We start from the raw sequence: 127096 nt of genomic DNA, 5'->3' as shown, positions 1-127096 counted from the left end.
GAGTCTGGGACGTGATACGTGGGAGAGGAAAGCCCATTGTCTGTGCTCGCTAGCTGTTTCAGTTCCTGCGGGGAGTCAGCCAACCTAAACAAACAGATCACGGATAATAACACACCAGGTGGACAGCCGGAAGGAACGCACAGAGAACAAACCAGAAGGGTATCATTCGGTTACGGCAGTCGAAGTCTGAAGACGTGACATTTAAGCCGAGACAAGGATAGGAAAGAGCAAACCCAGGCAGACCAGGACAGAGCATCCCACAAACAAAACAGCTTGTGCAGAAACCCTGAACCAGCTTGGTGCCATAGAGCAATTGAGAGCAGGCCGGCGATACCCGGGCCGTGCAGGTGAAGAGGTGGGACGCTTTGGGCTCGTGGGAGATCGAGCCTTTAGGAAAGGGATTTAGATTTTATTCCAGTTGCAGTGAGAAGCCCTGGTACTGTAACTTTGTTTTCCTGTCCCATCATTAGGGAAAAGTCTTAAAGGAGTGAGAAAAAGGAGTCCAAAAACTAAAACTTGGTGAACCTGGACTTTTACAGCTAGAGAGAGGAGGAGCTTAAGCAGGAAGTGTCAGGTAGGAGGAGGGGACTGAGGGGACTGCAGATAAAACCGCCCTCGCTGGAGTGCAAGTTGGAGTCCCCGCTGCTCCCCAAAGCCAGCTCCCTGCTAATGGCCTGGGATAGCAGCTGAGGATGGCCCAAGACTTAGGCTCTTGCAGCCGTGTTGCACCCAGATGAAGCTCCTTACTCCTCGCTTCTGCCTGGCCCAGCCCTGGCCTTTGCTGCCATTTGGGGAGTAAATTAAGAGATGGAAGATCTCTCTGTCACTTGCTCCCTCTCTCTCTGTCAGTTTCAAATAAATCAATCTTTAGAAAAAGATGAGTAGAGATACATCAGATTTGGCAGAAGGGAAACACTAGGGATCTTGCCCAAGGCAAATCCCACCCTATTTTTAATTTGAAGCAGGTTGCGGCACTGTGGCATAGCCGGTAAAGCTGCCGCCTGCAGTGCCAGCATCCCATATGGGTGCCGGTTCTAGTCTCGGCTGCTCCACTTCCAATCCAGCTCTCTGCTGTGGCCTGGGAAAGCAGTAGAAGATGGCCCAAGTCCTTGGGCCCCAGTACCCACGTGGGAGATCCGAAAGAAGCTCTGGCTCCCAGCTTCAGATCTGGCTCCCAGCCACGGCGCCAGCAGAAGCCATGCTTTCTAATGTGGTTGTCATTAGTTATGTGCAATTATTTAAATTACATTAAATTTAAAATTCAGTTTCTCAGTAATACTGCATTTTCCATGTATTGTGATAATTGTATTGGACAGTATACACACAGAACTTTCACATTATCACAAACAGCTTAGTGTACAAGTACTAAAACTTGTACTGTTTTAGTACTAGTACAAATTTTAGTACTAGTACTAAAGTACTTGTACAAGTACTTGTAAAGAACAGTACAAGTACTAAAACTTGTACTGAAGCTCATAGGAACGGTTTGATAGAAAAGGAGAGAGCTAACCCAGAGTAGAGAAATCAAATGGGTTCCAAAACATGTAGAAGGGCTTAGATGCCATAAGAGATCTTAAAGAAGAAAATGTTCATAAAGAATAGGATTTGCAAGATGGACAAAGTTGGAGGAAAATTTGAAGCTTAATGATAGTATGAAGAAGATAAAAAGAACCTGTTTGATAACTTATTTTCTCAGTAAAGAAAAGGCAATATCAGCTAAGGGTAAGGAGAAGAGGAGTAGGGTGTTTGAGGAGAGAAGGTATAAAAATATATGACTGAGAGTGGAAAACTTTTTTCTAAAGAAAACTAATCAGTAAGACTTCTGGGCAATGTTGTTTGAGGTCTTGAGTTTAAAATAATTGAAAGTGCTGGGGGCCAGCGCTGTGGTGCAGTGGGTTAACACCCTGGCCTGAAGTGCCGGCATCCCATATGGGTGCCAGTTCTAATCCCGGCTGCTCCTCTTCCGATCCAGCTCTCTGCTATGGCCTAGGATAGCAGTAGAGGATGACCCAAGTCCATGGGCCTCTGCACCTGTGTGGGAGAACTGAAAGAAGCTCCAGGCTCCTGGCTTTGGATTGGCGCAGCTCCTGCTGTTGCGGCTATCTGGGGAGTGAGCCATTGGATGGAAGACCTCTCTCTCTCTGTTTATACTTCTCTCTGTAACTCTGTCTTTCAAATAAATAAATAATTAATAGGACAGGCATTTCAGTGCAGCGCATTAAGCTGCCACTTGTGATGCCTGTGTCACACACTGGTGTGTCAGTTCAAGCCCCAGCACCTCCGCCTCTGATGCAGCATCCTGTAATGCATCCTGGAAGGCAGCAGATGATGGCTCAAGTATTTTGGGTTCCTGCCACCCATGTGTGATCAAGGGATGCCAGGAGAACCTTCCATCCCCTGAGCCCATCTCCAGCACTCCTAGGCGGACACCTTGGAACACTCAAAAAGAGAAACAAGCCAAGGAGTTCAGGATCTCCAATACTTTTTTAAGAATCCATTTTTAAAAAAGATTTACTGATTTATTTGAAAGGCAGAGTTACAGAAAGAGGGAGAAAGAGATCGTCAGTCCACAGGTTCACTCCTCAAATGGCCGCAATGGCCAAGGCTGGGCCAGGCTGAAGCCAGGAACCTGGAGCCCCACACAGGTCTCCCAACATGAGTAGGAGGGCCCACACACTTGCCCATCTTCTGCTGCTTTTCCTAGTCACAGAAGCAGGGAGCTGGATCAGAAGTAGAGCAGCCAGGACTTGAACCAGCACCCACTTGGCTTGCTAGTGTCCCAGGCAGTGGCTTCACCTGCTGCACCACAATGCCAGCACCTCCAAATAGTTTTTAATCTTTCTTACTATACCAGATAGTCACAGAGAGCCTTACCATGGAGGTCTGAACTTGTAAAAGACACCATGCCTCAGTGACACTTGACCACTTAACCCTTCTGCTTGTCCACAGTGAAAGCTCTACCTCTCAGAACCTTGATCCTAATTCGTGCAGTACACTTTGTCATAGCTACATAGCAGTAGTCCTACTCTTTGGAGGTGGCAGAGAAGTGATGAGTCTTTCCTAAATGCAAGCATCTAGATTTGCAATAATATATGTCCCAATTAAATGGATGTCACTCAGGGGAGGGCCATTCCCTACCTAAATCCACAGGTTGACTCCTCAGGTTGAATAAATTTGATGAATATCATTTAATGTCTGCTATATGCCAGGCACTTCCCTTATACTTCTTAAGTTTTGGATGATATCTCAACTTAAAATATCAAAAACAACCAGATATCTAGATATTTTTGTGACAGGATTTGCTGTGCCAAACATCCTCTAACTGCTACATCATGGGGAGGTCCAGAGTGTTCCAGCAGAGAGGTGGGGGGGCACCAGTAGTGCTTAAGGGAATAGATATATCCCAGCACATATGTAAATATTTCAAAATTGTAACCACCAATGCAACCTAACCAATTGTATGGTGGCTTCACACTAGCTTTGCCTTGTAAAACCATCATAATGCTAGAAAGTTAGTCATATCATTCTACAGACTGAAAAACAGATCTGGGAAGATGTACTTTGCTCAAGCTCACAAGTAGATGGCAAAGTTAAGTTCAAACTCAGCCACGTGTGGCTTTAAAATCTGTATTCTTATTATATAGTTCTGACTCCATAAAAGGTTCCACACTAACAAAATCCCTTTAAAGTATTATGTTATAGATGAGAAGGCTGATCTCAAAAAGATGTGTAGTGATCACTCCTTAAAATTTCACTCCTAGCCTTCTTGCTTTCTTTTCCTTCCTTCCTTTCTTCTTTCTCTTTCTTTGTTTCTTTTAAACAAGATTTATTTATTTACTTATTTATTTGAAAGGCAGAGTTACAGAGAGGCAGAGGCAGAGAGAGGTCTTCCACCCACTGGTTCACTCCCCAAATGACTGCAATGGCTGGAGCTGGGCCGATCTGAAGCCAGGAGCTGGAGCTTTGTCTGAGTCTCTCCATGTGGATGCAGGAGCCCAAGGCCATCTTCCACTGCTTTCCTAGGCATATTACCAGGAAGCTGGATTGGAATTAGAACAGCCAGGACTTGAACTGGCATCCATATGGGATGCTGGCACAGCAGGCGGTAGCTTTTCTCCCTGCACCACAGTGCCGGCCCCAACTTTCTGTGTTTCTTTATCACTGAGACTTTAGGTCTTTCAGCATATATTTAGTGCATGCAGACTATTACCAGGTATATCTGTGTTCTTAGTGCTTAGGAACTTTTCTAGGGGTGTAAGAAATAGGACCCTATCACCATTGGTCCATCTTATCTATCATAATTGTCCTTTAGAGATGGATCATCTATTCCAATACAAGCATACTTCATAAAACTCATAGAAAATGTAGTATGAAAAACCTATACACATGCAGGCAAGGCATCCCAAGTGGTGACTTAACTCATACCTTCATTTTCCCATTCTTGATCACTCCTCTTTGCTGGCTATGTTCTATTCATTTTTCAGGATTCAGCTCAAATTTTACCTCCTCCAGGAAGCTTTTTTTAAATCCCAAAACTGAGTCAGATGCACCTGTTTTGTGCTTCCTTCCTCCCCCACCAAGTCCCTTGTTCCCTCTGTGATGGCACTGTTCCCTCTGTGTTTTACTGGTTATCTCCACACCAGTGTTAGAGCTCCTTGAAGGAAGGGGCTGTGTTTGTTTACTCTTTACAGAATTAAACTAAAGGCACAAGGACATGTTATTGTTACACATGATTCATTCTCTTAATAAGCATGCTACATGGTTTGTGTTTAGGCCTTCACTGCCGTCTATTATACTGGGATCTAAGGGCTGGTGTTGTGGTGCAGCAGGTTAAGCTGCCACTTGGGATGCTCGGTGTATCTGGGATCAAGTCCTGCCTCCAATTCCAATCTACTAGATGGAGTTCCTGGCTCCTGCCTTTGGCCTGGCCCAGCCCTGGCTGTCGCAGACATTTGGGGAGTGAACCAGCAGATGGAAAGTCTTTCTCTCTCTCTCTCTCTCGCTCTCGCTCTGCTTTTCACATAAATAAAAATAAGTAAATTCTATGATCTGTTTCCTGGAGGAGTACTTAGCCCATTGCATAACCTGATGCTTAATGGACTTTGTAATTTTGAAGTTTGCTGGAACAGGCATTTGGTTAAGCTGCTCCTTGGTACTCTTGCATCCCATATTGGAGTGCCTGGTTTCAGGTTCCAGCTCTGCTTTCCATTTCAGCTTCCTGATAGTGTGTACCCTGGAAGGTAGCAGATGATGGCTCAAGTACTTGAGTCCCTGTCACCCATGTGGAAGACTCCTGATAGATTCCTGGCTTAGGGGAATGAACCAGCAGATGGGAGTACATGGGTATTCTCTCTCCCTCTGTCTTTCTACCTCTTGAATTAAAAAAAATTAAATCTGTGTATTAAAAGTGCCACCAATATGTTAGCCCTGAGAGTGACTCTGTGGGCTGAGCTTAGTGGCATACAGCAGAACTGTGGGCAGACCCATGAAAGGAATCTGTGTTCAGCTGATCTTACATTATCTTTGCTCATTAACTTTTCAAGTTTAGGTAGGTTGGTTGTAACTACAATTTCCTGTCTTCAAAATCAAGATGATGGTACATCAACTCAATATAGCAAATAGTTTTAGAAAATTTACCACTGTGTGAAATTACAATCTTCATTCTAAATAACCCAAGTTTTAAAAAATAAAATAAATCTGAGGCATCCTACAGGGCAGTTATAATCAAAACAGCCTAGTACTGACACAAAAATAGACCTGTAGACCAATGGAACAGAATAGAAACCCAAGAAACCAGTCCACACATCTACAACCAACTAATCTTTGACAAAGGAATTAAAATCAATCCCTGGAAAAAAGACAGAATCTTCAACAAATGGTGCTGGGAAACTCGAATCTCTGCATGCAGAAGTATGAAACAAAATCCTGACCTTACATCTTATACAAAAGTCAACTCAAAATGGATCAAGGATCTAAATTTACAACTAGATACCATTACCAGATTATGAGAGGAGAACATTGAGGAAACTCTGCAAGACATTTACATAGGCAAAGACTTCTTGGAAAGACTCCAGAAGCACAGGCAATAAAAGCAAAAATAGACAAATGGGATTACACCAAGCCAAGAATCCTCTGCACTGCAAAGGAAACTCAACAAGATGAAGAGACAACCAACAGAATGGGAGGAAATATTCACAAACTATGCAACTGATAAGGGATTAATAATCAGAATCTATAAAGAGCTCAAGAAATCCAACAGCAACAAAACAAACAATCCAGTTAAGAAATGGGCAAAGGACTTGTACAGGCATTTTTCAAAGGATGAATTCAAATGACCAACAGACATGTGAAAAAATGCTCAAGATCACTAGCCATCAGGGAAATGTAAATAAAAACCACAATGAAGTTTCCCCTCAGCCCATTTAAAATAGCAATCACATAGAAATAAAAAAAAAAATAAATGCTAGTGAGGAAGTGAGGGGGAAGGTACCCTAATACACTGATGGTAGGAATGTAAATTAGTACAGCCATTGTAGAAGACAATGTGGAGATTCCTCAAATATCTGAAAATAACTCTACCATATGACCCAGCCATTCCACTCCTGGGAATTTACCCAAATGAAATGAAATCAGCCTATGGAAGAGTTATCTGCATCCTCATGTTTATTGCAGCTCAATTCACAATAGCTAAACTATGCAATCAACCCAGATGTCCATCAACTGATGACTGAATAAAGAAAATGTGGTATATATATACACTGTGGAATACTACTGAGCTGTAAAAAAGAATGAAATCTTGTCTTTTGCAACAAGATGGAAGGAACTGGAAACCATTATACTTAGTGAAATAACTAGTCCCAAAAAGACAAATATTACATGTTTTCTTGATCTGTGGTAATAGAATACAACAAAATATAATGTATAGGAATTAAATTTGACATTTTGAGACTTGATTATTGTTTACAGCCCTTGTCTCTACTATTGAGGAACAGTGTTTTTGTTTGTTTTTCCTTCATCCTATATGGGCAATGGTTCTGGTCCTGGTTGCTCCTCTTCTGATCCAGCTCTCTGCTGCGGCTTGGGAAGGCAGTGGAAGATGGCCCAAGTGCTTGGGTGCCTGCACCATGGAAGACCCAGAATAAGTGGCCACTTGGGGAGTGAACTACCAGATGGAGGACCTTTCTTTCTGTCTCTCCTCCTCTCTCTCTGTAAATCTACCTCTCAAATAAATAAAATCTTTTTTTTTTAAGTCAACCTGACTTGAGCTGCTATTGTTATCTGTCCCAAGAGTTTTAAATGTCTAAAAATAATTTTGCATGAATTGACAGATTGTATTCCCCCCTTATTAAACTATTTATTTATTTGAAAGGCAGAATTCCAGAGGCAGAGGCAGGGAGAAAGAGAGAGGTCTTCCATCCATTGGTTCACTCCCCAGATGGCTGCAATGGATGGAGCTGGGCAAATCTGAAGCCAGGAGTCTGGAGCTTCTTCTGGGTCTCCCACTTGGATGCAGGGGCCCAAGGACTTGAGCCATCTTTCACTGCTTTCCCAGCCCATATCAGAGAGCTGGATCAGAAGTAGAGCAGCTGGGACTCAAACCAGCACCCATTATGGGATACTGGCACTGTAGGCACCTATGTCACAGTGCTGGCCCCTGTAATTCCCTTTAAAATGTGATTTCTTTAATTTTTTTTTATTTATTAGAGAGACAGATCTTCCATCCACCGGTTCACTCCCCAAATGGCTGCAATGACTGGAACTGGGCCAATCGGAAGCCAGGAGCCAGGAGCTTCTTCCAGGTCTCCCATGTAGGTGAAGGGGCTCAAGCACTTGGGCCATCTTCCAATGTTTTCCCAGGCCATAAACAGAGAGCTGGATTGGAAGAGGAGGATCCAGGACATGAACTGGAGCCCATATGGGATGCCAGCACCGCAGGCAGAGGTTTAACCTACTACACCACAGCACTGGCAAAATATGTTTTTTAAAATCGAAATTGTTGTGGCCGGCACCGCGGCTCACCAGGCTAATCCTCCACCTGCAGCGCCGGCACCCCAGGTTCTAGTCCCGGTCGCTCCTCTTCCTGTCCAGCTCTCTGCTGTGGCCCGGGAGTGCAGTGGAGGATGGCCCAAGTGCTTGGGCCCTGCACCCGCATGGGAGACCAGGAGAAGAACCTGGCTCCCGGCTTCGGATCAGCGTGGTGCGCCAACTGCAGTGGCCACTGGGGGGTGAACCAATGGAAAAGGAAACCTTTCTCTTTCTCACTGTCCACTCTGCCTGTCAAAAAAAATAAAAATAAAAAGGGAAGCCGTTGTGGCACAGTGGGTTGCTACTGCTTGGGATACTCACACCTCATATTGGAATGCTGATTCCATTCTGGGCTGCTCTGCTTCCCATTCAGGTTTCTGCTAATACATCCTGGGAGGCAGTGGATGACGGTCCAAGTGCATAGGTCCCTACTACCCACATGGAAGACTTAGATAGATTTCCTGGCTCCTTACTTTGCCCTGGTCCAGCCTGGCAATTGTGAGCATTTGAGGAATGAGCTAGTGGATGGAAGACTTCACTCTTTATCTGTCTCTTCCTCTCTTTCTGTCACTCTATCTTAAAATAAATAAAATCAACCTTTAAAAACAAACAAACAAAAAGCAGCAGTGGGGTGGTTGCTGTGGTACAGTGGGTTCTTGGGACACGCATGTCCCCTATTGGAGTACTTGCGTTCAAGTGCTGGCTCCTTTACTACTGATGCAGCTTCCTGCTAAGGCACCTGGGAAACTGTAGATGATGGTCCAAGTTCTTGGGCTCCTGCCACCAATATGGGAATTCCTGGATCCTGCTTTTGGCCTAGCCTGTATCCCTGGCTGTTATGGGCATTTGGGGAGTGTACCAGAGCATGAAAGGTATCTATCTATCTAATAAAATAAATAAAACATTTTTTAAAATGCAGATCTTGAGTCCTTCCTCACACCTATGGAATCAAATCCGCATTAAAATAGAAAAAATAATGCAGTAGTACAACTTGGGCCAGAAGTGTAAAATGAGAAATGACAAGTTGGATGTTTGGAGAAACTTAGTACAGTAAGTAACAGAAGCAGGAAAAGGAGAAATAACTGGTTCCAACTTCCCTGTTCCTGGTGGTAACAATGGCTCTTTGATGGCCATAGCCAGCCTGTTAACAGGCACCATAAGGGTTTGTAACACTGAACATTTATTTGGTCTGATCATAAAGGCCATGTTGCGCAGACAGGATTGAAAGGGAATAAGGAAAAATAGTTGTGAGTGTACTTGGCCACTTGGATCACTCTATCAGAATACCATAGACAGGGGAGCTTATAAGCAACAGAAATGTGTTGCCAGCGCTGTGGCGCAGTGGGTTAAAGCCCTGGCCTGAAGCACCGGCATCCTATATAGGCACCAGTTCTAGTCCCGGCTGCCCCTGTTCTGATCCAGCTCTCTGCTAGGGCCTGGGAAAGCAGTAGAAGATGGCCCAAATCTTTGGGCCCCTGCACCCACATGGGAGACCCGGAAGAAGCTCCTGGCTCCTTGTTTCGGATTGGTGCAGCTCCGGCTACTGCAGCCAATTGGGGAGTGAACCAGCAGATGGAGACCTCTCTCTCTGTGTCTCTACCTCTCTCTGTAACTCTTTCAAATAAATAAAATAAATCTTTAAAAAAAAAAGAGAAAGAAATGTGTTTCTCAGTGTGTCAGAGGCTAGCAGATTTAATACCTTATGAGGACCAGTTTCCTGGTTCATAACCTTCCTCCTCTTGTGACTTTGCATGGCAAAAAGGGGCAAGGGAGCTCTCCAAGGGAAAGGAGAATTCTTTTCAAAAATTATTTTTAGGGCTGGCACTGTGGCACAGCAGGTTAATGCCCTGGCCTGAGGGGCAGGCACCCATTAGGGGCGCGGGTTCGAGACACACCTGCTCTACTTCTGATATAGCTCTCTGCTATGGCCTGGGAAAGCAGTAGAAGGTGGCCCAAGTCCTTGGGTCCCTGACCTGCGTGGGAGACCCAGAGGAAGCACCTGGCTCCTGGCTTTGGATTGGCACAGCTCTGGCTATTGCAGCCAATTGAGGAGTGAACCATCAAATGGAAGACCTCTCTCTCTCTCTTCCTCCCCTCTCTCTGTGTGTAACTCTGACTTTCAAGTAAATAAATAATTCTTTAAAAGATTATTTTGGGAGCTGGTACTGTGGCATAGCAGGTTAGGACCATTGTTTACTATGCTGGCATCCCATATGGGCACTGGATCATTTCCTGGCTGCCCCACTTCTAATCCAGCTCCCTGCTAATGGCCTGGGAAAGGCAGCAGAGAATGGCCCAAGTGTTTGGGCCCCTGCCACCCATGTGGCTTCCGGTTCCTGGCTTCAGCCTGGCTCAGCCCTGGCCCTTGCTACTATCTGAAGAGTGAACCAGTGGATGAAAGCTCTCTCTCTCTGTAGCTCTTTCAAATAAATAAATAAATCTTAAAAAAGCAAATTGACAGAGACAGGCAGGGAAAGGTGTTGCATCCACTGGTTCACTCCCCAAATGCCTGGGGCTGGGTCAGGCCAAAACTAGAACCCCTGAATCCCCAAGCCAAGAGTCCTGAACCCAATCCAGGTCTTCCATGTGAATGGCAAAGAGTCATGTGTTTGCACCATCACCTGCTGCTTCCCAGGGTGCAAGTTAGCAGGAAGCTGGAACTGGAAGAGGAGCAGGGACTCAATCTCAGGCACTCAGATATGGGATGCAGGCATCCCAACCAATCTTAACCATGCACCAAATGCCTATCCCTAGATACTTTCTTTAATAAAGACACCAGTACCTTTCCTTTTTTTTTAAAGTTTACTTTTATTTTTATTTTTTATTCATTTTTTTATTTTTGACAGGCAGAGTGGACAGTGAGAGAGACAGAGAGAAAGGTCTTCCTTTGCCGTTGGTTCACCCTCCAATGGCCGGCGCGGCCGGCACGCTGCGGCCAGCACACCGTGCTGATCCGAAGCCAGGAGCCAGGTGCTTATCCTGGTCTCCCATGGGGTGCAGGGCCCAAGCACTTGGGCCGTCCTCCACTGCACTCCCTGGCCACAGCAGAGAGCTGGCCTGGAAGAGGGGCAACCGGGACAGAATCCGGTGCCCCGACCAGGACTAGAACCTGGTGTGCCTGCACCGCTAGGCGGAGGATTAGACTGTTGAGCCACGGTGCCGGCACCAGTACCCTTCTAAGGGCTCAGCCCTAGTGACTTAAGGCCACATCTCCTAAACTCTCACACTGAAGGTTAGGATTTCAACATGAATTTGGGGAGGAGATACAGACATTTGTGCAGCAAATTCACACATTTTAAAAAACTATGACACATAAAAAAACAAAACTATGAGACACTGGAAATGATTCTCTGTGAAGCAAATTTGGAAATTTGAAAAATAAGACTAGTAGTTTTTCTCTGTAAGGTCAATAGCTATAGCACAACCCAAGTGTATTGACATGAAACATAAACATATATAAGGATCAAAGAATAGCATAGTATGTATTCAATCTGTTTAAACTGGGCTGCAATCTGACATACTTCATATTTGCTTTAGATAATTTGCTTTTATTACCCAACTTCTAAATGTGTGCCTTATTCAATGATTGTCATGTTCTTTCAATTTTCAGTTCCCCATACCATCCAGCATGAAGGTTAGTGTGTAGTTCTTGGGATAACACTTGTAGGTTTTATTTCATTAAACTTACTCTAATTTAACAAGTTAGTTCTCTTAGCCTCTCTAAAAATAGGGCAATGTGTGGCTCACTTACTAATAATGTCAATTGTCAGTACATCTAGACTAATAATAATATATAAGAAACCCTTTTAATTGAATTTCACACTCATCATGGGTTAACTTTTTATGATAATGTAAATATGCAAATGAGAAAAATCAATCCCAGAGAGACTACGTGGCAAAATTGGGGTCAGATCTTCAAAGCTAATACTTGTTACGTTATATTATAATTTCTCAAATAGTTTTATTGGGGCTTGCACTGTGGCATAGTGAACTAAATCTCTGCCTGTGGTGCTGGCATCCCATATGGGTGCTGGTTCGTGTCCCAGCTGTTCTTCTTCCAATCCAGCTCTCTGCTATGGGCTGGGAAAGCAGCAGAAGATGGCCCAAATGCTTGGGCCCCTGTACCCACATGGGTGACGCAGAGGAAGCTACTGGATCCTGGCTTTGGATCAGCCCAGCTTTAGCCATTGTGGCCATTTGGGGAGTGAACCAGTGGATGGAAGCTTGCTCTCTCTTTCTCTTCCTCTCTCTGTAACTCTACCTCTCAAATAAGTAGATAAAAAGATTTTTTTTTAATTTTTATTTTTTTGACAGGCAGAGTGGATAGTGAGAGAGAGAGACAGAGAGAAAGGTCTTCCTTTTTGCCGCTGGCTCACCCTCCAATGGCTGCTGCAGCCGGTGCATCGCGCTGATCTGAAGCCAAGAGCCAGGTGCTTTTTCCTGGTCTCCCATGCGGGTGCAGGGCCCCAGGACTTGGGCCATCCTCCACTGCCTTCCCGGGCCATAGCAGAGAGCTGGCCTGGAAGAGGGGCAACCGGGATAGAATCCGCTGCCCCGACTGGGACTAGAACCCCGTGTGCCGGCGCCGCAAGGCGGAGGATTAGCCTGTTAAGCCACGGCGCCAGCCGATAAAAAGATTTTTTTAAAAGTTTTAATTACTTCTTTTTTTTTTTTTTTTGAAAGGGAGAGAGACAGAGACAGAGACAGAGACAGAGAGAGACAGGCAGAGACATCTGCTAGTTCACTATCAGGGGTGGGCCAGGCTGAAGCCAGGAACCCAGAACTCAATTCAGATCTCCTGTGCGGGTGGCAGTGATCCCAGTACTTGAGCCATCATCTGCTGCCTCGCACTGTCTGCATCATCAGGAAGCAGCACTGGAAGAGGAGCTGACACTTGAGCCAGGCCTTCCTGTATGGGATGTGGCCGTCCCGAGCAGCAACCGCACCCATGCTCCAAATGCCAGCTGCCCTACCCCAAAAGATTTTAAAATATCAGGGGAAGTAAGCTCTTCAGTTACCTCCAAGATTCTTAGATATAAAAGCCAAGTCATTTCACTCCTAAAATGAAGTCAATAATTACCTTTCATTCAAGTCAAAAAGTAGTTCCTTTATGCGTGGCATTAGTATATCTTTAGAAGTCCAGTGGTAATGAAATATTTAATTGAAGTCTTATTGGTATTTGGGTTACTATTACGCAGAAAGTAAGATATGTTATTTTAGTAGCACGAGGGGCCAGCGTTGTGGCGCAGTGGGCTAAGCCGCCACCTGCAAGGCCCAGCCCAGGCCATTTCGGGGGTGAACCAGCAGATAAAAAATTCTCTCTCCCCACCACCTCCCTTTCAAATGAATAAATAAATCTTTAAGAAAAAGTGTAACACAGGCTTCAACTCTCCCCTGCCCCTTCATTTTTTAGAACACTTTCAGATTTACAGTACAATTGAAGACAAAGGTGAAAGTTTCCATAGACCACATCCTGTTTCCCCTATTATTAACACCTTATATTTGTATGGTACATTTGTTACAATTAATAAGCCAATATTGGTAGAGCTTATTAACCAAAGTGTATAGTTTATCTAGACTGTCAGAGTTTACTTGATTCAATGATCTCATCCACAATACCACATTACATTTGTTTGTCATTGCTCTTGAGGCTTTACTTGGCTTTGGCCAAGTTCTTGTTTTTGATGAGTTTAACAGTTTCAAGGAGCGCAGGTGAGGTATTTAAAGGATTCCTCATGACTGGAATTTGATATCTTTCTAAGGAGAAGACAGTATTATAGGTTACTGGGAGGTAAAGTGTGATTTGCATCACAACATATCAAGTGTCTACACTGCCGACACGACACCGACACGAGTGTTGATGCTGAGTTACTGTTTTCTCCTTGCTCCCTTACCTGCCGTGGCTGCTCCACTTTGGAAGGATGTCCTTAGGTGCAGTCCACACCTAAGAAGTGGGAAGTTATGTCTATTAGTTCACTTCTTCCTTCTTGTCTAACATGTATCTCATAAATCATGAGGGTTTCACCGAGAACTCCTTTCTTTTACACCCAAAAATTCAGTCTGTAATAAAATCCTACTGATTCTACCTCCAAAATATACCCATATTCCAATAACTTACCACCTCAATTGCTTCCATTCTAGTTCAAGACAGCATCAATCTCCCAAGGTTGTTGCAGCAGCCTTTTAACTGGTCTCACTGTTCTGGCCTTGCCCCCTACAGCTTATTTTCATTGTAGCAACCAGTGGTCTTTTAAAATATAAAAACAGCTCATGTCAATCTTCTATTTAAAAATCATCCAATGGCTTCCCATCTAACTTGAAAGCAGTCAAGGTTTTTTTTTTTTTTTTAATGGTCTATAAAGCCCTGTGTGGTTTACCAACCCTTCTAACCCCTTTCCCACCTTAACTCTTTAATATTCTTCTCCTCTCTCTGCTCAAGACATACTGGCCTCTTGGTCTTCCTTCAAAAGCCAGGAAGCTTTCATCCTCAGGGTCTTTGTATGTCCTATACCTCATGGCTCCCAGGGAAGTGCCTGTCACTTAGATCTTCCTCTACAGAGAAATTGCCAATTAGTTACAAACAGTATAGCTGGCCAGGAGCCTCCTGCTGAGACCTTTGGGATCTGCCTGAGCTTTGGTGCTTGTTCTAGGGCTTAGCCAGTTCTGCCTCATGTGGGATTCCCTGAATCTTTGCTTTGGCGCTCCCTACTGGGTTGGCCAAATTTGTTAGACATACATGGCTGTCCAAGGCTCTTCTTACTCTCACACTAGCGCTGGGGACCTGTCATTTCCCTTAAATGATTCCAAGAATTTTTCCAAGAAAGCAGAAAATGCTACAGACCATATATTTCTTGGAAGTTTTCAAGATAATGTTTTCACTCTCTCAAAAGGATGCTAAAAAGACAATAAATAAAAGGGTAGATGCTTATTCTGAACAGACAGCCTTGAAATGCAGTTCAGACTTTAAGATATGCCCCATGTTGCTCGGAAAACTAATAACAGTGAAGTCTTGAGCAAAGTGACATCTCGAATCCTGACTGCACAGCTAGCTGCGGCACCATTTACTGCTAGTCCCCTGATTAACAGGGGTAATAACACTTGTCTAATTTGGCTGTTAGGAGAATCCAGTAAGACACTGTTGGAGAAGGCACAATTACAGCACTAACTGTAGAAATAACTATAGGTTACCACACGAATACTAAGCCCATATGTAAATATATAAAATATCAATTCTACATGTATTAGCTGTAGAGTACAAATGGCTTATAAATTTGTCATGTTCTTTCTGCTCAAAAGGAAATAATTTGGAAAAAAAATTTTGAGAGGAGCAGCTGCTTCTCAAGAAATAAAAGAAACCTAACTACCAGGGCCAGTGCTGTGGCTCACTGGGTAAAGCCGCGGCCTGCAGTGCGGGCATCCCATATGGGCACAGGTTCGAGTCCCAGCTGGTCCACTTCCGATGCAGCTCTCTGCCACGGCCTGGGAAAGCAGTGGTAGATGGCCCAAGTCCTTGGGTCCTTGCACCCGGTGGGAGACCGGGAAAAAGCTCCTGGCTTCCGATCGGCACAGCCATTGCGGCCATCTGGGGAGTGAACTAACAGATGGAAGAGCTCTCTCTCTGCCTCTCAAATAAATAAATCTTAAAAAAAAAAACAAAAACAAAAAACTAACTTCCACTCTGTTTTGGCTATTGCAGTAAAGTGTTCAGAACTGTCCCTAAAGCGACCGCTTCTATTTGCAGAGCGACCAATGGGGAAACCAGCACTTCCGACTTCCTCCGTTCTGTCTAGCCAGCTGGGCTTTCCACTACGCGTGCGCAAACCCCTCCCCACCCCGGAACTTAACCGTTGCCTGAATGACGGGTTTAAATACTCGGAATCCAGGTCCGGCCGCACGAGTGGCGCCCTCCGTTCTCCAAGGAGGCTTGGGATTGGCCGAGAGCGGAACCGGTGCGGGCTGTTGATTGGCTGGCATAGCAGCTCGTCGCGGTGACCTCACGCGGCGCCTCTCGCACCGCCCCAGCTTCCTGACTGGCTGAGTTTCTGACCAGTCAGCGGGCGCGGCGCGCCCTTCGGTTTCGCGAGTCTGTGTTTGCCGCCTCGCTTCCCGCGACCCCAACGTCCCAGAGGCGGGGTCCGAAGCCGCGGAGGCGCTCCTAGGAGCCTCTGTTGCAGCGTAACGGACAGACCCCAGCGGTGCGGTGTTAGCGTTGAGTGGGGCTTTGTCCTCGCGGAAGCGATCCCGGGGAAGGCGGGTGGGCAACAAGGCCGTGTGTCGGGTTCAGGCCTCCCGGACCCGGGGGCCGATGACGAGAGGGGCAGCGGCCGGGCCGCCAGTTCCTTGGGAGTCGTCGGTTCTACGGTACGTGAAAGAGCTTTGCAGTCGGTAACAGCCATTTAGAGTTGTTTTCACCGTGGGAACGTCTGGAGGACCCAGGCCCAGGCCGGGACTCAGCTTGGGAGCAGTGAATGTTTGAAGTCCGCGTTCTCCTAGAGACCAGCTTGATGGGATGTGTACAGAAATACGCCTCTAGTAGCACTGCGGGGGCTGCTCGGGGAATCTGGCCACCGAGGTGGTGGGGAGGGGCGAGGGCGACCTGGGGGCTCCCACTCGCTGCCGGGGGGTGCGGTAAGCCGGGAGTACGGATTTTGCTAGGAATAGGTGTCTTGTGGTTTTACTTTCCTTGGCTTTAACTGCGTAGTACTGTCACAGCGAACCACCTTATGTACTGGTTTGAAATGAGAACTGGCTCTTTTCATCCTAACGCATAAGAGAAGAGACAAACACGGGATTTTTAGACACTTGAAGTCAGCTGTGTCTAAGTCAGCCTCACAAGGGCACTCATGGTAGCACTTTGTTCTCACAAATGTTTCCATTTTAATTCCATTTTCCCATCAATTTTTTTTGAAAAGATTGATCCATTTGAAAGGTTGAATGACAGGTATATCTCCCATCGACTGGGTCAACCCCCAGTTGGCTGCAACGGGTGGGGCTGGGCCAGGCTGCAAACAAGGCAACAGGGACTCCATCTGGGTCATCGATGTGGGTGAGAGGGACCCAAGGACTTGGGCCATCATCTGCTACTTCCCAGGGGTGTAAGCAGGGAGCTGGGTAGAAAGAAAGCAGAGTGGTCGAGACTCGAACCAGCACTCTGTTATGGAATGCAGGCATCAAGGGTTGGCTTAACCTGCTGCGCCACGACACCTGCCTCTTTCTGCGAATGTTCTGAGGCACCCTTGTGTATAGATGGCTGTGAAAGTGGTGGGGGTGAAGGAGAATGCCCAGAAAGGGCCTGTGATTCAGAAAAAAACACCTGGCGGGAAGGTTAAACCAGCACGTGGTACCCCCACATCCCATATCGGAGTACCAGGAATGAGTCCTACCTCCTCGTCTGACCCAGCCTCCTGTTAATATTCGTGGGAGGCAGCAGATAATGGCCCAGGTAGTTGAGTCCCTGATATCCTTGTGGGGTGACCTGGGTGGAATTTCTGGCCCTTACCTTCAGCCTGGCCTTCCTAGCTGTTGTGATTTGGGGAGTGAGCCAATAGATGGAAGAGCTCCCTCTCTCTCATTCTGCCTTCAAATAAATAGTTAAAAAGAAAAGCAAGCACTGATTTTTTTTTTTTTTTTTTGACTGATAGAAGTCATTTTGTAGGGATGCAGTCTTGCCCTTCCGGTATGAAAAAAGTCCTTGATGACTTTGTTATAGGCTCAGTAAGTATCTAGCCCAATTGTACCCATCTGCTGCTTTGTGATTTTCTGGGGATTGTGAGGCTTCCAATCAAAATCCCATATATTCAATACTATGTGTCTTATCTATCTAATAAGTGGATATAAAGATTTGGTGACAGAATCTGTGCTTTTCTTAATGAATAGGTATACTGATACGTTTTTGCTGCCTAGAATAAATATTAACATTTATTTCTAGAAAGAATGATTTCTTTCTTTCTTTTTTTTTTTTTTTTGACAGGCAGAGTGGATAGTGAGAGAGACAGAGAGAAAGGTCTTCCTTTACCGTTGGTTCACCCTCCAATGGCCGCTGCGGCCGGCGCACCATGCTGATCCGAAGCCAGGAGCCAGGTGCTTCTCCTGGTCTCCCATGGGGTGCAGGGCCCAAGGACTTGGGCCATCCTCCACTGCCTTCCCGGGCCATAGCAGGGAGCCGGCCTGGAAGAGGGGCAATTGGGATAGAATCCGGCGCCCCAACCGGGACTAGAACCCAGTGTGCCGGCGCTGCAAGGCGGAGGATTAGCCTGTTAAGCCACGGCGCCGGCCAAGAATGATTTCAAAGTATGAAAATGATCAGAAAATACAAACATTAATTTAAATTAATAACAATTTGTTTAAGAGAAAGAGACAGACACCCCTCATCCACTTGTTTACTTCCCAAAAGCGTGTGTGATGGGCTGGGTTAGTGCCATGCAGGGAGCCAGAAATCAGTTCGGTTTTCTCCCATGGATAACAGGATCCTAACTGCTGGAACCATCATTGCTGCCTCCCAGGGTCTCCATTAGTGGGAATGGGGAGTTGGGAGCCAAGGGCGTTCTGATGTGGGATATCTTCTAGAGTGTCTTAATGGAGGTCTTAACTGTTAGTCCAAATGTTCATTTCAATTTGAGTATTAAATCTTTTTTTTAAAAAAGATTTATTTATTCGACTGTCAGTTACACAGAGAGAGGAGAGGCAGAGAGAAAGAGAGGGTCTTCCTTCCGATGGCTCACTCCCCAGATGGCCACAATGGCTGGAGCTGCGTCGATCTGAAGCCAGGAGCCAGGAGTTTCTTCTGGGTCTCCCATGTGGGTGCAGGGGCCCAAGGACTTGGGCCATCTTCTACTGCTTTCCCAGACCATAGCAGAGAGCTGGATCGGAAGAAGAGCAGCCGGGACTAGAACCGTTGCCCACATGGGATGCCAGCGCTTCAGGCCAGGGTTTTAACCCGCTGAGCCACAGCGCCGGCCCCTTGGGTATTAAATCTTAATTAATCTATATTAACACATATTTCATGTAAGTGACCGGATTTTGCCTGTAATTTTGTTAATACGTGGTTAAATCATGTTTATTCTTACTTTTTTTTTTTTTTATTAGCCATTAGTAATACATTCTTTTTACTTTTTTAGGGTACTGAGGATTTGAAATTGAATAAATCATTGATCAAATATTATGGAGCCTATATATCCTGTAAGGCCTCAGATGAATACAAGGTATAGGAATTTTTTATAAAATGCTTTTTTTTTCTCCACAGCTGCTTGCATAAATTGAGACAATAGGTTGGAAAAGAAGAAAGAGCATTATCTAGAATCAGGAAAATCTGGGTCCATATCCCAACTCTACCACTTTCTAGGTGGGTGACCTTGATCAAGTTAGTTAACTAAGTCTGTTTTTCATCTGAAAAATGGGGATGGTAATATCCGTGAAGAATTAAATAAGATTAATAAACTAAAGTGGAACATAGCAGATGCTTAGTAAATATTGTTTTATTACCACTTTTGCTTAATTTTAATTACACAGAAAATCTTTTTATAGATGAGAAATAATACATGAACTTCTAATGATAATAATTACGTAGGTATTTATTTATGTCCTAGAAAAGTACAGAAGTAGTTGGCTTTCTTCCTTCTAGACACTAGTTTCTTGATGAGAATTTCACATTGTGTATACTGAGTTCCTTAAATGTCCCCAAATCTCCCACTCAATGTGGGGTAGAAAGGAGGAGCTTGCCACCTGTCTCCTGATTTTCTCAGTCATTACTCTGGGGACCACACAAATTGGCTTATGTTATTGGGGCCCATGGATTAGGCTCTTTTTCCCCTAGGGAGAAACAATTAATGCTGACATGTGAAATTTTTTTCTTCCAAACTACAGTTGGTTCCATGGGGTACCTTTATTCTCTGTGTTGTTTTTCCTTGTGCCAGATGTTCTTGATGAAGACCATGTGAGCCAAGGAGGCTATCATATTTTGCTTTAATTTTAGCCTTTCTATTCTACCCCACTGCCACCTCTGTTTTTGAAAGGTACAGCTGAACAACAAGTTAAATATATTATTTGTTTTGTTGTCAGATTGACTGTAGGGTCAAATTAATTCCTTACATTTAAGTAACACATACACGTGTGATTTAAACTGGTTATTCCTGATATATTGAACTCTGGTTTCTTCTATTCATTTAGTGGACTCTGGTTTTCAGTAATCTCTGGGATTTAAGAGCAATTCTGAGTAGTGTGGGTGTGGCAGTGGGAGGAGGGATGGAAGGTGGATGTTAAAAACCACTTAGGATATTTGATAAGAGCCCTGTATTTCATTCCCTAAAATAAAACATTCACATGCATACATGCAAAATTTTGCACCCAGTTTCAGGGCGCAAGTTGCAGTGTGTTTCTTCCTGGCTTGCAAAATCTACTTGCACACATTTATTTTTTTCCTTAAAGATTTTTTATTTATTTATTTGAGAGGCATAGTTACAGACAGTGAAATGGAGAGACAGACTCTTCCTTCTGTCGGTTCCCCCCCACCAGATGACTGTAACTGCTGGCGTTGTGCCAATCTGAAGCCAGGAGCTTCTTCCTGGTCTAACAGGAAGAGAATTAACCTACTGTGCCATGGAGTCGGCCCCTATTTATTTATTTATTTTTAATAATAAGTTCTCTGCATTTCTTTTCTTTCTTTCTTTTTTTTTTTTTTTTTTTTTTAAATTTATTTGAGAGGTAGAGTTACAGACAATGAGAGGGAGAGACAGAAAGGTCTTCCTTCTGTTGGTTCACTCCCCAAATGGCCGCAACGGTTGGAGCTGTGCAGATCCAAAGCCAGGAGCCAGGAACTTCTTCCCAGTCTCCCATGCTGGTGCAGGGGCCCAACACTTGGACCATCTCTGCTGCTTTCCCAGGCCACAGCAGAGAGCTGGATTGGAAGAGGAGCAGTGGGAACTAGAACCGGTGCCGATATGGAATGCTGGTGCCGCAGGCTGAGGATTAACCTACTGTGCCACAGCACCGGCCCTTGCATACATTTATTGAAGTCTTGCTGTGTACAAGGTGCTGTGCTTAGCACTTGACATGCATTTGTATTTAATATGCACAAAAAACCCATGAGACAGGCTCTATTATTATTTTATTTTTTTAATTGAAGAAACTGTAGCACAGAGATATTAGCCAACCCAAGGTGAGTTAGTAAGTTGCACAGCTAGGATTTAAACCTAACCTGACTTCTACTCTGTACTGCTGAGGAAGTAACCTGAAGTAGTGCAGATTAGGCTAAAAAGGTACTGTTGGCTGCTGAGGGTAAAAAAGAAACAGCCAACTTTGAGCACTTACAATGAAATAGGAATTGCTTTCTATATTTGACCTATATTGACTCACTTAATATTCAGTATAATTCTGCAAGGAAGTACTGATAGCTCATTTCATGAATGAGGAAGCTGAGGTAATGAGAATAGAATTAACTTGATCAAGGTCACCTAAACTAGTAAATTTGGAAGTCAGGGGCCAATGCTGTGGCGTGAAAGGTTCAGCCTCTGTCTGCAGTGCCAGCATCCCTTATGGGTGCCTATTTGATTGCTCCACTTCCGATCCAGCTCCCTGCTAATGCATCTGGGAGAGCATCAGAGAATGGCCCAAGTCTTTGGGCCCCTGCACCCATATGGGAGACCTGGAAGAAGCTCCTGGCTTCTGGCTTCAACCTGGCCCAGCCCCAGCTATTGCGGCCATTTGGGGAGTGAACCAGTAGATGGAAGATGGCGCGCTCGCTCTCTTTTCTTCCTCTTTCTTTTTCTTTCTCTTCCTCTCTTTCTCTTCCCTTCTCTCTCTGTGTCTTTGCCTTTCAAATAAATAAATAAATAAAATAAATCTTTAACAATTTTTGTTTGAAGCCAGGTCTCAGACCCAAGCAGTTAATTCCAGATTCCTTGCTTTCAGTCCCTATGTTACACTGTCTTTCACTGATAGGTAAATTATAAATATATTAGACAAACTGATAATTTTGTCACTAGCTTTGTGACTTTGGACAAAAACATTTTTAAAAGATTTATTTATTTGGAAGGCAGAGTTACAGAAAGAGGAGAGATACAGAGAAAGAGATCATCCAATTACTAGGTCATCCCTCAAGTGGCAGCAATGGACAGGGTTGGGCCAGGCTGAAGCCAGGAGCTTCATCCATGTCTCCCATGTGGGTACAGGGGCCCGAATACTTGAGCCATCTTCTGCTTCTTTCCCAGGTGCATTAGGAGGGAGCTGAATGGGAAGTGGAACAGCTGAGACTTGAACTGGTGCCCATGTAGGATGCTGGCATCACAGGCAGTGGCTTAACCCACTACTCCACAACGCTGGCCTTAACACATTTTTTTTAAAGATGTTTATTTCTTTGAAAGGCAGTTACAGAGAAGCAGAGGTAGAGAGAGAGAGAGAGAGGGAGAGAGAGAAGTCTTGCATCTGCTGGTTCACTCCCAGATGGCCACAATGGCTAGAACTGCTTTGATCTGATGCCAGGAGCCAAGAGCCTTTTCTGGGTCTCTCACGTGGGCACAGGGGCCACTGCCTTCCCAGACCATAACAGAGAGCTGGACTGGAAGAGCAGCCAGGTCTCAAACCAGCGCCCATATGGGATGCCGGTGCTTCAAGCAGTGGCTTTGCCCACTATTCCACAGTGCTGGCCCCCTGAACAAATTTCTTTAACTCGTGCTCACTTCGGCAGCACATATACTAAAATTGGAAAGATACAGAGAAGATTAGCATGGCCCCTGCACAAGGATGACACGCAAATTCCATAAATTTGAGGAACAGCTTACTATTTTATTCTTTTTAGTACTTACCTTTTCTGCTTAATACCTTTTCTGCTTAATACCATTGGTTGAACTCTTTACTTAACACAGAATTATTCTTAGGTATTTAAATCTAATTGAAAATTGATCCCTGTTAAAAATAATAATGGGAATAAGAGAGGGAGGAGGTGTACAGTTTGGCACACGTTCCCTTGGACTTATCCCTAAGGGTAAAGCTAAAAATTTGCCATAGGACTCCAAATCTCATTAAGTTGGCAGGTACCAATGCCATCCTACTAATTAAAGTGATCAGTTTAAGTTCATAACTGATCATAAAGATAGGATTAAGTGTCAAAGGGATCACATAAATAACATCAAGTGTCTGCTAATAATAATAGATAGAATTAAAAAGGAGAGAACAATCCAACATGGGAAGCAGGCTCATAGAATGACAAACGCCCTAAACAGCACTCTAGCCTCAGAATCAGCCCTTAAGGTATTTGGATCTGGCTAAAAAGCTCATGAGAGCATTTCAGGCATTGAAAGCCAAGACACTGTGGTAAAAAAATGACCTACATGAAAGATCTGAGTGAGATTCCGGTGGAAATAAGGGGCCATCAAAGAAGGTACCTTTCTCTGAAGGGAGGAGAGAACTTCCACTTTGCATATGGCCCTGTCTAAATAATGTTGGAGTTTGTGGACTCAAGAGGCTTCCATAGCCTTGGCAGCTCGTGACAAGAGCCTCAGGTGATCACTGATGTCATAAATAAGAGTGTCAATTGTTAAATCAACAACAGGAGACATTGCACTTACTCCCCATGTAGGATCTCTGTCCTTAATGTGTTGTACTATGAGAATTAATGGTAGAACTAGTCTTCAAACAGTACTTTATACTTTGTGTGTCTGTGTGTGGGTGCAAACTGTTGAAATCTTTACTTAGTATAGAGTTTATCTTCTATATATAAAGATAATTAAAAATGAATCTTAATGAAGAATGGGATGGGAATGGGAGTAGGAGGTGGGATGGTTTGGGGGTGGGAGGGCAGGTATGGGGAGAAGAACTGCTGTAATCTAAAAGTTGTACTTATCAAATTTATATTTATCAAATAAAACTTTCTATTAAAAAACAAACTTCTTAAACTCATACTGTCCTCATAATTTGGGGGATTGAAAATTCTTCATATAGATATTTTGAACTCCAACAAGGATTTGAAAGCACACAGCAGGAATATGTTGGAGTCAGAATTTAAACCCAAACTTTACTACATTATTCAGCTTATAGAAGTATAAGCTTTGGGGTCGGCGCTGTGGCTCAATAGGCTAATCTTCCGCTTTGCAGCGTCGGCACACCGGGTTCTAGTCCCGGTCGGGGCTCCGGATTCTGTCCTGGTTGCCCCACTTCCAGGCCAGCTCTCTGCTGTGGCCCAGGAGTGCAGCAGAGGATGGCCCAAGTGCTTGGGCCCTGCACCCCATGGGAGACCAGGAGAAGCACCTGGCTCCTGCCTTCGGATCAGCGCGGTGCACCAGCCACAGCGCGCTGGCCGCAGTGGCCATTGGAGGGTGAGCCAACGGCAAAGGAAGACCTTTCTCTCTGTCTCTTTTTCTCTCACTGTCCACTCTGCCTGTAAAAAAAAAAAAAAAAAAAATAAGCTTTGAAATGACACACACATAAATTTGAATTCCAACTCTGCTACTTAATTGCTGTATGAAGTTAGGGAAGTTACAGTTACCAAGGAAGTAGATAATGAGGTGATTCAGGCATCTTTTAGTGAGAAATATTGCATATAAAATGCCCACTGTGATTTTTTCTTTATGATTCAGAAGCTCCCTTCAGATAAAATAATCCTTCTGCTTCTTAAATCTATTTCTTGTGCTTTTAAGAAATAATTTTATAATCAGCTTTATAAATCTCAAGTTCTGAGTGTAGGAATTCAAAAGAGGTGAACTATAACTGAGTAACTGAAATAAGGAATATGAATATAAATATAAATTTATATTTTAACTATATTTGTATGTATTATAAATAAATAATATTTTCATCATACTTTAGTATGTTTTGTTTGTGGACATTGAGAAGACTGAACTGAAATTGAGTGTATAAGGTTAGAAGGAATGCAAAATACTCTAGTTATGTCCAGGACCTTGAAAGAAAGAAAGATCTGAGGCTAGTCTTAGTGGAGAAGCTTCATCAGATGATACATGTTCTAGATACAAGATGTAGAACAAAGTATTCTGAGGATATGATAAACATTCTGTCAATTCAGCTACTTACTAGGCTACCTCCGTGCAGATGTACTGTTGGAGGAAGGAAGCTAACTGTGAGAGTTTCTTTACTTTGTATGACTTTGACTGCAATTTTCTCATCAGTATTCCTTTTCCATTATCTTTTCCTGACTGTATTTTTTTCATGTTATTCAGGTAGAATGAAAACTTTGTGATGTTACCATATATATATATATATATATATATATATATATATATATTTTTTTTTTTTTTTTTGGACAGGCAGAGTTAGAGAGAGAGAGAGAAAGGTCTTCCTTCCGTTGGTTCACCCCCCCAAATGGCTGCCACGGCCGGCGCGCTGTGCTGATCTGAAGCCAGGAGCCAGGTGCTTCTCCTGGTTTCCCATGTGGGTGCAGGGCCCAAGCACTTGGGCCATCCTCCACTGCCTTCCCGGGCCACAACAGAGAGCTGGACTGGAAGAGGAGTAATGGGGACAGAACCGGCACCCCAACCAGGACTAGAACCCGGGGTGCCAGTGCTGCAGGTGGAGGATTAGCCTAGTGAGCCATGGCGCCGGCCAACCCTATATTTTTAACATTGAAACCTTGTTTTATACTTTCCCAAGGTCTTTGTTAAGGAATTGTTGATCGTGATGTCCTGTTGATACTTCAGTAACTGAACTTGTATGATAGGGCTCAAAATACCAAATTTGGAAGCCCTGAGAAAGAAATTAGACTCTCTAGTATTTGTTCTTTTCATTTTCTTATTAGGTATTATGAATTGTCTAGGATTTAGTTCAGAAAGACAGATTTTAATTTTAAATTTAAGGGTAAATGAATGGTTTATATTCATGTTTCTGTTACTTAAAGAGGATTTTATAGGATTGATCGATCAGCCATTTCTTTTTTCAAAGCTTGTATGTATATAAGTTTACATATGAATAGGAAAAAAGAACCATACCCATATTTGAGTGCTTATTCTGATAGTAGAGCAATAAGTGTTTTTTCTTTTTTAACAGTTTAAAAATATTTTTTAAATTGCAGAGGTAATTGAAAAGCCCTGTCATTTAAAGATGATTAACTGTTTCTTACCAAATTTTTATTAAGTAGGCTTCTTATGCTTTAATTTAATTTTTTTAAGGTTTCCTTTGAGTAGGATGGTGCCTTTTTATTTTCCTCCATCAAAATGTGCACTCTGGAACCCAATGCCAATTGGAGATTTCATCTACTTACATCTCTGTTACTACAGGTATACATTGTCACCCTTTTCCAATCAAACTAGAGCAAACAGGAGTTATAAAAGAATGTGTACGACAAAGTTTATTGTGACAAATACTCATTTTTCCCTTTACTTTTAAAAAATTTAAAAGCTCCCTTTTGAGAAAATAGTCATGTTTCTTTTTAAATCTGTTCCTTGTGGGGGCCAGCACTATAGCACAGCAGTTAGTTAAGATGCTGCCTGCAGGGCTAGCCTTGTGGCATTGTGGGTTAAGCTGCCACCTGTGATGCTGGCATCCAATATGGGTGCTAGTGCAAGTCCCATCTGCTGTACTTCTGATCCTGCTCCCTGCTAATGTGCCTGGGAAAGCAGTGAAGATGGCCCAAGTGCTTGAGTCCCTGCACCTACTTGGGAGACCCAGATAAAGCTCCAGGCTCCTGACTTCCATCTGATCCAGCCCTGGCCATTGGGGCCATTTGGGGAGTGATCCAGCAGATTTAAGATTCTCTCTCTCTAACTCTGCCTTTCAAAAAAAAAATTTTTTTTTTTAAAAAGGGATCTCTCTCTCTCTCTGACTCTGCCTTTCAAAGAAATAAGTAAATCTTTTTTTTCTTTTTTAAAAAGATTTATTCATTTTGAAAGAGCTGAGAGAGAGAGTGGTCTCTCCCCAGAAGATTCAACAGCTGCAACAGCTGGAGCTGCACCGATCAGGAGCCAGGAGCTACTTCCAGGTCTTCCATGTGGGTGCAGGGGTCCAAGGACTTGGGCCATCTTCCACTGCTTTCCCAGGCCATAGCAGGGAGCTGGATCGGAAGTGGAGCAGCTGAGGCTTGAGCTGACACCCATGTGGGATCCAGCACTGCAGGCAGCGGCTTAACCTCACTGGGTTAAGCCACAGCGCCAGCCCCATAAGGAAATCTTTAAAAAACAAAGGAGACATTGCTTGTGATGCTGGCATCCAAGTTTGAATTGCAGTTGCTCCTTTTCTGATCCAGCTTCCTGTTAATGTCCTGGGAGGCAGCAGATGATAGCTAGGTATTGGGGTTCCTGCCATCCTTTTGGGAAACCTGGATGGAATACCTGGCCCGGAGACCTGGATATTGTGGTCTTTTGGGGAGTGAACCAGCAGATGGAATATCTATCTCTTTATTACTCTCTTCGCCCCACACCCGCCAGTCTCCCTCCTTCTCCTCCTGTGTTACTCTGCCCTTGAACTAAATAGTAGATAAATAAACCTTTAAAAACTTTCTGTACATATTTATTTTATTTTAGGGTGGTAGGAACCCAACTACTTGATACCACCTGCTGCCTCCCAGAGTGTGCATTGGCAGGAATCTGGCATCAGGAGATGCAGCTGGGACATGAACTCAGGCATTCCCATATGGGATATAGGCCTCCCAACTGATGGCCTAACTACTAAGCTACATCCACAGTCCCTAATTTTCTCTGTAGCTGTGCTAAACTTCCATCTAACTTGTTCATTTAAGCTTTTTCAATTGGAAATACGAATATTGTATATAGAATAATAATGAACATTTATGTACTATCCATGATTAATTGCATAATCCATTTTTATATTTTTTTAGTCCTTGTAAATTCTATATGGTTCTTTTTCAAATTTACCTAATATTTTTTTCATAGTGTCTTGTTTCTTGTTCATAGTTTTTTCTTAAATGTCATTATATATTTTAATCATAGCTATAGTCTACATTCAACAATGCTAATATCTGAAGTCCATAGATAATATGTAAACAAGTAGATGTGACTGTTTCAATCAAACTTTATTTACAAAAATAAGATACCAGCTTCGTTGTTTGTTGATACCTGCTCTGGTTCATAAAGTTAAGTAAATGCCTAGAGAAGAACTCTAGCTTCAGTGTCTGGTTACTGCCATTCTTATTTCCTGGTGACCCTCTTTAACCCCTGCCTTTGACTCTGGGATTTCCTGAAAATAATCTTTCTGAATATTTTAAAAGATGTGGTTTTATATTTTAGCTAGCATTTCACAGAGGAGAGGCTTTTTTAAGGACATAAAATCTACCATATCCATGAAGGATTTTTTTTGTTTTCCAGAAATCCAAAGCTTTTGGTGACTGAAAAGACCCTTCGACTTGCTTATCGTCATGCTAAGCAGAATCAAAAAAATTTGTCATGCTTTTTAGTTGGTTCTCTCACAGTGGATGAAGGTAATGTACTTTATTTTATTTTATTTTTTTACTTTTTGACAGGCAGAGTGGACAGTGAGAGAGAGAGAGACAGAGAGAAAGGTCTTCCTTTTGCCGTTGATTCACCCTCCAATGGCCGCTGTTGCTGGTGCGCTGCGGCCGGCGCACCACGCTGTTCCGAAGGCAGGAGCCAGTTGTTTATCCTGGTCTCCCATGGGGTGCAGGACCCAAGCACTTGGGCCATCCTCCACTGCACTCCTGGGCCACAGCAGAGAGCTGGCCTGGAAGAGGGGCAACTGGGACAGAATCCGGCGCCCCGACCGGGATTAGAACCTGGTGTGCCGGCGCCGCAAGGCGGAGGATTAGCCTGTTGAGCCACGACGCTGGCCAAAGGTAATGTACTTTAAAAAAAAAATTACTTGTGTGTGGCTATAATAGCATTTGTATTTATTGACTCAGCCAGCTATTGTATGTGCTTTTTGTTGATTTCCTTTGCTATATACAAGGTTATGAGGATGAGTGACCCACACAGACTTTACAATCTAGTCAGGTAGACTATATCAGCAAGTCACTTTTAAAAGTTTACTATTGTTATGGACTAAGTGCTTTGCTGAAAGGTAGCCTTGTTTGTTTGATTTGAACTTTATAAATGAGCATATTATATAATAGCTGTTATTTTCATTCTTTAGATGAAGAAGGTGTGACATTGATAGTAGATCGCTTTGATCCTGGTAGAGAAGTACCTGAATGTTTAGAAAGAACTCCTAGTGCTTCTCTTCCTGGAGATTTTTTGATTCCATGCAAAATTCATACTCAAGGACTTTGTTCAAGAGAATTGATGGTTCACAATGCAGATGACTTGAGTTCAACTTTTAAGGTGAGATTCATTGGTAAATCACTTATTCTTCATTTAAACCAGGAATCAGACTAGGCATGCTATGTTATATTTTAACAAATTCAGTTAGATGTAGTTTTTGAGGGCACAAATCCTGGATGGGTGATATTGGTAGCATTCCAGAAAAGGAAGCAGTGTGATCAAGATAGGAAAGTTAGATGTGCTTAGAGTAATGTTAAGGGTGTAGATTTCTGCTGGATTTATGGACAACCATACTGGAATATTACATTGGTCAGGTAAGAGATAGATTTATCTTCTGGCTAAAGAATTTAAATTTTGTCATATGGGCCGTGTATCCATTGAAAGTTTCTGCAAAGAGGAAATACTGTCAGAAGCAGTTAATCTGGTAGGGTAGATTAACTCAGAGAGAGTAGCCTCTGAGTAGTTAGACCATTGAAGTAGTTGGCTGTCCATTAGAGGCAGGTTTGTTGGTAATAGAGTGATGACAGTGAGATAAGAAAGGACATAGTGGGTAGAGCAAATACTGAGGAAGAAATAATTCAATAATTTAGAGTAACAAGAAGAACCAAAGAGGAAGGGACATTATATTCTCTGAGGCTGAGTCAGAGTTGGTGACTTTTTTTTTTCCCGTAGAGTAAATATTTATTAGAGGTAGACATTCCCAATAAGAATTCGAGGTGCTGCTGGGATATCTAAGTTGGAAACTTGTGATGGACCATGGGACAGTAAATCTTATTTTTCTGAAGTAATTATTGTAAACTTTTGGTCACATGGATGAAATGAGAGAATGTGATAAATCAGAACTAATTTAATTTTGTCATTGTAAGATACTATACATATATATACACCAAAGTGAACTTCAGAGGTAAGGGCACATTTCAAAGTTTTAAAGTAATTGTGTCATATTGATTCCTCAGGCTTTGCAGCACCATGTATGCAGCAAAGATTCCTTGGACTGTGGTAAGCTGCTTTCCCTAAGAGCTCATATCACTTCCCAGGAGAATTTGGACGACGTGGATTTTGAATTGCATTGGGCAGCAGTAACCCTAGCAAATAACTTCAGATGCACACCTGTGAGACCCATTCCTATTATTCCAACAGCTCTGGCAAGAAACTTAAGCAGTAATTTGAATATTTCTCAAGTTCAAGGAACCTATAAATATGGGTAAGTAAAAGATATTAATCCAAAATGTTAAATATTGGATACATTAGTATATTTTCTAAGGTGTCCACATAATATAACATAATTTTGCAGTTTGTTTACATGCCAGAGAACTGGTGACTTGATCAATAACCAGGAAAGAAAAACATGGTTAATTTTTTTGAATACAGAATTTTCCTTCAAAGAGTTGTCCACCATCCCATAAAATTTGGTAGTAAAAATTATATGAAAATTGGTTCATATTTTATGATTTGAAAATATTGGAAAAAGTACCTTCTAGTACTAATTTTCCTTTGTATTTTACCTCAGTTTTAGGATTTTTTTTAAGCTACAATGAATAGTTTTGAACCTAAGAGAGGCTGGAGAATTTGTAATATGTGGTCTTAACTGTGAATGAGGAACACTGCAGGTAGAGAAAAGGGATAATGAAATAAAAGCTTACATTTACTCTTGTTTAACAAACTCAACTACTTGAGGGCAGAGCTTTCTCACATAGCTGGAGCAGAGCCTTCTCTAGTTTCGTATCAGCACTCTTAGTTTCTTAAGGAAATGTAAGGCAAGAGAGTATGCTTTCTAATCCTCAGCCACTGCTTCTCTGAATCCTCCTCTGCCCTTTTTATCTGTTGTCTGCTGAACTAGGTTCGACACTGTAGGCACCCTCTGCTTTTTTTTTTTTTTTTTTTTTTTTTTGACAGGCAGAGTGGACAGTGAGAGAGAGAGAGACAGAGAGAAAGGTCTTCCTTTGCCGTTGGTTCACCCTCCAATAGCTGCCGCGGCCAGCACGCTGTGGCTGGCGCACCACGCTTATCCTAAGGCAGGAGCCAGGTGCTTCTCCTGGTCTCCCTTGCAGGTGCAGGGCCCAAGCACTTGGGCCATCCTCCACTGCACTCCCGGGCCACAGCAGAGAGCTGGCCTGGAAGAGGGGCAACCGGGGCAGAATCTGGCGCCCCGACCGGGACTAGAATCCGTTGGGCTGGTGCCGCAAGGCGGAGGATTAGCCTATTGAGCCGCAGCGCCGGCTCACCCTCTGCTTTAAAGTGTTGACCAGAGGTAGCTCTGAGCCTTGTACTTCTGACTTCCTTTCCCACTGACTCCATCCTACTTCCTGTAAATTCTCTAGAGCTGTAAATATTTGCCAGAGTGGGCTCAACTCCCAAGTTGTATCTAAAAATAACTTTTCAAAAGAGGGTGAAGGAAAGAGAATTTTGCTTTTAGAAAGTCCATGGAGTAGCACGAAAGCCCTTTTAGAGCCTCAGGTTCTGCCCAGTGATGCTTTCAGGTTGAAGTACACAGAGGAAAAAGTGTTGATGAATGCCAAAGACCTGGAGTGGCCAACGTCATAGTAATCAGACGATAATTTGAATTAAATGGAACATTTATTAACTTTATTAGTGTTTCTCAACTGAAATATGGAATTTTTGTTGAAATTTATTAGAATATCATTTTTTTCTCTTTTTTTTAAAAGATTTATTTATTTATTGAAAGTCAGTTACACAGAGAAGGAAAAGCAGAGAGAGAGGTCTTCCATCCGCTGGTTCACTCCCCAATTGGCCATAATGGCTGCAGCTGCACTGATCCAAAGCCAGGAGCCAGGAGCTTCTTCAGGGTATCCCATGTGGGTGCAGGGCCCCAAGCACTTGAGCCATCTTCCAGTGCCTTCCCAGGCTATTAACAGAGTGCTGGATTGGAAGAGGAGTAGCCAGGTTACAAACCGGTGCCCTTTTGGGATGCTGGTGCCACAGGTGGAGGCTTAGCTTTCTACACACGGCGCCAGCCCCTACATGCTCAATATTATATCCAAATGTCTGTTTCCCTTGTCCTTACCTGTCTAGAATTATATGATACATTTGTTCTTTTCCACAACCACTTACATTCATTTATTCACCATAATACTAGAATTCACTGTGTAGTAGGTATTGTGTTAGACTCTGGAAATACATTTTTAAAAGTCGTACTTACTGTCCATTATGTATCTTAGCATCTAAACTTGATGTATTATAATGGGGGTTTAAATATAGAGTTGGGGAAGTAGGAAGGTGTGTCAAAATTGCCTGGGAAAATCATGGAAAGCCTGAACTAATTCTTTTAAAGATAAGAATTTATCTTTTAAAGATAAGGCAGGGGGAAGCCATGCAAAGCAAGTTTAAGTATCATTGTTGATACATAAATTTTATGCCAATTCAGACTTAATCTTCTTGTCACATAGCCTGATAAGTTCATTATCTGTGTATTAGGGTTATTTTAACAATAACATAGATCATCATCAGTGGTGCTACCAAGACTTTTTAACATGGCTTTAATTAACTCAATCTTAAAAAAAATTAATTTATTTGAGAGACAAAGAGGTAGATAGAGCTCTCATTTCTGCTGATTTGCTTCCCAAATACAATGAACTGCTGAAGCTGGGAGCCAGGAATGTGATACAGGTCTCTCTTGTAAGTGATTTAAAACCAAAACAATGAAATTAACTCTCAACAGTTCTACTTCAGCTTTTTTATATTCCTAAAGCCTACTGCCAGTAATAAATATAATGATATATAAATGTTGTATAATGTCCTTTTGGGGAACAGAAAGCTTTAGTTTTTTTTTGTTTTTTGTTTTTTTAAGATTTTATTTATTTGAGAGGTAGAGTTACAGACAGTGAGAGGGTACGACAGAAAGGTCTTCCATCTGCTGGTTTACTCCCCAAATGGCCACAGTGGCTGGAGCTGGGCTGATCCAAAACCAGGAGTCAGGAGCTTCTTCCGGGTCTCCCACTTAGGTGCAGGAGCCCAAGCGCTTGGGCCATCTTCTACTGCTTTCCCAGGCCGTAGCAGAGAGCTGGATCAGTACAGGAACAACCAAAACTAGAACCAGCTCCCATGTAGGATGCTGGCGCTGCAGGTGGTGGATTAATCTACTGTGCCACAGCATAGCCCTAGCTTTAGGGTTTTATCGTGATGGTTCCAAAGTTTTTTAGAGTGGTTGGAATAATGTAGTACATGGTGGTTGATTATACCTCCCTTAAGTTACCTCCTTTAGTGAGAAGTTACATCTCTTGCAGTCCTGTCAACTCAAGCTGAATGTTTGAACACTTCCAGTAACAGGAGATTCTTCCAGGGAAATTTATTTAGTCCTGAATTTGTCTGCCTTTGTGTTAAATATTTGATTAAGTGAGTTACCAGTAAAGTTTTAAAAGTCATATATAGTAGAAGTTTGAAGACATTAAATCTCTTTAATCTCTTCCTCTTACTGGAATTTTGTTTTTACTGAGTCACACATTTTGAACTATTTTCCTTGTGTGCATGTGTGTATGTGATGATGTTTGTATCAACCATGTGCCTGACTTAAAATATGCTTTAGCACTCAGATTGTCTGTTTTAGGCAGGAAGTACATACTTTAATTTGCTTTCACATGAATGTCTTCTGTTTAGGTATCTTACCATGGATGAAACACGCAAATTGTTACTTTTGCTGGAATCTGATCCCAAGGTTTATTCTCTACCATTAGTAGGAATGTAAGTGTTGGATTATTTCTTAAAACTTTTTTTTAACAGCTTTATTTATTTACTTATTTGAAAGGAGAAATTACAGAGACAGAAGGAGAGGCAGAGAGAGAAAGAGAGAGGCCGGTCTTCCATCTGCTGGTTCACTCCCCAGATGGCTGCACTGGCCAGGACTGGGCCAGTCAAAGCCAGGAGCCAAGAGCTCTGTCTATATCTCCCAAATGGGTGCAGGGGCCCAAGTACTTGGGCCATTTTCTGTGGCTTTCCCAGGCACATTAGCAGGGAATTTGGAAGTAAAACAACCGGGGAATATGGAATGCTGGGAATGCAGATGGCGGCTTAACCTGCTACACTACAGCACTGGCTCCTTTTAAAATATTTTTAAGCTAATTATGTATTCAGATATATACAAGCGTGTGAATTAGTAGTACTATATTCAGATCATCAAAGGCCAGTTGTTCATAAGCATTCTTTTTTAATAATAAAATCAGCTGAAATAGGATTTTGCCTAGTCTTAGGAAGAATTCCTATGTATAAATCAGATAAAAGTTGAATTTTTCTGGTTGAGGTTGTAGTCTTAGAGTTCCCCCTTTTTCAGCTTTCTCTCATTACCCTCATCCTTTGGTACTTTGAAGAACCCAGAGCCCACTTCTGTTCAGTTAGTGGTTAAAGGACAAATCATTGAGAAACTTAAGTTCATTCAGTATTTATTGAGTGCTTACCATATTCGTAGTATTATGCTTTGTGCTTTTTGGGGGCTTAAAACTCCTCAAAGAATTTATATTCAAAATGAGGCAATCATATTCACACAAAGAACTAATAAAGAATATGATTTATTATGAAATGAGCAGGATAGAGTGAGCACTATTACTGTTTGTGAAAGAGGCATGATGGGGCACTATCTTAGGAAAGGTACATGTAGGCTGGACCTTTAATTGTTTCACTAGTAGAAGGGAGGATTATTGGGAAAGGAAACTCATGTGAGGGAATGGCATGTGCAAGTTAATGAGAACGTACAGATGGTCTCTGGACCATGAAATCTACTTAGAGTCTATTTGCTGTGGTCTTGGTATTGGCTATAGGTTATTGATGTCTAAGTGAATATTTGTTAAAAGGCTTCTGTGTCACAGAGTACCAAAATATGTTATGGCATTTAATCCTCTCAACAACTCTATAGAGTAGTTTTTGATTACAAACTTCAGTCTCCTCTAATGTAGCCCATTCTGTCTAAGGTAATGCATTCTAGCAGCTTTCTTTTACTACTGTTTACCATTTTCTCTTCCATATCTCAGGTAGAAGAGAATACAAACATGCTGCTTCTCACTCTTTCTGTCTCTCTCTAGATATAGTTATATGGATATATGAAGAGGTCTTCAAAAAGTTTATGGAAAATTGTATATAAAAATATGCACAGATTTAAAAAAATTTTTTGCACCAAAACTTAACTTTTAATTCCACTTTTCCATGGGCTTACTTTTTATCTTTTTATTTATTTATTAATTTTTTTAAAAATTTATTTATTTATTTTGACAGGCAGAGTGGACAGTGAGAGAGAGAGAGACAGAGAGAAAGGTCTTCCTTTGCCGTTGGTTCACCCTCAAATGGTTGCCACGGCCGGCACACCGCGCTGATCCGATTGCAGGAGCCAGGTGCTTCTCCCATGGGGTGCAGGGCCCAAGCACTTGGGCCATCCTCCACTGCACTCCCGGGCCACAGCAGAGAGCTGGCCTGGAAGAGGGGCAACCGGGACAGAATCCAGCACCCCGACCGGGACTAGAACCCGGTGTGCTGGCGCCACTAGGCAGAGGATTAGCCTATTGAGCCACGGCACCGGCCTATTTATTAATTTTTTAAAAGATTGATTTATTTACTTGAAAGAGTTACACACAGGCAGAGAGAAAAAGGTCTTCGATCCATTGGTTCACTCCCCAATTGGCTGGAACAGCTGGAGCACTGATCCGAAACCAGGAGCCAATAGTTTTTTCCAGGTCTTCCACATGGGTGCAGGGGCCCAAGGACTTGGGCCATCTTCTATTGCTTTCCCAAGTCATAGCAGAGAGCTGGATTGGAAGTGGAGCAGCCAGGACTTGAACCGGCACCCATATGGGATGCTGGCACTGCAGGCAGTGGCTTTACCTGCTACTCTACAGCACCGGCCCCAGGCTTACTTTTTTAAAAGATTTACTTTAGGGGCCGGCACCGTGGCTCACTTGGTTAATCCTCCGCCTGTGGTGCTGGCGTCCCATATGAGCACCGGGTTCTAGTCCCAGTTGCTCTTCCATTCCAGCTCTCTGCTGCGGCCTGGGAAGGCAGTAGAGGATGGCCCAAGTGCTTGGGCCCCTGCACCCACATGGGAGATCAGGAGGAAGCACCTGGCTCCTGCCTTCGGATTGGTGTAGCTCCGACCATAGCGGCCACTTGGGGTGAACCAATGGAAGGAAGACCTTTCTCTCTGTCTCTCTCTCTCTCACTGTCGAACTCTATCTGTCAAATAAAAAAAACAGATTTTATTTATTTGAAACAGTTAGAGAAAGCAAGAGTCATACACAGGGAAACAGAGAGAGAGGGAGGGAGAAAGATCTTCCATCTCCTGATTCACTCCCCAAATGGCTACAGTGGCCAGGTCTGGGACAGGCTTAAGCCAGGAACCTGAAACTCCATCCAGGACTCCTATGTGGATGGCAGGGGCCCAAGTATCTAGGCCATCTTCTGCTGCTTTCCTAGGCCCATTAGCAGGGGCTTGAATTGGAAGCAGAGCAGCCAGGATTCAAACTGGTGCTTTTAGGGATGCCAGTGTTGCAGGCAGTAGCTTAACGTGCTGGCCACAATGCCCCATAGACTCTTTGAAGTAACTTCATTGTTCTTTCTTAAGTATCAGCATACTCTGGTGCTTGTTGATTTGTTATTTGTGCCTTTTAACATGTTGCTGGTTAATATTAACTTGAGAACATAAAGTATGTTCATTTGTAAATGACTGGTTTTTAATTTCTATTTTTTTCTTTTAGTTGGCTCTCTGGAATTATACATATCTATAGTCCTCAAGTATGGGCTTGCTGCTTGCGATACATGTTCAGTTCTGCTATTCAAGAAAGGCAAGTGATAGTCCTGCAGTATTTATTTTTCTCTTTTCCTCCATTTGTATTTTATTGGTCTCATTTAAAATTCATATAATATTACCTTAAACTTTCACAGCACTAATAAACAAGTACATTAAGAAAAACCTTATAGGGGTTTTATATAGGGGTCAGCATTTTAACTTTATAAGGGTTTCTTATAGGGGTCGGCATTGTGGAGTAGTGGGAAGACTGCTGATTGTGACATCAGTATCCCACTTGGGCTGTAGTTCAACTCTATGCAGCTCCAGTTGCTATCCAGCTCCCTGCTAATGTGCCTGGGAAAGCAGCAGAAGATGGCCCAATACTTGGGCCCCTGCATGCACATGGAAGACCTAGATGAAGCTCCTGGCTTTGGCCTGGCTTAGCCCTGGCCATTGCGGCCATTTGGGGAGTGAACCTGCAGATGGAAGATCTCTTTCTGTAACCATAAATTAAACAAAACAAAACAAAACAAAAAAAAACAAAAAAACAACCAAAAAAATGGTGATGAGTTCTGTGGAGAAAAATAAAGCCAGTGGCAGGTACAGAGTTGCAGTTTTAAATAGGTGGTCAGGGAGGCAGATACTTGAGGTGAAGGAGTAAGTCCTGTGGCTGTTGTGATAAAGGACACATCAAATGCAGAGATCCTGGGTTAAAACTTACCTTGTCTCTTCAAGGCATGGCAAGGGGGTTGCTGTGGCTAGTGAAGAGTGAGGGAAAGGGAGAGTAGCAGGAGATGAGTTCAGAGAGCTAAGTAGAAGGCCATTGTTAAACGTTTTTTATAAGATTTTATTTATTTAATTGAGAAGTAGAGTTACAGAGGAAGGGAGAGACAGAGAGAAAGGTCTTTCGTCTGCTGGTTCACTCCCCAAATGGTCGCAATGGCCAGAGCTGGGCCAGTCCAAAGCCAGGAGCCAGGAGTTTCTTCTGGGTCTCCTACATGGGTGCAGGGGCCCAAGCACGTGGGACATCTTCCTCTGCTTAGCAGAGAATTGGATTGGAAGAGGAAAAGTCAGGACCTCAGGCAGAGGCTTAGCCTACTATACCACTGCACTGGCCCCCATTGTTAAACTTCTGATCTTTGCTAATGTGATAGATAAAAAATTATCCTTTCCAATTTTTTTAAAGACTTGTTCATTTCTTTATTTGAAAGTTACAGAGAGGGAGAGACAGAGAGAGAAAGAGACTGAGATCGATCAACCTTCTATCCGCTGATTCACTCCCTGGATGGCTGCAACCTCTGGGGCTGGGTCAGGCTGAAGCCAGTACTAGGAGCTTCATTCAGGTCTCCCACATGGGTAGCAGGAGCCTAAGTACTTGGGCCATCTTCTGCTGCTTTACCCAGGCCATTAGCAGGGAACTGTGTTGATAGCTTTACCCTGCTACACCACAGTGCTGACCCCTTTCCAGTGTTTTATGACCTCATCTCTTGAAAACCATAATTTGTGTCTTCTGGCCTTTTTCTCTTGGATTGGGCATCTTTTTTTAAATTTATTTAGCCTGAAACTCCATCTAGGTCTCCCACATGGATAATAGGGGCCCAAGTACTTGGGCCATCCTCCACTGCTTTCCCAGGTCCATAAGCAGGGAGGTAGTTCAGAAGTAGAGCAGCCAGGACTCAAACTGGTGCTCACGTAGGGTACCAGCATTGCAGGCAGTGGCTCAACCCACTGTGTCACGAGACAGGCCCGTCATTTGCTTTGTAAGAGCACATCCACCTCTCGCTTCCCAGCCTACTTATATGTGTGTGTGTGTAATATAAAACAGAGAAGTATGTTTATGAGTATATGAAAGCAAAGATCCCCCCCCATTGTCTTTACATTTAACTTTAGTTAATAGTATTTTTTGCAGACTTTTTTCTTTTTTAAAGATGTACAGAGAGAAGTAACGCGCGCGCGCGAGAGAGGTCTTCCATCCACTAGTTCACTCCCCAAATGACCACAATGGCCAGAGCTGAGCCAATCTGAAACCAGGAGCCAGGAGCTTCTTCTGGGTCTCCCACATGGGTACAGGGCCCCAAGGACCTAGGTCATCTTCTACTGCTTTCCCAGGCCATATCAGAGAGCTGGATTGGAAGTGGAGCAGCTGGAATTCAAACCGGCGCCCTTGTGGGATGCCGGCGCTATGGGCCAGGGCTTTAACCCTCTGTGCCACAGTGCCAGCCCCAGCAGACTTTTCTTTAAAAGTCATACTTATCAGTCTTTTTTCTATCTTTCTTGGAAAGGGATTGCCCACTCCAGATGTACTTACTGAAATAGAAAATCTCGGCTGGCGCCGCAGCTCACTAGGCTAATCCTCCGCCTGCAGCGCCGGCACACTAGGTTCTAGTCCCAGTCGGGGCGCTGGATTCTGTCCAGCTCTCTGCTGTGGCCCGGGAAGGCAGTGGAGGATGGCCCAAGTCCTTGGGCCCTGCACCCGCATGGGAGACCAGGAGAAGCACCTGGCTCCTGGCTTCGGATCAGCGTGATGCGCCGGCCGCAGCGGCCATTGGAGGGTGAACCAACGGCAAAAAGGAAGACCTTTCTGTCTCTCTCTCTCTCTCACTATCCACTCTGCCTGTCAAAAAAAAAAAAAAAAAGAAAAGAAAATCTCTTAGATTTTCTTCAGATGTTTTATATACTTTTTTTAAAAAAAATTATTTATTTATTTGAAAGGCAGAGCTACAGAGAGAGAGAGAGAGAGAGAGATCTTCCATACGTTGGTTCACTCCCCCAAATGGCTGCAATGGCCGGAGGTGGGCCAATCTGAAGCCAGGAGTGCAGGAGCCCAAGAACTTGGGCCATCTTCTACTACTTTCCCAGGCCACAGCAGAGAGCTGGGTTGGAAGTGGGGCAGCCAGTTCTTGAACAGGTGCCCACATGGGATGCTAGCACTGTAGGCGGCGGCTTTACCCTCTACCCCACGGTGCCAGCCCCTATACTTTTTACATTGTATTTCAACTTTGCAAAAAAATGTTTTGTTTGCAGTAAAGCAAATTGTTTGATTCTTTACTGTGATTTAGTGTGTTAAACTTTATTATCAGTTATTAATATTGCTTTAAGTTCATATTGACAGTAAATGCTCAGTAAAATTAGAGTAGTGATTTTATCTGACCCCAGAGATGAGAATTGAGCAGAACAGGCATTCTGACTCTCTAGACAAGTAATTTCTCATTTAATATTTTACAAAGTAGAGGCAACTCCTAAAATATTTCTAAGTAGTTTGCTTTAGTTTACTTTTTTTTTTTTTTTTTTTTTGACAGGCAGAGTGGACAGTGAGAGAGAGACAGAGAGAAAGGTCCTCCTTTTCCATTGGTTCACTTCCCAATGGCCGCCGCAGCCGGTGCACTGCACTGTTCTGAAGCCAGGAGCCAGGTGCTTCTCCTGGTCCCCCACGCGGGTGCAGGGCCCAAGGACCTGGGCCATCCTCCACTGCACTCCCAGGCCACAGCAGAGAGCTGGACTGGAAGAGGAGCAACCGGGACAGAACCCGGCGCCCCAACCGGGACTAGAACCTGGTGTGCCAGCACCACAGGTGGAGGATTAGCCTATTAAGCCGTGGTGCTGGTCTTTAGTTTACATTTTAAGGACTGTTGGTTTTACAAATATTCATAAATATTTTTCAGTTAGCAAACAGTAAAATTATTATTTGTTTTATCTTTTATAATAGAGAGATATTGTAAAAATTAAATATCTATTTTTAAAAGACTAGGTAAATAGAAATAGTACATCTATAAAGTGTATATTGGGTAGTCATTAAAAAAGCATAAGGGTGCTGGCGCTGTGGCATAGTAGGCTAAGCCTAAGCCTGTGGTTCTGGCATCACATATGGGTCCCAGTTCGAGTCCCAGCTGTTCCACTTCCTATCCAGCTCTCTGCTATGGCCTGAGAAAGCAGAAAATGTCCAAGTGCTTGGACTCCTGCACCTGTGTGGGAGACCCAGAGGAAGTTCCTGGCTCTTGGCTTTTGAACCGGCCCAACTGGCTATTGTGGCCATTAGGGGAGCATGCCAGTGGATGGATGGCCTTTCTGTTTCTCCACCCTCTGTAACTCTACCTCTCACATAAATAAAATCTTTAAAAAAAAAAAAAAAACAAAACAAGAATAAGGGGATCTGAGGTATAATACAGAATAGCGATATAGGAAGAGATATAAGGTAGATTGTCATATTCAAAAGTAACAGTTGTGGAGCTGGTGTTATGGTGAGGCAAGTTAAACTGACACTTGGGACGCTGGCATCCCATGTTGGAGTACCAGTTTTTGAGTACCTGAGAAAGCAGTGAAACATGGCCCATGTGCTTGGGCTCTGCCACCCACATAGGAGACCAGGAAAGAGTTCCAGGCTCCTGGCTTCAGCTTGCCTTAGGTCCAGGTCTTCCAGCAATTTGGGTAGTGAACCATCATATGGAAGATCTGTCTCTATCCACTCCCCCCTTTCTGTCTTTCTTTCTGCATTGGGGAAATAATTTTTTCTTATAAAAAATTTTTATAATTTTATAAAAGCTGTTGCAAATTGTATCTCCATTTTTGTTGAATTATATAGAACATTGGTGGGTGCTTGAAAAATTCTGTAAGTATTCCCTAAACTATAGAGTAGAGTGGGGTGATTTTCATTCTCCATTTTATACATTTCAGTTTTGTTTGAGGTTTTTATAAGGAGTATGTATAAGTGAACTTCCAAAAGTTCATGGCAGAATCATCTCAAAAGACAAATTCAGGGGCCCAGTGCTGTGATGTAGCAGATTAAACTTCTACCTTAAACACTGGCATCCCATATGGGGCCAGTTCTATTCCTGGCTGCTCCACTTCCAATCCAGCTCCCTGGTAATGCTCCTGGGAAAGCAGCAGAATGGCCCAAGTGCTTGGGCCACAAGCACACATGTGAAAGACCCAGAAGAAGCTCCTGGCTTGGCTCTTGTCTGGCCCAGCTCCATCTGTTGTGGCCATTTGTGGGATGAATCAGTAGATGGAAAAATCTCTGTCTCTGTCCTCCACCCCATAACTCTGCCTTTCAAATAACAAATAAATATTTTTAAATTTTTTAAAAAATAAAAAGACAACTGTATTTTTGTCTAAAAAATTTTGCAATCCATATGTAGTTTTCTGATAAACAGTTTCCATGAACTTTTTGAGGATCCCTTGTATTTCTATCTTTTTTATTTTTAAAGATTTTTTTAACTATTTATCTGAGAGGTAGAGTTAAAGACAGTGAGAGGGAGAGACAGAGAGAAAGGTCTTCCTTCCTTTGGTTCACTCCCCACATGGCTGCAACTGTGCCAATCCGAAGCTAGGAGCCAGGTGCTTCTAAACATATCCCATGTGGGTGCAGGGACCCAAGCAATTGAGCCATCATCTGCTGCTTTCCCAGGCCTCAGCAGAGAGTCAGATTGGAAGAGGAGCAGCTGGGACTAGAACTGGTGCCCCCATGGGATGCCGGCGCCGTAGGTGGAGGATTAACCTACTGTGTCATGGCGCCGGCCCCAAGGATCCCTTGTATTTCATAACAATATATTTTCTATTTTTCTTCTTTTTATGTTTTTTGTTTTTTCTTTTATAAAATATATTTTAAAAATTAAAAATTAACATTAAAAAGTATGCATAAATTTGCCTCCCAGTTTTCTTTCAAAAATTGGACTCTTCAGTCAATCTGTTAACTAGATTAAGTGCCTCCCATGAAGTTTACCTCAGGACATTTTAATTAAATGGCATTTTCTGTCCAGGGTTTTTTCAGAATCTGGAAATTTCATCATAGTTCTCTACTCTGTGACACATAAGGAACCTGAGTTTTATGAATGCCTTCCTTGTGACGATGAGATCTCTGATCTTCGTTTTCAGTTACTAACCAGCAAAGAAACATTACATCTTTTCAAAGTAAGTCATTTGATTACCTGGTATATTAACAACTGTTTGGAGCTAACATACCTGGTATATTAACAACTGTTTGGAGGCTAAAACCAGTGGCTTCTACCCTTTAAAATAGTAATTCAAGTTAGCGGGGTTTGCTTATTTTTTTTTTTTTTTTAAAAACACATTTATTTATTTGAGAGTCAGATTTACACAGAGAGAAAAGGAGAGGCAGAGAGAGAGAGAGAGAGAGAGAGAGAGAGAGAGGGGTCTTCCATTCGCAGGTTCGCTCCCCAAATGACCACAACCACTAGAGCTGCGGTGATCTGAAGTAGGAACCAGGAGCTTTCTCCAGGTCTTCCCAAGCAGGGCCCAAGGACTTGGGCCATCCTCTACTGCTTTCCCAGGCCACAGCAGAGAGCTGGATTGGAAGTGGAGCACCCGGTACTGAACTAGCACCTGTATGGGATGCCGGCACTGCAGGCGGTGGCTCTACCCACTATGCCACAATGCTGACCCTGGCTTTGTTTATAAATAATCTTGGGCTGGCGCCGTGGCTCAACAGGCTAATCCTCCGCCTAGCGGTGCCAGCACACTGGGTTCTAGTCCCGGTCAGGGCGCCGGATTCTGTCCCGGTTGTCCCTCTTCCAGGCCAGCTCTCTGCTATGGCCCGGGAAGGCAGTGGAGGATGGCCCAAGTGCTTGGGCACTGCACCCCATGGGAGACCAGGAGAAGCACCTGGCTCCTGCCTTCGGAACCGCACAGTGCGCTGGCCGCAGCGGCCATTGGAGGGTGAACCAACGGCAAAGGAAGACCTTTCTCTCTGTCTCTCTCTCTCACTGTCCACTCTGCCTGTCAACAATTTAAGAAAAAAAAAAATCTTATTAAATATTACTTTTATTCACATTTATTGTTATATTTTATTAGGAAATCTTTTTTTTAAGATTTATTTTATTTATTTGAAAAGACAGAGTTACAGAGAGAGGTAGAGACAGAGAGAGAGGTCTTCCAACTGCTGGTCCACTCCCCAGATGGCCGCAATGGCCAGAGCTGCGTTGATCTGAAGCCAGGAGCCAGGAGCTTCTTCTTGGTCTCCCATTTAGGTGCAGGGGCCCAAGGACTTGGGCCATCTTGTACTGCTTTCCCAGGACATAGCAGAGAGCTGGATCGGAAGAGGAGCAGCCGGGATGAGAACTGGCACCCAAAAGTGATACCAGGGCTTTAACCCATTGTGCCACAGCGCTGGCCCCCATTAGTAAATCTTAACCCGTATCTCCAGAACCAAATTATATACAGAATTTAAGGTTACCCACAGGGTACCTTGCCCGCAATTTTTAAAAAAATTTTTGAAGAATTTATTAATAGTTTATATGTTGTGCCATTTTATATTATTGAGCATTAATTTTGTAATCTGAGTTTTCTTTTTCTTAACAGTGTTATTTTTAAAATATGTTCATAACACAAAAATGTTTTTCACACTTAGAAGACAATATTTATATAATTTGTGACACCAGAATGTATTATTTCCGTGTTAGGTAAATACAGATCATCTAAGTGATGATCACAGAAAAAGCAGATCCTTGAAATTATAGATAACAGTATATAGAAATGTTCAATGACCACTTTTCAGTAAGAGTGTTGCTTATCCTAGGTCTAATACCAACAATCAAAATGCATTCTTTTTTTTTTTTCTTTTTATTTGACAGGCAGAGTGGATAGTGAGAGAGAGAGAGACAGAGAGAAAGGTCTTCCTTTTTGCCGTTGGTTCACCCTCCAATGGCCGCTGCAGCCAGCACATCTCGCTGATCCGAAGCCAGGAGCCAGGTGCTTCTCCTGGTCTCCCATACGGGTGCAGGGCCCAAGGACTTGGGCCATCCTCCACTGCCTTCCCGGGCCATAGCAGAGAGCTGGCCTGGAAGAGGGACAACCGGGATAGAATCCGGCGCCCCGACCGGGACTAGAACCCGGTGTGCCGGCGCCACAAGGCGGAGGATTAGCCTGTTAAGCCATGGCGCTGGCCAAAATGCATTCTTTAGTTTATTATGAAATTTTTTTAGGGGCCAGTGCTGTGGTGTAGTGGGTTAAAGCCCTGGCCTGAAGCGCCAGCATCCCATATGGGCGCCGGTTCTAGTCCCAGCTGCTCCACTTCCGATCCAGCTCTCTGCTATGGCCTGGGAAAGCAGTACAAGATGGCCCAAGTCCTTGGGCCCCTGCACCCACGTGGGAGACCCAGAAGAAGCTCCTGGCTCCTGGCTTCAGATTGGCACAGCTCTGGCTGTTGTGGCCAAGTGGGGAGTGAACCAGCAGATGGAAGACCTCTCTCTCTCTCTCTCTCTCTCTCTGCCTCTCCTCTCTCTGTGTAACTCTGACTTTCAAATAAATAAATAAATCCTTAAAAAAAAGAAATTAAAAAAAATATTTTTTTATTTGAAAGGCAGAGTTACAGAGAGGCAGAGGCAGAGAGAAAGAAGTCTTCCATCTGCTCGTTCACTCCCTAAATGGCTGCAATGGCTGGAGCTGGGCTGATCCAAAGCCAGGAGCCAGGGGCCTCTTCTGGGTCTCCCTTGTGGGTGCAGGGGCCCAAGGAACTGGACAATCTTCTACTGCTTTCCCAGGCCATAGCAAAGAGCTGGATGGGAAGTGGAGCTGCTGGGACTTGAACTGGCACTCATGGGATGCCGGCACTGCAGGTGGTAGCTTTACCTGCTACACCACAGCACCGGCCCCTATTATGAAATATTTAATGCTTCTAAATAGCCACGTGTATCTATTCAGACCTTGTTGTTGTGCCTTCTGAAAGTTCATTTATAAGTCATGAGTCAAGTTTTTAAGCTTTAATTATAAATGTAATATTTCTAAATGAGATCTGATAATTTCTAGTTTAGAGACCTATTGCTTATTTTTTTAAATTTATAATTTATTTTTATATGCATTTTTATTCATTTTCATTATAGAGAGACAGAAAGAGCTGCCATCTGCTGGTTCACTCCCCGAATATGTGCCACAGCTGGAATTGGGTCAGTCTAAAGCTGGGAGCCAGATCAATGCTGGCCTCCTATATGAGTGAGAGGGACCCAGCTGCCTCCCAGGGTGTGACGAGCAGGAAGCTGGAATAGGGAATGGAGCTGGAACTTGAACCTAGGCATTCCCAATGAAGGATGTAGTAGTCCCCAGTGGTGTCCTAACCACTAGACCAGATGTCTGTGGTAGAGACATGTATCATTTTATTCTTTAGATGGTATCCTCAGTTTATAGTTATATTCAGTGGGTTCCTGGTTAAGTTATGTGATATAGATGATTAAGTGTTTTTGTTTATGTAGCCATAGAAATGGACAGAAGATTACAGTAACAGAAATTAGAAGTGTCCCTCCACCCCTTAGTGTTTCAGAGCTACTGCTCATGCAAGTAGAGTTCTCTGGTGTTTTTAATTTAAGTCCAAGTATGACCTACTTTATTTCAGAATGTTGAACCTTCTGACAAAAATCCAATCCATTTTGAACTGAGTGCTGAAAGCCATAATGCAGAAACAGAGTTCTTCAACAAGGTGTCAAAGAATTTTTCAATTAAGAGGTAAAGGATAAATTTTTTTCCTGACATATACCTTTTAAAAAATCATTTGTTAATTTTTAGTGAGTAATCAACGTAACTTTTCAATTATTTATGATAAGATTATTTGTAAATCATATGTCCCATAGGTATTTTTCTTTTTCGTTTTTTTTTTAAGATTTTATTTATTTGAGAGGTAGAGTTATGTACTGAGAGGGAGAGACAGAGAGAAAGGTCTTCCATCCACTGGATCACTTGCCCAGTGGCCACAGTGTCCAGAGTTTGGCCAGTCCGAAGCCAGAAGCCAGGAGCTTCTTTGGGGTCTTCTACACGAGTGCAGGAGTCTAAACACTTAGGCCATCTTCTACTGCTTTCCCAAGGGGCCAGGGTTCTTGCTGCCCTTGTGAGAGACCCAGGTGAGGTTCCTGGTTCCTGGCTTCTGCCTGGCCTATCCTTGAATGTTGTAAGTATTTGAGGGAATGAACCAGTGGATGGAAGATATCTTTCTCTCTCTTCCTGTCTCTGTCACTCTATCCTAAAACAAACAAGCAAGCAAACAAAATCTTGCTTGAGAATGCTGCTTTGTTCTTTGAATCTTTAGAAATTATTGTTATTTATAATTCATCCTAGCAGTTTTTGTTATTTTCTCCACTTTTTGACTAATCTGAAATCCAGGAACTAAAGTCAAAGTGTTGGCAAGGCTGCATATCTTTTAGGGGCTCTAGGGCAGGGATGAAGAACACCCAGGCCACAGGGTATATGAGGCTCCCGAAATCATTTGCTCTGGTCATGTGAAGGCAACCTCCTGCAGGACTTGAACTTCAGTATAACTACAGCAGGCTACTTTTCAAGTTGCTAATTTTGTGTAGCCCACAATTGGTGTTATAAATATCCTAAAGGCTCCTGACTGAAAAAGGTACCCCATTCCTGTGGGAATGATAGGTTTTGTTGTCTTTTGCAGCTTCTGGAGACCACCCACATTCCTTGTCTCTTGGCACTCCACTCCAGATTCAAAGGCAGCAGCATAGCATCTTCATCTTTCTCCCTTCCTCCCTCTTCACTCCACTTTGCATCTCCACTTAGTCTCCAGCCTGTGCTTCCACACTCATCCTTCTCTGACTCAGATCCTCTTGCCTCCCTCTTTTCAGTCCTTTGTGACTACATTGAGATCACCTGGACAATTCACAATAACCACCCCTCTCAAGATCCTTGAAACAGGTTAGATCCCAAGAGAACCACCAAATTCTATGGCTTTGCAGGAACACCTCCACATCCTAAATTCTAGGGCTTCATTTTTTTGACTCTATGGAAGAAAAAGCCAAACTGAGGAGATGGTTGGAATTTCTTTAGCAGTGTTAAAAGCCTTGTTTATTTTCAACTCTGACCAAGGCTTTAATAAAGATCGTTCATCTTACATTTTAGTAAAATTTTGTCTTATGTGACAAACTGGTATTGTAACTGTCAGTTTTTTCTTTTTGCTTTGAGTACTTAAAAGGCTAAAATGATTTTATTGCTCCATATCAATTTTGTATGTATCATAAGTAAATGTGAAACATTAATTCCATGCCAAAACTCAGGTGTACAAAAATGCAGTGTTTTTTAAGTTATTGAACTTAATGTCTGTTTTGGGCCCCAATTCATTCTAGTGGGTTACAGTAACCAATTTCAGTCAATTCAAGGTCTCTTCATCTCCTTTCCTCTGGGGTTATGTGTAGTGGTGTACCAATACTGATGATAAGGGGTCATGTGGTAATCATACATCTATGTTGCTGTGTCTCTGAGGAGATTTACTTAATTGAGAGACTGAGAGATGGAGAGCAAGAACACTCTCAGCTGCGTGTTGACTCTAGATTCCTGCAATGGCCCTGAGCTGGGGACTGAAGCTGAGAGCCTAGGAACTCAATCCAGGTCTCCCAGTGCCTCCCAGGGTCTGCATTGACGTCAAGAACAGGGCTAAGTATCCAACCTAGGTATTCCGATATGGGACATGGATATCTTTTTTTTTTTTTTTTTATTTCCAGTAATTATTTTAATTTTTCAGGTTCTCAACATCTGTACAGCTTTAGTACTCCCTGAGAAATTAAACATTCTCATATTCATTTCACAATGAGAGAACAGCAGCAATACACTCTCATTAACTAACACAGAACATTTATTAGTTTCTAATAAAAAGGCATACATGGTTCGAATAGCAGAAAGACTATCGAAGAAATAAAATTTATCTTCAAACCAACTTCAGTCTGAAAGACTTCTTCACAAATGAGTATGGAGTTAAATACGTAAATCCTAAATTACTGTACCGTGGGCTATTTTTGTTTCCCCTTTTTGGTCATGACTATTCCAGAAAGATTTAATCAGACAACTTTCAATTTTAAGATTTCCAACAATGTCTATCCAAAAACATAAAGTGAAATTGATCTTAGAAAAAATATTAATTCAACAAGAAGATGGAGTTTAGTCTATTTTAGCCAATTTGGTTAGTTTTGCCTATATTTCATTTCATCACATCAATATTTAGAAGGCACTCACTCGAAAGGACATTTTACTCATTGATATTTAATCAATATTTCCATAGATGTCATCAAGTATGAAAAGACTTTCAACTATAAAATATGGAGGCCAAAAATTTTACAATATGCAAATACTGATAAATTTCACTAGAATTAGCTCTAGAACATTTTTATTTTAGTTTTCATTAAATGGAGAAATGCTGTTAAACAGTTGCATGTTGCTGAAAGTTGTTTATATTAATGAAGCAACAGTCTCTAAACTAAATTTCATATAATGAAATCACTGTCTTTTAATTTTTGAAATTAAGAGAGGGCAAAACTCAAGTATCATACTTTTTATTTCTTTCCATAAACATAAATAAAAGTTAGTATCAATACAAATGATAAGGAAACAGGCACACAGTTCTGTGTCAGGTCCTACAACGTAAGACACTGTGACATAACTCCTGTACAGTAAGCTTGGGACATGGATATCTTAACTTGAGTTTTAACTCCAAGCCAAATACCTGTCCCTGTTGAGGTTTTTTGTTTTTTTTTTTTTTTTTTTTTTAAAGATGTATTTATTTATTTAAAAGGCAGAGGCAGAGAGAGTGAGAGAGGTCTTCCATCTACTAGTTCACTCCCCAGATGGCCATAGTGGCTAGAGCTGCGCCAGTCTGGAGCCAGGAGCTTCTGGTTCTCCCACGTGGGTGCAGGGGCCCAAGGGCTTGGGCCATCTTCTACTTTCCCACACCATAGCAGAGAGCTGGATTGGAAGATCAGCTAGGTCTCAAACCAGTGCCCATATAGGATGCCAGCACTGCAGGCTGCAGCATTATCCACTGTGCCATTGTGCCAGCCTGAGGTGTTTTCATTTACAGCTAGTATTCACAAGTTTATGTAGGTTCCTCTGCATCTCCTTTGACACTTTTCAGGTCACTAGTTTTCTGTCATGTTCATGCCACACTGAGCACATGGGATGTCACTCTATATTTTCCATGTCATTCTTGAATGTTGGGTGAGTTCTTTGGGGAACTGGTGCAGGTGCCTAAGCATACCATACAGACATTCTGGTTGCTTTGCTGCAATACTTGCACAGAAAGATTTCTGTGTCTGCTTTTCCAGGTTACTAAGTTTTAGGGCAAGTCTCCTCTGATATCTTCAAATCTGCCTGGAGTTTTCTGTTCTCCTTGCTACCAAGGAGTATCCTGAGGAGTATACAGGATGCAGGAGCTTCCTTTTGGTTTATCTTCCCTTTTTCCTAATGCATCCTATTACTAGTTTATGATATGAAAAACTTGATGCATGTACTATTCTATTTTAATTTTTTTTTTATTTGACAGGTAGAGTTATAGACAGTGAGAGAGAGAGACAGAGAAAAGGTCTTTCTTCTGTTGGTTGACCCCCCAAATGGCTGGAACTGCGCCGATCCGAAGCCAGGAGCCAGGTGCTTGCTCCTGGTCTCCTATGCAGGTACAGGGGCCCAAGCACTTGGGCCATCCTCCACTGCCTTCCCGGGCCATTGCAGAGAGCTGGCCTGGAAGAGGAGCAGCTGGGACTAGAACCGGCACCCATATGGGATGCCGGTGCCGCAGGCAGAGGACTAACCAAGTGAGCCATGGCACCGGCCCCCGCATGTACTGTTCTAAATATTGAAGTTTCTTTTAAAATTTTTTAAAAATGTATTTATTTGTTTGAAAGACAATTACACAGAGATAAGGCTGAGCCAAAGCACCAGCCCTAAATCTTAGTTTTAAACCCTAATTCAGGGGCCAGCGCTGTGGTGCAGCAAGTTAAAACCCTGGCCTGACGCGCTGGCATCCCATATGGGTGCCAGTTCTAGTCCCAGCTGTTTCGCTTCCAATCCAGCTCTCTGCTACAGCCTGGGAAAGCAGTAGAAGGTGGCCCAAGTGCTTGGGCCCTGCACCTACGTGGGAGACCCGGAAGAAGCTCCTGGTTCCTGGCTTTGGATCGGCACAGCTGCAGCCATTATGGCCAATTGGGGAGTGAACCAGCGGATGGAAGACCTCTCTCTCTGTCTCTACCTCTCTCTGTAACTCTGTCTTTTAAATAAATAAAATAAATCATTAAAAAAAACCCCTTAATTCTGCTTTTGAAACTCTGCCAAATTTTGTTGTGTTCTGCTGAGGCATGCTACCTGTGATACAATGACTACAACTTACTAAATGGGAGGTGATGCCTCAATTTCTCAAAGTATTTTCCCACCAAAGATACAAATATATAGGAAAATGTAGTTCCATGTTTGGGTTTCTTTTTTTTTTTTTTAAATTATTAGACAAAGAAAAAGATACACAGAGAGAGACATACAGGCAAACTCCATCTACTGGTTCATTCTCCAAATGGATACAAGAGCTCAGGCTGGGCCAGTCCAAAGCTGGGACCCAGAAACTTAATCCAGGTTTCCCACATGGGTGGCAAGGACCCAACTGCTTGAGCCATCACCTGCTGCCTTGCAGGTTCCTTCCTCATAAGCAGGAAGCCATCAGGTATGGAGCTGGCACTTGAACTCAGGTACATGTGAATGTCTCAACCTGCATCTTTTTTTTTTGATGGAGTGTTATTAAAGGTCAGTGGAAAGTAATAATGCAGAGGGTACACCTGACGGGCCAAGCAGCATCTCAATGAAGAACTAAGAACCTTAACCTGCATCTTAAGCACAAGGGGAAACGCTTGCCCCTGGTTTTCCTTCTTAACTTCATGCTATTTAATATTTAGTACAGTGGGTATATATTTCTATCACCAGATTATGAACTTTTTGACAGCATGTGTCTTATTTATTTCTGAAGTAGTCAACCAAAAGATGCTCACTAACTGTTGATTCTTGTGACATTAACAATATGGGGTTAAACCTAACATGATCTAGCATAAGGGGAAGTTTATTAATCATGAATCTGACTAGACCAGCTTTGCTGGTCATCTGACATTGAGATTGAACTGAAAGAGAAAATAATCTATGGTTTCAGATATTAAATTAAGTGATGCAAATACCACTGTAATTTATTAAATTGACTTTATTCAATTTAAAAAAAAGGGAAGAATGCTAGATTACTTCAGGTTTTTTTTTTTGTTTTTTGTTTTTTGTTTTTTGTCTCTCCTTCTACTTCTAGATCTTCCCAAAAGTTATCTCCTGGGAAAATGCCAGTAAATGATCAGGACTCTGGTGTTGAAGATGAAGATTTTTCTCCAAGACCAATTCCTAGTCCTCATCCAGTGAGTCAGAAGGTATCACTGATCTTATAACGAGTTCACCTTTGTGGTTAGAGACCTAAGTCTTTTCATGTTAAAGCACTGAATATGACACAAGCTTATTTAAATGTCACTCTAACGTATATGTGATTCTCTCTCTCTCTCTCTCTCTATATATATATATATGGATAGATAGATATCTCACAGGTATATATATATGTAGTGATATATAAATATAATAAGTACATAATTATTATTCCTAGAGAAAACTGGGGCATAGATTGGTTAAGTTTCCTGCTGAAAATCACACAAAGGCATTCAGTTATTAAATAAGCATGTGAAATGTAGTAAAGGTAGGATTCTAATTTAGGATGTTTAATTTCAGAATCTGGTGCTTTCTTTTTTTTTTTAAGATTTATTTATTCAATTGAAAGAGTTACACAGAGAGAGAAGGAGAGGCAGAGAAAGAGAGAGAGGTCTTCCATCCACTGGTTCACTCCCCAATTGGCTGCAACAGCTGGAGCTGCGCCGATCTAAAGCTAGGAGCCAGGAACTCCTTCTGGATCTCCCACGTGGGTGCAGGGGCCCAAGGAACTGGGCCATCTTCTACTGCTTTCCCAGGCCACAGCAGAGAGCTGGATCTGGAGTGGAGCAGCCAGGACCCGAACTGGCGCCCACATGGGATGCTGACACTGCAGGGGGTGACTTTACCTGCTACGCCACAGCATCAGCCCCAGAATCTGGTGCTTTTAACAGCCATATAGATTGAACATTTTTCTCTAACCACAGCTTGATGTTGGTTTTTATTATCATATTAGAAAATATCCTGCTTGTTCTCAGAGGTTAATTACTAATAACCCCTGTCATAGCTTTTTTTTTTTTGGACAGGCAGAGTTAGACAGTAAGAAAGAGAAACAGAGAGAAAAGTCTTCCTTTTCCGTTGGTTCACCCCCCAAATGGTTGCCATGGCTTCCTCCCAGTCTCCCACGCGAGTGCAGGGCCCAAGCAGTTGGGCCATCCTCCACTGCCTTCCCGGGCCACAGCAGAGAGCTGGACTGGAAGAGGAGCAACCGGGACAGAACCAGTATCCCAACTGGAACTAGAACCCGGGGTGCCAGCACCGCAGGCAGAGGATTAGCCAAGTGAGCTGTGGCACCAGCCCATAGCTTTTTGACTGTAGTCTACCAGAAGGCTATTTTAGATTTGTTGTTTACCTTTATTGGACTGTTGCTTATTTGAGAAGAAAAAGGAATGGGATAGGTTTTTAAAAACTGCAATTTATGACCAAATTCATCACAGTCAGTTTGCTGTCTTTCAGCTCTTTTGATATCAGTAGGAGGAATAGGAGTGAGTGACTTCGCTTAATGGAGAAATATTTTGAAATATTTATTTGAAGATTCTTTGTTAAGGATGTATAAACATTATTTGCTGCTAGATTTGTTGAAGCATTCTATGTGTGATAAATTTTTTCGCTGAGTAAAAATGTCTGTTGCATAGTTTCCCATGTTCTGTAATCTAGGCAGTGTTAATCAGTATTTCAGTAAAAGGCATTCAATTATTAAATAAGCATGTGAAATGTTTAGTTACATTCAGAGGGTAAGAGCCTTATTTATTTTGTTCACAGTTGTATTCCTAGTGCCTAGCATGTTGAAGATGCCCAGTAGATATTTATTTATGATCTAAATAATGAATACTTTTTAATACATAATCGGATATAATATGTGTAATCCCAGTCTAAGGAAAGTAATATGCACATTTTCCCCTTAAAAATACATTTTTTGTTCTTCTGTCTCATTTATAGGTTTCGAAGATTCAACCATCAGTTCCTGAACTTTCATTTGTGTTGGATGGCAGTGTTATAGAATCAAAGCCTCTGCCTAATCCACTGGAAATGGTGAATGATGAAAATCCTCCCTTGTTAATGAACCACTCTGAACACTTGAGGCCATTGCAACCCCAGCTCTGTGATGAGAAACACAGCTTTGAACCTGGAGAACCTTCCCTGAGACAGCTATCAAATCAGTTAAAGCAAGTCACTGCTCCTTTGAGACATTGCAAAGTAAGACAGCCATCTACCTGTGCGAAAGGGAACCCTTACATTGGGAATGTTGTCATACCATCTTCTCCTAATGGGCCATCTCCTGATACATCTGAAAAGCTTCAAGCAGTTTCTGCTGGAACTGTACCAAAAGAAGAGTATCCCCTGAGGCCTTCTACATTCAATTCTAGACAGTCTTCTCTTGCTCCGCAGCCTCACCCACACAATTTTATTTTTTCACCCCATAATTTGAGAAGACCGATGGAACTTCATATACCCGCTGCACCCCCACCATCTTACTATCCCACAAATGTTTGCAGTTGTTGTCAGCATCATGGCCATATTCAGTGTAGTCCAGTAAATTCTTGGCAAGGAATAAATAAAGTAGGATCAGTTCAAGACCTGCAATCTGAAGCTCTTCAAAAGCCTTCTTTATTTCACCCAAATGGATGTCCTGCTATGTGCCATAATGCCTTGTACTCTTCAAGTAGTCCAATAGCCTTGAGACCTCAGGGAGGTATGGGCAGTTGTTCTCCCTGCAGCAATATAGAACCATCGCCTGTGACAAAATTGCCTTCATGTGTAGATTCATCTAATCCACAGCCCTGTGCAGTGTGCATTCACACACCCAAGACTGAGTCTGATAATGGCATGATGGGCCTGACTCCAGATGCATATCGGTTCCTCACAGAACAAGACAGACAGCTGAGACTACTTCAGGCCCAGGTTTGTTTGGAACTTTCTTTGTTCTGTTAAATTTTTGGTTTCCTAAAAACTACCAACTCTTTTCAGTAATTATTTTTTATGTGTTTATATTTCAACCAACCTTAATAGTTTACTGATAATATTTATTTTTGTATATTAATAAGGTTAATCCTCTAAAATTAATGTGATTAGTGCCATTTATAAGGAAATAAATCAGTGGTTTAAAAGGGAGATTCTTTTACTTCTGCATATATACTCAAGAGAGATGAAAAAAAATTTCTGCAAAAAGCCCTGTGTATAAATATCTGTAGCAACATTATTCATTTTAGTTTAAACTATAAACAACCCAGATGTCTTCCTACTGATGGATAAACACAATGTGGCATATCTGTAAATGGAATATTACTCAGCAATCAGAATCAATAAAGTATTGATAAATGCTACAACCTTGAAAATATGCTGAGTGAAACTAGATACAAAGCTGTATATTATATGGATCTGTTTATATATAAAATGTCCAGAATAGGCAAATTCCTAAAGAAAGAAAATATATTAGTGGTTGACGGAGACTGGGAAATGGGCAAGGTGGGGTGACTACTAATGGGCCCCGAGTTTTTTGTTTTTTGTTTTTGACAGGCAGAGTGGATAGTGAGAGAGAGACAGAGAGAAAGGTCTTCCTTTTTTGCCGTTGGTTCATTCTCCAATGGCCGCTGCAGCCGGCGCATCGTGCTGATCCGAAGGCAGGAGCCAGGTGCTTCTCCTGGTCTCCCATGCGGGTGCAGGGCCCAAGGACTTGGGCCATCCTCCACTGCCTTCCCGGGCCATAGCAGAGAGCTGGCCTGGAAGAGGGGCAACTGGGATAGAACCTGGCTCCCCAACCGGGACTAGAACCCGGTGTGCCGGTGCCGCAAGACGGAGGATTAGCCTGTTAAGGCACGGCGCCAGCCGGGCCCTGAGTTTTTTTAGGAGTAGTACTCTGGAATTAAATACTGGGGATGGTTGCAAACTTAATGAAGATACTAAAACCACTGAATTGTACATTTTAAAGCAGTGGATTTTATGACATGTGAATTATATACTAATTTAAGGAAGAAGAAGGATGTTTTACCCAGTGGGATAAATAAGCTGCCACCTATGATGCTAACATCCCATATTGGGGTACCCCATTCAGATTTCAGCTGCTCCACTTCCATCCATTCTCTGCTAATGTACCTAAGAAATCAGTGGAAGATGGATCAAGTACATGAGCCCCTGCCAGCCACATGGGAGACCCAGACAGAATCCAAGCTCCTGGCTTCAACCTGTCCTAGTCCCAGCCATTGCAGCCATTTGGGGAGTAAAACAGCAGATGAAAGATCTCTTTCTCTCTGTCTTTCCCTCTCTCTTTGTCACTCTGCCTTTCAAATAAATAAAATAAATCTTAAATAAATAAGGAAGAGTAGGAAGGATTTTAGTATTTGGATCTCAGCTTTGCTACTTACTAGTTATTTGACATGGACAAGTAACAACTTTTCTGTGCTATAAATTTTCTTAGTTGTAAAATGTATTTAATAGTAGTACAGTCTTCACAGGATTGTCATAAAAACCATATATGATTTTTTAAAATAATTTTTATTTATACAAAGGGAATAAATTTTGTGTATTTCATATATACAATTTTATTTTTATTTATTATTTATTTATTTGACAGGCAGAGTTAGACAGAGAAAGAAAGAGAGAGAGAAAGGTCTTCCTTTTTCCGTTGGTTCACCCCCCAAGTGGTCGCCACGGCCGGCACATTGCGCTGATCCGAAGCCAGGAGCCAGGTGCCTCTTCCTGGTCTCCCATGCGGGTGCAGGGCCCAAGAACCTGGGTCATCCTCCACTGCACTCCTGGACCACAGCAGAGAGCTGGACTGGAAGAGGGGCAACCGGGACAGAATCTGGCACTCCAACCAGGATTAGAACCTGGGGTGCTGGCGCCACAGGTGGAGGATTAGTCTAGTGAGCCGCAGCGCTGGCCATCATAATGGTACTTCCTAACCTACCCTCCCTCACTCTCACTTTCTGTCCTTATTTTTCTTATAATTTTTACAGTACCATATATATATATATATATATTTTTTTAAGATTTATTTATTTGAAAGGCAGAGTTACAGAGAGGCAGAGTGAGAGAAAGAGATCTTCCACTTCCGCTGGTTTACTCTAGATGGCCACAATGGCTGGAGCTGGGCCGATCCAAAGCCAGGAGCCAGGAGCTTCTTCCTGGTCTCCCAAGTGGCTCAGGGGCCCCAAATTGGCCTTCTTCTTAGCAGGAAGCTGGATTGGAACTGGAGCAGTCAGGACTCAAACCGGCTCCCATAGGGGATGCCTGCACTAGCGCCAGCCCTAGTATTAGCTTTTTTTTTTTTTTTTTTTTTTAAGATTTTATTTATTTATTTGGGAGATAGGGTTACATTCAGTGAGAGGAAGAAACAGAGGTCTTCCAGCCCCTGGTTCACTCCTCAAATGGCCACAGTGGCTGGAGTTGAGCTGATCCAAAGCCAGGAGCCAGGAGCTTCTTCCAGGTCTCCTGCGTGGGTGCTGGGGCCCAAGCACTTGGACCATCTTCTACTGCTTTCCCAGGCCACAGCAGAGAGCTGAGTCGGAAGAGGAGCAGCCGGGACTAGAACCAGCTCCCATATGGGATGCTGGCACCACAGGCAGAGGATCAACCTCTACCACAGCACCGGCTCCCAGTGTTAGCTATTTTTAAGATGTTTAGTTGTTTTTATGTACTTGAAAGGCAGAGTGACCAAGAAAGAAGTCTTCCATCCACTGGTTCATCTCCAAATGCTCCCAACAGCTGGAGCTGGTCCAGGCCAAAACCAGGAAGCTGTAATTCCATCCTGGTCTCCCGTGGGGTGGTAGGGGCCTAAGTACTTAGGCCATCATTGGCTGCCTCCCAGGATGCACTAGTAGGAAGCTGGTTTGGAAGCAGAGGTCCCAGGACTTGAACCAGGCACTCTGATAGGAGATGCAGGCACCTGCTACACCCACACCATATCAAATATTCTTAATATTTCCATTTATAGCATAGGCATTTCTGATTAACCTTCATAAGAAGAATCTTACGTGAAATGTTCACCTCCAGCGTACACCCCCAATCTTTTGATTTATAAGTGAAATAGTAATAAAATGTTGATTTGAATTATTAGCCATTTGAGACTTTTCTTACATGTCAGTTTATGAATACTAAACATCTTTGTTTCACTTTTAAATTTATACTTAGTTTAAAGTTCTTTTTAATAATTGATAATTTTCTACATTAAATGTTTCATGATGTGATGTAATTGAAATATGAGAAAATAATTTAAAGTCAGTTATTGGATCACTTTAGAATTCATTATTAGACTCTGCTGCTGCCACTTTTTGTTGATTACTTCACCGTCAATTTAAAATGTGCCTTTAATTGATACAGATCGAGCGTTTATTAGCAGCACAGTCTCTGCAGTCCGCTTCCTCTAAGACAACCAGTGTTGAAAACGCAGTGCAAGCTGCGAGACAAATGGAGCCGGTTTCCATGGAAGCACAGCCTTCCCTTGGCTTGCAGATGAAAAAAAGTGTAAGCATTGCTGTGAGCACAGGTAATTTCTTCTGTATTTTTTATGAACTTAAAACTTATGCATCTTAAAAGGATTTTTTAAAATACTTTTCTTGGCTGGTGCCGTGCCTTAACAGGCTAATCCTCCGTCTTGCGGCACCGGCACACCGGGTTCTAGTCCCGGTCGGGGCGCCGGATTCTATCCCGGTTGCCCCTCTTCCAGGCCAGCTCTCTGCTATGGCCCGGGAAGGCAGTGGAGGATGGCCCAAGTCCTTGGGCCCTGCACCCGCATGGGAGACCAGGAGAAGCACCTGGCTCCTGGCTTCGGATCAGCGTGATGCGCCAGCCGCAGCAGCCATTGGAGGGTGAACCAACGGCAAAAAGGAAGACCTTTCTCTCTGTCTCTCTCTCACTATCCACTCTGCCTGTCAAAAAAATAAATAAATATAAAATACTTTTCTTACCTGATTTTTGAATATTCACATTGAAATTGGTGCACAGTACAATAGAACCTAAACTAAGGTGACTTGTTTAAGCCTGTGTAATTTTTAGTCTTTATGAAATAAAACTATACCTGGACACAGATACAAGCCTACATAACATGATACTTTGGCTTTGCTACTTTTCTTTTTTTAGTATTTTTAAATATTTTTATTTACTTATTTGAAAGGCAGAATTACAGAAAGAGGGAGAGAGAGGTCTTCCATCTGCTGGTTCACTCTCCAAAAGGCTACAATGGCCAACACTGAGCCAAAGCCAGGAGCCAAGAGCTTCCTCTAGGCCTCGCTTGCATGTGGGTGGCGAGGGCCCAAACACTTGGGCCATCTTCTGCTACTTTTTCCAGGCCATTAGCAGGAAGCTGAATCAGAAGTGGAGCAACCAGGACATGTACTGGTGCCCATATGGGATATTGGTGCTGCAGGCAATGATGTTACCTGCTATACCACAATGCTGGCCCCTGCTTTTTGTTTTAAGATTTATTTATTAATTTGAAAGGCATGGTGACAGAGATGGAGAGATCTTCCACCCACTGGTTCACTCCCCAAATTGCTTCAACGGCCAGGACTAGCTCAGGCTGAGCCAGAACTCTATTCTGTCTCCCACATGGGCGGCAGGGACCCAACTACTTGGTTTGTCTTCCACTGCTTTCTCAGATGCATTAGCGGGAAGGTAGATCAGAAGCAGAGCAGGACTTGAATCTACACTCTAATATAGGATGTTGATGTCACAAGCAGTGGCTTAACCTGCTGAGCCATAACATTGGTTTTTTTAACCATGTTTTTTTTTTTTTTTTAAGAAAAAATTTTTTGAAGCAACAGAGACAGAGGTCTTCATCCACTGGTTCACTCCCCAAATGCAGGGACTCAGCTGCTTGAGCCATTATCTGCTGCCTAATGGGATGTGCATTAGCAAGAAGCTGGATTGCAAGCAGAACTCAAACTGGAACCCAGGCACTCCAATATGGGGATGCAGGTGTTCCAAGCCACATTCTCTTTTTTTTTTTTGACAGGCAGAGTGGATAGTGAGAGAGAGAGAAACAGAGAGAAAGGTCTTCCTTTGCCGTTGGTTCACCCTCCAATGGCTGCTGCGGCTGGCGCATCACGCTGATCCGAAGCCAGGAGCCAGGTGCTTATCCTGGTTTCCCATGGGGTGCAGGGCCCAAGGACTTGGGCCATCCTCCACTGCCTTCCCGGGCCATAGCAGAGAGCTGGCCTGGAAGAGGGGCAACCGGGATAGAATCCGGCGCCCCAACCAGGACTAGAACCCGGTGTGCCGGTGCCGCAAGGCGGAGGATTAGCCTGTTGAGCCACGGCGCCGGCCTCAAGCCACATTCTAACCACCGCACCAAATACCCAATACACATGCCTAAACCAACCGACCAACCAACCCACCTTCCTCCCTCCCTCCCTCTCTCTCTCCTCCCTCCCTCCCTCCCTCCCTCCCTCCCTCCCTCCCTTCCTTCCTTCCTTCCTTCCTTCCTTCCTTCCTTCTTTTTTAAGATTTATTTGTTTGAAAGGCAGAGTTACAGAAAGAGAGAGGGACAGACAGAGATTGATCCTCCATCTACCTGTTTACTCCTCAAATGGCCACAACTGCTGGAGCTGGGCTGATCTGAAGGCAGGAGCCAGGAGCCTCCTCTGGGTCTCCGGCGTAGGTGTAGGGGCCCAAGCACTTTGGCCATCTTCCACTGCTTTCCCAGGCCATCAGTAGGGAGCTGGATTGGAAGTGGAACAGCCAAGACTTGAACTGGTGCCCACATAGGATACCAGTGTCGCAGGTGGAGGTTTAACCTATGCCACAGTGTAACCCTGACTAACCATTTCTTAAACCACTACATGTAGCAGTATTTCTCAAGTTGCAGATTGTAGACGGTTTATGGTGCAAAAGATGTTTTAGGGTGGTATATAGATGAATATTTTATGTTTTATAGATGTATTTATTCTTATGAGTATTAGAAATAACCAGCACATCAAGTCTGTGATTTCAGAGAAATGATAAAACCTGGTAAAAATGAATTAATTCAGAGTAAAACATCAACAGTTAATACATGCAATAGATCCTAAAATATGTGTACCTAGCCTATAAAGTTTGAGAAACAAATACTTGCCTGGTACTACTTACATCTGTCACATCTCTAATGTAGTCAGATATTTAAAGTTTAAAGCCAGAGAACCTAGGGACTTGTGTTTCATATATTTTCTCCTGTTACTCAGAGCAGCAATTCTTTTTTAAAGATTTATTTATTTATTTGAAAGGCAGAGTTACCAGAAGAGAGAGAGAATCTTCCAGCAACTGATTCATTCTCAGAATGGCTACAGACAGCCAGGGCTGGGCCCAGGCCAAAGTCAGGAGCCTGGAACTCCATCCACATCTCCATGGGTGGCAAGGGCACAAGCACTTGGCCTAGCTTCCAATACTTTCCCAGGTGTATTAGCAGGGAGCTGGATCAGAAGTGAAGCATTGTAGGGCCAGCACTGTGGCACAGCAGGTTAAAGGCTTGGCCTGAAGCGGCGGTATCCCATATGGGCACTGGTTCTACTCCCGGCTGCTCCTCTTCCAATCCGCTCTCTGCTATGACCTGGGAAAGCAGTTGAAGATGGCCCAAGTCCTTGGGCCCCTGCACCCACGTGGGAGACCGGCAAGAAGCTCCTGGATCCTGGTTTTGGATCGGCCTAGCTCTGGCCATTACAGCCATCTGGGGAGTGAACCAGCAGATGGAAGACCTCTCTCTCTGTCTCTACCTCTCTCTGTAATGCTTTCAAATAAATAAAATAAATCTTAAAAAAAAAAAAAAAAGTGAAGCAGTGAATATGGGATGCTGACATTGCAGGTAGCAGCCTAACCTGCTGTATCACAATGCTGGCCCCCAGCACAGTAATTTTCAAACATACATCTGCAGAAGCTTAATATTCAGAAGCTTAATATGTAAAGCAGATCATTTCAGAGCCCCTCCTCTTGAAGAGTGGCTTTGCCCTCTGGTTTTTTTTTTTTTTTTTTTAAGATCTATTATTTATTTGAAAGGCAGAGTTAGAGAGACAGCAGAGAAGGGAGACAAATCTTCCATCTACTTGTTCACTCCCCAAATAGCCCCAGTGGCCAGGGCTGGGTCAGGGCTAAGCCAGGAGCCACGAGCTTCTTCCTGGTCTCCCCCATGAGTTCAGGGGCTTAAGCTCTTGGACCATGCTCCTCCACTTTCCCAGGCAACGTTAACAGTGAGTTGATAGGAAGTGGAGTAGCTGGGGCACAACTGGCATGCATGTGGGGTGCTGGTGCTTCAGGCAGCTTCACCTGATACACCACAGTACCAGCCCCTGTTTTTTATTTTTTATTTTATTTATTTTTTGGCCTAACTCTTCTAGGCATTTCTGAGGAAATAAAATTTGAAAACAGTTCTAAGTAACTGTCTTAAAATAATACAGCTAAAATACATGACGCTTGTATAACTTAAAAAATAATAATACAGCTTGTCTTTTTTTTTTTTAAGATTTATTTATTTATTTATTTGAAAGATAGAGTGAGAGAAAGGTCTTCCATCTGCTGGTTCATTCTCCAAATGGCCGAAACGGCCGGAGCTGCACCGCTTCTGGGTGCAGGGGCCCAAGGACTTGGGCCGTCTTCTACTGCTTTCCCAGACCATAGCAGAGAGCTGGATCGAAAGTGGAGCAGCCAGGACTCGAACCATATTCCACATGGGATGCTGGCACTGAAGGCAACAGCTTTACCTGCTACGCCACAGCACCGGCCCCTACAGCTAGTCTTAACAAAAGTTTGTCAGAGTGTTGTTTGTATAGCTGATTGTTCCAGTGTCTGTTAACTCATTGAACCTCCAGGTGCTAGCTTGTTTTGGAATGCAGCAGGTGATGATGAAGAGCCAGACCCTCAGCTGAAGCAGGATGATACCAAGATTTCCAGTGAGGACATGGATTTTTCTGTTGATATGAATAATGAAATCACAAGTCCTCCAGGTAGTGCATCTTCCTTAAAAGCAGTTGATATTCCCAGTTTTGAAGAGAGCAACATTGTTGTGGAAGAAGATTTTAATCAACCACTTTCTATATCCAAGTAAGGTCTCTTTGATTCTGTTTCATTCTACTTCTTTTTTCTTTTGATTTTATTTTTAATTGACAAATAATTGCTTGTATTTATGGGGTACAATATGATAGTTGCACATATGTTTACAATATGGCTAATCAGTAAATCCATCACTTTGCTTGCTATTTTTTGTGGTGATAACATTTAAAATCTACGCAGAGATTTTGAAATATACAGTACATTATTATAGTCATCATTCTGTACAGTTTTTTCTTTCTAGGTTCTGATATTCCTTTGATCTTGTAACTCAAGCTGTTTGTTTTCTAAATGATATTTCACTGGTGATTTAGTTGATATGCCTTATGTAACTGATAATTCTGAGCCTCTTAGAACCATTCCCTTATGTCAGTCATTAGATATGTTAACAGTCTGGCTGAATCCAAATATTTGAAGAAAACTTGAAAAAATACATATTCTCAAGTCTCACCCTAGACATTCTGATAATTCTAGGTTGTAGGTGCCCAGAATTTTGTGGATTTTTAAAGATTCCTCATATTGCAATTATATATAAAAAGTCTTTATTTTTAGAGATACAAGCTGAATATTTATATGTGGTATGTTATCTGTGTTATGCTTTAAAATAATCTGGTAGGAAATAAGATGGTTTGGGGTATAAATGAAATAAAATTGACTAAGAGTTGCTAATTCTTGAAACATTATATTTTTTGTTTGTTAATTTTATCTTCTGTTGGAAGTTTTTCACTATGAAATCTTCTGTTAAAAAATGAGGTTTCCAAAGTAATTCAGATCCTCTGCAAATGTGGAAACAAAGTCAACAAATACTCTTTGAACTTCTTGTTTATGCTACCACAGAAGTAGGCACTCGAGATGAGGTAGACGGAAGGTTAGACAAATCTCTTAATTTTATGGAATTTAAACACTTCAGCAAAGACGAAACCATTTTGTATGGTGACAACAGCTCTAAGTGAGCCAAGTTGATCCAATTCAGTGTAATTGGAGTGGTAGCATGGGAGTGAGCTGGTGAGGGAAACCTCTGTGGGAGTGACTACTAAGCAGTGACATGAATGAGAAGGAGCCAGTGTTGAGAACATCTGGGGAAGAGTGTTGGGTATTTTGTTTAAGATTTATTTATTTATTTGAAATGCAGAGTTAGAAAGAGAAAGATCTATCCGCTGGTTCACTCCCCAAATGGCTGCAACAGCCAGAGCTGGGCCAATCCGAAGCCAAGAACCAGGAGCTTCTTCTGGGTCTCTAAGTGGGTGCAGGGTCCCAAGGATTTGGGCTATCCTCTGCTGCTTTCCCAGGCACATAAGCCAGGAGCTGAATCGGAAGTGAACAGCTGGAACTCAAACCGTCATCCATAAGGGATGCTGGAGCTATAGGCTGCAGCTTTGCCCACCTTGCCACAGGACCAGCCCTGGAAGAGTGTTTTAAGTAGGATAAGTGGCAAGTGTAGAGACCCTGAGGTGTGCATGAGCTTGAAGTTCCAGAAACTAGCAGGAAAGCCAGTGGTGCTGGCCATAGTCCATTGAGACAGGAAGGGTATAGGAAATGAGGCCAGAAATGGCAGCAGCAGTTAAATTACGTAGAACTTTGTAGGATGTAGAAAGGTACTTTGGATTTGTTCTATGTTCATTAAAACCAGTGGAGGATTTTAAATAATGGAGTGTTAGGATCTGATATTCATTTTTTGAAGACCAGTCTAGTTGTTTTTTAGAGAATTAAAGGCGGTTCATATTGAAAGTTGGGAGAGTGGTTAGTAGACTAAGAAAGACCAAACAAGATAAAGGTGATTTGGACTTATGGTGGAAATGTTGGAAGGGACCACGTATGGGATAAATTTTGAAGATAAAAAATAACATAAGCAGGACCAGTGCTGTGGCATTGTAGGCTAAGGGTCCACCTGTAGCTCCAGCATCCCATATGGGTGCCAGTTCTAGTCTTGGCTACTCCCCTCCTCTTCCAATCCAGCTCTTTGCTATGGCCTGGGAAAGCAATAGAGGATGGCCCAAATGATTGGGTCCCTGAACCCGTGTGGGAGACCTGGAAGAAGCTTCTGGCTCTGGCTTTGGATTGGCCCAGCTCTAGCAGTTGTGACAATCGGGGAGCAGGCCAGCAGACGGAAGACCTTTCTGTCTCTCCCTCTCTGTCTGTAACTCTACCTCTCAAATATATAAATAAAATCTTAAAAAAAAAAAAAGTATAAAATACCTTAGAGTAATATCCTCTGAAACAGTTAAAAGAGGTGAACTTGGCAGTGAGGTGGCATGGGGCAGGCAGTGAATTACATTTTTTTTAAATAAGCCTTATGAGGGTATTTAACATTTTAAATTACCCTGACTACAAACTGCCTCTCCAGAATACTACAGAAAGCATTTATCTCCTTTCAATATAGTATATATTTCAAACATAATACAATTAAGTAATCACTGTATTACCACAGTATATTGAAAAGATCTTTTGTATACATTTCTTTGGCTAGAATGAGTTCCTATAGGGTGGGGATCATATTCATTTCTGTATTTTGGAACTTGGCCAGGTGTCTAGTCCTCTGTATTAGTTTCTTCATTAATGTTCACTGATAGGAAGAGCAATTTGTGGTGAGCTTCAAGCTAGGTTCACATTTTATTTAGAACAATAATAAAAACTGAGGAATGAACCATAGTTATCTTTCTTTTTTAAATACTTTTTTTTGTTATTTGACAGAGTTAGTGAGAGAGAGAGAGACAGAGAGAAAGGTCTTCCTTCTGCTGGTTCACCCCTCAAATGGCCGCTATGGCTGGAACTACGCCGATTCGAAGTCAGGAGCCAGGTGCTTCTTCCTGGTCTCCCATGCAGGTGCAGGGACCCAAGCACTTGGGCCATCCTCCACTGCCTTCCTGGGCCATAGCAGAGAGCTGGACTGGAAGAGAGCAGCCAGGACTAGAACCGGCGCCCATATGGGATGCCGGCGCTGCAGGCGGAGGATTAACCAAGTGAGCCACGGTGCTGGCCTCTTAAGTACAATTTTTTAAAAAATTTATTTGAAAATCAGAGTTACACAGAGAGAGGAAAGGCAGAGAGAGAGGTCTTCCATCCGCTGGTTCACTCCCTAATTGGCCGCAATGACTGGAGCTGCGCTAATCTGAAGCCAGGAGTCAGGAGCTTCTTCCGGGTCTCCCACATGGGTGTAGGAGCCCAAGGTCTTGGGCTGTCTTCTACTGCTTTCCCAGGCCATAGCAGAGAGCTGGATTGGAAGTAGAGCAGCTGGGATACGAACTGGCGCTCATATGGGATGCTGGCACTGCAGGCAGCGGCTTTAACCGCTACTCCACAGCACTGGCCCCTAAATTTTTTTTAAAAGATTTTATTTATCCATTTGAGAGGCAGAATTACAGATAGAAAGGTCTTCCATCTGCTGGTTCACTCCGCAAATGGCCACAACTGCCAGAACTGGACCGATGTGAAGCCAGGACTTCTTCCAGGTCTCTCACACGGGTGCAGGGGCCCAAGCACTTGGACCATCTTCCACTGCTTTCCCAGGCCATGGCAGAGAGCTGAATCAGAAGAGGAACAGCTGGGATGTGAACCAGTGCCTATATGGGATGCCGGTACCATAGGCAGAGGTCTAACCTACTACATCACAGTGCCAGCTTCCTATAGTTATCCGTATTTATCCTCTTTGACTTCATTCTATAAACGGCATGCTACCTTCTAGAATTATGGGCATTTTCAAGTTAGAACTTAAAAGTCTTTAAACTTTGTGGTTTTTAACTTTAGAAACATCTGAGTTAATTAGTAGAATGAAGTTAATTGCTTTTTCAGAGCCATTAATCAGCTTCATTGATTCTAACACATAACTAGATGTAAATCTAGTCTTTGTTCAACATAATGTATTGATTTGAAGTAAATACTGCTTCCAGTGTGGTCCATGGTGGTTTGGGTACCTCTCAAAGATCCTTCTCAAGCATCTGCTCTGATTCATTGTGCAGTGGTTCCCATTGCTGAGTATTTAGAGGTGGCATCTACTGACTGGGCTCCTTGTCCCCCTTAAGATGTCTTGCTGGATCAATCTTTCTGAGGTTGAAGCAGTGTGTGAAAGATAAATTTATTTGCCTTGCAGCTTAATTGCGTATTGATTGCTTTTTCCCAATGGGAAGTAGCAAGTGATATGTGATATTTATAAGAGACTGTTTTAAAATGACCCTTATTTTTCTTTAAAAGCCATACTTTAGACATATCTAATAACATTTTGCATGTTAGAACTATCTTTCATGTTTTTGATTTAATCTTAAATCTTTTGCGGTTTGAAGTATGCGATGTTTCGGTTCTATTCCATGTTTTTCAGCTTTTGTTTTTGCTTGCTAGATTAGACACCAGAACAGAAAATTTTAAACCCATAAGACAGTAGAGCAGAGTGATTAAGAGCATGTGATCTGGTGTCAGAGTGCTAGGGTTTGAATCAGTGTGACCACAGGCTGACCTCCAAGTTTCCTGGTGACTGTCTTCTTATCTATAAAATGGGAATAATAAAAACCCATTTCAGAAGATTGTTGTGAGAATTAAGTGAATTAATGTGTGTAAAGCACTTGGAACATGCTTTAGTACCTAATTACTGTTATCATTTAAGTAAAGGACAGTCAGGCAACCCAGTAACGTAGATGGACCTCTTTAAACAAATTGTTTTGCAAATGTTTGGATGATAAAGCCCCTACTCCTTGGAATCAATATTTCAAAAAGCCATAAAATCCCTAAAGTCTGGATTTTGGCTTCTACATTTGAGAGTTGTGATGATATTCATTAAAGTGAGACTAGTTAACATGGGTAAAGATAGTGACTTAAGCCAATACCTGGAGCATGAGGAAGGCTGTAGGAGATGAAGAAAGCATAAAAGCAAGCTACGAAAAGACAAACACTCTGCTCTCACTTACAGAAGATATTTAAGGAAGTCAGATTCATAGAAACAAAGTAGAATGTATCTGGTACTATGCTAGATGCTTTATAACTCCATTAGTGCTATATCAATTTTTTTTTTAATTTGACAGAGTTATAGACAGTGAGAGAGAGACAGAGAGAAAGGTCTTCCTTCCACTGGTTCACCTCCCAAATGGCAGCTACGACCGGCGCTACGCTGATCCGAAGCCAGGAGCCAGGTGCTTCTTCCTGGTCTCCCATGTGGTTGCAGGGGCCCAAGCACCTGGGCCATCCTCCACTGCCCTCCTGGGCCACAGCAGAGAGCTGGACTGGAAGAGGAGCAACCGGGACTAGAACCCGGCGCCCATATGGGATGCTGGCACCACAGGCAGAGGATTAACCAAGTGAGCCGTGGCGCCGGCCCTATATCAATTTTTTTTTGAAAGGTGGAGTTAGGGAGAGAAAGAGGGAGAGACAGAGAGAAGGATATCTTCCATCCCCTGGTTCACTCAGAGCTGGCCTGATTAGAAGCCGGGAGCCAGGAGCTGCTTCTGTGTCTCCCATGTGGATGCAGGGGCCCAAGCACTTGAGCCATCCTCTACTGCTTTCCCAGGCCATCAGCAGGGAGCTGGGTTGGAAGCGGAACAGCCGGGACCTGAACCAGCGCCCATATGGGATGCCAGCGCTGCAGGCAGAGATGCTTAACCTACTAAGCCACAGTATCGAAGCCTGTTTCTATGAATTTGACTACTTTAGATACATCATAGAAGCGGAATCAGAGTGTTTCTCTTTTTGTAGCTTGCTAATTTCATTTCACATAATGCCCTCAAAGATGATCTATGCTTTGACATGTGACATAATTTTCTTTCTTTTTAAGATTGAATAATATTCCATTTCTGTATATTCTACATTTTGTTTACCCATTCATCCACTGTTGATCATTTGAGTTACTTCCTCCATGTGGTACTTATGAATAATCCCCCTGTAAATGCAGGTGTGAAATATCTTTTCAAAACCTATTTTCAGTTTTTTGGGATGTACACCCAAAGGTGAGATTGCTGAATCAGATATGCGTTAGTAGGAAACTAGATCAGAAGCAGAGCAAGGACTCTAACCCAGGCCCTTTGATAGGGATGCCAGCATCCTAAGGAACATCCCAAATGCCTACCCCTAGTTTCTAGTTTCTTGACAGTAGTCATCCTAATGGGTGAGAGGTGGTATGATTTGACTGCTCTGATTGGTGATACTTTTTGTCTTTTCATTTGCTTGTTAGCCATCCTTCTCTTGTTAGTATTTTTTTGAGAAATATCTATTCATGTTTTTTGCCCATTTTAAAGTAGGTATTTTGATTTTTTGTTGCATTGTAAGAGTTCTTTATATATTTTGGATAGTCGCCCTTTTTCCCTTATCAGATATATGATTTGCCAATATTTTCTCCAATTTAAGATCTTTTTAAGGCACTTTTCCTCTATATATGATTTAATTCTTGCTGTCTATTTCAGTGTATCAAATTTGTATGCTCAAGAGAATTAAGCAGTATAATATCACTGAAGTTCTTTTGAAATTAAATTTTACTTTTGGCTTTGTCTTTTTTTTTTTTTTTTTGATAGAAGTTGATTTGAAATTCCATAGTTAAAACAAAATTGTATACCATATTTTTAAAATAAGGAAGACTCAAATCAACATTCACAAATTCCATATACAGCAGCCTTAATAAAATTCCTTATGGGGCAGGTGCTGTGGTGCCGTGGGTTGATGCCCTGGCCTGAAGCGCCGGCATCCCATATGGGCGCTGGTTCAAGACCTGGCTGCTCCACTTCTGATCCAGCTCTCTGCCATGGCCTGGGAATGCAGTGGAGGATGGCCTGGGTTCTTGGGCCCCTGCACCCATGTGGGAGACCCAGAGGAGGCTCCTAGCTCCTGGCTTCAGATCAGCACAGCTCTGATCCTTGCGGGTGGCCAATTGGGGAGTGAACCATCTGATGGAAGACCGACCGACCTCTATCCCTCCCTCCCTCCCTCCCTCCCTCTCTCCCTCCCTCCCTCTCTCTCTCTCTCTCTCTGCCTCTCCTCTCACTGTGTAACTCTGACTTTCAAATAAATAACTCTTTTAAAAAATAAATAAAATAAAATTCCTTATAACAGTTTTACACTTAAATTTCTCCTGGGGGGGAAATCCACAACAATAATCCAAAAAAAAAAGTTTTACATATATCATTGAGCTATTCTAACAATTGCATTTCTATAACCCTGCATTAAAATATTTATACCTTTTAGCAAACTTGTCATTAGCAGTCTACATCAGCAAATGTCATAAATAATATTGTTGTCAAATGCACATAAACAATGCCTTATTTTTCTTATAAACCGTTTCCATGTCCCCTTGTTTCATATTACCCTTTATCACTCAAAAAACAAATGGAGAATTGTACATAGAATTAACTCAGAGTGCCTCCCTGTGTTTCAAAAGAAAGATTTACCATTTTTAGCAGGGTCCATAAGCAGCCAGGCATGTTGTGACATCAATCATTTAAAACTTTTTTTTTTGGACAGGTAGAGTGGATAGTGAGAGAGAGAGACAGAGAGAAAGGTCTTCCTTTGCTGTTGGTTCACCCTCCAATGGCCGCTGCAGCCGGCGCATCTCGCTGATCTGAAGCCAGGAGCCAGGTGCTTCTCCTGGTCTCCCATGCGGGTGCAGGGCCCAAGGACTTGGGCCATCCTCCACTGCCTTCCTGGGCCATAGCAGAGAGCTGGCCTGGAAGAGGGGCAACTGGGATAGAATCCGGCGCCCCAACCGGGACTAGAACCCGGTGTGCTGGCGCCGCAAGGCGGAGGATTAGCCTGTTAAGCTACGGCGCCGGCCAATCATTTAAAACTTTTAAAAACTTTAAAAAAAATCTAAATATTTATATCTGATTAAGTCAGTTTCTAAAGATCAAGCCAATAAAAATAAAACATGAATCAATCCAAAAGCTACATATATATTTTCATTCTCTGCCTCTCCTATGGTCCAAAGAACAGTTTGTACACATCCATCATTAAATGACTAACTTACATTTCTATTTCAGTACCACTATCCAGTTTTTCCCAAGTACTTAAACAAAATACATAAGCTAAATATGTTCAGAATTGAACTACCAATAAATATAATTTGAAGAGTTAGAGGTGTTTTATAATTCTAAAAGGAAGGAGAAGTAGTGTTGGTTCAATGTATATCCTTACAAATGTTGCACATGCAGGACTCTTACTGGTGAACCTTTCAAAGGCAAGTGGATACTCCATTACAAGATTACAAATATTCTTCATTTTTCTTTCTCTAGTCCAAAGATTATGCAATGGAATATAAGTATTTGAATGACAAGATGAAGCACAGGGTATTATCAGTCTCTGTTGTGGGAGGTTTTGTAGCTGGTGAAGCTTCTAGCTAAAATCACCAATTGATTCCTTCCCTTTCTAGGCATATATATTCCTATGGAACTAGCTTTCCAACTTGGGTTTGTGCATACTAGCCCAACTATTTAGTTTTATATATTTGAAGTTATTTCCAATTTGGAGGATAGTATTTAAATGTATTGCCAATCAGTGACTTGGAGGACATTTTGGAGAGGAATCTGGAAAACTGCTGTCCTGATGCCTGCACTGCAGAGTATCTGGAGAATGGTTTTACAGTGGCATCCTCACCAGACGCCTCTTTAAGCAGCTGTCTGTATAGGGATTTACACTTCCACAGCAGGCCGAAATGAAAGTCATCCAGAAGTGTGGCGTTGTTAAATACAGTCTCATAAGGATGGCGATAGGCTGGGTTACTAGCAAAGCTTCCTCCTGATTTTAAGACCAGTGTGTCTTTGGGCCGGCGTTTTGGCACAGTGGGTAAGCTGCCAGTTGGGATGCCAGCATCGCATATCAGAGTGCCAGTTTGGGTTGCAGCTGCTCTGCTTTCAATCTGTCTTCCTTTTAATGCTTTTAATGTGCCTGGAAAGGGAGGGGGAAGATGGCCAAGGTACTTGGGCCCCTGGCACCTATATAGGAGACCCAGATGAAGTTCTTGGCTCCTGGTTTCAGCCTGGCCCAGACATAGCTATGGCAGCTATTTGAAGAACAAGTGTATCTAAGGTACTAAAAATGGTGATAACGATCTCTGTAAATTTTACTACATTAGATATAAATTGCATTTTTGTCATATTAGTCGTTCTTCAGTATCTCAGCCTTATTAAATTTCATTAGAGAAAAGAACTGAATGTAGAATTAGAAAAATTGGAAATATAATACAGTTTACTTTCCCCTATTGTTAACATCTTACCTAGCCATAATAGAATCATCAAAATCAGGAAATTAACATTGGCACTGTGATAATAAACTGCAAGTGTTACTTATATCATTTAAAAATTAATCTTGTTCTAGAACCAATAAAGGAAACCACATTGATTTAGTGGTTAATATGTCTTCTTAATCCAGTCTGTTAGAGCCCCCTTAGTCTTATCTTTCACTTGGGGTGAGTGCTGGTCAGCTGTTTTATAGAATGTCTGTTAACTTAGATGTGTCTTATACTTCCTCATGATTAATTTGAGGTTTCGTGTTTTTGGTGAGAATAGCACAGAGATATTGTGACATCCCTTTATGCTTCATACCTGTGGGTATGTGTCATATACATTACTAACCTGATCACTCAGTGAAGGTGATGTCTGCCAGTTATGTTCACTGTTTTGATATTCTCTGAGGAGAAATAAATTAGTACATGCCTTTTAGATGTTTTGAAACTGCAAATCTCCTCTCCACAAGCAGTCTCCCATTGATTTTAGCATCCATCTATGCACCTTGCCTGCAATGATGGTATTTTTCCCTAATAGTGAGTTTGTATTTACTCATTCCTTCTACATTTAAAAATCGAAATTATTCTGTAAAAAAAGCTTTTTCTTCTTCATTTATTTGGTCACTCTGCATTTCAAATCATCTTAAAAAATAACAGATGGAAATACTCTAAAATGTTAGCAGTGGTTCTCAAATGTCCTAAATTACCTGTGACTTTTATTTTTTTCATACTTTGTGTAGGTTAGTTACTTAAACTCTCTGTGCTCCATTTTCTTCATCTGTCTAATGGAGATACTACTATACAATATACTTTATGGGATTTTTTTTTGGTAAGGATTAAATGAGATGATATGTTTGAAATTGTACTTGGCCCATAATAAGCTTTATACTAGCTAATATTTATTATTAACACTTTTCCCTATTTTCTTGGAATAGCCACAGATTACTGTTCTAACACAAAATTATTTTTAACACTGTTCCTAAGGTATTATAAAAATGTTTTTTATTTTGAAACTAATGCTTATTGTATAAAATTGAAAAAATACATAAAAGCATATAGAAAATAAATGCCACCAAATATATAATGTGATTATAAATGGCAAATTATGACCCTTACTTGGACAAGGATTTTAACTATAATTTTTAAATTGGAAGTGAACAAATTTATTACAGTTTTCATTGCATCAAGGTCAGAAGAAATCATCTGATATTTTCCAGCCTGATTCAGAGATTGTTGTCTTAATAACATAACTTTTAAAAGGTGTTACTCAGTTTATATGCAGTCTTTCAGGATGGAATGTTTGTATGGTATCACAAAGAGCTGAAAATAAAAAACACATGTTTGTTGAATCTTACTCTTTCCTTCCCAAGGAACACATCTGTGTTAAAGGTGCTTGGTAACTAACACTTGCCTTATATATACATCCTTTCAAACAGTTCTTCTCCAGATAAAAGGAAAGAATCTGAAGTGTCTGTGTTCTTTTCAAGTGGCGGGCTGGTGGAGAGTGTCAGCATGTGCTTACAGACTCAACCAACAGAGGGCGCCAATGACCCGGAAACGTCAGGGGAACCAAAAATAGAGCAAGTAATGCAAGCCCTGCCACATGGACCATCAGAAAACCAGAGAATTTACCAGGATTTACTGGTAAGAAAATGCAAAGCTTTTCATCTTTTGTGAGATGTTTATTTAGTATAGTGCATACTAAACTTTTCCTAGATTTAAGCTGATTGAGAGCATGAGATAAAAATATTTTTCCTAATTAACAGTATTATCATTTGTCTCTTTTAGCGGTTCACAAATTATGGTATTCAGTATTTCACTATAAACATGCCAGTCATCGGATACTTAGCCAGAAGAAAAATCTTAGTTTTAAAATGTGTTCCTGCTATGCCAGGTTCAAATTAAAGTTAGTACTAGAGAAGAAACAAGAGGTTGTAGGAAGTGTGAAAGTGGAAAATAGTGAGATATTTATCATAATATTTAGTGATTTCAGTTCAAATAAGCAGCTATTTATTAAATATTTAGCTTAGTGTAAGGAAGTGAACTATGTAAAATGGATAATATGAAGATGAGTATGACAGTTTATGCTCTTGAAAGCTCAGAAAAAATAATATCATATGGCATAAGTTCAAGTCTTGCCTGTTCCATTTCTGATCTAGCTCCCTGCTAATGCTCTTGGGAAAGCAATGGAGGATGGCCCAGATGCTTGGGCCCCTGCACCCACGCAGGAGACCCAGAAGAAGCTCTTGGCTCCTGGTTTCAGTCTGGCCAAGCCCTGCCCACTGTGACCATTTGGGGAGAGAATCAGCAAATGGGAGATCTCTCCCTCTCTCTATGTCTCTCCCTTTCTCTGTTTAACTCTTTCAAATAAATAAAATAAATCTTTTTTAAAAAATGGATGAAATCATTAGGATGGGCTTCTTTCATTAAAACTCCACAATATTTGCAAATATACCTGACAGCTTGTGTGTGACATGATATTATTTTGGGGGGCTGGCATTGTGGTTAAGTGTCTGCCTACAAGTCCTAGCTACATTGGTCCCGTCTAACTTCCTGCTAATGCACCTGGGAAGGCAATAGAATATGACCCAAGAACTTCAGCCCTGTCATCCACATGGGAGACCAGGATGGAGTTCCTGGCTCTTAATTTTGACCTGGCCTGGATCTGGCTGTTAAAACCTTTTGGGCAGTTCAACAGTGAATCAAAGATCTCTCTCTGTCTCTTATACTCTGTCTGTCACCCTGCCATTCGAATAACCAAATAAACATTAAAAAAAAAAAAAAAGTTGAAATCGTGTAAAGAGTTCTTTTTTAAAAAAGTGGGGGAGAGGGGAGTAGCATTGTGATGCAGTGGGTTAAGCCACCGCTTGCAATGGGGGCATCCCATATCTGACTGCCAGTTCAAGCCCCAGCCACTCTGCTACTGAGCAAGCTTCCTTCTGATGCACCTAGGAAGTCAGCAGAAGATAGCCCAGCTATTTGGGTCCCTGCCAACCATGTGGGAGACCAGGATGGAGTTCCTGGCTCCTGGCTTGGCCTAGCTCAAACTTGGCTGTTAGATCCGGAGAGTAAACCAGTGGATGGAAGATGTCTCTCCCTTTCTCTCTGTCTCTTTCTGTCACTCTGCTTTTCACATAAATAAATCTAATTTTAAAAAGATATAATTTTGCTTTCCTCTGGCCTTACTTTTGGTATTATTTAAGATCTTATCCTAAGATTATGAATAGTGTAACGTGTGTGTGTTTAAAATTTATTTATATGAATGGCAGAGGTACAAAGAGAGGAGGAGGGACTGAAACAGAGAGAGAGAGAGAAAGAGAGAGAGATCTTCCAGCTGCTGGTTCACTCCACAAATGGTCACACAGCCTGGGCTAGGCCACACCAAAGCCAAAAGCCAGGAGCTTCTTTCTGGTCTCCCATGTGGGAGGGACACAAGCACTTGGGCCATTTTCCACTACTTTCCCAGGCGTATTAGCAGGAAGCTGGATTGGAAGTGGTGTAGCCAGGAAATGAACCAGCAGCCACAAGGGATGCTGGCATTGCAGGAGGCAGATTAACCTGCTATACCACCACGTCAGCCTCCCTGAATAGTGGTTTTAAAGTGTGTCTTTTTCTTTTCTTCAGGGCCAAGTAAACCATCTATTAAGTAACTCCTCCAAAGAAACTGAGCAGCCATCTGCCAAAGCAGTAATCATTAACCACGAATGTACCAGAACCCAAAATGTTTACCATACAAAGAAGAAAAAGCGTGATTCAGGACTGGTAGACAAAGATTGTGTCCTTAATGCAACTCTTAAGCAGCTAAGAAGCCTTGGAGTAAAAATTGATTCTCCCACTAAAGTGAAGAAAAATGCACATAAAGTGGATCATGCCAGGTAACTTAAAAATTCATTTCAAAAGACTAACACATTTAAAATGTGTTGCAGCGGTATCGTGAGAAACTGTGTCAGCTTGTGCTTCAGTTCATGTGACTGTTTTATTCAGGACGGAGAGAAAAGTTGCATATATGAGTGATTTGAGAGGTACTGTAGGATGTCGACTGAGTAGAGATGGCAACAGCATACTTTGGAAAAGAGAAATGAGTTTTATTGGCAGTGTCTGAAAAGACTTTCTGGTGGTGATAGTGTCTACACCAGCAGCTGGGTATTTAGTTAGGTGTTTTTGCTATCATAAAAGCAAAAATATTCCTTTTTTCTAGGAATACGTGCAAGGTCATGCCCTACTGTTCATATTCCTCTTCACTGAAGGTGACCTCAGCACATACTTGTTAAAAAGAGGATAAAGTCTGGAAATTATATTATTTAAGGCTAGCATGTTTCTTTTTTTTTTTTTATTGTTGTTGTTTTCCAATTAGAAAAATGATACAGATTCATAGTTTAGAAAACAGTTGAACAATACAGAAGAATATAAGATACAATGCAAAAGTCCCCACTCACCAAACTCCTCAGTCTAACTTCTCTACAGTTACTTTTCTTACCTGTTACTTTTATATTCTTCTAGAAATGTTCTATGAAACTTCAGATATCCTATGTGTGTGTTAAGTTATGTGATCTTTTTAACTTATTTTATGTTGAATTCTTGTAGGCATATATTGTTTTTCTCTTAAATTTAAATGTCTGCATAATATTTGTTGTGCCCATGTACTATACTACATTGAACCCTGGTACTCTGTTAATGGATGAATGTCTTATTTGTTATCTCAAACAGTGCTAAGTGAACATTATTGTACAGGTACTTGGGAAGTATCTTTGTAAGGTAAATTCCTGGGTAGGCAGGATCAAAGGGTATGTGTATTTAAAGCTTTAGATGTTACATCATTCACCAAATGGTTATACCAATGTGTGTTCCTACTGTGCTGTAGAGAATGAGACCAGCTCTTTGCTGCTGCAGGACAGAGGCTGGGTGACCTCTGCTGGAAGGCACCAGTCACCCTGGTAACTCTGGAACCCTTCAGTTCTGGTCTGGCTCCCCTGGGAGACTAGTTTTTAGATACTGTATTTCTTCACGATGGTCATCCTATGTTAATGTCTTCAGTGTGAGACATTGAAATTAATAAATTTTCAGTATATAATTAACTTCATTTGTTTCCTAAGTATCTAAAATGATATAAAAAATAAAGTCCTTTTGATGTGTCAGTGTGGGGTAGTCAAATTGTTTTAATCAAGATTTTGTTCTGCCTCATCATTGAAATGATAATTTATATTATAAATCTGTACTATCTGAATTATATATACTCATGATTAAACCTAGAAAATGAAAAAAAGAGTCATCTCAACTAGTAACATGCAAAAAAAAATCACTTTTGCCATATGTGTAATTTTATTTTTCTTAATATAACATGATAAAACAGGTTTTTGTAAGGTATTCTCATTTTTTCAAATTTCGGTTATTGGGGTGGGCATTTGGCTCAGCAGTTGTCGTCACTTGGAATGCCCATATCCCATATTGGACTGCTTGCTTCGAGTCCTCGTTCTTGCACATCTGATCCAGCTTCCAGCTAATGCACACTCTGAGAGGAAGCAGATGATGGCTTAAGTACTTGGGTCCCTTTCACCCACAAGGAAGACCACCAAGATAGAGTTCCAGACTCCTGGCTTCATTCTGGCCCAGCCCTAACTGTTGCAAGCATTTGGATAGTAAACCAGCAGATGGGAGATCTCACTGCCTTTCAAAAAAATGAAAATAAAAAATAAAATTTTGATTATGTATGAATTAAAATTCATATACACTCAGATAGGATTTTGGTTCCATATAAGATAATTTTCTCAAGGAAATGAAAGCAGATGCAAAAGGAATTCAATTCTCAGATGTAAAAGGATTCTCAGTTCAGATTCTCAGTTCAAAAATCAATATATTAAGTATTTCTATAGAGGTGTAAGTTGGCAAACATTTTACATTAATATTAGTTATATCTTCATTTGGAAATTTAAAAAACATATGATATAGGGGCTGGCACCTTGGCGTAGCAGGTAAAGCTGCTGCCTGCAGTGCCGGCATCCCATATGGGCACCGGTTCGAGTCCCGACTACTCCACTTCTGATCCAGCTCTCTGCTATGGCCTGGGAAAGCAGTAAAAGATGGCCCAAGTCCTTGGGCCCCTGCACCCACATGGGAGACCGGAAAGAATCTCCTGGCTCCTGGCTTTAGATCGGTGCAGCTCTGGCCATTGTGGCCAACTGGGAAGTGAACCAGCGTGTGGAAGACCTCTCTCTCTCTCTCTGCATAACTCTTTCAAGTAAATAAGTAAATCTTTAAAAAGACAAAACATATGATATAGTATAAACTGTTGCTTAGGAAATAGAAGTTACTTGTTTTATTTCCATTACCAAAGTAATTAAGCTTATTCTGGAAATTTTAGAACAGAAAAACATCGTTCTTATCTATCGAACTCAACTATTATTAAAATTTTGCTTATATATTTCTTTTCAGTCTTTTTCTTAAATAATTCTACCAGCAACCCTTTATTGAGTGCTTGTAGTATATCAGAGCTGCTAACGTTTGATTCAGCACGATTTCATTTCATCCTTCAACTAAACTATGTGGTAGATACTGTTATTCCTGTTTTATAACTGGGGAAGCTGCACCTCAGGGAAATTAAGTGCTATTTTACCCAAGACATCACAGCTGTGATTTTTTTTTTTAAAGATTTTTTTTTTTATCTATTTATTTGAAAGAGTTACATAGAGAAAGAGAGGCAGAGAGAGAGGTCTTCCATCTGCTGGTTCACTCCCCAGTTGGCTGCAATGGCTGGAGCTGCACTGATCTGAAGCCAGGAGCCAGGAGCTTCCTCCGGGCCCCCCACATGGGTGCAGGGGCCCAATGACTTGGGCCAACCTTCAGTGCCCTCTCAGGCCACAGCAGAGAGCCGGATAGGAAGTGGAACAGCCGGGACTAGAACCAGCACCCTTATGGGATGCTGGCACTGCAGGTGGCAGCTTCACCCTCTACGCCACAGTGCCGGCCCACCGCTGTGATTTTTAAAACCACTCTTCTCTAGTCCCAAAGCCCAGTTTTAAAATAAAAAATATACTTGCTCTGCTGCCTTCCTGCTTATGTGCAGCTTTGTGATGACAGTTGATGGGGTGTATATTTTACTGCTTGTGTTTCAGCTGTGCTGTCCATGCATGTGCACACACAAAGAAACTTTTTGGGTGTCTATTTAAATAAGTGTGTTCCCCAAGTTATTGTGACCCTTTGTAAGCATCCTGTTTAGTGGAGATATAATATTTCATTGAATGGACATAACATTTGTTTACCTAGCCCTTCTCTCTGGTCAGAACTGAGAGAAGTGACTTGTCAGATTGCTTGCAGTTTCTGTCTTAAATGTTGCTATGATAAACACCTTTTGCAAGTGTTGTATTTTTCAGTTTTAGTATTAGTTGCTTAAGAATAGTCTTGGACATGGCAAAACTAAGTCAAAATGGAATGAACAATTTAAAACTGTTGCTAAGTGGCTTCCTTTTTTACTTTTGTTAATTTTTACTTATTTGAAAGGTAGAGAGAGAGAACAGCCAGATCATCATCTGCTGATTCAATCCCCAAATGCCCACAACAGCCAGGGCTAGGCCAGGCCAAAGCCAGGAGCCAGAAATTTGATCCAGGTCTTCCACATGAGTGACAGGTACCCAAGTACTTGAGTCGTTACCTGCTGTCTCCTGGGAGTACAAATTAGGAGAAAACTGGATCAGGTGTGTGACCAGAACATGAACCCAGGCACTGCTAAATGGGATGCAGGCATCCGAGTAGCATCTCAAGTGCTATACCAAGCCCTGGCCCCTAAGTTGCTTTCTCACAGAGTAAGGTTTTGCATTCCTGTTCGCTCTATATATTAGCATTTCACCAGTACTTTCACTTCAGCAAATGTGTGTTGAGCTTCTACTATGAGCCAACTATGAGAAATTGCATGATAACCTAGTAAAAACTCCCTTGCTCTCATAGAGCTTGCAGTCAGTGGGAAAGACACACAGATACAGTCAATTATAAAGTATTCTGTTAGCTGTTATGAAAAGGAAGGCTGTAGTGTGCTAGAGTGGTACACAGGGAAGGTCACTAACATTGGCAGTATTTTCATACTGTATAACCCAATGTAAAATATAAAAAACCCTTAAATTTTTGAAAATTTATCTTATCAATATGTCCAATACATTAATATTTAATGTCATTAAATATTAAATTATTAAAATTGATTAAAAAGGAAACTGCACAGACACTATTTCCCTAACATACAAGAAATTATTTTTCACATGTTAGTGATTTTAGTGCAGCTTGCCTGCTTTTGCCATATGTGAAGGTCTTTGCCTTTACTTTTATCTGGGATGGACTTTTTTACCTTTCTGCTTGCCAGAGTTCTTATCCTTCAAAGCTGAATTCATATGTCATGCACTTTTTTGAGGTTTTCTGGACCTCTCAGAGACTTGATATTTTGTTCTCGCAGAACACCTGTTCCTAATAGATGCTAGCATGTGCTTGTGACAGTCTGGTAAGATTGTAAGTATTATATACCGGTCCCCTTTCTATCCATGGGGGATTGGTTGCAGGAACCCCCTGCCCAGGATACCCCAACCCATGAATGCTCATATCCCTTATAAAATATCATAATATTCATATAACTAACACACATCCTCTTGAATACTTTAAGTCATCTCTAGATTACTTGTAATACTTAATATAAATGCTATATGAATAGTTGTTACACTATATTATATATAGGGAGGAATGACAGGAACACAAGTCTGTATATATTAGTACAGGAGCATTTTTTTCCTTAATATTTTTTGATCTGTGGTTGGTTGAATCCAAGGATGCAGCACCATGGCTGCAGAAGGCTGGCTGCAGCTGTGAGTTCTCTGTATCCCACATTTAGTGGGCCTTCAATGAGTCATTTGCTAAATGAATTAAATCCCAATTACTTAAGTCATCCCTAAAGTTTGTAATGAACATTCATTTTTGTTATCTCTGTAATATTGTTGTCAGTATTTATGAATTTGTATTGTTAGAATTTTAGACACATTTTCCTATAGAAACAGTGTTACAAAGTGATAGGCTAGGCATTCCAGGAAAAGTAATCTCTTTTCCTCTGATCCTATAAACCAGCAATCTTTTACCATTTTATCTGTGTTAAAATTACTTTCGTGTTCCCATTCTAGACTCCAGGAGCACATACTCCTACCAGAAGAGTAGCTGAGGCAGGGGAAAGAAGAATTTCTTTCTATTCTCCTCTTCCAGAACATTGCAGAGTAAGAGGGTTCAGAGGTAGGAAGGCAGGGGAAGAGGGCCCCAGACATAACTCGAAATTGTACAGGAGATAGAGATCTGGCAGCAACCTCTACCTGCAGGTTTCCAACTTGGAGTGACCTTTGGAATTCAAAATATATCTTCATATATCTTCAACAGTTTCTCTGAGTGATTCCTGACTCTGTCTTATTGGTTGAAAAAGTAGGAGATATGGCCAGCGCCACGGCTCACTAGGCTAATCCTCTGCCTGCGGCACCGGTACCCCAGATTATAGTCCTGGTCGGGGCGCCGGATTCTGTCCCGGTTGCTCCTCTTCCAGTCCAGCTCTCTGCTGTGGCCCGGGAGTGCAGTGGAGGATGACCCAGGTCCTTGGGCTCTGCACCTGCGTGGGAGACCAGGAGAAAGCACCTGGCTTCTGGCTTCGGATCGGCGCAGTGCGCCAGCTGCAACATGCCGGCCGTAGTGGCCACTCGGGGGGTGAACCAATGGAAAAAAGGAAGACTTCTCTCTCTCTCTCTCTCTCTCTCTCTCACTCACTCACTCTCACTGTCTAACTCTGCCTGTCAAATAAAATAAAATAAGCTCTTCATTTAATTGATCTTTTGTATAGTTTATTCTATTTTGTTTTCATGAAAGTTTTCTAAGTTGTATTATTCCTTTTCTTCTACTAATCTAGAGTTGGATTTCTTCTTATTTTATACATACTTGAAATATGTTGTTAGATCATTTATTTAAGACTTTTCTAATTTTTTTAATATAAACACTTAGTCTTACGAACTTTCCTCTTAACACTGCTTTTGCTGCATCCCATAGTTTTGATATATTGTATTTCCATTTTCAGGTGTGCCGGCTGCAGCGGCCATTGGGGGGTGAACCAACAGAAAAGGAAGACCTTTCTCTCAGTCTCTCTCTCTCTCTCTCTCACTGTCCACTCTGCCTGTAAAAAAAAAAAAAAAAAAAAAAAAGCAGATAACTAATCAGGAATCAGGATAATAAATTAAGGTTGATTTTCATCTTTAAGTAAATTGGAACAATTTTGAGCTTTCCTTAGTTGTTGGCATGAGACTGTTTTACACAGACTTATTCATGGACTTTGATCATCATTTTGTGACTACACATCTAATGAGATTCCAACAGAATATTTATGCTCAAGGCTTTTAGGATTTGATTAGTGGAGTGGCCTCTTTTTGCTTTTCATCTTAATTACACTCAAGTTCATAAGCTTTGGTTCTGAGTAATACTGGTGGGCTTTACTTTCAAAGTAGTAGTGTTCTATCCCCACCTCCCAGTTGAAACTAGTGAGCTAAAGTAGACAAGAAAGCGTGAAGAAGCTTCCTAACTGGTACTGACTGCTTCATGGATCTTTATATCATTGACCTAATTAAAACTAGGCTTTTTCTAAATAGCATTTTTAACTAGAAGTCTTCATTTGCTTTTATTAAATCATTTTCATTAATATTATCTGTAGATACTATACTTACATCTTTTTTTAAATGTACAAGTTTTCTCATTTGATATGCAAATTGCTTATCATTTTGAGGACATGGGCAAAAAAAAGTAGAAAAAGCCTATTCAAAAGGTATTGTGACTCTCAATATTATCATAAAAGGATCGTGTCTAGTGGACGGCTTTGTGATGCAGGCATCACATGTTGGAGTGCTGGTTCAAGTCCCAGCTGCTTTGCTGCTGATCCAGCTCCCTAATGATGTGCCTGGGAAAGCCACAGCAGATGACCCGGTACTTGCGGCCTGCAGTGCTAGATCCCATATGGGAGAAGAGAACCAGTTCAAACCAGCTGCTCCACTTCCCATCCAGCTCCCTGCTTATGTGCTTGGGAAAGCAGTGGAGGATGGCCCAAGTACTTGGACCCCTGCTCAAATGTGAGAAACTCAGAGTTCCTGGCTCCTGGCTCTGGCCTAGCCCAGCCCTAGTCACTGCAGCCATTTGGGGAGTGAACCAGCAGATAGAAGATCTCTTTCTCTCCTTTCTCTCTGTAACTCTGCCTTTCAAATAAATAAATCTTTTAAAAACAAAACAAAGATTGATTTATTTGACCAGCAGAATTAGAGAAAGAGATCTTCCATCTGCTAGTTCATTCCCCAAATACCTACAACAGCCAGGGCTGAGCTAGTTGAAGTTAGGAGCCAGGAGCTTCAACCGGGTCTCCCACGTGGATGCAGGGGCCCAAGGACTTGGACTATTCTCCGTTGCTTTCCTAGGTGTGTTAGCAGAGAGCTGAATTGGAAGTGGAACATCCAGGACTGGAACTGGCTCCCATATGGGATTCCAGTGTTACAGGGTGGCTTAATCTGCACTGCAGCACCAGCCCCATTTACCAACGTTTGTACTGTTGTATCATCAAATGTTTGATTTTATTTTTGTGTTTTACTTTACACTGAGTATTAGCTCATCTTTCATTGTATTTGGGGTTAATAGTTGCAAATCAAATGACTCATGGCATTATTGAATCACGTTTGTGGCCTTATATTTGTTCTTAAAATCATGACTGATGTACAAATTTAGGAAATGAATTTGTGTCCACTTCCAGTTTTTACAAATCATGGATTACCTTCAGTTTATCATATTTATTACTCAAATATGTATCCGAATCAAGACTCAGATAAAAAACACTGTGAGCTCTAAGCTGAAGACCTTTCTACTTCTGTAGAATAGAGCACATTTAGAATGGTACTATTTATTATAAAATAAGGTAGACAGGCATTTGGCACAGCGGTTAAGATGACTCTAGGGACATCAGCGTCCCCTATCCGAGTGCCTCGGTTGGCGTTCCAGCTTTTTGCAAATGTACAACCTGGGAGGCAGCAGTTGATGGCTTAAGTGCTTGGTTCCTTTCCGTCCACATGAGGGACTCAGATTGATTTTGGACTCCCCAGTTTGGGCATGGCTCAGCCCCAGCATTTGCAGGCATCTGGGGAGTGAACCAGCAGATGAAGATCCCTGTGTCTGCCTTTCAAATAAATGGAGGGGAAAATAAGGTAAATAATGGCTGATTACTTTGTGTTTTTCAGTGTGTTGGCATGCATCAGCCCAGAAGCAGTGATCTCCGGATTAAACTACATGTCACTTGCTAACGTTGGCATGAGTGGTTTAAGCCCCAACGGTGTGGATTTAAGCATGGAGGCAAATGCTATAGCTCTGAAATACTTAAATGAAAATCAGCTGTCACAACTATCTCTTACTCGATCAAACCAAAATAATTGTGACTCATCATTCAGCCTTCTACATATTAATACAGACAGAAGCACAGTGGGGCTGAGTTTAATCTCACCAAACAACATGTCCTTTGCAACCAAAAAATACATGAAGAGATACGGACTCATACAAAGCAGTGACAACAGTGAAGATGAGGAGGACCCTCCCAACGGTGCGGACGGCAAGAGTGAGCCTGCGCTGACGCAGAAGCTCACATCCACATCCGAACAACTCAGTCAGCAGAAGGAGCCTTCCAGGAATGCCTGGGAAGTAGGGAATTGTCACAGCTGTGAAGCTCTGAGCACCCACACGGATATGCCAGTGCTGAGAAATATTACAAACGCAGTTGTAGAGCCGAACGCAAACCAGCCATCGAGTGAAAACCCAGCTTTCTTATTAAAGAAACTTAAACCAAGTCCTGCAGTGAACCTCCGAACTGGAAAAGCAGAGTTCACTCACCATCCTGAGAAGGAAAACAAGAGGGAAGCTCCACTGTTCCCTGGAAGTTCGCAGCCCTCTGAGACGTTAAAGCAGATGAATAGCATGAATTCAGTAGGCACCTTCTTAGACGTGAAGCGGCTCAGACAGCTGCCCAAGCTATTTTAAACCTTTAATTCCCTGCCCTGTGATAGGGAGCCCAGAGCCTTTTGGTAGTTCTGAGATTCCTAGTCATTGTAGGAGTCAGTCTGTCTCTTGGTAGCTGCCGATTGCATAGGGCTGTACAGGGGACCTGATTGTCTGTGGGAAGGCTAAGTTGGTCCGTCGGAGCTGTTCTCCATGTTGCACCTTTAAACCAACCAACCCTGAGATCAGTTACTTTGACAAACTTAGGTGAACAGGCGCCACGCAGCTCTGAATGTGCGAGTTCATTTTCCCAGCAGGTTGCATCTCTGCCTCTGCTCAGTGGCACTGAAAGAGCATGAAATTATCATGTCCTGGGCCAAATGAGCAAAACCCACCCTTCCGGGTGTAAGGGAAAGAGTTATTTCTGAAAATAACTTAAAATGTTTTATACAGGGAATGTATTTCCTCTTAATTAAGATGTATTTGTTAAACTCTGTGGAAGTAAAACTTCTGCAGTCAGATGGGTTGATGTTAATGTAGCATTTTAAACAGAATACCGGCTACCACAGGATGAGAAAATTATTGGGTATGAGTGTGTTTTATAAAGTGAGTTTTTCAAATACCTTAATATTTTTAATAGAACTTAATAAAAAGTCTTCCTTTGTTTTCTGCTGTAATTGATCCTTCTCTGCCTTTTGTTTTAAGCTCCCCAAAATAATATAGAATGTTCAGGTTTACCCCTCACCTGGTACCCCTCATTGATAATATTTGATGTAATCATGGTATATTATCAAAACCACAAAATTGACATTGGGAGTGATAATAATAACTAAACCACAGACTTTCAAGGTTCACAAGTTTTACAAATATTTATTTACTGTTTGATGTATAGCTCTATGAAACTGACAGATTCTCCTACCACCACCATCAGCATCACCACAAACACCTTAGTGGTGTACTCGTAAAACACACCCTTCCTCCCGGCTCCTTCACCCCGACAACACGTGATCCGTTCTTCATCACTGACTCGTGTCATTTTGAGGATGTCATATAAATGGAATCATATCATGTATGGCTTTCTGAAATTGGCTGTATTCACTCAGCATAACATTTGGAGATCCATCCAAGGTGTTGAATATATGAAACAGTTCTTTTCTCCCCCTCCCGCCCTGTTTAAGATTTAAGTTTTGGGGCCGGTGCTGTGGCGCAGCTGGTTAAAGCCCTGGCCTGAAGTGCCAGCAGCCCATATGGGCACCTGTTCTGGTCCCGGCTGCTCCTCTTCCGATCCTCTTCTGATCCGGCTCTCATCTTTGGCCTGGGATAGCAGAAGATGGCCCAAGTCCTTGGGCCCCTGCGCCCACGTGGGAGACGCGGAGGAGGCTCTTGGCTCGACTTCAGATCAGATCAGCTCTGGCCGTTGCAGCCATCTGGGGAGTGAACCAGTGGATGGAAGACCTCCTCTCTCTGTAACTCTCTTTCAAATAAATAAAAATAAATCTTTAAAAAAAAGGTTTAAGTTTTAAGTGAGTTATTTCTGGATGTAATTGAAAAAGTCCCCATTCATTTGAGAGAGAACTTTTCTGCCAAAACTAAGATGTGATTACCATACATAAAAGTTTTATATGTATATAAAAAAACACCATTTATTTATATAAATAAACCACAACCAGTGCTGTGGTTTAGTAGGCTAAGCCTGGCTGCTGTGCCAGCATCCCAAATAGGCACTGGTTTGTGTCCTGGCTGCTCCTCTTTTCCGATTCAGCTCTCTGCTTATGGCTTGGGAAGGCAGTAGAAGATGGCCCAAGTACTTGGGCTCTTGCACTTGCGTGGGATACCCAGAAGAAGCCCCTGGCCTCAGATCAGCCCAGCTCCAGCCATTGTGATCATTTGAGGAGTGAACCTTCAGATGGTTCACTCTCTCTCTAACTGTACCTCTCAGATAAATAAGTAAATCTTTAAAAAGTTTTCTGTGTAATCTGAAAGCTGTGGATTTGGGATTTCTAAACACTTTTCCATTCCAGTTGTCACTTTTTGAGCCTGGAAGAGGGGCAACCGAGACAGAATCCAGCGCCCCAACCAGGACTACAATCTGGTGTGTGGGCGCCGCAAGGCGGAGGATTAGCCTGTTGAGCCACGGCACTGGCCACATTGTTGCTCTTTTCAAGTTAAAATTAAGATATGGCCATGGCAGTGATGATGTCTTTCCCTTTGTTTCTTTGCACACTGTTGGAGGCTTTAGTTATTTTAAAAGCATGAAATGTATATCCACATTTCACTGAAGTAGATTTAATTAAGGGAATTGTCTATACCACTTCAGGTGTGTTCTGCTGAAGGTTAGCCCTCAGTATTTCACTCAAGAAGTGAGCGTAGGACAGTTTATATTGCACACTATCGCAAAACCAGCCAATGCGATGGGATCAACTGAGCCTCATCAGTTGTCTTCCTTATCACTAGGAACCCTGTAATCTGTGTACCAAATAAGAATCCAAGTGAGCAATGAATACTGAACCTGAGGCTTTTTAGACAAAATCTGATTCAGTTACTTGGTTGTCACACCTAAGTTAAGGCCTCTGATAAGATGATTAAGTATTTTGGGGGACTGAATTTAGACTGCAGATTAACTGAACAGAACATGTCTTTCTACCAAACACTTGCCAGGACAAGAGAGACTACCAATGAAAGCTACTCTAGACAGTTCTCCAAAAGAATGGTTCACTGTGGCAAGTTATTTGGCAAATTAGTTGCTATGATAGCTTTTAGATATCATTGGAAAATACATTAGTACTGGGAAAATTGGATTTAAAAATTTTGGAGACATTTGCCCCTCAAGTGACATTTGTCTGAATTTCTGTCATCCAGTCCCACAGAGCACTGTTTATAAGACACGTGTGAGCCGGTGCTGCGGCTCAACAGGCTAATCCTCCGCCTGCAGCACTGGCACCCTGGGTTCTAGTCCCAGTAGGGGCACCGGATTCTGTCCCGGTTGCCCCTCTTCCAGGCCAGGTCTCTGCTATAGCTCAGGAAGGCAGTGGAGGATGGCCCAAGTCCTTGGGCCCTGCACCCGCATGGGAGACCAGGATAAGCACCTGGCTCCTTGCCTTCGGATCAGCGTGGTGTGCCAGCCGCAGCGCGCCAGCCACGCCGGCCATTAGAGGGTGAACCAACGGGAAAGGAAGACCTTTCTCTCTCTCTCACTGTCCACTCTGCCTGTCAAAAAAAAAAAAAAAGACACGTGTGATGGGCAGGTGCTGTGGCGTAGCTGGTGGAGCCACTGCTTGAGGTACTGGCATCCCAGATGGGCACCAGTTTGAGTCCTGGCTGCTCTACTTCTGATCCAGCTGCATGCTAATGTGCCAGGGAGTGCAGTGGAAGATGGCCCAAGTCCTTGGGCCCCTGCACCCACATGGGAGACCTGGAGGAAGATTCTGGCTCCTGGCTTCGAATCCACCTAGATCTGGCCATTGGCAGCTGTTTGGGGAGTGAACAGCAGATGGAAGATCTCTCTGTCTCCTTCCCTCCCTCTCTGTAACTCTAACTTTCAAATAAATATTTTATAAAAAATAAAGACACATGAGTCCTTCTAGTGAAATACGTCAGTGATAGAGCTCCTATTACCTAACTTGTAGCAGACAAACCCATTAGCCTAGGGTCCCAGCCAGTTAGCAACTCAACCCCCACGCCTTCACCAAGCATCCCTTCACTCAACCTCTAAGCTCCTGGCTGGTTAATTTAAATCAACAATCACTCCATCTCGCTTGTCCTCTGCCTTACCCACACCCTGTGCTAAGCCTCACAAAAGTGGGTGTAGACAGATGCAGCCTTGTAAAGTCTATAAAGACTAGAAAAACAGGTCCACCCAGGAAACATCACAACCTTCTGAGTATGATGAAAGGCCAGTGTGGGGCAGGCATGGCACGGCAGGGTAAGCCGCCATGGAGGATGCCTGCACCCCATATCCAAGTGCCAGTTTGAGCCCCAGCTACTGAGCTTTCCATTAAGCTTCCTGCTGATGTGCCTGCGAAGTCAGCTGATGATGGCTCAAGCACTTGAATCCCTGCTACCCACGTGAGACCCAGGTGGACTTCCTGGCTTCAGCCTGGCCCAGCCCTGGCTGTCAGGGGCATTTGGGGAGTGAACCAGCAGATGAGATATCTCTCTGTCACTCTGCCTTTCAAATACATGGCCAAATCTTGAAAAAAAACAAAGAAAAAGCCAATGAGTGCTCCAGATCCAGGAGCCACAGCAGTGTCCACATGCTGGTCCCCTCTTGTTTGGACTTAACCTGCCTTAGTTCACTTAGGTCATTGACTCCGGCGAGAGGAGAGCCTTAGAGGGTAACATTCCCAAGGAAGAGGCTACCAGCGTTTGAAGCTGGCTGTGTAACTCCAGGGCTGAGTCCAGAGCTGAGGACTCCAGGGAGAGCGCCTGCAAGAAGTGGCTCTGGAGCCGAATGAATGACTTGAAATACCGTGCTGTCCTCCAAGCTCTCCTACTTTCCTTTCCTTCCGGAAGGGTGCCGTGCCCATTAGCCAGGGGCAGAAGCTCCTGTTTGTTCCCCCAAGTCCTGCAGTAGCCAGATCTGGCTTTGTTCCTGTGAAAAGATTCATTGCGGTGGTTTGTACGTTGTGCTGAGCAGTTACTGAGCCTGGATCCTCAGGGCTCCAGGAGGTGAGAGGAACAGATGTCCCTCTGTGCACTTCTTTAGGCATTGCTCACGAGGACAGAACCAAGCTTCCTAGGTGAATGGAGAGGCCCTCACTTGCAGTGCCAATGTCAGGAAAGAGTTTGCCAACTGCATCACGTTTCCCAAAGCGTTTTCCCACATAGTTTCTCAGAATGCTCGCAGCTGAAGCCTGACTGCAACAGGACGGCGAGCGCGATGAGCCCCTTTCTACGGGGGATGGAACAGACACAAGGAACACATAGCTGTCCGAAGTCAAGACACTTGGAGCCATACGCTCAGGACGCCAGCCTAGTCTTCCCGCCCAGCATCAGGTCCAGTAGCAGCTGCTCCCTCCAGCCCTTCCTCTCCATACCAGCACCGTTGTTCACACCCAGCCGTTCACAGGTGAATCATGATGATCCTGCTGGCCTCTGAGCTACATGCTGAGCATGAGATGATACAGGAAGAAAAACAGGCCTGGTAGGAACTCAATCTAATGCAAACGATAGCATTACAGTCCGATAAAGTGCTCGTAATAGAACTAGGGAACGTGAGAACAGAAGAAGCAGGCGAAGGCTGGTGGTGGTACGCAGCGGGCGAAGCCGCTGCTTGCAGACGCTGGTGTGCCGTATCAGAATGCTAGTGACAAGTCCTGGATGCTCAGCTTCCGCTCCAGCTTCTTGCTAATGTGCTTGGGTCCCTGCCACCCATGTGGGAGACCAAGATGGTGTTCCTGGTTCCTGGTTTTAGCCTAGCCCAGCCCTGGCTGTTGTGGCCATTTGGAGAGCAAATGAGCCGAGGGAAGAGCTCCCCCTCTGTCTGTGTCACTCTACCTTTCAAATAAACGAATCTAAAAATGTTTTTAGGAAAAGCTGGGAGGAAGGTTATTTTGAGGACCTTCTAGGACATTTCAGAGGCAATAGGGAGAAAAGGTGGGGAGGAAGGGAGGTTTCTGACAGAGGGAGCCATTTGTGCAAAGGCAGGGAGCCATGAATCAGGATGGCATCGGCGGAGGCGGTTGGGGCCAGGGAACCACAGATAGGAAAGAGAGAGAGTAGAAAGAACACTACATTAGGAGTGAGCAGCGACTGGGTGCCCGCTGTCTCTGCCCCACACTGTGACAGTCTCGGCCGGCAGGGCTGGGCCCCGGCTTCTCTGACGTGCTGCGATCCTGCGGCAGGACGCGGCGCGCGAACGGGGCATGCGCAGCGGAGGGCCGGGCTTCCAGCAGCCCCGAGCCTGGGGTCGGCCCGGAACCGCTGTGGGGAATCCCGCAGGCGGGGTGAGGATTGTCTGATGGTAATGTTGCTGTTCTACAGTGTTTAATTCACTGCAGAGTGAAAAAGGAAAACGGGAATCCGGTGCTCCCCACCGAAGCGCTGCTGGCTTGTCTGGCTCTCTCTCCACCTCTGCATTCCCGAGGTTAGAGCTCTGGATTCCCTGCGCTCGAAGTCCCTGCGTTAAAGGAGCTCAAGTTTCTGCGGAGGAAAAACATAAAACACAGCAAACGGCGCGTGAGGGCTTGAAAGCCGGGGTGATGCTCCCTATCTCTTCCTCTGCACTGCCCTGCCCGGAAGCGTCTGGGGCACCGGGAACCTCCTCAGAGGAAATCCTGCTCTCCCGCTTCCTGCTGGAGGCTCGCTCCAGGAAAAGGGTGGATTTGGGGAGAGCTCTGTGTCCTGCCTCTTGGCAGGAGGTTTGGGGCCACGAGGGCAGGGGGTCGAATTAAAAACACAATGGAAGGGATGACATCAGGTATCCACGGTGTCAGCTGCAGGGCCTCAGAAGTCACTGGGGCTCATTGTGCACATGAGGCAGCTGGCTCCCGAAGAGGAGAAGGGGCTTGCTCCAGTTCCCATGGTGGGGTAAGCAGAGAACCCGGGACGCTAGCCTCCCAACACGCCATCCCGTGCCATGGTATTTGAGTCCGGAGGTTAGATTTTAAGCAGTCAAACTCAGGCCGCCTCTGTTCCCCTGGATAGGCCACAAAAGAAAGCAACGCAAACACCACACTCACACATTGTCCAGATTCCTCCCTTTGCCTCCGGACTCTCCACAGGCCCTGCGTACTCTTCCAAAACCTAGCCAGTGCTGTGCGTGTGAGCTAAGCCTCTGCCTGCAGCGCCGGCATACCACATGGGCACCAGTTCGAGTCCTGTATGCTCCTCTTCTGATCCAGCTCTCTGCTATGGACTGGGAAAGCAGTAGAAGATAACCCAAGTGCTTGGGCCCCTGCACCTGTGTGGGAGACCCAGAAGAAGCTCCTGGCTCCTGGCTTTGGATTGGCACAGCTAGCTTTGGCCGTTGTGGCATTTGGAGAGTGAACCAGCAGATGGAAGACCTTTCTGTCTCTCCCTCTCTCTGTAACTCTGCCTTTCAAATAAATAAATAAATAAATATTTTTTTAAAAAAATCCAGCTTACCTGCTAGAATGTCAACTGCCCAAATGTCACATAGGAATGCCTGAGTTCAAATCCTGCCCCCACTGCTGACCCCAGCTGCCTGCTAATGGGCACCCTGGGAGGCCTCGGGTGATGGCTCAGATGGCTGGCCCCACGCTGCCCGCACAGGAGATCTGGATTGAGTTCCATTGTGGGCATTTGGGAAGTAAAGCAGCCAATGGGAGTTCTCATTTTCTGTCATCCCTCCCGTACCACCATCCTCTTTCCATCCTGCAGGAAGCCTTCCTGGAAACTCATGTGGAAGTGACAATCATATTTTCCTTCTTTGAAACACCATAGTCCTTCCTCTGGTCCTCTTCTTGTCCCCTTAGATAATTCATCCTGAACAACTTGGTTGTTGATCTGTGTACCCATGGCCAAAGAAGAGGCACATGGGAAAGATTTACTGCACGGGCCGGCTGGACCAGGGGCCTCATGCCAGACTCCAGAGAGCATAAGCAAGGGGAAGGGTGGTGTTGTGGTGCAGCATGTTAAGGCACCATGTGGGACCCCTGCATCCCATATCAGAGTCCGGTTCGGGACGCAGCTGCTTCACTTGGGATCCAGCTTCCTGCCAGTGTATTCTAGGGGGCAGCAGATGATGGCTGAAACGCTTGGGCCTCTGTCACCCATGTGGAAGACTTGGATGGATTTCTGGGCTCTTGGCCATTGTGGGTCTTTGGGGAGTGAAGCAGTGGGTAGAAGATTGATCTCTCTCGCTCTGGCTCTCACTCTCGCTCTGCCTTTCAAATGGATGAAAATAAATACTTAAAATTTAAAAAAAAAAAAACAGAAGACAGTATTGGATCCTGCCATTATAGCTGTGCATGGGCAGACAGGTGGTTTATCAGAGTCCCAGCCAACAGCTTCCCACGCAGGCGCTCTAACAGTGCTCACCCTTACAGAGGAGAGCCCTGCAGTGAGTGTGACGCAGCCCTGGTCCAGGGCAGCAGAATGAAGTTGAGATGGAGGGAAGGGAGGAAGATGATCGAGAGATCTTTTTTTACATCTTAATTTTATTTTATTGGAAAGGCAGAGAGAGAGAGAGAGAGAGAGAGATCTTTCATCTGCTGATTCACTCCCTAAATGCCCAAAACAGCCAGGGCTGAGCTAGGCCAAAGCCAGGATCCTGGAACTTCATTCAGATCTCACGCATGGGTGACAGGAGCCCAGTTAGTTGAGTCATCATCTACTGACTCCCAGGGTACATTAGCAGGAAGCTGGAATCAGTAGTGGAGCCTGGACCTGAACCCAGTCACTCTGCTATGGGATGCAGGCCTCCCAAGCAGTGTCTTAACCACTGTGCCAAGTGCCCGCCACCTTAGAGATCTTTCTGAAAGCCAGACATGGCTGCCATGGAGCCATACTGTTTGCTCATGGCATCAGGAACCATTAGATCACAGAGGAACACACTACTACATATGTGCTTTTGGCCGGCGCCGCCGTAGCTCAATAGGCTAATCCTCCGCCTGCGGCACCGGCACACCAGGTTCTAGTCCCGGTTGGGGCACCAGATTCTGTCCCGGTTGCTCCTCTTCCTGTCCAGCTCTCTGCTATGGCCCAGGAGTGCAGTGGAGGATGGCCCAGGTGCTTGGGCCCTGCACCCGCAAGGGAGACCAGGAGAAGCACCTGGCTCCTGCCTTTGGATCAGCGCGGTGCACCAGCCGTAGCGCGCCAGCTGTAGCACGCCGGCCGCAGCGGCCATTGGGGGTTGAACCAACGGAAAAGGAAGACCTTTCTCTCTGTCTCTCTCTCACTGTCCACTCTGCCTGCCAAATATATATATGTGTGTGTGTGTGTGTGTGCTCTCACCTAGTCATAGGGATAACTTGGTGAAGTAAGACCAAATTTTTTTTTAGATTATTTATTTATTTGAGAGAGTTGCAGACAGAGAGAGGGAGAAACAGAGAGAAAGGTCTTCCATCCGCTGGTTCACTCCCCAAATGGCTGCAATGGTTGGAGCTGGCCTGATACAAAGCCAGGAGCCAAGAGCTTCTTCTGGTCTCCCACATGGGTGCAGGGACCCAAGGACTTGGGCCATCTTCCATTGCTTTCCCAGAACATAGCAGAGAGCTGGATGGGAAGAGGAGCAGCTGAAACTCAAACCGGTGCTCATATGGATGCTGGTGCAGCAGATGGAGGCTTAACCCACTGCCACAGCACCGGCCCTAAGACCAATTCTTAACCTTTGCTTGACACCCTTGCTGTGATCTAAGTCTGTTAGGCTGGTTAGCCTACTGTTCCTCACAGCAACTCCAAGAAGTAGATACTTTTATTATCCCTTTTTGATAGAGCAGAAGTAGGAAAAGGAGAGGTTGAGTAATGTGCCCCAAGGCCAGGCAGCCAATACAAGGAGCCAACAATCTGGCTGCGGAGCCCATGCTGTTAACCGAGCGCCAGAGCAGGCATACCCACCCCGTGCGGCAGTGGACACGCAGGTGTAAAGCCCAGTGTCACACAGGGAGGTCAGTGCTGACGCTGCGGTTTGAAGGCCATGTCCTCTCCCTCTCCGTTTTCTCCTCTTTCTCCCTTGGGGGCAGAGGGAAAGCGTGTGCTGCAGCCCTCAAAGCCCCGTTCCCACTTGGTGAGGCAGCGCCAGGTCTCAGCCACCTGTTGGGAGGACACCGCTGAGTCCTCTCGGATGGGGGAGCGCTCCGGACCCCCAACACCACCCCCGAGGGGGCCGCCCACCCTGCAAGAGACTGTCCTTGCAGACGAGGAGCGGCTGCCCCTCCGCAGCCCCACGCGGCGGGGCCTGCATTTCCTCGCCCCTCACAAGGGCCTCGCAGGGTGCACTTTCCCACTTCTCAAGGAGCAGGAGGGCGGGTCGGTGCCACTTCCTCCAAGTTCACGGCCCAGGTTCCTGCCAAGTGGTTTTGCTTTTCCTCAGTTTTCCTCCAGCTGCCTCTGTCCCTTGTGCGGTGTTCCTGCCCACGCACCGGCCCCACGCACCCTCCGCCTCTGGCTCCGGGCTTTTGCACTTGCTGTTGTTCCTTCCTACTCAGCCCCTGTCACTCAAGCAGATGATGCCAGTTTCACAAGTCTTGTGTGAGCCTTGCCTGCCACAAAAGCCAACACACATACACACATACACACACATACACGCATACATACACATACACACGCAGATTCTGGGTTTCCAAAACACTTTGCATACCTCCCTCTAGCAGTGTTTTTTGCTTTTTTTTTTTTTTTAAGGTTTATTTGCTTATTTGAAAGAGTTACAGACGGAGAGGGAGAGACAAAGAGGGAGAGACAGAGAGAGAGAGAGAGATCTTCCATCCTCTGGTTCACTTTCCAGATGGCCACAAAGACCAGGGCTGGGCCAGGCCATCACTGGGAGCCAGGAGTTTCATCCAGGTCTCCCATGTGGGTGCAGGGCCCCAAACACTTGGGCCATCTTCCAATGCTTTCCCAGGCCATAGCAGGGAGCTGGATCGGAAGTGGAGCAGCTAGGACACAAGCCAGTGGCTTTACCTGCTATTCCACATTGCTGGCCCCTCTAGCAGTGTCGAGTAAGCTGTGCCATAGCTCTCCACTGTGCCCATCTCCTCCATCTCAGTGTCCCTGGGTTTGTGTATAGGGCCTGCTGTGGAGTAGAGGCTCATAATAAAAAACTGGTAGCTCTGTCTACTGAGTGCTGCTGGGCACCATGTCTAGCGCTTTATTATCCAAGGGGACTAATGGGACTAAAAGGTCATTTTGTTCTGGTGCAGGAAGATTTGGGATCCATGCATAGTTTTACATCCTTCACGTTTCCATGAACTTGTTGAAGGCCCTTCGTCTGCTCAGAGCCTTCCCGGAGCAGCTGTGAGCCCTGTGTTGTCTTTGCTATAGTTTTAGCGACAGGGAAAGGGCGGCACAGAAAGTGCATGTAACTCGCTTAGGGTCTCAGCTACTGGCAGTCAGTCAGTCGTATGTCCTAGGCCTTACTGTGAGGCTCTCTCCCGCGGGGTGGGGGCTAGGCTGAGCACCCGGCACCCGGGGGCCTCCTGCCGCAGCTTCGCCTTGTAACTCAGAGCTGCCTGGCAGTGCTCCGGGGGCCCGAGTCCGTGTTCTGTCTTATGAAGCCTGTGCGCCTCCTTAACAGTCCCTTCCCTTTCTACTCTCTTACACACACACACCCACACACACACACCCAGCCCCTGCCCCGCAGAACCAGCTCTGGACTGTCTGATCCACCGTGAGCAATGTGGCGAGCGATTCGGGGTGCCCTGCGTCCACGGGGACCTGGGCAAAGCTGGAGCGTCAGCGAGATCCTGAGCGGAGAGGCCACAACGGCGGGTGAGAGACTGGCTAAAGCAGAGACAGGGCAGGAGGCAGGAAAGAGGAGCAGATTCAGAGAGGGAGGGGGAGGGGAGCGCCAGAGATAAAGGGCCCAGAGGGATCCTGTGGTCCCCCCACCCAGGGAAACTGGGGGTCAGAGGAAGCAGTGGCTCCACTTCCTGGCAGATGTCTCTGTCACTCCTCTCAAGGCCGTCAGCTCGGTTGCCTCCTCTCCCCAGATGGTTCCTTGCGGCCGCGTGCTGGGCCCTGAGCGGTTAAGACGGTGGAGGGCCACACGTGGTGCGGGGCGGGCAGCCCTGGTCAGGGACGTTTTCCTGGATGATGTGAGATCAGGGCAGGGCTTGACTTGACTGAAGCACGGTTTATATACAGTGAAACAGACTCATCGTAGTGTCTAGTTTATTGAGCTTTGACAAGGGCATACACGTGCGAACAAGATACAGTAAGACAGAGAATTCCCGGGGCCTGCGCTGTGGCTCACTTGGTTAATCCTCTGCCTGCGGTGCTGGCATCCCATATGGGCGCTGGGTTCTAGTCCCGGTTGCTCCTCTTCCCGTCCAGCTCTCTACTGTGGCCCCGGGGGGCAGTGGAGGATGACCCAAGTGCTTGGGCCCTGCACCCGCATAAGAGACCAGGAGGAGGCACCTGGCTCCTGGCTTCGGATCGGCGTAGTTCCAACCATAGCGGCCATTTGGGGGTGAACCAACGGAAGGAAGACCTTTCTCTCTGTCTCTCACTGTCTGTAACTCTACCAATCAGATAAAAAAAAAAAGTTAGAAAAAAAAAAAGATAGAGAATTCCCTTCCCCTGGAAAGCTACCCCGGGCCTCTGCAGGCTGGCCCGGCTTGCGGCGCCCCTGACTTGCATCCTGTCCTTAGACTTTGGCCTTCCCTTTCCCAGAGTCTCCCGGAAGTGGAACCACACACCCCACTCTGTTTCTGACCTGCAGTCCTGCAGGTAGCAGTGGCTGTGGCTTCTTTTTTATTGCTGAGAAGCATTTTGTTTTGTAAATGTACTGCCACGTGTTTATCCATTCACTGGTTCATAGATGCTTGGGTTGTGTCTATTTTTGCTATTATAATAAAGCTGTTGTGAATACATACATGCAAGTGTACTTGTAGATGTATATTTGTAATTCTCACAGTAAGAGTCTATCTGTAACAGCATGCTTATAAGAAACTGCTGATGTTCCCAGAAGTGGTTGAGTAACTTCTGCTGTATGAGAATTCCAATTGCCCCACATCCACACCAATACTTGGTATCATCAGTCTTTTTAAATTTTTTTATTTATTTAATTTATTTTTAAAAATATTTCTTTATTTAAAAGGTAGAGTGTCAGAGAGAGGGAGAAACACAGAGAGATCTTCCATGTGCTGGTTCAGTACCCCAGTCTGGACGAGGCTGAAGCCAGGTGCCAGGAACTCCACCCAGGTTTCCCATATAAGTAGCAGGGACCCAAGCACTCAGGCCATCCATGGCCTCCCCAGGCATATTATCCAGAAGCTGGATTAGAAGCAGATTATCTGGGACTCGAATCTGCCCTCTGATATGGGATGCGGGCAACACGAGCAGCAGCTTAACCCCTGCGCCATAGTACAGACGTCTCCTTTCAGCATTTGAAGGGCAGAAAGACACAGAGAGAGGAAGATCTTCACCCATCCACTGATTTACTGCCCCGATGCTCACAACAGTCGGAGCTGAGCCAGGCTAAAGACAGGAGCCTGAAACCCAATCCCGTCCCCCGTGTAGGTGGTAGGGACCCAAGTACTTGAGCCATCATCATCTGCTGCCTCCCAGCGTGTGCGAGTAGCAGGAAGCTGGAATTGGAAGTGGAGCCAAGACTCCAACTGAGGCACTCTGATACGGGCTGTGGGTGTCCCCTGCAGGGTCTTAACCCACTATGCCCAACACCCACCCCCGTCAGTCTTTTACATTTTACCCATTTTAATGGGTGTGTTATCATATCTTATTGCAGTTTTAATTTACATTTCTCTAATCCAAGTTTGAGGTGAGATTTCTCTAATCCAAGTATACGTGAGATTTTGAAAATAAAAAGCATTGGAGGTGTTTTTTTTTTTTTTTTTTTTTGACAGGCAGAGTGGACAGTGAGAGAGAGAGAGACAGAGAGGAAGGTCTTCCTTTTGCCATTGGTTCACCCTCCAATGGCCGCCGCGGTAGGCGCGCTGCGGCCAGCGCACCGCGCTGATCCGATGGCAGGAGCCAGGTGCTTCTCCTGGTCTCCCATGGGGTGCAGGGCCCAAGCACTTGGGCCATCCTCCAGTGCACTCCCTGGCCACAGCAGAGAGCTGGCCTGGAAGAGGGGCAACCGGGACAGGATCGGTGCCCCGACCGGGACTAGAACCCGGTGTGCCGGCGCCGCAAGGCGGAGGATTAGCCTAGTGAGCCGCGGCGCCGGCCGCATTGGAGGTTTTTGAAGCAGCTGTCTCAATGTAGCAAACCACGCATGACAGGCAGCAGGCATGGCGAGGCCGCAGGGCCAAGTTGGCGTGGGTGTGCACCGGCTGAGTGACTCTGGGTGAGATGAGTGTGCTTCCTCCTTGCTCAGGTGGCACCAGAGCAGCAGCGGGGCAGAGGCATGGGGGAGGATCCAAGGTTGGAGAGAGGCAGAAGCTTGGGAGGTGCAGCACACGCGGCAGGTGCTCAGACCCGTCTTCATGCATACACATGGGCCAGGCAGCAGGTGCTGCGCACTTGATGCATGCTCATCCCACAGCTCTGGGAGGAAAGCCACTGAGAGCAGGGCCGCCGGGGGTCCGTGCTCAGGAGGATGGACAGCATGGGCACTGTCCCTTCTGTAGTTTGGAAAGCAGCTCTGGGTTTCGGTATGCTTCTGGAAGCCGCATGAGTTAGGAAAGGGAAACAGTTGTGGAACACCGGAAAGCAGTGCTTCTTTTTTTTTGTTTAAAGTTGTGTTATTTATATTTTTTAAAAAAAGATTTATTTATCTATTTGAAAGACAGAGTTAGAGAGAGAGAGAGAGAGAGAGAGAGAGAGATAGAGAGAGAGGTCTTCCATCCACTGGTTCACTCCCCAATTGGCCGCAACAGCCAGAGCTACACTGATCTGAAACCAGGAGCCAGGAGCTTCTTCTGGGTCTCCCACATGGGTGCAGGGGCCAAGGACTTGGGCCATCTTCTACTGCTTTTCCAGGCCATAGCAGAGAGCTGGACTGGAAGTGGAGCAGCTGGGACTAGAACCGGCACCCATATGGGATGCTGGCACCAGAGGCGGAGGCTTAGCCCGCTACCAAAAGCCTCAAGTCCCGGCCCTGGAAACCCAACCATTGGGCTGGGGTCTGGAAGCAGAGATGAGACTCAAGCTTGGGATTCCCAGCTCAGGCCTGCTCCCTGATGGCGGGTGGAGGTGGGAGTTCTTCCGGGGCACACAGAAATGGAGGGAACTGTCACAGGGAAGTGGAAGGGGGACTTACTGGACAGTTGCCACCTCCAAGATGGACTTACTTGCCTGGGAGTGCAGGCCTACCAGCTAGCGCTTGCTCTGTTGCCTTGGGAGCACCAGGGCCTGAGGCCAGCCTGCCCCAGGCACTCACCCGCTGTGTGTCCCCCTGCAGGGTGCTCAACCTCTCTGCTACCTCCGCAGTACAGACAAGGGAGCGCGAGCCTTGGCGGGCTGGTGTCAGGGCTCCCGGAATTGACGTGCGCTCCCAGGACAGCAGCTGGCACGTAATGATGGTGGCCCAATGCCCACAGCTCAGAGCAGGCACACAGCCACCGGTTCCCAGAGACACAAATGTGTACACTTTTTTTTTTTTTTTTTTTGACAGGCAGAGTGGATAGTGAGAGAGAGAGAGACAGAGAGAAAGGTCTTCCTTTTTGCCGTTGGTTCACCCTCCAATGGCCGCTGCGGCCAGCGCACCGTGCTGATCCAAAGCCAGGAGCCAGGTGCTTCTCCTGGTCTCCCATGCGGGTGCAGGGCCCAAGCACTTGGGCCATCCTCCACTGCCTTCCCGGGCCATAGCAGAGAGCTGGCCTGGAAGAGGGGCAACCGGGATAGAATCTGGTGCCCCAACCGGGACTAGAACCCGGTGTGCCGGCGCCGCAGGCAGAGGATTAGCCTAGTGAGCCGCAGCGCCGGCCCATGTACAATTTTTTTTTTAAAGCGTCGGTTTTGGGGTCTCGGGAGAACCCAGACTTTGCTGGGGGTGAGGGGTGGACGACCGCCGCAGGTCCGGGCTGCAGATTCCAGCTCCGGGTCTCAGGCGCCCCTCCCTCGCGGGGCTTGGGGTTTCCTGCCTAAGGAGGCCCGCTGGAGGCGGGAGGAGGAGGGGTGGCATTTCCTGGCCGCGCCGCGTCACCGTCCAGGGACGCTCGGATGTTGCGCTGACCGACAGGCACCAGATGCTATTTCGGTCGGCGCCCTGCTTAGCACGCAGTTTCCGTTTTTCCGGAGACCGTCGGACACGGGGAAGGGGGAGGGTGCAAACGTCACAGGCGCGGGGCGCCCGCGTATGCGGAGCAGGGTGCGAGTGGCAGACAGATCCCTGGACTGTGCCCCCTGCCGTGGCTTCCAAGAAACATTCCCGGCAGTCCGGCAGTCCGTGGTCCTCCAGCACCCTACTCCAGGAGGATTTTAAGGCGCTGTAAAGCAAGCTGACAGTCCGCAGGTGCCTCAAAGGCGTCAGAAGACAAAGCTCAAGGCAAAGTCCCTCCCATGCCCCAGTCTCCAGGGTCAGACAGCAGAGCCCCCTCCCGGGGGGCGGGTTCCTGGGGTGCTCCCACTCCCTCACCCCACCCCCACACAGCCAAGTCTGAAGTTTTATATCCTAAATACAGGTCATTTTCATTCTCTCTTCTCTCTCTCATCTTCCATCTGCTGGTTCACTCTCCAAACGCTCACCTGAAGCCAGCAGCCTGGGCTCCCACCTGGGTGAAAAGGACCCAGGTAGCTGAGCCATCCCCTGCTGCCTCCCAGGCTGGTTAGCAGGAAGCTGCGCGCAGGCCCTTGGATGTGGCGTGTGGGCCTCTCCAGTGGTGTCAGCTCCGCAGCAGACGCCCCTGCCTTCTCGGTCCTCTTGGCACCTTTTCTGCTGGTGCAAAAGAACAAGCTCTAATCCCCTCCCCTGGCCCAGCAGCCTTGGTCCCAGGACTGATCTCCCTCACCCCTTCCACCCACCCACACCCCCTCGCCACACTGCAGCCTAAGAGCTTTCTAGAAATGCAAATCTGGTCCTGTGTGGTGCACCGTGCCCACCTTCAAACCAAATTAAATGAGTTCCCCAAACCATTAAATTGTCCAATGGCTTGTTCCAGCCATACTGGGCACTCCTCTGTTTCTCTCATAAACATGGCCCTTCTGCTTTCAGCCTTCAGCCCAACTGGTTGCTGGGCCCATGTGGAATGTTCTGGAAGCTCCCTCCTCCGCACGCCCCAAATCTCACTCTTGGTTTTAATTCCAAGGCCTCATAGGAGTGGCCGGTCTCGTGGCCCAGGAGGGCCTGGAGCCAGGAAATGACTTGCCCTAGTGTCCCACAGCCCACGAGTGGCAGAGCTGGGTTTCACACTCAGAATGGCATGACTCCCACTCTTTCTGTTAAATGAAGCGGCGAAGTCTAGGGCCCGGTGGCAAGGGCGGATTGGACTCTTGTTCTCAGACAACAGGCAGCCCTGCTACCATGGGAGTCTGTGACAGTCACCTGCAGCCCAGCTTCTGCCAGGGAGCACACGGGCCAGAGGAGACAGGCTGCACTGAGTGAACGGCGTGTTCTCCGTGTGTGTGTGTTGGAGGGGGGGTTAAGTCCTGATGAGAGCCACACTGGGCTCAGTCCTTGACAGGGACTCCAGCTGGCGCCACAGTGGGAGCTTTCTCCAGCTCTCAGGCTCCAAAGGGAGCTCAATACCAGAGACACTAGAAGGAAATCAGCCTGGCCCAGCGGGTGAGGTGGAGGACTGCTATTTGGACACAGGAGTTTAGGTCCTGGCTTTCCCTCTGGGCCACTGTAAGTTTTGGCCAGGCCACCTCCTGTGCTTTAGTTTCCTTCTCCAGCCAGGACACACACGTGAGGCTGACACTGACACAGGGCCGGGTGCAGTTCCATACGTTAGCACCCTCACCACCACCTCTGAAGGTCATTTTACAAGGGGCCAGGCTTTGCGGCATGCATGGCAGGTTAAGCTGTCACTTGGGATGCCTGCAATCCCATATCAGAGTGCAGGTTCAAGTCCCAGCTACTCTTAAGCTTCCTACTAATGCATCTTGGGAGGCAGCAGATGATGGTTGAACTACTTGGGTCTCTGGGGCTGGTGCTGTGGCATAGTAGGCTAAGCCTCTGCCTGTGGCACCCGCATCCCATTTGTGCACTGGGTCGTGTCCTGGCTGCTCCACTTCCTATCCAGCTCTCTGCTAATAGCCTGGGAAAGCAGAAGATGGCCCAAGTACTTGGGCTCCTGCACCCACTCAGGAGACCTGGAAGAAACTCCTGGCTCCTGGTTTCAGATTAGCTCAGCTCTGTCCCTTGTGGCCATTTGGGGAGTGAACCTGCAGATGGTTCACTCTGCTATCTCTCTGCCTCTCAAATAAATAAATCTTTAAAAAAATTAAACAACATACTTGGAGCTCTACCCACCATATGGAAGACCTGGATGGAGTTCTGGGCACCTGGCTTCTGCTAGTGCAGCCTCAGCTGTTGCAAACATTTGGGGAGTAGACGAGCAGATGGAAGATATGGAAGATCTCTTTTGCTGCTTTTTTAGACTTATTTATTTTTACTTATTTGAAAGGCAGAGAGAGAGAGAGAGAGAGACAGAGAGACAGAGACACAGAGAGATCTTCTATCTGCTGATTCACTCCCCAGACGGCCACAATAGCCAGGGCTGGGCCAGAATGAAGTCAGAACTCAGGAGCTCCACCCAGTTCTCTCACATGTGTGGCAGGAATCCAAGTACTTGGGCCACCATCACCTGCCCTCCCAGCCACATTCCTAGGAAGCTGGATTGGAAACAGCATCTGGGACTCAAAGTTGCACTCCAGGCTGGTGCCGCAGCTCAATAGGCTAATCTCTGCCTTGCAGCGCCGGCACACCTGGTTCTAGTCTCAGTCGGGGCACCGGATTCTGTCCCGGTTGCCCCTCTTCCAGTCCAGCTCTCTGCTGTGGCCCGGAAGTGCACTGGAGGATGGCCCAAGTCCTTGGGCCCTGCACCCACATGGGAGACCGAGAGAAGCACCTGACTCCCAGCTTCAGATCAGCGCAGTGCGCCGGCTGCAGCGTGCTGGCCATAGAGGCCATTGTAGGGTGAACCAACGGTAAAGGAAGACCTTTCTCTCTCTCTGTCTCTCTCACTGTCCACTCTGCCTGTCAAAAATAAAAAAAATAATAATAATAAAAACACAACAAAGTAGCACTCCAATATGGAATGTGCATCCCAGGCAGCAGCTGAGCCTGCTGTGCCACAATGCTTGCCTCTTTACCTTTCTAATAAATAAGCATTTAAGAAAGAAGCCAAACTCTCCTACCTTGAAAAAGCCATTTTATTTCATCCTCACATTTCTGTGAGATAGGTATTAATCCCCATTTTACAGACGGAGAGACTGAGGGACTAAGTGACTAGTGAGCCTGTGCCCTCTCCCCTGCACCAGACACCCTCCGTGGGCTGAGACCCCGGTCATTGGGCTGGCACTGAACCCAGGGTCCTGCCCCAGTGCTGCTGCGGTTCCCACGGTGAGGGCAGTGCAGATCCCCCAGCCCAGCCTAGGTTCTGGCTGCCCCGCTGCATCAGCTGAACACAGAATAGACCTCCTGCCGAATGTCCTGGAAACCCCGGTTCCACGGCTCACTAGGTCTCCGACCCTAGGAAAGGTGCTTTTTCTCTCTGTGCCTCAGGCTCCTTATCTGGAATTAAGGATGATACAAAGAGGACAGAATGCAATTGAAAATAATAACCCTTTCTCAGGGTTGTTCATGAAGATTAAATAAGTTAGTATTCGTGCAGTTCTTAGAATAGGGTCCAGTAGCAAGATTAAAATGCTTGTTAAAAGTGCTCTGTGGGGCTGGCACTACGGCTTAGTGGGAAAGCAGCTGCCTGCAGTGCCAGCATCCCATATGGATGCCGGTTCTTGTCCTGGCCGCTCCACTTCCGATCCAGCTCTCTGCTATGGCCTGGGAAAGCAGCAGATGATGGCTCAAGTCCTTGGGCCCCTGTATCCACGTGGGAGACCTGGAAGAAGCTCCTGGCTTCAGACTGGCCCAGCTCTGGCTGTTGCGGCCATATGGGGAGAGAACCAGCAGATGGAAGACTTCTGTCTCTCTCTGCCTCTGTAACTCTGCATTTCAAATAAACAAACTAACTTATAAAAATACTATGCAGGAGTGGTGTTTGTGGGCTCAGGCCTCAGCACGCCGTCCCAGGAGTCCTCTGGGTTTGACCAGGGCTGAAGGGGCTGGAGGGTCGGGGAGGGGGCATCTAGGGGCTTTCTGGGATCAGATCTGCAGGGGTCCAGGACCCTGGAGAGGGAGGACTGGGAAGTGATAGCTTCGGTGTTCAGAGTCCCGGACAGAGCCAAGGGCTCAATGGAAGTCGCTCAATGGAAGCCTGTGGAAGGCCGAGGGCCTGTGGCTGGGGGCGCGGGGCTTCCCGCGAGGCCTCGGGATCCGAAATGGAGGCTGGGCCTGCCCGGGCGGCAGCTCCGCACGCGGCGCCTTCCGGAGCCGGTCCCCTCTCCTCCCCCCTGCCCCCACCCCCGGTGAATTTGCCAAATTAAAATGAATCATTTGGCCCATAATGGCCGAGGCGCTTATCGGGGGCGGGCGGACCCGCGGCAGTGCCTTATCTCCGCGGCGCACACGGCCCCGCGCGCCTCGGCCCATGCTAACGAGGCCCCCGAACGTGAGCGGGATTAGAGCGCGGCGCGGCGGGGCCGGCGCGGGCGGCGCGGGGCGCGGGGCGCGGGCGCGGGCGGGGGCGGCGCGGGCGGGGCCGGCCTCGCGCCCGGGCCCGGCCTCAAAATGGCCACGCGCGCACCCCCGCAGCGGACAAACGTGAGCACTGGGGCCTTTGGCCGGGGACGAGCGACCTGCGGCCTCCCGCCGAGTTCCTCCTCAGTCCGCCTTCTCCCCGTCCACGCCCGCAGAGGGGGGTTCCCGCTCCTCGCGGCCCTTCCGTGGGGGGCATTTTCCACGGACGCCCCCGCCCCTCCCGCCGCCGCCGACTCTTCCTTCCTTCCCCTTCTCCTTACGCAGCGCACAGCAACGCGCGCGGCGGCGGTTGGTGTTCATTTCTCCCCGGTGTTGTGTGCATGCGGTGGGGTGGAGAGTGCGCGCGTGGGCGCTGTGGGCCATGTCGACTGCTCCCGAGCGAGGCCGTCCCGCCGCAGGGTGCGTGTCCGAGTATCGTGGTGTGCGCTGTGGGTGCGTGGCCCCGGACCCCGCGAGGCCCTTCCGCCTCGTCGTGGCTGTAGCTCATGCCGACGCTCGCGGGCCGTGTGAGCTGGGCTGCGGCTCTGCGTGGCGGCGGCGGCGGCGGACGTGTCCTGGAGGTGTCGTTGTTTGGCCGGGCGCGCGTGCTCCCGGCAGGGTCGGGTTGCGCGTCCGTGGGCGACAGCGCGGGTGTGATTTCGTTGTGTCGCACTGGGCCGTGCGCGGGCCTGACCCTGCCGGCTCGTGATGTGTGTTGGCGGCCGTCGCGTGGGGCCCCGGCCGTGCCGAGGGGTGCGCCCGTGCGCTAGCGTCCTTTGGCGCTGCCCGCGCAAAATCGTTGGGGGCGGGAGTGGGGGAGGGCGAGCGAGGGATCGCGGCGGCATGGGGGGCGGGGAGCGGGCTCTCACATTTTATTCCAAATTATGATGTATTCTGGAGCCCGCGTTGACGGGGATGGGCGGACGGAGCCCGGGCCAGTCGGTGCCTCGGCGCAGAGGGGTGCGCCGGTGAGCGGCGGCTCTTCCCGGCTGGAAGCCGAGCGGCGCTCGCCCAGGCAGGCACCTTCAGGCCGCGTTGGCGCAGCACGCGGGCTTCGTCCATTTCGGGTTAGTGTCGCGGGTGCGGCCGCCGGGGTCTGGGGGAGGGGTCCCGCTCCAAGCTTCGCGGCTCGCGAGGGGACATTTTTCCCCGCGGCGGGACGCGTCGCGTCGGCTCGGTACAAGGGCGGGCTCAGCTCTGCCCCAGCCCGGGAAGAAGCGATTTTGTTTGGCCTTTTACTGTAACTGCTGCTGTCCTCTTCCTCGTTAACGGCCTGTTTTAATTAAAATAATAGTCCGAGAGCGCGGTCGCTGGGTCCCGTTAGCGTCTCTGCGGGGAGAACAAAGCGACGCGGGCTTTTTTCCCGGCTCTGTTTTCTAAGTTGCTGGGTTTGGGGTAGGGAGAGGAAAATGGAGAAGAGGACGGGCGCCTAGAGTCGACCATAAAGCAGACGTCCCCTCCAGGCTGACAACGGGGATGGGTGGCCCCCCTCCCCTCCCCCATCGGGATTAGACGAAGAGAAAGGAAGCCTCCGCGGTGGATGGGAACCCGAGGAAGAATTGTTCCACAAAGCCTCGGCACCCTCCGAAGAGGCCCTCGCGGTGGGCGCCGGACGGTGCGGGCAAACCGTATGAAACAGAACCCACCGGGGGCGGGCGGAATAAAAGCGACCGGAATTGGGCTACAGCCTCGCCGACCGCGTCGGTTTGTTTTTATCCGCCCACCCTTCTGCCGCGCGCGGTGCTGCGGCGGATCGTTGGGGTTCTGCCCGTCGAGATCCCGAAAAATCGAAACCTGTTCTGTAGGGGCGGCGGAGAGGGTGGGGACTCTCTCCCCTTTTCTTGATGTTTCTTCTCTTCCCTTTCCCTCCTTCTTCTTTCCTCCTCTCCTCCTTCCTCCCCTCTGTCTCTTTTTTTTCGCCTTAGTAAGAAAAAAAAAAAGGCCCTAAATAGATCGCGTATCCCCCCCACCCCCCCACCCCGTTGCGACTCCATTCCTGCGGCAAACTGCAGCCCTTGGAATTGGGTTCTGGTTTCGTTTTGGGGTGGACGTGGAGAGCTAGGGGTCCTGGAGAACAGGTACTCCGCGGTTCTGCCCTCTGGACCAGGGTCTGAAGACGGCATTAACCTTTCCCGACACCCCCACCCTCCATCCGCCTCAGCCCCGGTGCTGTCCCTTGCGACTGTGGCGGCAGCCCGGGCCTGGCCTGGGTGCCCGAGCAAACCGCATAGACGCGTCCGCGCTTAGAAAACAAGCTGGGCCGCGCTGAGGCAGGCCTGTCCCAGGTGGAGGGCTCCGAGGCGGCCCGGTTCCGGGCGCGCTGCCGGGAGTGGTCGCACTGAATCGTTGTAGCTGATTGGTCAGGCGGAGGGGTCTCTTTTCACGGGGAAGGCTCCAGACACCTGCAGGTTGGGGGTGGAAGGCTCTTTGCGAATCCCTGGACCGGTTGGGGGGTGGGGGACGTGAGGTAATTCCCAGCCACTGACCCCCATTTCTCTCTCTCTCCCTCCCTCTCGCCCTCCCTCTTTCTCTCCACCCCCATCTTTCCTGGAAACTCGCTTTGGGCGCGGCAGACCGCCCAGGACCACACGGCAGCCTAACTGTTGGCCTCTTAGGGAGAGACCAGGAAAGCAAGGACACCTCCATCCACAGTCGCGACCTCAGCCACCGCCCCTCTCTGGTGGAGGAGTAGGGACCCTATTTAGAGGGGCCAGTCTCTCTAAATATGCCCCAGGTAAGTTTCGGGGGGGGGGGGGCAAGGCTTGGGTCTCCGCCTGGGGTGGGCAAGACTCCGCAGTGAGAGGGCCCAGTCTGGGATTGGGTGGGGGAAGGGAGAAGCGAGGGAGGGTTGGAAATGGGGGATCCGGCCGCCCGGAGCCACCGCGATGGCCTCCAGCAGAGCCCTTGCCATTTTCGCCCTGGGGAGAGCCAGCCTGGGTGGACCTAGTCCTCTAGGACTGTCCCCTGGGTCCGGGTTCTGTGGCTGCTGTGGTGAGGCAGGGAAACTTTGGGGCGGCTCTGTCCGAGTGCTGCAGGCCGTGCCTGGATCTCCGGCAGGAAGAAGGGCAGGAAGAAGGCGGCAGCCATCCTGGCCGGCGCGGTCCCGATGAGGGTGGGCCCTGACGGGGCCCTAAGGCCTAGGGCGGGACCGCTGGAACACTACTCGGCTCCTGCCGTGAGGGCAGAGTCGCACCGCTGGCTGGCGGCTTGGCTTCTGGTGCAGTCTCCGGGCTCCGCTGCGGTGTAGGGGCGGTATGGGTGCGGTTAGAGGGGCTGGAGAACGGGTCGAAGGCAGAGGCACCAAGGCGGTTTTCATCTGAGAAATTCTTCCTGGGAGGGCGGGGGGAGCTGCCCCGCCGCGCCTGCCAGGGAGGGTTGCCTGCCCCCAGGAAGGAGCCGGCCGGACCTCCTTGTTCAGGCACACGCGGACCGAGTAGCTCAGGCCGTCTGGAGGTGCGGATGGGTGTTGGCGACTGCACAAAGACGGGAGCTGCAGTGCTAGGTACCTTAGTCTGGAGCCGTTCAGCCTCAGGCCTGCTCCTACCCAGATTAAACACACACACACACACACACACCATGCAGGCTTTCCTTTCTCAGACACCCATTGGGGTCCTCTGGTGGTTGTCCTCCGGCTTGTGGAGCCCTCGATGGGTGATCCTGGTTGCAGAAGAGTCAGCCGGTTTTTGGAGGTCTTCGAAGCGGCGGAGACTGTGCAGTTCTCCAGGGAGCCTTAGGGATACGGGTGGTTACCGGCATCTGGGAGAGGGCATTGGCTAGGGTCATCTCATCGGGAACATGCGCTCCCCTTGCCCCCTTGGGAACCGGTTCCTCTGGAGGGATCTGCAGAAGGAACCAGAGGGGACAAATGAGTCGTAACAGCCTGGGCACAGTTGTTGATTGCAGGGCACACCTTTTGTCACTTGTTTACAGCTGGGGCTGAAGCACCTGGGTCAGGGAGCTAGCATCTTGGGGCTTGGACGGCTGGCCAGGGGCTGGTGTATTTCTGGTGTTCTTCCCAGCCAGGGGGAGTGGAGGAGTGGCCGGATGCTGCTGGTGCATTTCCAATGGCCAAGGGGTCTCAGTGGCACTGTGGATGTTGGCCCTATTGTCTCCGCCATAATTGTAAACTCACTCCTAATGTAGCACAGTGCACCTCCTGCCCCTGCAGCTTCAGTACACCAGGTCTGGGACAATTCTAGCACTTCTGGGCTGGGCTGGGAGGGTGGCAGCCCCAGAGTAGGCGCACAAGAGTCTTCGTGTGCTTGATATCTGATGCAATTGGGCTGCGCTCCCGGAGGAGGCTCCTGTCCGGGAGGGGAAGCGTGGTTCCCAGCCGGATAGGCCAGGGTGTTACAGTAGCAGAACAGGAGCTCAGTGGCTGCTGTGAATGGCTTCATGGACTCTGCTTGGGGCCGAATTGGATTTTTGTGCATTTAGTGTTGTAAAGCACTCCCAATTATATAATTCTGAGAGCAGAAGCCTTATTTTGAACAGTCGCAAAGCCTGTCCTGTTGATTTTATGTATACAATTAAAATAACTCACCAGCATCCCTAACTCTGAACCCTGAGTCTCCAGGTTTTTCTGTTTTGGTTCTTGGAGTGGGGAGGCTGGCTCCAGCTGGAGGGAGCCGAGTGATGGAAGAACCCCAGCGCTTTGTGGGAAGTGGGGTGGCTGTGATCCTCCTGGAGGAAGGTTGGGGGGGGGGTCCCTGGGAGTGTAAAACAGTCGATGTGAGACTGGGATTCTGGTCTGGGTGTTGCAGGTGCGTGGTGCTGACTTGAGCATTTGCCACAGTGCTTTCAAATGCATCAAGGAGGGGTTCCTCCCATTTCCCAGAGAAGATCACTGAGGCCCAGATGGGGCGCGTCTGGAGGAGTTCAAGGACCTTCTTGAAACTCAGACCTGCTTTTGTACAGGAGCCAGGACTCCCCTGGCCTGGGGGTGGGGGTTGGGGGGGGCATGCTCCGAATGCCCAGGCTCCCTTGAAGACTCCTGAGTCCGCTGAACAGAATGGGGAGTGGCATGCGGGCTGTCACGCCAGGATCTGCTGCCCTTGTCCGCCTGTCTTCCTCTGGTCTGGGCGGTGGTGAGGGGCTGCCGGGGTTGCTTGGTGGGATGGACCCCCTCTGCAGAGTGAATATGCATAGGGGTGGAGCTGGTTCTTGTGGGTTATTCCCTGCCAGCTCCAGCTCGGTGCACCCCAGTCCTTGTGGCCTCCATCCCCTGTCCCCACATGTGCCCCTCATCAGGTCAGAGTGTGTGTGTGTTGAGGCGATGGGCAGTGGGGGGGGGTATCACTGGGAGGTTCCAAAAGTACTGCACCTTTGCCCCATAGCCCCCCCCCCCCAACGCCGCCGCCAAAACCAAAACGGGGTGGGGGGGTGGGAGAGCGCGGTTGGGGTTTGTGCCGGCCCCTTCCCCTGGGCCCGAGGAGAAGGAGGGTGTCGGAGATCCTTCTCGCCTCTTTGTACTTTTCCTGCCTCCTCCTCCTCTGATTATTGCAGCGGCTGGATTCCCTCTCTTCTGTCCCTGTAGTCTTCTCCGACCTCGGGGCTCTCGGCCCTGCCTCGGCGTCTCCCCTCGGCCCCCTCCGGAGACACCCACCCCCCTCCTCTCGCCGCAGCACGTGGCGCCAAGTTTCGCGGCCTCGGGTTTCGCAGCGCCGCGCTGAGCCCCCACCCGGGCCCGCGCCGGTGGTCTCAGCGGGCGCCCGCTATCTGTTTGCCCGCAGGATGACCGAGCAGCCGCCGAACGAGGCGGCACGCAGTGACCCCCCGCTAGAGGGACGGGACGCGGCCGAGGCCCGCATGGCCCCCCCGCACCTGGTCCTGCTGAACGGCGTCGCCAAGGAGACGAGCCGCGCGCCGCCGGCGGAGCCCCGGGTCATCGAGCTGGGCGCGCGCCCCGGCCCTGGGGGCGGCCCCGCCGGTGGGGGCGGCGCCGCGCGGGACTTAAAGGGCCGCGACGCAGCGGCGGCCGAAGCGCGCCATCGGGTGCCCACCACCGAGCTGTGCAGACCTCCGGGGCCCCCGCCGGCCCCCGCGCCCGCCCCGGCTGCCGCGGAGCTGCCCGGCGACGGCCGCATGGTGCAGCTGAGCCCGTCCGCGCCGGCGGCCCCCGCCGCCCCGGGCCGCGCGCTGCTCTACAGCCTCAGCCAACCGCTGGCCTCGCTCGGCAGGTGAGGGCCGGAGGGACGGCCGGGACACGGGACGGGCGCGACGGCGGCGGGTGGGCAACGCGGCCAGCAGCCCCGGGCCCTCAGCGCTTCGGCGACGGACTGGGCTCCGGCCGGCCGTGGCTGTGCGGCCGAAAGCCGCGAGAGGAGGGCTCGGAACCCGGGGGAGGTAGAGGCTGGAGCCCCCGTGCGGAGTGGGAAGGGAGCCCTCGGAGAGTGCGAGTGTGGTCGGATGTGGCTGCGCGGTGCGCGAGGCTTCAGCTGAAGAGATGGGTGTCGCCTTCGGTGTGCGGGCGTGTGGCTGCGGGTGCTGAGTGCGCGCGTGGCAGGAGGGACCCCCCACCCCACTCCCCGTGTGTGGGTCCCAGGCAGGAGTGTGGCCGTGTGCGCTCGGGGTGAGACGCAGAGGGAGAGTGAAGGAGAAGGAGAGGGAGAGTGAAGGAGAAGGAGAGGGAGAAGGAAGGAAGGGGAGAGAGCGCGAGCAAGTGCGGGAGAGCACCTGGGGGTGTGGCAGGAAGGCCCGCTGCCCTCGGTAGCTGCTCCCTGCCTGGCCTGGGCTCCCAGTGTGAGAGCAACCGCTGCGCTGCAGGGGCTCCTGTGAAGGTGGGGAGTGGGATCCTGGAGTGAGTGTGGGGAGCCCCGGGTCCTGTGAGCTGAGGCTGGGGTCAAGGTCCGCGCTGCCTCTGTGGGCACCTGTTTGGGAATGTATGGGTGCTTATTGCCTGTAGGAGGGGTGGGTGTGTGTGTGTGTGCGCGCGCGCGCATGTGCATTTGTGCTTGCTCCACCTGCTTCCTTCTGCCTGAGTGTGTGTGTGTGTGTGTGAAGGGGTGTGTAGATTTGGCCCCCCCTTGTCTGTCTCATGAGGGGGGTGTGTGTGTGAGTGAGGATGGGTAACGTTCCTCCCATCCCCCATCTAGTGTGAAGTAGGGTCGCCAGGGCCTGGGGGCTCCAGAGGTGTGGGGAGAATCCCTGGGGGCGGCTTTCCCTCTCCCACGGGTGGCGATGTGACCTGGCTGCTCCCTCCCACAGCGGGTTCTTTGGGGAGCCTGATGCCTTCCCCATGTTCACCACCAACAGCCGGGTGAAGAGGAGACCCTCCCCCTATGAGATGGAGATCACCGATGGTGAGTCTGTCCTCCCCCTCCCCCCCGCCTTTGTACACTTGGGGTGGGTTACAGCCCCCTGTGGGAGGGGACACTGGGCGCTGTGTAGGAAGGAGTCTCACATCAGTGGGGAAGCCACCTGGGAACCCCAAAAGTGCTGAAGCCCCTTCACCCTGGACCTGAGCTCCCAGTCCTGGGGAGAGGGGTTCCAGGAGAGGGACACACGGTGGCGCTTAGCCTAGATCTCTGGTCTGGTCCCCATCCCTGTGCCTCTGGCCGTCAGTGCTGAGCCCGGGGATCCCCCGCCCTTCCTCCCGGTTGCTCTGTGGAGTATGCAGCCTGCGCCCTGCCCTGCCTGGGATTGCACCTTCAAGGGCCCCTTCCCAGGTCCCCGCACTCTGGGATGAAGCCTGGAGTTCCCTTCCTGACACCATCGATGCTGCCCTGCCCCCCCACCCCCAGGAGGGCCTCGGGCTGCTCTGCCCGGAGGCCTGCTCTGTGAACTCCGCCCTGAACTTGCCCAGAGGGATTGGATAAGTGGGAGACTTGAAGGGGCCCCCCGCTCTCTTCTCAGAACTGAGGGGCTTCAGCAAGCCAGTGGCGCGGGGCACCTGAGGCCTCAGAGCCACGCCTGCAGTTTTGTTGGAGGGATCCCAGTGTGTGTGGGTGGGTGGAGCTTCTGGAACGGAGCCCTCTGCAGTGTTCCGGAGAGGAGGAGTCGGGTTTGGAGCAGAGAACAGACCCTGAAAGACCCAGGAGGGCAGGTGCTGTAGGCGCCAGTGATGCTGGCCAGAGGGGTCTGCTGCCTAGGGGAAGGGGTGCTGCAAACAAGAAGTGGGTGGGGCCAGTCCTGCAGGACACAGGATGGGGTCTGGGGCGGCCAGGAGTCCAGGGAGGCCGTGACCCCCGTGTCACCAGGATTTACGAGCGCCTCTGCTGGGACAGAGGTTGCTGGAGGAGGGGCAGATGCGGGAGGAGGAAGGGGTGATGGGAGGGGGCTTCTCTGGGGAGGATGCAGACAGCAGTAGGCAGACAGGTAGGGCAGGCTGTGGGGGTGCAGGAGATGTGCATGGACTTTTTTTTTTTTTAAGAGTTACTTATTGGGGCCTACACTGCAGCAGTGCCTGCGACACCAGCATCCCATCTGGGTGCCAATTTGAGTCCTGGCTGCCCAATTCCGAGCCAGCTCCCTGCTAATGGGCCTGGGAAAGCAGTGGAAGATGACCCAAGTCCTTGAGCCCCTGCACCCACGTGGGAGACCCGGTTGGAACTCCTGACTTAAGCCTGGCCCAGCCTTGGCTGTTGTGACCATTTGGGGAGTGAACCAGCAGATAGAAGATCTCTCTCTTTCTGTCTCTGCTTTTCTCTCTTCCTTTCAAATAAATAAATAAATATTTCTTTTTAAAAGATTTGTTTATTGATTTGAAAGGCAGAGTTAGAGAAGGAAAGACACAGAGAGGTCTTCCATTCTCTGGTTTACTCTCCAAATGGCCACAAAGGCCAGGGCTGGGCCAGGCTTAAGCCAGAAGCCAGGAGCTTCTTCTGGGTCTCCCATGTGGATGGCAGGGGCCCAGGGACTGGTGCCATCTTCCACTGCTTTCCCAACCACATCAGCAGGGAGCTGGATCAGAAGTGGAGCAGCCGGGACATGAACTGGCACTGATATGGGATGCTGGCATCACAGATGCCAGCTTAACCCACTGCGCCAGTGTGGACACTTTCTACCATTTACTGGATACCTGTGTGCCCTGTACCTTATGTGCTCCATTTTTATTTTATTTTATTTTTTACTTTAAAAATTACTTTGTTTGTTTGAAATGATGGCAGACACACAAACACATACACAAAGAAACAGACAGAAATTTCCCATCCGCTGGCTTTTTCCTTAACTGCCCACGACAACTAGGGCTGGGCCAGGCTGAAGCTGGGAGCCTAGAACTGGATCCAGGCCTCCCAGTGGGTGGCAGCGACGCAGGTACTTGAGCTGCCACCTGCCACGTCTCAGGGTGTGCATTAGCAGGCAGCTGAATTGGAAAGGCAACTGGGACTTGGTGCAGGGACTCCAGTGGAGGATGCCGGCGTTCCAAGCAGCTTTGCCAAGTGCTTCCCCAAAGTTATCTTTTCATTCCATTTTCTGTGAGCTTCTGGAGTTTGAAGTACCTTTGTACATATTGATGGAGTGGTATAATATAGTTCCATACATGTGTACAATGTGTAATGAACGAATCAGGGGGATTAGCATATTCAACACCTCAAATACTTATTGCTTCTTTGTGGTGAGGACAGTCAGAATCCGCGGTCACTCGGTCACTCATTGATGACTGCAGCCATCCTGCTGTGCCGTGACTGGAACGCCACCTCTCCTCTAACGGGGATTCTGCACCTGTTGGCCACCCCATTGCCTCCTTCCCTTCTCAGCCTGTGGTGACCTCTGTTGATTTTTATTTAACCCTCACCGTAAACCCAGGAGATGAGTGTTAACTGTTTCCGTTTCATGGATGGGGAAATTGTGGCTCAGAGAGGTGAAGCAGCCTGCTGAGAGTCACACAGCAGGGCCCTGGGCCATCCTCCTAACACTCTGGAATACATCCCCCCTCCCCTCTGCATCTGTCCCCCCTCCCCGGCTGTGAGAGCAGTGGCGTCACCCCCTCCCCCGCAGTGAGGAGCTGTCTGCAGCTTGCCGCCTTGGCCTTGGCTGGATGTGGGGACTGGTCCTTCCACGTCACAGCCCTGGAGGCCTGATGACAGTGACTTGCTTCCTGGGAGGCAGCCCAGGGCAGGGCTGCCCCGCAGGTGTGCTGTATTTTTCTCAGCTAGGGTCTTGCCTTTGGCCAAATGTCAGCTGGGCTGGGGTCTGGAGTTTGGGAAAGCAGCTGTAGGCAGGGGACAAGTGATCCACTGGGGAAAGCTGGAGAGGAAGGGGCGGGGGTGGGGGGCATGGGAAGGAGAGAGAGAGAGAGAGAGAGAGAGAAGAGAGAGAGAACGGACCAGGAAGTGTTGGCCTGGAGAGCTGCCTGCATCTCTGCTTCAGTGGGGCGTTGGCGAGGTCTTAGCCCTTCTGCTCCCTCCTCCTCCCCCACTCGTGTTTCCGCATATTGAGGGCTGTTCCAGGGGCTACTGGAAGAGGGCAAGTCAGGATCCAGGGGCTGGCCGTTCCTTCAGCGGGCGGGCTCCCGGGACTCAGCAGCCCTAGAGTGGGCAGGCAGGAACGGAGTGCAGGGCTCTGTAGCGCAGGTGCTCAGTCCCCGCACGCTGGGGTCTGCCCAGCTCTGTCAGCAGAGTGCAGGGAGTGCCAGTGAGTGCTGGGCCAAGCCAAAGCAGGTGCATTGCAGACGTGGGCAGGCTGAGGCAGCCTTTGGAAGCTTGCATGGTCCACTGCACTCCTCTCCTGGGGGTGAAAGCCCACGAGTGGTTCCTGTCCCCGCTGGCCTCTGTGCTCCTCTCCTGTCACCCACCTGCCATCAGCAGGCGCTTCTGCATCCCCTGTTGTACTCTCACTCACTCTTGGAGTAAAACCCCCTGCCTCAGAGCAGAGTCCCCAGGGCTCCGACCCCCTTGTGTGCGCCTCTCCAGCCTGGCCAGTCTGACTGTTCCTGTGCCACGCCCCCTGCTCGCCTACTCTACCTCACCATGCAGCTCCGTGTGTGTGTTTGTGTGTGTGTGTGTGTGTGTTGGGGGGGCGTACTTGGTCATCCTCTCGTCCCCATTAAAGTGTCAGCTCTGTGAAGGCAGAGGCCCTCGCTGGCTGTCTTGTTCACTGCTGCTCCCTAGTGCCTGGTTGTTAGTAAAGATCCCATGAATCAGAGTAGTGGCCATTGTTTACTGAGTGCTTGAGCTGAGCCAGGTGCTGCCTTAGGGGCTCTAAGACCCTTAGGCTTTAGACCCCTAGCAATCTTGTGATTCGACTTATTAGCATTATCGCCGTTCTACAAGTGGTGAAGCCAAGGCAGAGTTTAAGGGACTTGCCCAGAGTCACTTGTCTCGTGGCTCATGGCCGGGATTTGAACCCAGGAAGTCTGGCTCCAGAGTCTGTCTTCCTACAGAGTGAGCGGATGAATGAGTGAGACACGGTCCCCATCCTCAGACGCCCCACAGCCCAGAGAGGGAGACAGGCACACCCAGAACTGTCAAGAGCCATGAGACGGGGACAGTGGTCCCTGCTGCTTGGTGTGGTGGTCCCGAGGGGTTGAGGGGCTTGTTGCCGGGGAGGAAATGCTGGACGTGGGGCTTGGAAGGGTGAGTTAGCATTTTCCAGGTCCAGGCGCCCCTGGCTGCCTGCAGTTGGCACCCCTTTGGGCAGGCCCTGAACGTCACCCTAACCCTGTCCTCCCGTCCCCAGGCCCCCACACCAAAGTCGTGCGGCGCATCTTCACCAACAGCCGGGAGCGCTGGCGGCAGCAGAACGTGAATGGGGCCTTCGCTGAGCTCCGCAAGCTGATCCCCACGCACCCCCCGGACAAGAAGCTCAGCAAGAATGAGATCCTGCGCCTGGCCATGAAGTACATCAACTTCCTGGCCAAGCTGCTCAACGACCAAGAGGAGGAGGGCTCCCAGAGGGCCAAGCCTGGCAAGGACGCTGTCGGGGGGGCGGCGGGCGGGGGTGGCGGGGCAGGGGCTGGTGCGCCCCCCGATGACCTGCTGCAGGATGTGCTCTCCCCCAACTCCAGCTGTGGCAGCTCCCTGGACGGGGCAGCCAGCCCGGACAGCTATACAGAGGAGCCGGCCCCCAAGCACACGGGCCGCAGCCTCCATCCCGCCCTGCTGCCTGCTGCCGATGGGGCTGGCCCCCGGTGATAGACTATGGCCACCTGGGACCAGCCAAGAGGTGCCCTTGGGCCACTGGGACTGCAGCCTTGGGGGCAGGTGTGATGAGAACTGGGATGGACCTGGGGGCGTCCCTTGCTGTCTGAACTGTGGGAAGCCTTCCCTGACCCTTGGGCTGGCTCTCTGTTTTCTGCCTCACTAGGAGAACAGAAAAAGGGGGCATAGAGGTAGGTACTTTTTCTGAAGACGGCACGGTCTACCCTCTCCCCGCCCCCGACCCCAAGCCTTCCCACCTAGGAGGCTCGAAGGGCCCTGCGTTTGGCCCAGGCACAGGAGTCCTGGCTCTGCCGAGACCTGGCGAGATGGGCACTCACCTGAGGCCAGTCACAGCCTCTGCCTTGCTGGGAACCCCTCCTGAGCTGGCTGAGGTGGCTGTTGTGGCCGCATCTGTCCACACATAAAGGTACCCAGCAGCTGCCCATTTCCTGAGCCCCGTCTTCAACCAGGCCCGTGCCAGTCCACCCAGCGAGCGGGCTGCTACAGAGTCACAAGCCTCCAGGTACCTTCTCAGGGCCCGGTTGAAGCAGACGGCCAGGGGGCAGCCTGCTGTCCACCCCTGGGCCAGAGGGTTGGGAAACCCATGGCCCTGACTGCTTGCCCTGGAGAGCAGAGCGCTGCTTGCTCCTCACCGAGACGCCTTCCTGTCCTGTGGCTGCGGGGACACAGTCTGCAGCCGTGCCCCAGCCCCGGGGGGACTTGGTGTGAAGGCAGAGAGGGAAAACGATACTAGAGTGAAATGGAGCAAGAGGTATTCTGGGCACAGGGGCTTCAACTCCCGCACCTCAGTGGGTGCTGTGCGGGCAGGGGATGGCAGCCTCGTCCTGCCTTCTCTCCCAGGTGCGGACAGGAATTCGCCTGCCGCGAGACGCTGTTTTGCCGATGGTCTGGTCTGCGTTCTGAACTGAGCACACACCGTCCCGTGAATTCTGGGCAGTTGGGCTTTTTGCCTGACTTTAGTTGTTGCTGGGGTGTTTCGGTCTGGATGTGACTCGGGATGAGCCCCACTCGTAGGACATGGGAAATCTGGTTGGAGACCATGCCCTGGCTGAGGCACGCACGCACACAAGTCCCCTGATGGATGGTGCAGTGTTCAGTCCCCGAGGGTGTGTGTGGGAGGTTGGCTTGATGCCATAGGAGGGTGTCCCTCCCAAAGCTGTATGAGAAACTTTTGTAAATCAAATCCCTGACCTTCATCTTTTAAAGAAAAACTCCAAGTCCTTTTGTAAAGTGAAGAATCCTTTTGTAGAGTGGACCACCGCCCCCTCGTTTACCTCCTGTGTCAATCCAGGCAGTGGGTCGTGTTTTCTTAAGGCTAGGCCCTCCTGTGACCCACATGCCATGCCCATGGGACTGCCTGCTCAGAAGTCCTGTTATCTGTCACTGCACCCTGTGGCTCCGTCTGGGTCCTGAGTACAGCTGCAGGCACAGGAGTGACCCCTGCTCCCCTGCTCTTCCTCGTGAGCTGTGAGGTCCCTTTCGAGGGCGTGGGGTCAGTGTGGCTGCCCCTTGTAGCACGGTGACTCCCCATCCCGCTGCAGAGTCCCAGGCCTCACTTTGATGGGGAGTAGGGCTGGCTCCTTTCCAGTCCCTCCTCCCAGGAGATGGTGGGAGGAGTCTGTCTTAGGGCGGAGCAGCTGTCCTGGACCCTGAGGCTAGTTCCCTTCCCAGTAGATGAACTTGACTCAGCCACAGTGGGGATGGCTTTGGGGACAGGTCACACATTCCGTACGAAACTCAAGCGGGCTGGCCGCGTGGCTGGGATGAGGAGTCTTCCTCGCTGTCCCCTGCTCTCAGCCACCCCAGCCTGGCCTGTCTCCTGGGACGGGGCTCAGGACAGGAGACCCTGAGCGCTCTGCTGTCCTCCGTGCCAGCCTGCAGGAGGATCCCCAGCCTGCAGTCTGCTCAGCATGGGGTGACTTACGTTGTAAACCGCTTGCGCCCCGGGTTTACTAGGATGGTCCTCATTGCTGCAGGTCATCTTCATTTCTGTCTCGGTCCAAGGCAGGGCACAGGAGTGAGAAGGGACCAGAGACAGGAACATGGACAGAATGGGTGAACCCAACTACCCAAAATGCGGGCCTGCAAGGGGAAGCACAAGGCTTTAAGGTTTTGTACGAACTGGGGGAGAGCTGTAGCTGATTCTCGCTGTGTACCCTGTGTTTTTCTCCCTCCGCCACCTCCTGAACCTGTGATGAAATGCAGCATTTCAAGAATAATACCTGCACACAAGGGGGAAAATGTCAAGGTAGAAAACCATTTTGAGGAGGACAGAGGCGAATGGAACAACTGGGGGAATTACATCTTTTAAGAAAATTCATATTGTCTTCTTAGTAGTGGCAAATGACAAGATGGTACAACCTTTATCCTTTCCCAAAAATCCAACCAAGGGCACTGCATCTGTAGTCAGCCGACAGCCGTCCGTACTTGTGACTTCAGCGGTACGTGGCTCGCTGCCCGAGGCTTGCCCCTGCCCGTGTACATAGCGTGTGGTTTCTGCGGGCGGGCCCAGCACTTTCCGTCGATGTTGTACTGTATGTGATGAATTGCGTTGGTCTCTGCATTTTTTCTGCAGAAGAGGAGTGACTGCTCCAGGTACCTGGGCCTGTGTGCGGCCCGCAGGCCAGCCCTGTGGGCGTGTGACTCTTCGCGAAAAAACACGTGGTGATGATGTGTGTATATATAAGGCTATATTGGGAAGATTTCTAAATAAAAGTTTTACAAGGGGCCCTTGGCTCTGTGCTGGCTCTTTGCATCCCTGGGCCCAGGAGGAGAACCTGCTTCCCCTCTGAAACAAGAAGTGGGTGCCCTGCCTCTGCCCTAGGGCGGGGCTGGTGTGCAGCTGAGGGGCTCCCCCTGAGGGTTCCCCTTCTCCCTCTGCTACGCCGCTCCGCCTCCTGCTGATGGGTCAGCTTCCAAAGGCTGGACGCTTGCTTCCTTATAGGTTCGGGGTGGATGAAGGTCTTGCCTTAGGAGGACCCCGATCCTCTGGAGACTCAGTGGAGGCTGTAGCCCATGCCTGGGTCTTGAGGCCTGGGAGCTCCAGGATGGAGGCTGAAGGCTTTGGAAGTTGCCCACAGAGGCTGTGCAGGAGACCCCGTGGCCTGGGAGGGCTGCCCTGGGGGCCCAGGAGTGGGAGTGTGGCTGCAGGCAGGGACTCTGGGGCAGGCCGCAGCGTGCGGACTGACCCTCAGAGACTGCAGTAGGGCAGGCAGGCGCGTCCTGTAGAGTACCAGCCTTTCCGTCTTTCACTCGTTCATTGGACAAATGGTGTTGAGCACCTGCTGCAGGGCCAGGTATCGTAGAGCCTGCAGATGCAGAACTGGGCGGATGCTGTTCTTTGGGAGCTTACATCCTGGCGGGGAGACAGTGAACCCCAGACCCGCTCAGCCGTCATGAATTGGTAGATGAAGTACAAAGGGCCGAGTGTTAAGGGAAGAGCTATGCCAAGGGGGAATTTGAGGGTTGCGTTGTGCACTTGGGCCTGCCGGGTCAGCCTTGCTCGTCCTGCCAGTCTCTGATCTTGGCTGCCTCGCTCCTTGAGGGAATCCTGGCCATAGCTGGGAGGGCAGGCGCAGGCTAGTGGCTGAAACTAAGGCTCTGGTGTGCAGAGAAGCTCCCCAGTTTTGGGAGAAGCCTGAGCGAGCCTCCCGGGCTGTCTGGCCCTGGGGTGGGGAGCAGTGGGAGCAGGCCATGGATCTGGGCAGCGGGGGAGCTGGACCCTGCACCCGGGCTCTGATCTGTGCTCGTGGGCCAGGGCAGCACGATGATGTGCTTGGCGGAGAGACAGCTGCAGACGGCGGCCAGAGAGCAGGCGGAGTGGGGTGTGGTGATCCGAGAGTGAAGCGCAGGGTGTTCGGGGTGGGGTGTGGGTCACGGGCTCCAGTGAGAAAGCCTGAATGAAGGTGCTGAGTGGGCCCAGCAACCTGGAGGGCGCCGATGACGGTGATGCCGTGGCCTGGCAGGGCTGGGGCAGCGGCCTGACCGTCCTGGCTGGAGGATGGGAAGAGGAGAGCACCCCGTTTCTGAAGGACTTTTCCCAGGAAGCGACGAGACACTCCTGTCAGGAGAGCAGGAAGAGCCTGCGAAGTCTGGCCATCACCGCGGAAACTGCGAGGCGGTGGAGCTGGCCCCTGGAGGTGGTCTGGGCTGGTGTCCGGGGCTCCGAACAGGGAGACTAGACTGAGGCCCAGAGAGGAAAGGAGGCTCTCTGGGGCCCCAGGACAGCACAGCCACTTGCCTGGCCTGCCTGTAGCACCTCATTACTCACAACACCCTCACTCTTCTGTTGCACTTTCTGCTCCCCAACTCATTCTTTTGTTACTGTTTCTCCTGATCTTCCAGCTTTACAAGCTCTCTGCTGTGGCCCGGGAGTGCAGTGGAGGATGGCCCAAGTGCTTGGGCCCTGCACCTGCATGGGAGACCAGGAGAAGCACCTGGCTCCTGGTTTTGGATCAGCGCAGTGCGCTGGCCGCAGTGCGCTGGCCGCGGCGGCCATTAGGGGGGTGAACCAACAGAAAAAAGGAAGACCTTTCTCTCTGTCTCTCTCTCTCTCACTGTCCTCTCTGCCTGTCAAAAAATAAATAAATAAAACAACAACTCATTCACTATTTTGAGAGAGAACACTCATCCTCTGGCTCATTCCACAAATGCCTGCGACAGCCAAGCTGGCCAGGCTAAAGCCAGGAGCCAGGAGCTCCATCTGGGTCTCCCATATGGGTGGTAGGACCCAAGTTAGCTTACCAGCTCCTTGGAGGGTGCGCGTTAGCAGGAAGCTGGAGTTGGGGCTCCAGGGCTCCAGGGCAGGCTGTCAGAGTTGCAGGTGGTGCAAGTGGTGGCTCTACCTGCTGTCACAATGCCAGCCCAGGACACGAGCATTTCCCCTGGCTTCCTAACCACAAGGGTACTTTCAAAAATGGAGTTAAGGGGCCAGCCTTGTGGCGCAGCAGGTAAAGCCACTGCCTGCAACGCTGGCATCCCAGGTGGGCACAGGTTCATGTCCCTGGCTGCTCCTCTTCCAATCTAGCTCCCTACTAGTGGCCTGGGAAAGCAGCAGCAGATGGCCCAAGCGCTTGGAACTCTGCACCCATGTGGGAGACCCAGGTGAAGCACCTGGGTCCTGGCCCAGCCCTAGCTATGTGGCCATTTCAGGGGTGAGTCAGCAGGTGGACGATCTCTCCTCCCTGTAACTCTGACTTCCAAACGAATAAATACATCTTTAAAAAATGGAATTAAATGGGCCGGTGCCATGGCTTAACAGGCTAATCCTCCGCCTTGCAGCGCCGGCACACCGGGTTCTAGTCCCGGTTGGGGCGCCGGATTCTGTCCTGGTTGCCCCTCTTCCAGGCCAGCTCTCTGCTGTGGCCTGGGAAGGAGGTGGAGGATGTCTCAGGTCCTTGGGCCCTGCACCCGCATGGGAGACCAGGAGAAGCACCTGGCTCCTGGCTTTGGATCAGCGCGATGCGCCGGCCGCAGCGGCCATTGGAGGGTGAACCAATGGCAAAAGGAAGACCTTTCTCTCTGTCTCTCTCTCTCTCACTATCCACTCTGCCTATCAAAAAAAAAAAAAAAGGAATTAAATGATAAGTTGATGTTGGTGCAAAAAGTATTGAAATCCATGCATAGTTTTTTCATAATGTGCATTTTCCATGAACTTTTTGAAGGCCCCTCGTATTTCTCTACTTGCCCGCTGCTCCACCGAAGCCCCAGCTCGGTAGAGGTGAGGCCACGCCTGATTTACCTCTTTGCCTGCAGCACCCGGTGATGACTGGCACAAGCTCCCTGGTGGTATTTGCTGAGTGAAGAGGCTCCCTGCGTGGTCTCCTGGCTCAGTCTGAGGCCGGCATGGAATGAAAGAGTGGGGATGGGTGTGAGGCAAGACTGTTGCACAAGGTGCCAGCTCCTGGGCGCCCTGGCTGAGACACAGGTCCTGGTCCTGGGCTGCAGGGGCCGGTGGACCACTCTGCCCCCGGCCTGCACAGGGGCTTGGGCTGCTGCTTTTTAAAATATTGATTTTTATTTATTAGAGAGAGATCTTCCATCTGCCGGTTCACTCTCTAAATGCCCACAAAGCCAGAGTTGGACCAGGCCAAAGTCAGGAGCCGGGAACTCCATCAGGGGCTCCCATGTGGGTGGCAGGGGATCAAGAACTTGAACCATCATAATTTACTGTCTCCTCTTAGAGGAAGCTGGATCAGAAGCAGAGGTGGGACTTGATCCCAGGTACCCCCACTGCATCACAACCTCTTCCCCCCCAGGGCCGCTGGCGCTGGGAGGGGAGATGGGGAGGGGTCTGTGCTGACTTGGGCTGCGCAGGAGCAGGCCGGCTGTGGTGGGCCTGGGCAGTGGGGTGTGGAGGATGAGGATTGGTAGCTGTCTAGCTGATGCAGTCATGGGAGCCAGGCCTCCTCGTTGCCTGCCCACTACCCCCTTAGCTGTTTGCAGCCAGCACTCCCCTACTGCCTCTGCTGCCCATTTAAGCCAGGTAACTGTGGGGACCCAGTGCTGGGCATGGGGTTGTGTCATCATGAGTCAGAGTAAGGAGGGGAGACGGTCAGGCTCGCCCAGGGTGAGGAAGGGGATGGGCAGGTGAAGGTGAACTCGGCTCTGACTGCGGAGCTGGAGCGCAGGACTCCTCGGCAAAGGCAGAAGAGAGCCAGTCGGTGGCTGGTGTTCTTGGAACAGACAGGTTGAGACTGTGCTGTGGGGGAGCTGGCGGCTCAGCTCGTCCCAGCGATCCGCCCAGGACTGTGAAGTGCCCCCGTGGGTGCTGGGGAGCCTGCCTGCAGCAGCACAGGCTCTGTAGCTGGCGAGGACATGGTGACTGATCTGGCCTCCATTCCAGAAGAGAGAGGCGTGGCAGGTGCTCGGCACGGAGGCCTGCATCTCGTATCAGAGCGTGAGTCTGAATCCTGGCTCTGCCTCCGATTCCAGCTTCCTGCTAAAGTGCGCCTTGGGAGGCAGCAGGTGATGGCTCAAACACTTGGGTCCCTGCCACCCACGAGGAGACCTGGAGTAGATCTCCTGACTGCATGAATAAACTTTTTTAAAGGAAGGAGTGGTCAGGGCATGGGTAGGAGCAAGCAGGGAAGGCAGCTGGCCCCACCTTTGGGGTCAGGATCACCTGGGGGTAAGTTCCAGCACTACTACTTACTGCCCAAGCTGTGTGGCTTCGAGTCAGTCACTGCACCTCTCTGAGCTTCGGCTACGTGGAGATGTTAACACCCATCTCACATTGCTGTCAGGGGGCAGGATCACACATACAAGCTGCTGGCAAATGTACAGAAAGTGGATGTCCTTGTGCGTGGGAACGGCAGAGAGCAAGCGTGGCGAGGGGCTGCAGCGTCATTCACCACGCACAGCAGTGCTGGGGGCTGGCCAGGCACCACCTTGTCCCTGTCTGTGGGGGCTCACAGGCTGGGTGGGAGAAAGGTGTGGGGTAATGGATACCCAGCGTTACAGCCCTGCAGCCATAGGATGCAAGAGAGAGCAGCCCAGTGGCTGTGGGCCTTGGCAATAGAGGCCTTGAGTCAGCATTTGCTGAATTGGAGGAGGCCAGGGAAGGCTTCCTGGAGGAGGTGCCATTTCCTGTCCTGAGCCCGAGCACCTCTCGGTGACAGATACAAGCAGCTCTGGCGATGCTGGTGCTCCCCCAGGGTCCTGGTCTCCTGCCCAGGCCACCTGGGGTCGGGCAGGCCCGGGCTGCGCACTGTGGCGTTGCTCTCGGCTCCTCCTTTCTCTCCCCCGTTGCTTGGTCTGAGCCCTGCCTCCCTCCCCTGCTCCAGGCCTTCTCTGTCCACACAATAACAGGATGTGATCCGTTCGAAGAGAGGAAGTGGGGAGGACGGGCAGTGCTGATAGCGCGTTTCTGACGCTCCGCTCCCCTCCTCTGGGCACCGGCTCTGCAGCTGCCTCCTCCCAGGCCCTGGCCCAGAGAGAGGGGGTCTTCAAGCCCACTCAGGGCCGGGTCAGCCTTTGGGGAGATCTTGCGGGCCAGCTCTTTGGTAGGGCCTGCTCCCTAGTGGGAAGCTTTGGACTCTGCCTTATTTTCTGCAGCTGCTCGAGCCTGGCCATGGGCAAGTGGCTCCTTCAGCCCCACAGCCGCAGGCCAATGGCTACCTGCCCAATGGCTTCCCCGGCCCATGTGGGTCAGTCTAGAGGCCCCTGTGCCTGGCCTCGCGTGGCTTGTGGAATGGGCAGCCCAGGTTGGGGAAACTGAGGCTCGGAGGGGCCAAGGGACTCGTCCAGCCTGAGTGTGGACGAGGAGCGGAGCAGGAGCTCTCCCACCCCTTTCAGGGCGGCGCCTTCCCATAGAACGTTCTGGGATGGTTACGCTGCCCTGGGTCTGCAGGCAACAGGGTAGTGCTTCCTTGTGACACAGCCTGTGAGTGCTTGGAGTGCGGCTGGTGCGGCTGAATCGAGCTGAACCTGAATGACTGTAGTGTTTGTGGCCACCACCCAGGACTCTCCCGCACTGACTTCACGTGCTGTCTCCTTGGCTGACCCAGCGGTGCCAGGGACACAGGTGGTTAAGATCTGCCCTGGAGGTCAGCCCAGGGAGAGGCCTGGCTCGCCTGGGGCCCACGGGAGGCTTCCCCCAGGAAGCTGGTGCTTGCAGGCTGTGGAGGACCCCATCAGGTGTGGAAAGAGAGCAGTGGCATTCGGGTGGCGAGAACGGCCCAGTGCCAGCCTCTGTCTGCGAAGCCTGGGAGCTGCAGTCAAGTAGCGGCTGAGTTGTTGTTGGGGGTGGGGTGGGGTGGGGCGGAGAGGGCTTGGGGCCAGGTCACAGGAGGCCTTGAATGCCGACAGCAGTAGGGTGCCGCTGAGGGTTGTGAGCAGGTAGGACGATGGAGCTGTGCTTTAGGGACGCTTTGGGGAGCGAGGGTGAAGGGCCAGAGAGCAGCGAGGAGCCAGGGAGCTGGTCACGCCCAGAGTGGTGCACTGAGCCTGCCCAGCACGAGGTGGGGCAGGTGGGCTCAGTGCCTCCACTGTGAGAGGAGACCGGATATGCTGGGGACAGACAAGAAGACAGGGAGCTCAGGAGAGCCCAGGCCCTCCCCTGCTGCCCACCACGCCAACCTTCGAATGGCAGCGCCCAGGAAGAGTGCAGGGAGCGCTCCCATGTGTGAGGGTGAAGAGCTCTTAGGCAATGCTTTTCTCAGAGCGATTCCAGGCTGGGATGCTCAGGAAGCGATGTGTCACCACGGGCTCGCACCACCTGCACTCGGGGGACCCCTCCCACAGACCCAGCACACGGGTCCACCTGTGTCCCAGGGGAGCAATGCCGAGGCCAGAGAGGTCAAGTGAGCGGCTCAAGGTGAAGTGGCTCAGCGGGAAGCCTAGCCGGGATTCCAGCCCCTGCCCCCTGCACCCCACGGTGCTACAGCCCTGAGTATGCTGGGATCACTACTACTGACAGGCCCTGCCCGCTCCCAGGCCGTTAGGATGGGTCTCTTCCGAGAAGAGATCAGGGCAGCCCCGGATATACAGGGGGGAGGGAGGGCTCGGCTGTGTTACTTCATGAATTCCCTGATTTGGGGCAACAGAGTGGCCCCAGTCGGTCTC

The 127096-nt window shown here is 47.2% G+C and overlaps 2 protein-coding genes and 1 pseudogene across 10 annotated transcripts; all 3 read left to right on the top strand.

The window, feature by feature from the left end:
* Positions 1 to 16107: 16107 nt before the first annotated feature.
* On the top strand, positions 16108 to 86575 carry STIL (STIL centriolar assembly protein). 9 transcript variants are annotated; one of them, XM_062191283.1, is made up of 17 exons: positions 16108 to 16220; positions 19268 to 19366; positions 26136 to 26243; positions 28287 to 28399; positions 29068 to 29255; positions 30152 to 30399; positions 33810 to 33893; positions 36887 to 36973; positions 42675 to 42825; positions 46259 to 46368; positions 51962 to 52076; positions 53842 to 54804; positions 58222 to 58387; positions 62676 to 62907; positions 73537 to 73744; positions 75725 to 75975; positions 84364 to 86575. In XM_062191283.1, exons 3-17 carry the CDS (start codon positions 26152 to 26154, stop codon positions 85151 to 85153), a joined length of 3798 nt encoding a protein of 1265 aa, XP_062047267.1. In that variant the 5' UTR covers positions 16108 to 16220; positions 19268 to 19366; positions 26136 to 26151; the 3' UTR covers positions 85154 to 86575. The 9 variants fall into 9 exon arrangements, with proteins under 9 accessions (XP_062047267.1, XP_062047266.1, XP_062047265.1 ...); XM_062191282.1 differs by having other exon boundaries at positions 16108 to 16386; XM_062191281.1 differs by lacking the exon at positions 19268 to 19366 and adding an exon at positions 19143 to 19226 and having other exon boundaries at positions 16108 to 16386; positions 73588 to 73744.
* On the top strand, positions 22690 to 22808 carry LOC133761261 (U6 spliceosomal RNA; annotated as a pseudogene).
* A 24589-nt stretch (positions 86576 to 111164) lies between the features above and the next one.
* Positions 111165 to 117614, top strand: TAL1 (TAL bHLH transcription factor 1, erythroid differentiation factor). Its single transcript, XM_062193326.1, has 3 exons — positions 111165 to 111610; positions 112638 to 112732; positions 117051 to 117614. Exons 1-3 carry the CDS (start codon positions 111165 to 111167, stop codon positions 117503 to 117505), a joined length of 996 nt encoding a protein of 331 aa, XP_062049310.1. The 3' UTR covers positions 117506 to 117614.
* Positions 117615 to 127096: the final 9482 nt, after the last annotated feature.

Source organism: Lepus europaeus, chromosome 5 (assembly GCF_033115175.1).
Source record: "Lepus europaeus isolate LE1 chromosome 5, mLepTim1.pri, whole genome shotgun sequence".
In the NCBI taxonomy this organism is placed as follows: domain Eukaryota; kingdom Metazoa; phylum Chordata; class Mammalia; order Lagomorpha; family Leporidae; genus Lepus; species Lepus europaeus.
This window is presented reverse-complemented; position numbering and strand designations above follow the sequence as displayed.

What these genes read in the sequence shown, in the direction of transcription:
- STIL (XM_062191277.1), top strand. Translation starts at nt 16,331, where the DNA reads ATGACGAGAGGGGCAGCGGCCGGGCCGCCAGTTCCTTGGGAGTCGTCG. An exon ending in TTACATCTCTGTTACTACAG is followed by an intron (nt 26,244 to 28,286) that starts GTATACATTGTC and finishes TTTGTTTTCCAG; the next exon opens with AAATCCAAAGCTTTTGGTGA. An exon ending in TGAGACTACTTCAGGCCCAG is followed by an intron (nt 54,805 to 58,221) that starts GTTTGTTTGGAA and finishes TAATTGATACAG; the next exon opens with ATCGAGCGTTTATTAGCAGC.
- TAL1 (XM_062193326.1), top strand. Translation starts at nt 111,165, where the DNA reads ATGACCGAGCAGCCGCCGAACGAGGCGGCACGCAGTGACCCCCCGCTA. An exon ending in CCGCTGGCCTCGCTCGGCAG is followed by an intron (nt 111,611 to 112,637) that starts GTGAGGGCCGGA and finishes TCCCTCCCACAG; the next exon opens with CGGGTTCTTTGGGGAGCCTG. An exon ending in TGAGATGGAGATCACCGATG is followed by an intron (nt 112,733 to 117,050) that starts GTGAGTCTGTCC and finishes TCCCGTCCCCAG; the next exon opens with GCCCCCACACCAAAGTCGTG.